The sequence below is a fragment of the Mauremys mutica genome, chromosome 11 (genome assembly GCF_020497125.1).
Source record: "Mauremys mutica isolate MM-2020 ecotype Southern chromosome 11, ASM2049712v1, whole genome shotgun sequence".
NCBI classification, from domain to species: domain Eukaryota; kingdom Metazoa; phylum Chordata; order Testudines; family Geoemydidae; genus Mauremys; species Mauremys mutica.
The window spans coordinates 71,765,823-71,910,001 of record NC_059082.1 but is presented as its reverse complement, the minus strand read 5'-3'; the positions used below and the strand labels follow the sequence as shown (position 1 = coordinate 71,910,001).

General features: G+C 43.6%; 1 protein-coding gene and 1 long non-coding RNA gene across 2 annotated transcripts; both read right to left on the bottom strand.

Annotated features, from left to right (window-relative positions):
- Positions 1–35,025: 35,025 nt before the first annotated feature.
- On the bottom strand, positions 35,026–97,251 carry LOC123344386. The gene is made up of 3 exons (XR_006572536.1): positions 96,555–97,251; positions 37,157–37,262; positions 35,026–35,792 (listed from the first exon to the last, which is right to left on the bottom strand). It is a non-coding gene; the product is annotated as an uncharacterized LOC123344386 (long non-coding RNA).
- A 22,694-nt stretch (positions 97,252–119,945) lies between these two features.
- Positions 119,946–135,055, bottom strand: NPTX2 (neuronal pentraxin 2). The gene is made up of 5 exons (XM_044978800.1): positions 134,383–135,055; positions 131,308–131,524; positions 125,943–126,187; positions 123,837–124,016; positions 119,946–121,695 (listed from the first exon to the last, which is right to left on the bottom strand). Exons 1-5 carry the CDS (start codon positions 134,842–134,844, stop codon positions 121,468–121,470), a joined length of 1,332 nt encoding a protein of 443 aa, XP_044834735.1. The 5' UTR covers positions 134,845–135,055; the 3' UTR covers positions 119,946–121,467.
- Positions 135,056–144,179: the final 9,124 nt, after the last annotated feature.

Here is a 144,179-nt window from a genome sequence, read left to right as displayed (position 1 = left end):
GCTACGACAGGTCTCCCAAGTTCTGAGCCAGTACATTAGTCAGCGGGCCAAGCGACACCCTCCATCTGTAGCCCTGTCTCTACTCTCACATCAGTTTTACACTAGTGATGTAACCCCACTGGAGAATTAGACCCTCTGTGCCTGAGTTTAGCCCTCTGTTGTGAGGCGTAATTAATATTTTCCCTTTGGCAGCAAATGCAGAGTATTGATGTTGTAGATAACACTGCTTAGTAGTGGGAACTTGCAACACTTCTGTCTCAGCTCTTAGGACTTCCAGTTTTGCTTGCAGCACACACTCTTTACAGGCCCCCAAACTTGGATTTGCATTCACAGTTCGTAGGTTGGTGTCCAGCTCTGGGTACATCCCTACTACTTCCCTGATGCGACTTCAGCAATATCAGTGGCGATACACCAGGGATGAATTTGGCCCATATAATACATAGTGATTGAACGTGGCTCACTCAGTGCATGCACATCTAGGGCCAGATAATCAGCTGGCAAAAATCAGGAAAGCTCCATCCCTAAAGCTGGCATAGCCACCTACAACTATAGTAGGAAGATCTTCTGGTGTAAGGCCTGTATATGGGCTCCTTGCTACTCTATTCTCCCAGGCTGCTGGCATAGCCAAAGGAAAGGTGGGGTGACTGGGGTTTCCTTATGTCCCAATGTTCCCTGCTGAGGTATCAGTCCCTTAGCATTGTTGGCAGCAGCTGCCAGCAATGCCAAGGGACAGATACTACAGCCACCTAAAGGATGCTCTAGGCCAGTGGTTCCCAAACTTGCTCTGCCACTTGTGCAGGGAAAGCTCCTGGCGGTCCAGGCCGGTTTGTGTACCTGCCGCGTCCACAGGTTCGGACGATCGTGGCTTCCACTGGCCACGGTTCACTGCTCCAGGCCAATGGGAGCTGCTGGAAGTGGCGGCCAGTACATCCCTTGGCCCGCGCCGCTTCCCGCAGCTCCCATTGGCCTGGAGCAGCGAACCGCAGCCAGTGGGAGCCGCGATCAGCTGAACCTGCGGACGCGGCAGGTAAACAAACCAGCCTGGCCCGCCAGGGGCTTTCCCTGCACAAGCGGCAGAACAAGTTTGGGAACCACTGCTCTAGGCAAGTGGTTCTCACATTTTTTTTTCCCACAGACCACTTGAAAATTGGTGAGGGTCTTGGCGGACCACTTAATGATCTTTCCAAATGTTGTTTGTACCATTAGCTAACTATTGTAAAGTGCTTTGGATAAAAATGCTATATAGAAAAAAAACAATACACGTTTTTTGTTCTACAAATAAAAGCACACAACTCATATTTTAATATCGTTAGTCTTACCTTTCTAATGCGATGGATGTGCCCTCTCTCCCCTGCCATGGCAATCTCCAAGCTGGGGCTGAGAAGGAGGGGGTTTCTCCCTCTCTCCTCCACTGCAGCAGCCCCTGATCTGGGGTTGGGAAGAAGGGGGGTTCTCTCCCCCGCCACAGCAGCCACAGAGTTGGGGCTGGGGAGGAGGACTGTCTCTCCCCGGCAGCCGCAGCCCTGGAGCTGGGGAAAGACGCCTCTTTCTCTGCACAGCCCTGCACATCCCAAATTCCTCCCCCCTCCTTCTCACCCGACTGCCCCCTGCCACCTACTCACCAAGGCCACCACCTCACCTTACATGTGCGTCTTCTCCAGGGTCCAGGCACCTAATTAGTGGAGCCACGCCTGCACGGCTGCACTAATTAGGTGAGTGGCCTTTCATTCTCTCATGTGCAGCCATCTTCGAGGGAACTATTCATAGACCACCTGAATGGAGCTCATGGACCACCGGTGGTCCATGGACCACAGTTTGAGAACCTCTGCTTTAGGCTAAGGTAGAAGATCAGATCAGCCCAGGGTGTGGTCAGATCAGAAAGGTCACAGCTCACCACAGCTCTGGGTCAGAGTGCCCAGTTAAATGCCTGGCTGGATTCAGCTAGAGTGCCCAGTTTAACCATCAGGATAATGTAATCTATGGGGGCGGCAAGAGAGAGAATTCAGCGGTTATTTCTCTATTACTCACAGACAGGAACATTTATCCCAGCAGCCCCTTCCATGCCATCACATGACATTTTACCTGATAAAAGCAGGGATTAGCATAGAACCCGAACCTGGAATCCGTACAAAGTCTGACGTCTTTATAGTTCAAACAGAAATCAAGCTTAAAAACCACAGAGAAGGATTCAGGTGAATCATCCATTTGTACACAGTACTGACGTCTAAGGCTCAGCTTCTTTTCATGTTGGAGCTTTGTGTCATCTTTGTTTCCAATCAGTCTTTTTGGAAAAAAAGAAGAGGTGTAGAAGGGAATGGTGATGTTCTTTTACTACAATAAAGCCCTCCTAAAGGGTGGTCACCCAGCGCTCCCTTTCAATAACAGAAAGAGTATCTAACCTACTGCTCTTGGTGCTGTGCTCTGACCCTGCACATATTAAGCTCCTTATTTTTTAATCAGAAGCTCCTATGACATTAAGCTGTAGACATTTTTTGATCATTTGCCATGATAAAGTGAAAAGAATTCCGTGAGTCACTGACAGATCATCATCTCTTCCATATGCAATAGAAACCTGCCGCTGGGAGACATACCCCTGGAGGGAACTGCAGTATGTCAGTTCTGCTTTGGAAAGCTTGGTGCATGACTCTTTTTTCCTATCAACCTCTCATTTACTGTATATAAAAAGAACTGTTATAGGAATGTTATCGCTGTATAAGAGGGAAATCACCACCACCGTGTTTCAACGCTGCCTGTTATATACGGTGGTGATATATGATAACTGCCTCATAGCCATTACATTTTTATGCATGCACAAAGCTGCCATCCCTCCCCTCTCCCTAATTCCATGTCAGAACAGAGCTACAGAAATCTACCAGGTACCAACAGGACTGATTAAAATACAACAGAGCACCCACCTCTTTCTGACAGTGTTCTCTGAGGGAAAACAGAGTTTCCTCTCTCCTCTTTCTCCCCACCCCCTCTTCAGATGGAATAAGGGCTGTGCAGAACTCCAGGCATGGCATTCAGAGGCATACACGGCTGCTACCTCACAGTCCCCCATAGGAGGTGGGATGGAGCCTAACCATGGCTCCATCTTACCCCCAGAGCTGGCCACCCAAGGGAGAGTATGCAGCATCACTTAAAGGAGCCGAGCAGCTTGTGTGTTCTTACAGTGCAGAGAGGTCATATGCCTGTGGTACCTCTCCATGCTGCCCCCACCACAGGTCTGGGTCACAAAAGCACTAATCTTTTTCTAAGAAAGTTAATTTAAAAACTAGAGAGCTGATTCTGTGATCTGATGTGTCTACACAGGGAATTGACCGGCAGAGAGACAGCACAATATATTCTTATGGAATAGCTACAGAGGAATAGTTTATTATTCTTTAGCCACATCAGTCATCTCCCCCATGTTAATAAGCACTATCTTTACCCAAGGGCAACTCCATTGACTGAGAGAAGAATCAGGTATGAAGATTGTACTGAATCTAGTACAGTTACTCCAGAGTTACATACAGCAAGATCGGAGTCTGGCTCATGGTTCAGTGGGGCCATTTTCAAACTTGCAAATGGCTCATGGAGTATGTTACCATGCTTGTGGCCATGAGTTCTGGGTTCCTGTTGCTACAAACCTCAGCTGTACTCGGTACAGTCAATATTCCATGAGCTATCATCATTAAAGTAAGGCGAAGCCTAGAATTGATTACAAAGGCCTGAAGAACCAGTTTGGGGACAAGCACCCATCCTTTAGAGATATTTACCCTTCATGTATTTTGCACAGATGTGCATCTTCTCTTTTCACAGCTATCAGATGGCCTCAAATGTATTTTAACGTTATATACAAACCCGCAAATGCTCATTTACCATAGTACTTCTGAGTAAAATCCCTTCATCACTAGGAGGCAACCTGCTATAGTCTGATACTACACAGCTCGACCAAAACAGTGCTGTGCACAAGGTGGGAAAAATGTTTCCTGATATCTAGATGACTCATTTCACCTTGCCCCTGTGATCACATGATAAAGGGCTTTAGACATAATTCCATGCAGGACAAGGGCCAGGGATTAATTTTATCAGAATTTCCCTTTGTACAAGCGCTCAAAGGAAAGACACTGGTCATTTGAAATAAAAGGAAGGAAAGACTGCCTGAAGAGGGGTAGGCTCCAGATCCAGACGACAGCCCAGTCTAGTGAACAGGGCACTACACTGGGATTAAAGGGAGATGAATTCTAGTCCTGATTCTGACTCTGACCTGCTGTGTGACCTTGGTCACGTCACCTCTCCATCTTGTCTAATTATAATGTAAGCTCTTTGGGGCAGGGATTGCCCTGAGAATCATAGAAATATAGGTCTGGAAGGGACCTAAACAGGTCATCTAGTCTATCCCCTGTGCTGAGGCAGGACTAAGTATACCTAGACCATCCCTGACAGGTGTTTTTCTAACCTGTTCTGGAAGGTTTTTAAGGATTGGGATGCTTGTGTGTTTGCACTGGGATGGGGGAGTTTCCATTACTCCTTTTTGGTGAGTAGTGGGTTCCAAATATTAGCAGGTCTTGATTTCTGGTAAGGATCTATTTTGTTTCTGCTGAATCAACCCATCAGCTTACATTGCCAGCCTGTGTCAGCTTTTATGCGCCCCAAGGGCAGTTAATGGATCTTGAAAATCCATGGCATTAATCTAGTCACCTCCTTAAGTATATTCTACCACTGCCTAGGAATTATCAGGAGGAATTCTTCTGTTCTGACAGTACTGTACACAGACACCATTTCAGACATCCTCTTGCCTTTGTGTCTTGTATGATAAATTTATTCCTACCTTTGGGAAGCCTGTTACTTAGTGGAAGGTATGCAACATTGCTTTCTCCATCACTGAGCACATGAGCTTGCATCACTGAAAATCTATGGAGAATTTCTGAAATGATGGCTGGTTGGCTGAATTTGTTTTAGCCTAGAACTTTCTTTTTCTAATGCTGCAATAAAATCACTTTCCTTCCAGAAAGAGAATGGGGTCTAGTCACTTCTAGGCTAAAGGTCTTGTCCATAATAAATGAGGCGGCAGAGTCCTCTTTTTCTAGTTTTACAGCCATTGTCCGAGTTTCCTTTGGTGGAGTGTTTGTATTCTGTCTCCGACATTGGGATGTGGTTATAGACTTATTTTAGATTCACTTTTCTAGAAACCCATTGAACATATACTGGAAAGAGCGAGAGAGAGAGAGATCCCCCATCCTGTAAGTTAGCATCATATTACCTGCTCTTTATTGTTTCACATAAAATACATTTGACCATCTCATGCAGCCCCCGTTTAGTGACTATTGCAATAGAGATTTTTTTGTGATATAGAGACCTGTCCCTTAGGGACTATACTAACACTGCTAATGCATATCACATAGTGACTGATAGGTCATACACCTTACCAGTCATTATTTAATTTGAACAATGAGAAGTGGAAGGTTTCATATAGAGCTAAAATTTCTGCTCCACAGGAAATTTTTTACTTTTGCGTGGCCACTCACTGGTAAGTGTGCCCCCTTGTGGCTGAGCACAGCATGGCATTCCCTCTGCATCAGGCACCTCCTGGCCCCACAACAATCTATCCCTTCTTGAGATTCATCCTGCTAGCCAGGTTGCTCATAGTCTTGCCCCCTCCAGGGTACCAGAGAAGTTCAAATGGAACCAAATGTCATTTCTACTGCGCACTCAGGAGTTTGCACCTCCCCTGCAGTGCTGGCTCCTAGGGGAATGCAGGTCTACCATCTCCTCTGGTTCCAATCCAGGCACCCTGCATACTAAAAACTGCTTCTTAAGATCCCTTCTGCTTCCCCAGGCTGATTCCTACCTCTTGCCTGCTTGCAGGCATCTTTCACAAGCTGTATTTATTATCTCTCTCTCTTGAGTTTCTCCAAACCTCCCTCTGGGCCTGGGCTATAAGCCTTTTATCCCAGCTGTCACCAACCAGCCACTTAGTCACAGCTGAGAGGTGATTACTCCATCTATTAACCAGTTTGTGAATGCTCTATGCACCTATCACAATGACATTTCAACATTTCCTTTTGTTCTGAAATCAGAACAAAGAAGCGGTAATTTCAAAATTTCACAGTGAACAAAAATTTGAAACTTTTTAAATCCAAAGTATTGAAACAAAACAATATAAAATACTAAGTATGCTATATTAAATATACAGAACAAAAATTTAAATGAAATTAATTGAACTGAGAAAGTCATAACTATTCATTTTGACTTTTTCTTGTCAAAAAATTTGTCTAAAATCAATAGACAATTTTGATGTCTGCAAAATGTTTCAGTTTTGATGAAACTGCATTTTCTTATGGAAAACAGTTTAGTAAAAAAAAAAAATTCAACAAGCTCTAGTTCTCTGTATCCAATTATCAACTCCCTGGGCCACTCAGTCTTCCTATGAAGACTAATCTAATGCATGAGCTATATTTTTCATCATTTTTAAAAGGTATTTGAAACCCAAGATTAAAATGAGAGAGGAGTAAATTAATTGGACTACAATTACCATCAATGGGAGTTAGAGCCATGGATCTAGGGATATATATATGGCCCTAAAATTAAAATTATTCAAATTATCTCTACATTTCTATCTATCTGAAACACCGATTGAAATACAGTCAATCATTCATCAGTCTGTTTGACAAGATTTTTTTCATTGATGGGCAATTTCTTAAATACTAAAAGATTCAACAACTGGAGGGGAAAAACTGATTTTAATTGAATTTCTGCTGAGATTTCCATGGATATCTTTAATGGTCAGAATCAAAGGAAACCACACAAAAGTTCCTCCGTTTCATAAAAAATATAGTTAACACTCTTACATTTATAGTGAAGCAATGTAGCCAGAAAGGTTTGCTTTGACATAACCGGAAAAGAAAAAATTACAAATTATATGATTTATATAAGTTTTGTTTGTACAACATTAATAAATGATTAATAGTTTTAATAAATGGTTATATCTGTTAGAGTGTCCAACAGGTTTCTTATAACCATGGCTTATTATCCTCCTACAACATCAACTGCTGTACTTATAACCATCAATAACACATACTACCCATGTTGTAATTATTATGTATTCATTATTATACTTTCCATACGGTTATATGGAACCTTAATATAAAGTGTAACTGAAAATAATCTTCAGGGGAACCCTTTTGGCCAGTTTTACCTTGTGTTGACTCCAATGATCAGGAATGAATTTGGCTGTTTGGGCTCAGTTCTGTGCTTCCCTTTATTTTATGATGATCTGTCATGAAAAGTAGATTGAACTCAGTGCAGCTGCACCGTCTTTCCTGTACCACTCCCCTTAATAGGATAATCAGCTAGAAACTCTCAAATCAAAATCTAGGCAGTTTCCTGTTCCCTGCTCAGGGGCAACTTGATCCTTAATGTTTCATCTCAGTGTCTTGCTGTCTTTCTGGTCAGATTCTCTGTAGAGTGGTAAGAGACCTAAAATTGAGGGGGAAGAAATCACCATTAGGTCACGAAAGCTCATATGACTTTTTTTTTTTTAAAGGATTCTTGTCTGTCGAGATTTATTTCTTCGATAAGGAACTAAAGTAATATAATTAGCAAAAGTGAGCAAACTTATAAAAATGGCTGATTGGAAAGCTAGTTAACACCCCGATGAATTGCCTAATTAAAATATTAGCATCTCCAGAGCTAAGGAAAACACTTCATGCCAACCTACAAAGACCCTTTCATCTTTGATGGAGAATCCTGCTGGGCAAAAAGGAAAAGGAGACATTGGCAGTATTAACAACATGAGCTAAATAGTGGAAGTCTCCTGTTAAAAGCATCATACTATTTGGGGAATTCTGGCACTTACCAAAATAACCCCTCTCCCCTCATATGTCTCTAGTCAAAGTTCGGATCTGGTCCATACTATGTCAATACATTTCTTCTCTTTACAAAGAGATAAGGGATTAATTTAATGTACGTTCTGCAGTAATACCTTTAGCATTACAGGGGCCTGCAGTGAACCAGTGACCAGAACGCTGATCAACCTTGCAATCCAAGCCATTCAAAAAAAAGTAATACCAAAAGTTCTTAGTTTATCGATTGGTACCTTGACACAAAAGGCCTAACCTGGCTGTAGTTAAGCCATTGGGTGTTTTGTTTTCTCTGAGAATCTCAGCAATCAGAATGAGAGATGGGTGAGCCCAGAATCACTCCCCAACCCCTTTCAATATTTCTCCCATTGATTAAACTTAGAGTTCAGCCAACTCAGAACTTGGACAGAAATGTTTTAAATGCTGATCGTTTAACTTGAACATAGTTCTTTCTAAGCTATGGTGCTCTCCCCTTCAGAAAAAAGGAGTGAAAACAAATAATCTCTTTTGTAGTTGCTCTTTTGCTAACTTGACTGCTAACTCTACACTTTTCTTTTATTTTTACCATACTTGGCGGATATATGGTGCAAGAAAAGGAATAGAGCTGGCCAATTAACGGAAACATTCATTCTATTCACAAATGCTTATGGGAATGCTATAATTCACCACCAATATTATTCACAAGTCCTTCGACCAGCTGCGTAAAGGAACCTCTGCTCTCCCTGTCATCCCACCCCAACCTCTCACCCAGTACATGCATGGATATGGTATTAAGCTGCTACTGTGGTTAATATAATGAGATTGTTACTGCTACCACCACACCAGCACTTTTCATCAATGGGTCTAAAAGTATATCATAAACAAAGGCATCGTCCATATTTACAGAAACACAGAGAAGGTGTGGCCAATTTTTTCAAAAAACAGTGATCTTTGGATGCCTAACTTGAGCTAACTTGGGTCTCATTCTCAGAGTCAAATCAAGCAAAGAGATAATTTCAGAGACAAGGCGGGTGAGGTAATATCTTTTATGGGACCATTGTCTCTCTTACCAAGAGAAGTTGATCCCATAAAAGACATTACCTCACCCACCTTGTCCCTCTAATATCCTGGAACCGACATGGCTACATCACTGCATACAACAAAGGATAATTTAAGTCAGTCTGTGAAGTACTGGGAAATATTTGTATTTTTTAAATAAATATCGTATCGGTGTGTTGGTGTATCTGTGTGATGGTGCCCTGTCTGAATGCAACAAACGGGATTGTTAAAGAAACCAGGCAGGAAAGGTAGACCGATAGGCTAGATGATGAACATCCCTTCAAACAGAATAGCCAGATTTATAGCCTCCAGGAGGGACGACTCAGCCCCAAACCTGGTGATGAGGCTGTTTGCCAAGGCTCAGAATCTGGAGATCAAAAGTCAGTTGTTTTTTAAAGGCTCTAGCTACGTAGAGGGGAGTGGGGGAGTTGTCAGGGGCTGCAGGTTAATACAGGCTGCCTGAGAGTCGGGGTCTGTAGCAAGCAGGTTGTAACTTGGACCCCAAGAAAACAAGGGGCACCTAGGCTAGGTCATATCTACCTAGGGATTGGAGGGGAGGGTCAAGTGTAGGTAAGAGTACGCACATCGATTTCTGTTACTTTAAATCCATTTCCTCGAATGCTGTGCACCTTTCGAGAAAGATCAACTATATTTTCTTTTGAAGAAGCTGCGTCTATATCACTGCAAACTGTTACTGTTCACTGGCTCCCAAAGAGATACTCTTGCAGGCAGGGCCGGCTCTGGCTTTTTTGCCGCCCCAAGCCAAAAAAAAATAAAAAAAATAAAACCCTGCTGGGCGGCCGGAGCCAGGGTGAAAACTTTCGGCGAGCGGGACTCCCTGCGCTGCAAACTCATGTCGGTTTACCAATTTGGGTAAAAAAAATCCTGAAATTTTTTTTATTCAAAATCAGCTTGCTCAGGGTTCCTTGCTGGAGCCTACTCCTTCCCAGCGGACTATGTACTCTGCCTTCTCTTGTTCTGCTGTTCTTTACGGATAATCCACTCCTCCGTCCCCAGCTAGTTCTAATGATTAAACCCCACACATCATCCCAGGGGCAGCAGGCAGAGCTAATTGTATGGAGCTGGCTGTTTAGAGGGTTGTGGCCTGATTGCACTAGAGACAATCATGCAAAGCCCCTTCTCAGAGCTCCAAAGAGATTGCAGGACATGTTGGTGCAAATCCAGCACTACCAGGTACAGCTCAGATATTGTCAGGAATGGTTACTGGTGCAAGCTGTCTTGCAGAGCAGGGCATATCTACCCAGAGAGTTACAGGCAGGGGATCATGACATTGAATCCATTAACATGCTGCACCATCTCCCAGTTTCAACAGCAAAGCTGTAGAAAACAGAGACACTACAGACAGTGGAGGCTCTATGTATTTTGCCACCCCAAGCATGGCAGTTCAGCGACTTTCGGCGGCATGCCTGCGGGAGGTCCACCAGTAACGCGGATTCGGCAACAAGCCTGCGGGAGGTCCACTGGTCCCGTGCCTTCAGCGTACCCACCCCTGAATTGCTGTTGAAACCATGGGACCAGAGGACCTCCCGCAGGCATGCCACCGAAGGCAGCCTGACTGCCGCTCTCACAGCAACCGGAAGGCCGCCCCCTGCGGCTTTCTGCCCCAGGCACGCGCTTGGTGTGCTGGTGCCTGGAGCCACCTCTGACTACAGAAAAAGACATCCGATTACAGACAGCCAAGAGAAGGATAGTAGCAGGGTGGCCAGATTCCCATTGACTTTAGTGGACTTTGGATTGTCCCTTAAGTCATCTGACCAAGGTCTCACGGGAAGTTGTGCATTTGATTTTTCTTTCCTAAGTGAAGTACTTTTCACTTGTCTTTATTGAATTTCATCTTGATATTAGACCAATTCTCCAATTATCAAGATTATTTTTAATTATAATCCTGTCTGCCAAAGTTCTTGCAATGCCTCCCAGCTTGGAGTCATCCACAAATTTTCTAAGCATACTCTCCACTCCATTATCCAAATCTTAATGAAAACATTGACTAGTATTGGATCGAGGACAGATCCCTGGGGGACTCCGCTAGATAGGCCTGCCTTGTTTGACAGCGAACCATTGATAACTACTCTTTGAGCATGGTTTTCCATCCACTTACACATGTACCTTACCACAATTTCATCTAGGCCATGGTTCCCTTGTTTGCTTATGAAACTGTTGTGTGGGACTGTGTCAAAAGCCTTAGTAAAATCAAGATACATCACATCTCCTGCTTCCTCCTATCCACTAGGCCAGCAACCCCATCAAAGAAGGAAATTATGTTGATTTGGCAAATCTATGTTATCTATTTATTCTTGACAAATCTATGTTGTCTATTAATCACCCTATTATCCTCTAGGTGCTTCCAATTTGATTGTTTAATAAATTGTTCCAGTATCTTTCCAGGTATCAAAGTTAGGCTGACTGATCTATAATTTCCTGGGTCCTCACTGTTCCCCTTTTAAAAGGCAGGTAATACATTTGCCCTTCTCCAGTCCTCTGGGACCTCACCCATCCTTCATGAGTTCTCAAAAATAATTGCTAATGGTTTCAAGACTGCTTCAGTTAGTGCCTTAAGTACCCTAGGATGAATTCCATGAGGCCCTGCTGACTTCAATACATCTAACTTGTCTAAATATTATTTAATTGTTCATTCTCTATTGTGGCTTGTGCTGCTTGCCACTTCCTCCTTTGTAACTGATTTTAAACAAACAACTCGATTACAATAGATCATTACTAATTCACCTAATGCTTGGGAAATCCACTGCTAATTACCTGCCAATATTCAAAATTTAATAAGTAAACAATCACCATTAAAAAAAACCCATCAGAAAACATTTTGTTCATTTAAGTTGTCAACTGCAGTTCATGGTTTCTTTAATTATTTACAATATAATACTTCCTATTATACTAGTCAATCTATCCTATGATATTTTGTATTCAATCTTAATATAGGACACTTCACTAGAGTGTCTTCCTAGAATACTTGCTCTCCGCTTTTCCATTGTGCAATGAGGTCTTTTGTTGTTCTTGTGTCGCATATCCTCATGACATCGGCTTTTATCGACTTTGTGACTTGAATGTAAGTATCAATGTACAGATCAGATGATAGTGTTCTTGTGTTGTGACTTGCAACAAATAGTTGAACTGTTCTTTTAGCCATTTTCCGTTTTTCATCTTGTGCTACCCTGGGTTGTGAGTGTTGGTCAGGCTGTTGCATGATTCTGTGCTCAGTTTCCCGGTTTATTCCACTGTGTGTGGCTTGTTTGGCAGAAGAATTTTTGCAGCAGGGCATTCGGGGTGCTGGCCCATGTGCCCTGTAGCTGCGGTACCCCTCCACTTTGGTTGGATTTTCCTAGAGTAATAGAGGTGCAGTCAGACTCCCTACTACCCTGGATGCTAGCTCGATACCTTCTCGGCTTGGTCAGACCTGCCGGAGCACACGTTCTGCCATACTTCACTGTCAAACCCCGTTCACCTCACACCAACGCTGAGGTAGGATTTTGTGGGAGCGTCTGCTATGAAGTCTTGGCTCAGAGGTGAAAGGAAAACAAATGGATCTATTATTGAGTTAGTGGGTTAACAAGGAGTGGTTTAGCATGGTTATATTGGGGGTAGCTTTCTAATAGAAACACCTAATGTACCTTAAGACCCCAGTCCTGCCAACACATTGATGAGTAATTTTATGCACATGAGAAGTCATGAGGCTTCTCATATGTGTAAAGTTACAAACTGCCTGTTTCCCCTATGTAGAAAATTATAGCTGTAATAACATAAGATCCATTGAAAGGGTAATTTGAGCAAAGAGTTTTATCTTCAGAACAAATAAATGTTGAAAAACAACTGGAGTTTATCTTATTTATTTAGATGATTTCTAATAAGTTTCCATGGAAGGAACATTACTTCCGATCCTTATCTTACAAGGAATGGATCCCATGAAATCCCACTTGATCCCCAAAAATGTTTTAAATTATTAAGAGTGGGGGGGGGGGGAAGTGCTTCTGTTGTAGGTAAACATTTCCTCACATCAGAAAGTCAATGTCTTGAAAGCTGCCAGTTGAGATACAAGTTGCTCAAACTCAAGCTGCTTAGGAACTTCATTTATTTTGAGAAGTAATTACATACACACGAATCCAAAATATGATTATAGATGGGATCATCACGGCAAATTAAAGCTTTGAAGAGTAATAGACTTATTAACTTCATAATAAGTCCATAAAAAAAATCCACTCCCCAACTAGCCACAGCAAAAGAATTACCAAACCTCAAGAGAAATGATTGTCTCTCAGTCGTGAGCTGCAAAAATGTATTTTCATTTCAGTTGTACCACAACTCATTCCCATATTTTATTGAGGAAACTTTTTGTACAGATAACTTCTTATCCCTCAGTTAATTTGACCCAATCATCTCTTTGCCCAGGAGGAGAAATACCAGTTTCAAAGCTGATTATGGGTTTCTCATTTAAAAGTGCCTTACATCGCTAGTAACTATAGGCCCCTGGGCTGACATACTCACTGTCTGAGGAACATATTAAAATGTGTGTCTTTTTCTTCATTGTCCTACTTTATAGAAGAGGAAACAGACAGAGAGACTGACTGACTTCCCCAAGGCTATACAGGTGGTCAGTGGCAGCGCGGGGAACAGAACGTAAGAGTTCATTATGTAACCTGAGAAAGACGAGGAATGATCATGTTATACCACCCTCTGCCACCTTTATTCTTCCTTTCAAAATTCAGTTGGTACATTTGAGCTGAGATATCTCTGCTAGCTATACTTGTGCAATTGGTACTTAGGAACCCTGGTTTAGAGTCTGATCTGGAGAACAGTCCTACAAAGTTTAGAAGTAAAATTTTACATTTTTTTTTTACAAAATCGTCATGGTGAGGACTATGAAGGCATAGAAAGTTGGACCCCACATGAACCCCAATCGGGAGACAATGATAGGCTTCAGCAGTATACGTTGCAACTGTGACCTGACTTGCTGTTCCTGAGGGCTTTGACTAAGAAGTTTAAAATGGAAGTGTACGCAAACAGCAGATATACATTGCCTACATTTTTCAAGTTTTGATTTACATTAGGTAGCAACAGCTCAGGCAATGTACACTGGGACTGTTTCACTGATTCTATTTCACCAGCAAACAGCAATTGGAAAATGGTCCCCTCATGTAAAAAGCATTTCCTGGACAGAGAAGACTACCCAACAAGTGTTGCAATTATAGAATTTTCATTGAGCCTCACAGAGTTGAATCTAAATGGATCAATGGAACTCTGACGATCTATCCCCAAATACATAATATTGAACATTTAAAGACAATACCAGATACAACACAGTTAAAGCTGGTTTACACACGACTTTAGGTGAAATAACTCCATTGGTTTAATTCACACCTTTTGTTATTTTGCTGCACATTTGTGTGTGGACATTTACTTTGAAATAAGTGTCCTTTTGGATTTAGCTTAAGATAGAGAAAAAGTGTTTAAGGTTAGTCTACACTAGAAAGGAGATGACACTTACCAGGGAAAGGGGATCTTGTACTGGTATAGTTAAACCACCGCCCCAAATGACATAAGTTATACCAGCAAAAGGAGTCTCCTGCTGTTATAGTTGCATCCATGGGGTGGGGCGGGGCTTAGCTTAAGTTGGTCAAAAAAATACTTAAGCTAAATTAATATACTTAATATACACTTCACTTCCAATATAAGTGTCTACACAGGGACTTATACAGAAATAACAAAAGGTATGAATTAAAATGAGTTAAATGTCTGTGTGTAAGCTAGCACTTCACCAAAAAGGATCAGTATTCAACTAGCTGGAAGAATCAAGAAAGTGAGCTCTGTAACAGATACAAAAATCAAATGAGTAAGAGGGAGCCAATGAATGGCCAACAGCAGGCCAACCGAAAATCAAAATTTCAGCATAACCAATAACAACTGTCAAGACATGCCATCACACCTCCCTTAGGAGGAAGCTACTTGGCCAAGGACCCTCAACTGCGAAAAACTGACCCCAGCCCAGTCCCGAGTGAACCTGGAGGTGAAGAACAAACCTGCCTGTTTACTATGCCTGCAGGTTGGCAATTTAGGGCAAGAAAGGATCCGCCAAATACGGAGAAGACAGTAAGATTAGAGAAGATTAGGATTCCACTGAGGTGTCTGGAATGAGAACCAAACCCATTCTAAGTTATGAGAAAACTGCAAATCATGCTCTTTCATTCAGAGCCGGAGGATCTGATTCTGTATCCTTGGCAACAGAGTTTGGGAACAACAAGGCACTCTGGCAGCCTGTGCTTTAATGGAAGAGGACAATGCTTCACATTGAGGAGTTGATATAGAGGAGGTAAAGAGTTTATCTCGCTCCATCTGGCTTTTCTCTTTACTGTGCCTTCCTGATAAAGTTTAATCATTTCTGTTGATTGGTTGAAGCAATTGAAACAAAAGGAGAAATCTGCATAACTGTCAGGCTCACATATTTATGGGACACAAAGCGTGAGGAATACAAACTCAAGGGTCAATTTGACGATGTTACCTTGACTATGGTACACACAGTACACATTCCTGCCCAAGAGCTCCTTTTCTATGGTGCGTCATTAGACAGGGAACAAATAAATACGATTAGGTATGATTTCTTTTGTGAAGAAAACTAACAAAAGCTAAGACATGGAAAGTTAACTGGTAATACATTTGTAAACAGAAAGGGGGACAAAGATATTAAGGCGAAGCTGAAAGGCCTGCCTCAGCTTCCAGTACTTCTTGTGTGATATCGGTCATTAAAAGAAAACAAACTTCATTAAAGGTCAAGAGAAAAAAAAACAGATTAGGCAACACTGGGTGAAATTGTGGTCTAGGTCACTACGGGTATGTCTACACTGCAATTAAAAACCCGTGGTGGGCTCATACCATCTGATTCAAGCTGCAGAGCTGCTTCATTGCAGTGTAGATTTCTGGGCTCGGGCTGCAGCCTATATCAGATGGCATAGGCCAGCCGTGGGTTTTTAATTGCAGTGTAGACATACCGCAAGAGGAGAGTTGCATATCTATTTAAAATACTTATATGTCCCCTCTCATTACCATAGTAGCTGAGAACCTCACAGACTTGAATGTGTTTATCCTCATAAGGTAGGGAAATGCTATTTTACAGATGGGGAACTGAGGCATAGACACACTAAGTCACTACCCAAGGTCATACAGGAAGCCTGTGGTGGAGCAGGGACTTGAACACAGATCTCCTGAGCTGTGCCTTAAGCACAAGGCTCCCTCAGTGGAGGGCAACCTCAGTTAAAATGGGTAGGGATCATTGGTCTGAGAGCTAGCTAGTATATTATATATTTCTACCTTCTACCAACCCAGTAGGTAATCTCTGCAGAAGCTAGCCTAGGCTGCAATAACTTCCCGGGGGAATGTGCTATGGGAATTGAGGGTGCTCAGCATTTTGCAGGATTGGTCCTAAGGTTGCCACTATATTAACAAACAAAAGAAAAGGCTTATGCAGCAACATAAAAAAAGAATAATTCCATTTCAATTAGAGAAGAGGCCAGACAAGCATGGAGCACAGCAGCTGTCATCATTCACTGCAAATAGGCATAAAGAGGCTCATTTTGTTGGAGGTCTGTGGGGATAATTGAAAATTAATATTTTATTCATTCAGAGCTTCTCTCTCATCCCTCACTCAAATTGTCCTGTCTTTTGCTAGCTTTCCTCTAAACCCTTCCATTAGAGAAGGGGGGGAGGACCAATGTTAATATAATGAGAGAATAATGGGGTATTAAAAATATACTTGCAGATGCATATAGCGATGTTGCTTTACTGAAGGGGGTGCCCATTCAGCATGGTACTTAAGCACACAAGTAATCTCATTGACTTCAGGGTGACTACTCATGTACCTAAAAGACCTTACTGAATTGGGGCCTTAGGCCCTGATCCTACAGACATGTAACTCAATAGGATTATCCAGGGACCTGAAGTTAAGATCATACATAGTATTGCAGGATTGGAGCGTGAAGGGCTGCCTTTTTCTTAAATCCTAATGGGTGCATTTATCCTCACGTTACCCTCTGAAGTAAGGAAGTGCTAATATCCCCATTTTGTAGATGGGGAACTGAGGCACAGAGACACTAAAGGTATGTCTACACTACGAAATTAGGTCGATTTAATAGAAGTCGATTTTTTAGAAATCGATTTGATACAGTCGATTGTGTGTGTCCCCGCTAAGCACATTAAGTCGGTGGTGTGCGTGCACAGTACAAAGGCTAGCATTGACTTTCGGAGCGTTGCATTGTGGTAGCTATCCCACAGTTCCCGCAGTCTCCGCCGCCCATTGGAATTCTGGGTTGAGCTCCCAATGCCTGATGGGGCAAAAACATTGTCACGGGTGGTTCTGGGTACATGTCGTCAAGGCCCCCCTCCCTCCATGAAAGCAATGGCAAAAAATCATTTCTCACTTTTTCTCCTGGGTTACCCGTGCAGACGGCATACCATGGCAAGCATGAAGCCCGCTCAGCTCACTGTCACCATATGTCTCCTGGGTGCTGCTGGCAGATGCGGTACTGCAGGGCTACACAGCAGCATCCCCTTGCCTTGCCTTGCGGACGGCAGACGGTGCAATACAACTGATAACCATCATCATCGTCCTGTGGGTGCTCCTGGCCGACCTCAGTTAGGCTGGTCGGGGGCACCTGGGCAGACATGGGTGCTCCTGGTTGGCCTCAGGTGAGGTTGGTCGGGGGGCACCTGGACAAAAATGGGAATGAGTCCAGGTCATTCTCTTAAGTTTCATCTAATGGAGATTCAGTCCTGCCTGGAATCAGGGGCGGCTCCAGGCATCAGCACACCAAGCGCGTGCTTGGGGCAGCAAGCCACGGGGGGGCATTCTGCCAGTCGCCGCGAGGGCAGCAGGCAGGCTGCCTTCGGCGGCTTGCCTGCGGACGGTCCGCTGGTCCCGTGGCTTCGACGGACCCTCCGCAGGCAAGCCACTGAATGCAGCCTGCCTGCTGTGCTTGGGGCAGCAAAATGCCTAGAGCCACCCCTACCTGGAATATCATACCAGCTGGAGGCTTCTGCCTCAGGCTGCTCTCCCAGTCGGCAGCACCATGCAGTTGACCTACCCCAGCCTACCCCTTGCTCCCATGGCTCATGAAACCTGGACAGTAGTAAGGAGCAGTTCAACTATAGGCTGAGCAAGTGCAGAATGGTGGTAGAATGTGCCTTTGGATGTTTAAAAGCTCGCTGGCGCAGTTTACTGACTCGGTTAGACCTCAGCAAAACCAATATTCCCATCATTATTACTACTTGCTGTGTGCTCCACATTATTTGTGAGAGTAAGAGGGAGATGTTTATGGCGGGGTGCAAGGTTGAGGCAAATCACCTGGCCTCTGATTACATGCAGCCAGACGCCAGGGCAGTTAAAAGAGCACAGCAGGGCATGTTGTGCATCAGAGAAGATTTGAAAACCAGTTTCGTAACTGGCCAGGCTATGGTGTGAAAGTTCTGTTTGTTTCTCCTTGATGAAAACCCACCCCTTGGTTCACTCTACTTCCCTGTAAGCCAACCGCCCTCCTCTCTCCCCTTTAATCTCCGCTTGCAGAGGCAATAAAGTCATTGTTGTTTCAAATTCATGCATTCTTTATTAATTCATCGCACAAATGGACTGATAACTGCCAAGGTAGCCTAGGAGGGGTGGGGCAGGAGGGAAGCACAGGGGTGGAGTTCTTGTAGGGGCACCCCCTAGAATGGCATACAACTCATCATAGAAGCGGCATGTCTGGGGCTCTGACCCGGAGCGGCCGTTTGCCTCTCTGGTTATTGGTAGGCTTGCCTGAGCTCCTTAAGTTTCATGTGGCACTGCTGTGTCCCCCTGTTATAACCTCTGTCATTCATGCCCTTGGAGATTTTTTCAAATATTCCAGCATTTTGTCTTTTGGAACGGAGTTTAGATAGCACGGAATCCTCTCCTCATACAGCGATCAGATGCAGTACCTCCTGTTCGGTCCATGCTGGAGGTCTTTTGTGATTCTGGGACTCCATGGTCACCTGTGCTGATCAGCTCGCCACACTGGCCAAACAGGAAATGAAATTCAAAAGTTCATGGAACTTTTCCTGTCTACCTAACCAGTGCATCTGAGTTGAGAGTGCTGTCCAGAGTGGTCACAATGGAGCACTCTGGGATAGCTCCCGGAGGCCAATACCGTCGAATTGCGTCCACACTACCCCAAATTCAACCCAGCAGGGTCGATTTCAGCACTAATCCCTTCGTCGGGGAGGAGTACAGAAATCAATTTTAAGAGCCCTTTAAGTCAACAAAAATGGCTTTGTCGTGTGGACGGTTAAATCGATCTAATGCTGCTAAATTCAACCTAAACTCATAGTGTAGACCAGGGCTTAGTGACTTGCTTAAAGTCACACTGGAAGCTTGTGGCCAAGGAAAGAATTGAACCTGGGTCTCCCACATCAAACGCCAGTAACCCAACCATTGGACAAGACGTCCTCTTCTTCCATTGTATTTGTTAGTAATGCAAAAATAAAGCTGTGGCTGAGTTTTTTTAAACTTTATTTTCAAGTCGATTCTTGCACTTAGTTCTTGCAGGTTTGCAGAGTAGTTTTTAAACTTTCCTTGGTTTATGTTGTATACATTTCTCATCAGAAGCATCAAGAGGAGCAAAAGGTCGCAGACAGTGTGACAAATGTTACTCTCCAATCTCTCTGTTCTTGCAGGTTGTTTTTTTTTAAGTCACTTATTTCATTTTGCTACTAACAGAACCTTTGTACCTTGGACAAATTCAATAACCATGACTCAATCTACAACCCATACTGAGCTGTCTTCCATTTCATCTTACCTATTAAAATCAGCACACAGTGTTTGATGAGTGGAGAAAGGATTGATTCCAAGCTATATAAACTCTGACAGAGTGGAGGGGTGCACTAGAATCATGAAAGAGCTACTGTATTACTCAGGGCTGCACATGTTGATGCATGCGCCTTTCAACGTGAGCAAACACTTCATGTGTCACCCCTTTCACCTCTGACCTTTAGGAGCCCTATTTCTGCAATAATGCATCACCTTTTCACTTTTCATTTATTATTTATCTGATGGGGACAGTAACAGATGCTACTTTGTGCTTTCAGAAAAAGGCCTGTTGTCTTTGAGCCCTGGCTCAAGTCACCTGCTTAACTGATATTTTGCAACAGCACAGGGCACAGTATATGCATTAAATAGCAGCAAAGGTGTGTTTAGTACTGCCTCTCTACAGGTAAAACTTTTCTACCCAAAGCCACAATCCATCTCAACAATAGTCAGTCAGATGCATGACGGCTCAGAGTTTTGCAGTAATGCTGGTTTCTACTGGGCCAAAACCTAGAATCCTTAGTCGGCACCAAATCCTCCAGCCCAGCCTGAGGAAGGGTTATAATTCAGCAAGCCCAAAATACACAGATACTCTGCAGGCTGGTGCTAGATGCTTGATGGATCACATACTGGGTAATAGCACAAGAGGACTCCATTGTTATTAAACTAAGTGGTCTCTTTACTAACGCATCAATTTATAGAGCTGCCCCAAATGCAGCTCGGCATTCCTAGCGATCTACACACAGACTGATTTCCTGGTGCCTCCCTGAAACTCTTCTCTTCCTCCAGGTTGCTATACTAGACAGGAAAAGACTACAGAGGGGGTACTCCATGATCTCTACACTCCCTTAGGGTGCTTGTCCACCTGGCACTGTGAGAGGTGATAATTAGAGAAGAAGCCAAGGTCCTGGCCAGAAAATCAGCAGCTGCACAGGTCCACTAACCACAACACACAAATAGACAGGTACTGTGAAACTGTGACGGCCCTAAAGTTGCAGTAGTAGTTGGTGTGTGTACAGGCCTCTGACAGAGTACTGGGAAGCAACACCTATTGAGTTCTGGGGAAGCAGGCAGGCATATGAAGGCCCATACCCCAGCCTAAGGAGAGGAGCAACTAAACCCAGGGCTCAAATGAATTTGGGGGACAACAAATGATAAACCAGGAACAGGTAGGGTTGCCTCCAGGATTGGCCTGGCGTCTCCAGGAATAAAAGATTAATCCTTAATTAAAGATTATGTCATGTGATGAAATCTCCAGGAATACATCCAATCAAAATTGGCAACCATAGGAACAGATGTGAGGGTCACAGGGTCATAAGCATTAAACCTGAGGGGGACACCAAGCAGAGAACCCCAGACAGTGCCCACTGTTCCTCAAAGGTGTCTAGGGAGGCAGCCCAGAGGAACTCTGCCCAGACGTGTGAGCGAAGGCAGAAACGGAAGTAGGCCTCACAGTCGCAGAGCACCTCCTCCTGGTGGAATAGATGGCCACATTTGCCAGTGCCAGGAGGTGGAAGACAAGGAAGCCTCGCAACTTCATGGGACCACAGATAGAGTGTGCATAAATCAACAGCTGAGCAAGCACTTTGGTCACTTAAACACCAATTAATTCCCCCCAGGATGAACCTGACAGGGCCTAATTAGTGGATGAGAATAGGCTGGGGGAGGACTAATGAGCAAATTGGCCCATTAACGCAGCAGGTATAGGAAAGCACAGGAAGGATGTGTAGGGGAGAAAGAACCAGGACCAATCTCTGGATAAAGATTCTCTCTTTCTCCTCTCCTATCCCTGGCAGAGAGCTGAGGAGAAACTGAAACTGTAAATAATATGATGCCTGGGTCAGTTAGAGCAAATGTAAATAAACTACAGTGGGTGTTTAACAACTGAAGGCCTCAGAGTCGGTGTAGGCAGAACAGAAGACAGGAGTGGGAAGTTGCCCTGTAACAAGGCCTGATGCCCACAGCCTTGTTAGTCAGGTGCTACACATATGACCAGGATATGGGCTTCAGTTTTTACCAAGCTATCATCCTACTGAACTGGATAAGGACTGCAGGGCTTGGTCCAATGTAAATAGATGCTATTTCAGTTCCTGAATGGTGAAAATGCAACAAGAAGATTAAATCTTATATTATTTCAGCCCTCTCAATGACTTCCTCAGGCTGAAAAAGCCCTCATGAAATGTGAATGCTGAAATATTTGGTTTTAAATAATGGGTGAAAATCTGAATACACAGCCTTGATTAAAACTACCTTTAAATAACCTTCAAAATTGTGTGTGATGTGAGCCCCTAAAAACAGGTTTACCGTACATCTGGGTTTTCCTGGACAAGACATCTTTTTTTGTTCCTCTGATCTCTGCCCAGGTGGATTTTTGAAATATGAACAAATGTCTGTGATTTGGTATTGCCACCCTCACTTCCGTGCAACCTTCAGAGCTGGGTGGCTGGAGAGCAGCGGCTGCTGTATGCCCCCTCCCACCCCTCAGCAGTGTCCTCTAGTTGGGAACTTGAAATATGGTAACCCTACTCAAAAAGATATTAATCCCTTTGCCTTCTACCTTAAAGAGAGATTTTTGTAGGCACAAATGAGTTAGGCAACTTTCACTGGGAGCTGGGCACTTAACCCCTGCTTTTGCTTTTGATGTTCAATGATGACCCTATATGTGACCCATTGTAAGGCCCAGTGAATAGAACCCAGATCTGTAGAGCCTGGGAGGGCTGATATTCTCACAGGGCCACCGGAAGGCCTGGCAGAGGCACAGACAGAGAGCCACAGGAGAATAGGTGCCACAGGAAGTACCCTGCAAGAGACCCAGAGTGACAGTACCCCACAGCCCTATGATTGGCCAAGTGCCCCTACTTAACCCCAGGGCTTGCCCTAGGAAGTGGTCTGGGCAATCATACAGACTTTGGCCTGTTACCATTCTGTACTTTGTCTGGCCTCCTGATCGGACTCCAGCCTGACTTTGACACTGACTCCTGCCTCACAGTCCTAACCTGGTATTGTCTCTGATCTCTGACCCTGACCTTGCGATTCCTCAAACTCCAGCCTGACAAATCCTGTCCCTGGTGGGCAGACCTCAGCCCAACTACACCCCAGTCCCTTACACCCATCAGCTCTAAAAGTGATTTATCATTTTTTGAGATCTGTCTGCACAGCCAGTAGTGAGATTTGAATGATAGCACCTTTAATTTTCACTTCTCTGTAGGGAGGTGTAGACTTTCTATCACTCACATTTATATTGGGATTTGGGTCTAGAGCTGGCAATGTTCAAAAGATTCAGTTGGTTTCTGGATGACTGCAGGAAGGGGAAGGACAGGCATTGAGGGGTGGTTGCATTGCTTGGAGTATGAGGTTGCTGTAGTCTGAGTGGTGACAATATGAGGGGCCTTGACTGTCCTTAATTTGTAACTGCTTTGCTTTTTGCCAAGGGGAAGAGAGGGGGCTGGGCTTCATCTTACAGAATACTAAACTGAGCAACTTCAGCTTCCATTGAAATCAATGGGAAATGAAGGCACTCAATTTACTGTGGTGTTTGGGGATTTAGTTGTAATGAGATTTGAAGCTATCCAAATATTAATTGCTTCAGTTGCACTAATGCCATTGTGGGGGAAAACCTTTAAGAGGTTTTTTAATACTGTGTTTCACAGAGTAAGGCTCAGGTGACAGAGACAGAATTAAATAAATAAATTGGACAAAAACCTCAAATAATTCATTTTGAAATCTCCTTAGTCAAACCTGTAAAAATCTACTAGGTGGGAATTTTCTTTTTTTAAAGCAAGCTTTAAAAAATATTCATGGAGGATACTCCCCTCTTTTAATTAAAACAGGAATAGATGAGAGCTCCAGGGGAAAGCACATTTCCTTTAATAGCCTAGTAAGTAATTGCTATGGCATCCTATCCATTACGGTAATATCCAGCAAAAGACCCATCAAGTACTACCTGATCCTCTAATAATGAATATCTTTTTTTTATATATATAAGTCATCCCTGAGACTTTACACTGGACTCTGAATAAAACTGCTGCTAGAGAAGTACTGCACTTTTTGCAGATGCTTAGAGATCCTTTCAGTAGAAGCTAGAACACGTACAATTTAATAATCCTAATAAATCTTGGAAATTAAAGTAGTTAATACTACTAAAGTGCTGGGGATAAACGTCAGGACTCTTCCATTGCTAAATGAACTCCATTAACACCTCTCTGAGGCATATCTGGAGTTCTATGCAACACAGATAACTGCACTGTCCAAAATAGCCAGTGTATTCGCTACCCTCAACAGGCCGAATGTAGCTGTGGTAATGAAGAAGAAAGACTGAGCCTTCCTTATAACAATAGGGAAATATCCAAGCTTTGCTGAAGCTTGTAGTGTGGCTTTTCAGCATTTGGGGCTTTTCTTGGAAAAGAATCTCCAAGACAGCAATACTTCCTGACAGATTCCTTGTCAACGTTCAAGCAACTCAGGAACACATCATTACAAAGTAAAAGTGCTTTCAAATTAATTGGCTGTCTTGAGAAGCCAGACAACTGAAACAAGTCTTGCGTTTCTATCTTAATTTGTGAATCTATTGGCCACGTGACAAAGGACAAATAAGGTAGTCTACCATTATACGGGATTCCAATTAATCTGAGACAATAATGCTGTTCCTCTTCAAAAGGCAGACACCATTCCAAAGGGATCTCCAGGAATATTTTCGATAAATGGGACCATACCATGTCATCCATTTTGAAGTAGTTTTCCTGATTTCAATGGGTAAGGAGTGCTGGTTAAAAGTGGAGGGCAGGATATTTTAAATTCACCACTCAACAGTGATGACTCTTCCTCCTTTTCAGAGAAAAGTTTATTTGCCCCCAGTCTCGTTCTTCCTTTTAAGCAAGTGGATATTTTCCCTTCTCAGAGATTTTTAAGTAAAAAGCCTCAAACAAGATTTAGGCAAAATTCCCAGTTTTCACAGCAACACCTAGTAAAACATGATCTGCCAATTTTCACAACACCACCTTATAAAATATGATCTGCTGTCATTGTGCATCCAATCTCTCTAAAAAGCCCGCAGGAATGGTTATATAGTCTGATGTTAAACACAGATGTCCAGAGGAACTTATAGCAGGGGTGAATTTGGCCTATAAAGACTAAAAAATATTTCAATTTTTTAAAATAAAAAAAATCAGTGGAATAAATACAAACTGACTCCTTTAAACACTGATCTCAACCTCTCATTTGAAGTGGGCTGACAGAAACTCCTGCCATTTTTCCATGGCATTATATAGCAAGTACTATACATTGCCATCATTAGCTCTTTCCTTATAATTACCATATTATTGAGTGGTATGTTTTATCCTGGGAATATCCCATTTTCAAAACTCTGTGGGCAAAATCAATGGGAAGTCAATGGGAGTTTTGCCTTGATTTCAACAGGGCCAGGATTTCACCCCATGGATCTAATCCAAAACACATCACAGAGAAACTAAATGAATTCTTTGCATCAGTCTTCACTGCAGAGAATGTGAGGGAGATTCCCAAACCGGAGCCATTCTTTTTAGGTGACAAATCTGAGGAACTGTCCTAGATTGAGGTGTCATTAGAGGAGGTTTTGGAACAAATTGATAAACTAAACAGTAATAAGTCACCAGGACCAGATGCTATTCACCCAAGAGTTCTGAAGGAACTCAAATGTGAAATTGCAGGACTAACAACTATTGTCTGTAACCTACCATTTAAACCAGCTTCTGTACCAAATGACTGGAGGATAGCTAAATGTGACACCAATTTTTAAAAAGGTTCCAGAGTCAACCCCTGCAATTACAGGCCAGCAAACCTGACTTCGGTATCAGTCAAACTGGTTGAAACCATAGTAAAGAACAAAATTGTCAGACACATAGATGAACATAACTTGTTGGGGAAGAGTCAACATGGTTTTTGTAAAGGGAAATTGTGCCTCAGCAATCTACCAGAATTCTTTGAGGGGGTCAACAAGCATGTGGACAAGTGGGATCCAGTGGATATAGTGTACTTAGATTTTCAGAATGCCTTTGACAAGGTCCCTCACCAAAGGCTCTTAAGCAAAGTAAACAGTCACGGGATAAGAGAGAAGATTCTCTCATGGATTGGTAACTGGTTAAAAGATAGGAAAACAAAGGGTAGGAATAAATGGTCAGTTTTCAGAATGGAGAGAGGTAAATAGTGGTGTCCCCCAGGGATCTGTACTGGGCCCAGTCCTATTCAACATATTCATCAACGATCTGGAAAAAGGGGTAAGCAGTGAGGTGGCAAAATTTGCAGATGATACAAATCTACTCAAGATAGTTAAGTCCCAGGCAGACTGCTAAAATCTACAAAAGGATCTCTCAAAACTGGGTGCCTGGGCAACAAAATGGCAGATGAAATTCAATGTTGATAAATGCAAAGTAATGCACATTGGAGAACATAATCCCAGCTATACATATAAAATGATGGGGTCTAAATTAGCTGTGACCACTCACAAAAGAGATCTTAAAGTCATTGTGGATAGTTCTCTGAATGTGCATCGGCGGTCGAAAAAGTGAACAGAATGTTGCAAATCATTAAGAAAGGGATAGATAAGACAAGAAATATCATATTGCCTCCATATAAATCCATGTCACACCCACATCTCGAATACTGTGTGCAGATGCGGTTGCCCCATCTCAAAAAAAGTTCTATTGGACTTGGAAAACGTTCAGAAAAGGGCAACAAAAATGATTAGGGCTATGGAACAGCTACTGTATGAGGAAAGATTAATAAAACTGGGACTTTTCAGCTTGGAAAAAGAGACTATTAAGGGTTTTTTTGATAGAGGTCTATAAAATCATGACTGGTGTGGAGAAAGTAAATAAGGAAGTGTTATTTACTCCTCCTCATAACACAAGAACTAGGGGTCACCAAATGAAATTAATAGACAGCAGGTTTAAAACAAACAAAAGGAAGTATTTTTTTCACACAATGCACAATTAACCTGTGGAACTCCTTGCCAGAGGATGTTGTGAAGGCCAACACTAAAACAGGGTTCAAAAAAGAACTAGATAAAGTCATGGATGGTAGGTCCATCAATGGCTATTAGCCGGGATGGGCAGGGATGGTGTCCCTAGCCTGTTTACCAGAAGCTGAGAATGGCCCACAGGGGATGGATCACTTGATGATGACCCGTTCTGTTCATTCCCTCTGGGGCACCTGGCATTGGCCAATGTCGGAAGACAGGATACTGGCCTAGATGAAACTTTGGTCTGACCCAATATGGCCGTTCCTATGTTCTTACATTGAGATTAATGGGAATCTTTCCACTGATTCCAGTGGTCTTTGACCCATGCTCTCTAAGGGCTTGGCTACACTTGAAAGTTGCAGCGCTGGGAGTTACAGCGCTGGTCATGCAGCTGTGTAGGGCCAGCGCTGCAGTGCAGCGCTGCAGTGTGGCCACACTTGCAGCACTTTCCAGCGCTGTATTGAGAGGTGCATTGTGGGCAGCTATCCCACAGAGCACCTCGTCCCATTTTGGCGCTGAGTATTGTGGGAAGGGGAAGGAAGTGTGCGGGTCATTCCGCTTCCTGTGCCAACGCCCCGTGGTGCATCGCTTCACATCCCAGCATTCACTCTTTCCGGCAACGTTTGGCGCCATTGTGAGTGTCTTTCTGTTTTACTCTCTTCTGTGTGAATCGCGATTTCTGTGGCAAATGGAGCCCGAGCTGCTGAGGACTGTGCTGATGAGTGTCGCCAGCACAACACATTTGGCAGTCGAGCTATTCCTTCAGCTCCAAAGTGACAGTGAGGAGTCTGACGATGATATCGATATCGATTCTCCTGCCGCGTGTGACACTAAAGTGCTTGTGGCATTCACGGAAATGCTCAGCACCGTTGAACGCCGCTTTTGGGCTCAGGAAACAAGCACTGACTGGTGGGATCACATCGTCATGGAAGTCTGGGATGACGAGCAGTGGCTGCAGAACTTTCGTATGAGAAAAGCCACTTTCATGGGACTGTGTGCTGAGCTCGCCCCCACTCTGCGGCACAAGGACACAAGATTGAGAGCTGCCCTGACGGTGGAAAAGCGGGTGGCTATTGCAATCTGGAAGCTGGCAACTCCAGACAGCTACCGGTCGGTCGGGAACCAGTTTGGTGTGGGAAAGTCGACCGTTGGAATCGTGTTGATGCAAGTTTGCAAGGCAATTAATCGCATCCTGCTAAGAAAGACCGTGACTCTGGGGAGCGTGCAGGACATTGTGGATGGCTTTGCACAAATGGGTTTCCCTAACTGTGGAGGGGCGATAGATGGTACGCATATTCCTATTCTGGCCCCCCCCCCACCTGGCATCAGAGTACGTTAATCGTAAGGGGTATTTCTCTATGGTTCTCCAGGCGCTTGTGGATCACCGCGGGCGTTTCATTGACATTTACACAGGCTGGCCTGGAAAGGTGCATGATGCACGCATCTTTCGGAACAGTGGCCTGTTCAGGAAGATGCAGGCAGGGACTTTTTTCCCAGACAGGAAGATCACAGTAGGGGACGTCAAAATGCCCATTGTGATCCTTGGAGACCCCGCTTACCCGTTACTGCCTTGGCTCATGAAACCCTATACAGGGAAGCTTGACAGGAGCAAGGACCGGTTCAACTACAGGCTGAGCCAGTGCCGAATGACTGTGGAGTGTGCTTTTGGCCGTTTAAAGGCACGCTGGCGTTCCTTGTATGGGAAGCTAGACTTGGGGGAAAGCAGCATCCCCGCGGTTATATGCGCTTGCTGTACCCTCCATAATATTTGTGAAGGGAAGGGTGAAACATTCAGTCAGGCATGGACCACCGAGGTTCAAGTCCTGGAGGCTGAATTTGCACAGCCAGAGAGCAGGGCTAATAGAGAGGCCCAGCACAGGGCTTCAAGGATTAGGGATGCCTTGAGGGAAGAATTTGAGGCTGAAAGCCAACAGTAATGTTTGCTGCCTTGCATGGGAGTGAATTGCACTGTTTACACTGTTATTCTATTATCCCTAAAATGATTTGCAGTGCCTCTTTCTTTACTGGACTAAGGTATCTTTCACTATCTGCTATAATAAAGACTGTTTTCAAAGCCAAGAATTGTTTTATTGAAAAGAAAAAAACTTCCTTGACAGACAGACACACAACATTTCATGAACACAAGAGGGCAGGGGTGTGGGTTGGTGAACTGTACAGTCACAAGTTTGCATATGTCCTGTCTGGAGTGCTGTTTAATGAATCCTGCACTTCAGGGTGCATATACTGCATGGTGATGGGGGTTGAGTGCAGAGGGTAAGGGTGGTGGTAGGTATCAGGGCTGGTTGGTGAACGTACAGGTGTTGGAGGCAGCTGGTGGTGGTAAGAACCTGGATGCTGGGGAAAGGTGGTTTGAGCTGACATTGGGGCACAAGGCAAAAAGCTTTGGGACGGGGGGGGCTGTGGGGCAGCACGGGACTGCTCTGCCTGCATGGCTACGATAGCCTGGAGAGAGTCCGCTTGGCGCGACAGGATGTCTAGCAGCTGGTTTGTGCTTTTCCTCTTTGCCACAGCGTTTCTACGCCAATGTCTCTGGCGGATCATGCTTTCCTTCTCTCTCCACTCCTTCAATTCTTTACTCTCTCTAGCAGACTGATGAAGAACAGTTTTCAACATGTCCTCCTTGCTCTTTCGGGGATTTTTCCTCAAATTGTGCAGCCTCTGTGCCGTGGTGCATCTGCTCAGCCCAGCAGTCAAGGTCACTGTAGAAAGCCAGAAATGTATACATTTAACAGGGCATCATTGTATTCACTATCTCCAGACATTCTTAGTCCTCAGTTTAGCATTCTTTTACCACACACATAACACAACAGAAGCCACGAAATGGTGAGTGAGGGGTGCTTATAGAGGGAGAAGTGGGGCTTAAGTGATAGAGGGGTGCTTGCTTCGGGTAATCTGGAGTGATAGAGGGGTTGAGTGAAGATGCAGCTGCAGGGGTGATCTTCACTATCTCCCTATCTCTTCACTAAAGAATCTCCCAACATTTTTCACAGGAGTTAATCCTGGAAGATATCTCCCTGCTGCGAGTCACTAGGGAACAGCGGGAGGCTCTTTTAGAGCAATGTGGATTCCGCCCGGGACCCTATGCGGCTTGCCTGTGTTCAGAAATGGTCCCCCCACCCCTCGCGGCACAGTGGCGCGGACGCGTCAGCGTGACTGGGACAAGGAACACAGTGGCTCTGCCTATAAACCTGCGCAGGCATATTGCCCACGCTCTGGATGAAACTTTTGCTGAGATAACTGCAGCCGATTACCGCGACGTGATAGACCACATCAATGGGCTATTCCACATCTAGGCTGGCATGCATGCAGCCCTAAACCCCCTTCCTCTCCAGAAACATTTCCACCCAGAAAATAAAAGCCGCTTACCGGTAACCCGCTCCTCTGCTTGTCCTTCTGCAACTGCTGGCTGCTGCGATTGGGTACTTTCCTCCTGGCTTGAGAAGAGCTCCTGGCTGCATGCCCACTCTGGGGTGTCTTCCCCCATCCCAGTAGCTTCACTCGCGGTTTCCTCCCCCCCCCCCCCGCCCCCCCCTCCGCATCCGCCTCCTCCTCCTCCTGTCCCCCAGCCTGCTCAGAAGTGTCCATCGTTGTCCTGGGATTGGCAGTGGGGTCACCCCCAAGTATCGCGTCCATCTCCCTGTAAAAACGGCAGGTCGTGGGGGCAGCTCCGGATCGGCGATTACCCTCGCAGGCTTTGTAATAGGCACTCCGCAGCTCTTTAACTTTCACCCTGCATTGTAGTGCGTCCCGATCATGGCCCCTATCCAGCATGGACCTTGATACCTGCTCAAAGATATCGTAATTCCTACGGCTGGAGCGCAGCTGGGACTGCACAGCTTCCTCCCCCCAAACACTAATGAGATCCTGCAATTCGCCAGTGCTCCATGCTGGGGCTCGGTTTGCCGTGTGGAGGCATGGTCACCTGTAAAGATTAACTGATTGCTGCAGCCAGGTGTGGAGTGCAAACAGGAAGGAGATTTTTAAAATTCCCGGGGCATTTAAAGGGCGGGTCACCTGAGGCAAGAGCAGTAGAGTGCAAACTGATGAGCAGAGTGGCTGAACAGGAATTCTGGGATAACTCCTTATTCCCTGGAGGACAATTAAAGCGCTGGTGAGTGTCCACACCTGCTGAGCAGCGCTGGATCACCAGCGCTGCACTCCTTATACCCCAACCGGGATGGGTTTTCAGCCAGCGCTGCAACCAGGGAGTTGCAGCGCTGGTTGTGCCCTGCAAGTGTGGACGGGGTGTAATTGCAGCGCTGGAAAGCCTCCACCAGCGCTGCAACTTGTAAGTGTAGCCAAGCCCTGAGTGTTTCTCTAATTCACTATTCACTATTATAGGCCCTGATTCAGAAAAGTACTAAAGCATGTGCTTAACTTTAAGCATATGCTTCAGCGCTTGCCTGAATCAGGTCCATATTCATTAATGAAAGAAGGGAGGGGACTGGTACTGTATTTCAAGGAATATTTACTTTTCTCCTTGGGCTGCAATGTGAAAATGTATTCTTGTCTCTATCAGGCTAGTTAGTGGCACATATATGGAATCTTTGACTTCTAAACTTAAAAACTTCCCAGTTAAGTTTTCTGGGTTCTAACATCCTAATTCCCTGGAAGGCAGCACTTTGAGTTACCAAAACTCAAATAAATATATTTAAATAACTAAAATAATTACTAAGTTCCTCATTATTTCTTTTAGAAAAAATACTTGTAAGATTGTCAAGGACTTATAAAATGTATTGTTAATTACCCTGAGCCATATCACACCATCAATTTTAAGCAGACCTATTAAATGTCCAGTTTTGCTTAAAAACAATGGGACAATATGGCCCAATGTTTATTTCATCATGTAGTAAAAATAAAAGTATCCCCTCCCTATTTCACACCAACACAATGAATTTTGGGGGGTTAAGTTGAGCAATACCTATTCAAGTCAATAAGAATTATGCAAATAAAACTTTGTACAAGGCTTTGAAAAATTATACCTGAAGGCTTAATGCATATCTTGTAAAGAATATAATTGACCCTATACATATTTTCTTATTACAATTACATCAAATATTTTATTGAAGTCATACCAGTTGAAGTGAGCATTTCCTTCTTATTTATTTGTGTTATAATAGCACCTACAGGTCAACCATGACCAGGGCCCCATTGTGCAGTAACTCCCTGCTCAAGATAGCTGACAATCTAAATACATGAAGTTGAAGGATGGGAGAGAGGGGAAGAAAAAGAAAGGATTATCATCCTGATTTTACATATGGGGAAATTGAGGCATAGTGAGATCAAGTGACTTGCCCACGTTCAAACAAGAAGTCTGTGGCAGAACTGGAAACTGAACTCAGATCCTGAATCCCAGTCTAGTGTCTTAAACATAAGACTCCATCTTCCACCAGAAACTAAGCGAGGTCAGGTTTGGTCAGTAGTTGCATAGTAGTCCCTGGGAAATCCACTGTGTCACACAGAGTGGTGTTACCTGGTATTTGCAATGCTGCTGAAGAAGCAGAGCACACGACATAAATCCCAGGTCATAGCAACTTATGTAAAAACTACCATGCACTTTTTACAGTAGAAGTATGTTCACCATGGTGTCATAACTATATGGAAACTACAGGTGGAATTTGGTTATGTCAATATGCCTACCCACACCCTATAATCATTTATAAACATAAAGCTCCAAATTGCAAAACACTGAATGCAATTTGATATAGAATCATAGAATATCAGGGTTGGAAGGGACCTCAGAAGATCATCTAGTCCAACCCCCTGCTCAAAGCAGGACAAATCCCTAGACAGTTTTTTTTTCTTTTAAACCTCTGTTGCCTAAGTGGCCCCCTCAAGGATTGAGCTCACAACCCTGGGTTTAGCAGGCCAATGCTCAAACCACTGAGCTATCCCTTTCTCCCCATGTTTCACTTCCTGTCATTAGCAACTGCAGTGTTACTGTGGTTGTTCCTTTGTTCCCTAGAGGTGACTGCATTTTAATGATATGGAAGATAATTCCTGTATCCATGGTTTCTAAAGCATTTTGGAACCTAAAGTAATCTAAAGATTACTCTGTTATTAAGAAAAGCTCATTTAACTGAAAACTTCCTCCTATTTCTCATTCAGCTACCTAGCACATCTTGAATTTCAACCAGATTGAAAACTCACTGTTTCCTTCTTACAAGTTTGTGCAGCACCCAGCACAATAAGGTCTTGGTTCTTGAATGGAGCCCCTGACACTACTGAAATAAAAATACAGATGCAAAAGAAATGCAAGTCATTATTAAGAATGTCATAACTTAAACGGGCCAAATCCCTCTCCAGTGTAACTTCATTAGCTTCAATCAATTGCACAGTTTATAATAAATTAGTCATTCTTCTAAGTGCAGGCAAGTTGTTGTAGTTTAAATTTAGAAAAAAGTATCACATTTATTCAGTTGGGAGGTGGGAAGAAAAAAAAGCATTAGTGCCCTTCTCTAACCTTATCAAGTGATATACAAAAAACACAGACATATGTCTGGGGGTGGCAGTTGGTAGAATGTAGGCTGTGCTGAGTATTTTACTGGATTTGTAGAAACCTCAGGTCGCTAGGCACTTGTAATCCTGTAAGAATTACGCTTGGCTTTTGCTCCAATTAACGCAAAAGGTATTTTTTTTGGAGCTTCAGTAGTGCAGAAGCTGATGTATTTTGCTGGATCAGGTTCTAGCCAGAGAAATAGGCTAGATTCCAAAGGATTTGGAAACAAACTGTTCAAGTTGAGAATTGTGTAAACATTGGAATCCAGTTTCTAAAATTAATGCCAACTATGATGACTGCAGAAACATGTGGAACAGCTATATGGGCACACATGCATCTCCAGAAGCCTGCGAAAACAATGGGCTACAACATAAACCAATATTATTTTTGGCTTCACGCAGAAGTATTCTTTTGCATTTCTGGACCTTATCAAAAACAGGAGATGATAGTGGCTGAGAGAACCAGGCCAGGTAGGCTATTCCCTGTGTACAGGGTGACACGGAAGAAAGCCTATGGAGTGTTGTGGGAGAAGCAGACAAAAAGCAGTAGGGAGTAATGAGACTGGCCTCAGTGGTGGAGTGGAGGGGGAGGTGTTGGAAGAATGTGATTAAACCTGAATATTTTATGGCCTAATGCTCCTCTGTGGGCTATTCCTTCACTGAGGCAAGGAAACCAAGTTTGGTGTCATTGTTTTCCAATCAGAGAAACCAGAGTTGGCAAGGGAAAGGGGGCTCAGCCCTCAACTTTTACATCCATGAAATCACAGCTCTGCCCTCCTTTGCTTGGAGGCCTTGTTCCTGTGCATTGCCTCCCAGTTCTGCCCCACTAGTCTCCCATCTCCAAAAACTCTCCACCTCCAAAGACAGTTAAGAGGATGCATTGATTCAGTTCATACCCAGGCTTTACCTCCCAGTAGTAATAATTATCTCTGTAGCTGCTCCGGGCTGCTGCATCTTCCCCCAGTGGTGAACTTTCCGCCACTGAGATCTATGCCAGAGACCATGAGCTGAATCTGCCCTAGTATTTCTTAGGATGCAAACTAGTTTAACTAAACCAAAAATAGCCGATGGCAATTGAAGTGGCAAAATATCCACTACCTAAGACATTTCATCCTAGGTGGGCAAGTACCAAAGAACATAGGGAGCAAGATATACTATAATACACAGTGGCAGAGAAGATGAACCAAGTGACTCAACAGCTCATTTCCATCTCTAACTGCTACGAGCCAGTTTTTTCAAACGATAGACTATTCATACAGGCAAAGACTTTTCTAGTCAGAAACTTTTTTTTCGGTAACTTGTTAAAGTAAATTCCCTGTGGCAATATGTAAGGTAATTGTCCTTCCAGCAGATGGTTAACTGCATTGCAAAAGCACTACTATCAAAAGACTACATTTTCATTGAGCTAGTCAAGTCCTAAGGTTTAGGACTATTTTTCTGGTCAATATATTGGCTTTATTTTTTTAATGCATGCTGCAAAGATTTACACAATGGCGTGAATGTTTTCTCCTAACATATGTTCAGTGCTTTACTGCTCTACCTTAAGCAATTTGCTGACAATCATTTTCTGCAAAATGAGCTGTGAGTTTGGAACAAAGAACTGCCATCCTGACAGGCATCTTCACTCCCTTGTCCGCCTTTCTCTACTGACTAAAATGGTTCAACTTTATTCCACGGTCAACAGGAAGCCAGGAAGCTTTAGGGGAGAGAAACAATGTGGGGAGACGGATGATGAATTCATTTGGAAAAACTCCAGCAGAATTGAAACATTTCTTTATTATTAACATGAAACAGTGAAAAATATCTATAGAAAAAAAAAAGACTAAGAATTCCCCATGGGGAGATCTGAAACAATGAGACCAAAACAGAGGATCTGAGGATTCATGGCTTGGAGCAGGCAGGAAATACCCAGGTGACTTTCAAAGCTAAGAATGCTCTTCATTGAGACAGCTTAGGAGAATTCTTCAAGTAAATGATTCAGAGGACTCAGCTAGAAGAGGCAGACATGATACAAAATAAAGGAAAAAGAAGTCAAGGGACCAACATGCAATGATGAATTGAGCTGGATTTGAAAATGGAAATCTGTTACAATCCTCAGGGATACTTGAACTACTTAGGAAGTTTCAATAAAGAATAAGGGATTCATCAGGAACAACTGGGCGATATTTTCCATCCAAAGCCGTGAGCTTTCCAAGACATTTTAAGTTTAAATTAATTGTATCAACACTTGCAAAAGTGGAGTGGGTTTTTTGTTTGTTTGCTTTTTAAATATAAGGGAAGAAGATAATTTTAGGTTTACTTGGGCCTGCCACATCTCAGGGGGCAGGACTTGATTTCTCAAGGTCCCTTCCAGGCCTACATTTCTCTGATTCAGATTTTGTCACAGAATTCTTAAAATGATTACAAAAATAAGAGAGAAACAGAAGAGGTGAGACAGAAGGGCCTTCTCTGATAAAGCAGGAAAAGGAAAAGTACTAATAGATAAAACAGGGCTTGGCTTCTCTTCTATTCTTCACACTACCCTGCCTTCACAGCATACTCTCCTCCTTCTCTCTGTAACCTAGGATTAAAAAAAAGATGTTGGGTATCTTTAGGATATAGAAGTGAAATATATCCATGTTTTAAGACCAGGACCACAAGGCCAAATTAGGCCTTAGGATAAGTTAGCTATGTTATAAAGATAACATGCTTGCACTGAGAGGGGACCCTGATGAGAATGAAAAGTTGAGAAGGGTGGGAAATTGGGAATAAACCTTTTCAACCAATAATAAATCTGCTGAGTTTGTGTCTATGTCTGTGACATGCTGATGTTTTGCAAGTAACTGGTGGGTTTGGGTAATAATATCCACGAGAGATCAGTGGGCATCACAAGATGACCACTGGTAGCTGAGGTGAAATCGTAGAGACTTAATTAAGGTAACTGCCTCTTACTACGGTGATAAGGGGACATGCATGTAATGGGAACTAAATGAGTTAGCCGATGAAAAACTGAGCACCCCAAAAGTAGTGTGGTGTGGAAGTTCAAATAAGGAAAAGGGGTTAACACTTTCATACATATTTATGAAACCCAGTGTGATACATTAGAAAAGCTGTATCCCAACCTGCGTGCCGTGGGGGTGGGGGAAAATGGAGATACCAGGATGACAACCACTGATGATGACGACGATGACTAACACTTTGGGTTTTTCTGCAAGGCATGGTGTGAGTAATGCAAATACTATGCGTTCTGTATCAGTCTTTTGCTCCTTTACCAGATTGCAGCGGGTGCGTATTGTTGTTTGGTTGGTTAATAAAAAGTAATTACTATAGAAAGAGCACTATGTAGTCTGTGTGCGCACCATGGTATTCCCCTTCTATTGATAGCCTCCCTGCTGTAGTCAATCTTGGTGGGGGGAGAGCACTGAACTCTCACAGATTAAAGTAGGTATAAACCCTCACCATTGGTTAAAGTAACCCATAACTATAGACATGGCTACATCACCAACAACAACTTCTGAGATTTCCTTTTTGCTCTCCTCCTCCAACCTCTCCACCTGCCACCAGTGATTCCATTCCCACCCTTCTCAACCTCTCATTCTCAGAGTCCCCTCTCAGTGCACACGTTTGATCTCTTTGGTCTTAATATAACCCCCTCTCCCAACCCCATCTCGCCCCACTCTTAAACTATTGTCCATCCTTTCTTAATACCTGACTTAACAAATGATACCAGGCATGCTGTGAACTGATGTAGAATTTAACCATGACATTTATGTTCGCAGCATACACATAGAAGTTAGATAAAAACATACAATGCTCTTGCGTGAAAGCTGCAACATAAGGAAATAAAGTACTGTTCATCCAGAATGATAAACAAGAACCCAAAGAGAGAGAGAGCAAACACAAGCGTGCACAGGCTGCTCCCTAAAACAGAGAAATATGACTCACCCAGCCTGCCGAGAGGAAGGTGATCTGCAAAGTCATTGCTGCTGGACCCAGATTGCATGCTTCCCTACAGAGCCTGTTAGCCTCCAACCAGGAGCAGGAGAAACTCCTGAAATTTAAAGTGACAACCTACAATATACCACACAGACACGTGTTTAAGCCAGGATTGCATCTGCCCCTCTGACCTCCTGCTCACTAATTTCCACAGGTTATGTGGAAAAGCCTGATGGAGCATTTGTTTCATCCTCACATTACTTTTCGGCACACTTATTTATTAGGGCAGGAGGGAGGCAGGTGCCAAGAAATGTATGCCTCCGCACAGAAGAGAAGGGGGCGGGGGCAGGTGACTGTGTCCTCCATATGAACAAGCTACTGCAGCACATTATCAAAATAAGGTCATCAGTATGTCCCCTTGATCTCAGTGCATTAGCAGGACTTCAGAAGTGACGCGACCCCGAGTGCAGGATTTAGCAGGGTCCGGTGGGGAATCCAAGCTGTCAGCTTAGATTTGCTCCCTGTGAGCAGCGAGTCCCCATGGTCACTTCTGAAGCTTTTAAAGCTGAATTTTCAATTACTGAGGCTTATTTGAAGATTTCAAGTATTCAAATACACTTTTGTAATTGAAAGAAAGAAGGCTGTTTAAGATAATGCATTCCTCCTCACCCACATACTAAGTGCCTGGTTTGTGTGTACCTGCATTTCAGCTAAGCAATGACATCCCTCCAAATCCTACCTGCTGTTTTTGTTTGTTTCAGAGTTTATTGTTCTGCTTCTATCTGAACTTAACTTGATGCCAAACCAGTAAAATAGACAACAGTATAAAACACATTTGATGTCTAGATTACATTATGTCTGCATGTGTCTCTTCATTATTTACTGTGCTCCTACATTTAGTTGCTTCTGCAAACTTGGAAATCTCATTTTTCATGGCAATTGGCCAAAGCCATTGTAACTTACCAAGGTTCCAGCAACCTACACCTGCTACTATCAGCAAGCTCTCATTGACTTGAAAACCATTTTCTTGGTTTCCAGCCCATTAGCCAATTACCATTCTCATTTGCCAAAACACCTCTTAGTCCAGTTACATGCCTTAGATGTAGAATGAACTAAGTATACTGGAGTGGATATATTTCCAGTTCTTCCAATTTCTGAAGAATCCCTTATAATGTTATTGAAATCCATTTTTTGAATATGTCTCCTCTCCCCCCTACTCCGCCCCCAAATACTGCAGGAGTCAAAGCGATTATGAAATTATCCTCTTTTCTATCTACTATCATCATACAACTTTGATATACAGCATCTATATATCATGGCTTGATTTGTATACTAGAGGGTTGCACACTTCATTTTTTCTATAGGTCAAGGTCATTGCACACACTGGGGGCTCCTTGCATCCCTCCATTCTCCCCTAGAAGCTCCTTATGTGGCTCTCTACCATCCCCCTCTATTTCAGATTCCCTGCAACACCCACATCCCCATGTCTATGTCTCATGTTCTTCTCCCCACTCCATACCAGCAACTATGTTTCTCTCTCTCGTTCCTCTTCTCCCATGCCATTGTACTAGGTTCCTCCCATACTCGGAGCTCTGTGTCCTCCCAATACCAAGAAACCCCATTCTCCCCCATACCAGAGGGTCTAAGTGTCATCATTCACCGTCACCCCCATTGCTTTAGCGGCAGTGGCCCGTGCTTTTTAGGTTTTGGAACAGGATAGACTTGGTAGAAATGACTAAGGACCAAATCCCAAAATCTTTAACTCACACAACTAATCTTTATTCGTGGTAAATAGCATCATTTGGGGTCTAATCACGCTGAGCAAAGGGTAGGCAGAACTGGAACCTAGATTAGGAATGCTGAGGCCAGATTACCTAGTTTCCAGTATCTTTTGTTTCAAGTTGATCGGTTTCCATTAATGATCTCTATGTGCTATATTTGCAGTCTTGTTTCCTCCTTGCCAACTGGAAGCAGATTTCAGGCTCTGGTAGGTCTGCATGTGTCTGCATTAGTAGGTCTGGGTCAGTTTCCCAGTTGGAGCAGAAATCAGTGACCGGCTCATTTATTTTCTTAGTGTAGTTTGTTTATATACAGGGTACACACAAGTCCTGTTTCCTGGAACAACAGTTATTACACCCAGGCAAATCCTTTTTGCAGAAGCCCCAGGAAAGGCCCCACGGCCTTGTCCAAAATGCAGCTGCCTTGGACCTCTGCCTCCCTCCAGGACTCTCACAAAACTCAGATCCAACTGCTGAAACACTCTTTGCCTAGTTTCCTCCCCAAAGCCCCTGTACTTTACACCTGGGAAACCCCTAGTCCAAGGTCCCTCTGACCACATATAACCAGTCTCTTGGTGCAGCTGTTGCATGCCATCTTTAATTCTTTCTATGGAGGAGTTCATCTTGAGTGTTTGTCCATCAATTTGTCCCTACTGGGCAGTCTATCAAGCACATTTCACTGTAATAGTACTATTAGAATTTAGGATAATTAATCCCATGACTCTACCATAAACATTGACAATGCCAGCACATTTGTATAGACTGCCCGAAGCAGAAATGCTTCTTTTCTATAGCACTGTAATAAGGTTTGCATTTAAGGAGCCCCCAAGATTCTTTCAATGGAACGGGGGGGGGGGGGGGTGAGGGGCGGAGAAGAGAAAAAAAACCTAGCCAACTCAGGATGCCTGTGTAAAAAGTAATTTAATTCTTACTCTAATGATGCTGGGAACTGTAGATTTGCATTTCCATGTACTGCTTCTACAGATGGCAACAGTTAAATAAATATATACTTAAGAGGACTGTTGCCCCCTTACTAACATTCAGTGAGGGTGTTTTGGTTGGCTAGCTCCCAGCACTAAAAGATTGGGGAGAGGTCAATGCCCCAGGTCAGCCTCAGCCTCTGAGCCTGATTGACAGGGCGGGCAGGCTAATCAGGGATTCAGGAGGGGTCCCGTCCTCCATGTGAGCTGGAATTGCCTGAGTCAGACAGAGTGGGGCTGAGCTAAGGAGAAAGCAGGGGCCCAAGCTAAGCTGGGGAGCAGAGCCCTGCCAGATCCAGAGGGGACAGAAAAACAGCTCAGGAAGCAGGTCAGAGCTGCAGCCACAGAGCCAGACACACAGCCCAGGGAGAGCAGATCCTGTGCTGGGAGCAGAGCTGCAGCCACAGAGCCAGGTGGTGAGCAACTGGGGCCAGCCAAAGGGGAACCTTGGGAAAAGGGCCCAGTGCAGAAAGATACCCCAGCCAAGGGTCCTTGCAGGCCAGACTGGGAGGGGGATCTTAACCCGACAGGAGGCTGATGCTGGGAAGAAGGGTCCCACCACCCAAAGCCCGGAGGTGTGTGGCCACCACCATTGCAAGTGTCCAACCCGCAGCATCCCTGCAGCACAGCCAGGGCCTGAAGAGGAGACCTGGGACCTACAAGGAACAGACTGTGAAGTGCCCTGATGTCCAGAGACACTGTTTGTGATGTTCCCTGCCACAGAGCAGGGTGATGTGTTTCCCTTTAACCTTTCCCATTTTTCCTTCTTTTTTTTTAATTAATTGTTAATTGAACTTGTATTTGCTTTGAATTGTGTGAAATGATCAGTGGGTCAGGGAGGTGCCCAGTGCAGAGAGAACACCCCAGAGTGGGGACACTCTAGCCCCTCTCCTAGGTGACCACAGCAGGGTTGGGGGTTGAGCCCCCCAGGAATCCTAGGCCCAGCCTTTTCGGGGTTGTGAGGACTCTGCCAGACAGGAGAGTGGAAGGGAGTCCTTGAGGGCAGGAAGGCCTTTGGGTAAAGGAAGTGGGAGCGAGGACTCAGATCCTTTCACTAGCCCACTTCACTGGGGTAGTGCAGAAGCCAAGAAAGTTCCCCACAATCGCGGGACCATTCCCCCACTTACATATAGTAGGGTGTTGCTGGGTCACCTGAGCTTGCTCTTTCTATTCTTGGTTTCTAAGATCATTCATTTGTCACTATGACTTCGGCAAATCTACTTGTTGTGTGGATTTATTAAAAGCATTTGAGGTTCACAATAACGGTGCAACTTCTATTAAGGGAGATTTTTTCTCTGAACCTGTTATAAATTCCAAGCATTTACTGCACATTCTGAAAAAATGCCTTTGCTAAAAAGAACACTGTGATACATGGGGGGAGGAGTGGCTCCCTTTGATGGACACCCAGCCAGCCAGCTAGCTGTAAAATCCCTCTTGTAAAATCCACTTCTCTGCTTGCTTTACTTGTAAAGGGTTAACAAGCCGACAGATAAAAGAAAAGGAGTGAGCACCTGACCAAAAGAGCCAATGGGAAGGTAGAACTTTTTAAAATTGGGAAAGAAACTTTCCCTTTGTCAGTTGTTCTCTGGGCTGCAGGGATGGAGCAGCAATGCTGTGTAAGGCTTGAACCAGGTATGAAAATTCATCTTCCATACCTAGAAGAAATTATTTGAATAGAGAATGTTTAGTTAGACACAATCAGGTTTATTTTTTATTTTGGCTTGTGGATCTCCACTGTACTAACCCCAGATGCTTTTGTTTGCTTGTAACCTTTAAGCTGAACCCCCAGGAAAGCTATTTTGGGTGCTTGATTTTTGGAACTGCTCTTTTAAAATCTAGTAAAAGCCTAAGTTCCAGAAGTTATTTTTTTCCTTTTTGTTTTTAATAAAATTTACCTTTTTTAAGAACAGGATTGGATTTTTGGTGTCCTCAGAGGTTTGGACATGTTGTTTGATTAGCAGATAGAAAACAAAGGAAATTAGCTGTGGCTTTCTCAGCTTTTCCCCGGAGGTGGGGTGAAAGGTCTTGAGGATACCCGATAGGGAGGAATTCCAAAGTGCTCCTTCCTGGGTTCAAAGGGGGGGTGTTGCATTTGGGTGGTGGCAGCATTTACCAAGCCAAGGTTAGAGAAAAGCTGTAACCTTGGGGGTTTAATACAAGCCTGGAGTGGCATGTATTATTTTTTAGAATCCTTGCAGGCCCCTACCTTCTAAACTCAGAGTGACCGGGAGTGGGGATTCAGCCCTGACAAACACACAAACCAATTATTACACAAAATATTCAGCATAGAGCTGCCTGCTGTGCTATTAATGTTAAATATGCTGAATTGTTCTATGTATTTGTTGTTCCATTCACTGATTTAAGCTCCTTAACTACCAATTAATTGTAGATCATGGCCACAACTTAATAAATATCTATGTAATGTGCCAATTACATGGACAAATTTCATTTTATTCATTGTGCCTAGAATGTATTAAAGACGAGTCATATAGCTAACCAACTGTACAGTCAAAATAGACATTTGCTAATTTTTCCTCTGTATAAACTTTGTGGAATCTCCAACAGAAATTAAAAATAGCAAAGCATTTTTGATCAGCAAGCAAGCAAAAAACCAAAAGCTGCATAGACGTGAAACAAACAGTAGAATATGAGGAATAATGAGGACCGAACAATAGTTAAGTGTATGACGAACAGTTGCAAACCTGTAAAATATGCATAGAGAATCTCAAAGATGTACATCCACCACATTTAGAGAGAGGCCTGAACCACAACACCCAACCTAAATCCCAAATTTAGGAAGGATCAATACCCAATTTTGCATCTCCAGCCAACAGAAAAAAACATTGGAAAGTTCAGCTCTTGTCAGCTGTTACCACTGATACCCCCTATGCTCTGAGAGGCAGCATGGCCCAAGTGGGTAGGGCACTAGACTGGGACTCCAGACACTTAGGACCTAGGGTCATTCCTGATTCTCTCACTCAACTGCTGTGTGACCTCAGGCAAATCACTCCACCTCTCTGGCCCTGTTTCCTCTTCCACTCTGTGTCTATTTAGATTATAGGCTCTTAAGAGCAGTGACTGTCTCTTACTATGTGTTCGTACAGTGACTAGCACCCTGGGACCTTGACCTCAGTTGGGGTTTGGGGGCACTAATAATAATGTTCAGAGCCACCTTTTTGGGGCCTCCCTGAACTTGGGGGAAAATCAGGCCTGATTTTAATACGTTAAGTTTCTGGCTCTTTTGCTCAAGGAGGTGATCAGCTTGGACTTATAAGTTTATCACTAGGGTTGGACGATAGACAACGATTTTCATTCCCTTCCCCCTTCCATTCTCCCCCTCTCCCCCCTCCAAAAAAATAAATCCACAGGTTATTCACAGACCCTTCAGAATAACTGTGGTCTGAAAATAACAGCCAAAGCAAGACCCAGATCACTGCACAGTTGTAGGGAGCAACTCCACCCATGCTACTGCCAACAGCATTCAAAGACCTGAAAAATGCTGGCCAGCTGGCCGCCTGAAGCTGAGCCAGCTCCTCTGCTGAGGCGGCAGAATACAGAAAGGAAAGACAGACACAAAGATCAACATCAGTAAGATCAACATTGCTGGCTCCTGAATGTGTTGATACCAAAGGCCCAGAGGGCCACTTTGGCCTTGACCCAACCATTTTTGGCCCACCACAGCCCAGTTCAGGAGAGGTGATCTGGCAGTGCCAAAGCCAGAAGGGGGTTGGGCAGGAGAGAGCAGTGAGAGGGCCCCACCTGCTTGGCGTACAGAGAGTCCATCTGGCCAGAGCGGGGAGCCAGGCCAGCCCAGCAGAACAGGAGCTGCTGCAGGGTGGGATCACTTTCCAGCTCCCCTGTGAGCCTCCCACCCCTGGGGACTAAAGTGATCTTGAGTCTGTGGAGGTAGGAGGAAGCTGCATACAACCCCAAACACCTAGCTCCACTCCCCCCATTTGGCTGAAGCAACTAACCAAATAGTGAACCTCCTGTTCACTTCTCTCTCCTGCTCCTGTTCCCAAGGCTTGTCTTCCTTCTGCGCCATTCAGGGATCTGGGAAGCAAGGTAAATGTGCGGAGAGGTAGATAATAGAAATTACAGCCAAGTAATCTGTTTGATATCACTCAGGGAAGTCTCAGAATGAGGATTCAGGGAGGAAAAGGTTTGGCAAAAAAACACAGCTAATTTGGGACCTGCGGCAGGAAGAGCTGGTCATACATAATGAATTTGCTGGAAGTCTTTCAGGGCAGTCATGCCAGGGTACTATGAGACAGCATCCTAATCCCACAGGTTCCTCAATTTTTATCAACACGGCTTCCAGCAGTAAGAGTGGGATGGCGTGATGCTACTACAATTACTCTTCCTACTCCTAGTACGTTAATGGCATCATTGATCAAAGAATTTCTCAAGAACAACAAGGGCTTAGATTTTCCAGATGCTTTCAGACCAAAAAGGGAACGATGCTTCCAAGGTTAGAATGCAAAAGGACTGGAGGGAGGTAGAGCAGTCAGTGCTCAGCACCAGTGTTACTAATTGTTCTGAAATCATCTCAAATCATTGTTTCTCAAATAGATCAATATGCCTTCTTCTGTACAGAAAATTTTGGGAGGTATTTTCAAGACACTCAGCATTGATCCAACTCTTCTCCCATTGAAGTCAGGGTTTGTCTGCACACACAAATTGTATCAGTTTAACTTAAACTGGTTAAAAAGTCATGTAGTTAAACTAGAATCCCTGGATGGACGCACATTTATAAAAAATTGGTTGCATCAGTTTACATACCTGAATTTACACATCAAAGATCAATTGATAAACCAGGTTTAAGCTGATTTAAGAGTGTCCACACACAAAGAGTCGGTCATTAACTAAATCATTTTTAAAAAAAACAAAATCACACGTCTATTTAAACCAGTGCAACTTTGTGTCTGGACCAGCCCTAAATGGGAGTTTTACTCATGATTTCAACAGGAACCAAATCAGGTCAGTGCCAAGAGCTTTTGAAAATCTCACCGATTTTCACTGTTAGCAGGTGGACAGAAGTTCAAAGGTTGGCTGAGCTCATACTTATTTACAGCCGGTGCTGAGGCCCAGCTCCTGCTCTAGTCACAGTGAATACACAAAGGACTGTTTCAGTTTTAATAGACCTCTTTTTGAAGTATTTATTCAAAGTATAACCTCTTACATTACTAAAACACAAGCACAACTAAAAAATAGTAGCTAAACCCCTGCAATATAGCAGAAAGACACAGAACAATTGTTTCAGTTAACCCACGGAGAAGCGGGACTGAAGTTTATTTTCTAGTACTTTGTCCTATCCATTTTTAATGCATCCCAAATAATATGGCTTCTGTAAACTTCCTGAAGAAATTATGTAACCAATGGATCTCACTATAAGCAAGTTTTCCAAAGATTCAGCCCAGTCTACATTTTATTTCTTTGGTTTCATCCACTATTCTGTTTCATGACCCATGAGGCCAGCTTGACATTTACAAGATACTTGTAAAGTCATTTACAAGATACCATTATGTCTTCAAGTTATCAAACAATTTTGAATGATTGTTATGGACAAAAACAAAGATGCATGAAAAAAGCACTTAAGAATATAGAGTAAGGAAAGAATGAACTTTCTCATAATATTTTAATTTCAATAGGTTCAAGAAAGTTCAATATGAACTGTTGGACTTTGGCTCCCACTGAATTCTCAGGATCGGTACCAGACAGCACATCTAAATTCTGTATGAATAATAAGAGTTGCATCTATAATAAAGGGAAAGAAATCAAATCTTCAAAATATTAGCAGCGTGAATTTAACCTTTACATGAAATAAGCGATTCCCTTTATTTATTTTTACTTAATGCAGATATTGTTCTGCCAATCAGGAGACAGCTTGAATCTGACAAATCCCCAAGACCACAATTACGGGCTTTTCTTGGCTGTAGGAGTAACAGGTGTTATTGACCAATCTAATCGCAGTGCAGTTCACACATACAGGCTCACACTCTCCAGACTACATAATACAAAGATGAAAGTGACTCAACTTCTGCACACACAAAAAGGTTATAAACTACCTCTGGCAAGAGGCAAGGTAATGGCAATTTTAAGTCCCTAGTTGTTTTTTTTTTTAAATTCTAATCCTTCAGTGAATTTTCTTTAGATATGTCCATTATAAAATGCATGACATGTTCCTAAGAGTCTCAGCTCAGCTGAATCTGTTCTAACTGCAACAAAAATAGAACCTGAAGTAACAATTTAAAATGATGTAAAGCTGCTTTATTGTACCTAGTTGAATATATTAGCAGATGGCCAAGCCTCGGCCTATACAATGTATAACAAATACACACATTCTAGTTAGAGGGAGGTTGCCTTTCAAAATACACAGCACTCAATGCACCATCAATACAAATTTCTTTGATGAAAGCATTTGCCCGTGATGGTTTGTAAGTTGTTTTGTTTTTTCTCTCCTCAGCCGTTATCAGAAGATGTATCTAGATTGTAATTTAACTTGTTACAGACTGAGGCAGTTCACTTATGAATCCACATGAGCTGCAACCATGGCGGTAACATCTAGCGTGAGGAAGGAGATGCACAGCTCATTTCACTGTTAATGGAAGCTGCACGTCCCAGCTCCTCACATGCATACACAGAAATCTGACCCCATCATGTTTATCTCCAACTACAACACAAACATCAGCTCAGAATTGCTAGATGTGGAAGTTGGTAATTTTCTCTCAACTGCTTTTATCTCCTAGCTGCCACTGTGTAGGACATACCATATGCTACAAAGGAAAAGATAGACCTTTCTGTCATGTAGACTGGTGTTCCAAATTAGACATGAAATTAAGGTTTATAAAATAATTCATTTGGGGCAGATTGACTATTTTGCCAAGCTCACAGTCAGATACAATGAAGCGCTTCTTTCCCAGGAGGCTCATGTTTTTATTTCTTCCAGGCATTCCTTCTGGAAAATAAATGCTTTCTGTACAGTCCAGGTAACATTACATCCCTGGCTGGCTCATGGGCAATGGGATTGAACCTGGGAAGTCTTTAATCTTAATGGAGGAGTCTACTATTTGAGTAAAAAGACTCCCCTCTCTTAGCCGTAATAGGCAGTTGTAGGCTTACCCATCACAAAGGAGGCAGAACGCCACATTGTGTTACATTAGCAAAGTTGGGGAATGTGTCTGCTTGTTAATAACTGATGACTACAGCTGGGGGGGAAAAGGACAGGTCACTCCTCTCCCCTCCCCCCCACCCAAAAAAAACACATTGTTTCATTTAAATTTTGCACAATTTTCATTTTTTCTGAGAAAATTCAAATACCAAAATATTTCTATTTCGAAATGTTACCACAGTGCCCCCTGGGAGTTGTCATTTGGGTGCCTTGTGCTCCAATTCTCCTCTATAGGCCAGAGTCCCTCATCAGACTACATCTCCCATGATGTACCATGGTCTTGCCTCTTGAAAGGAGACAGGGCATCTGTGAAGTTCAGCCAGGGAGCCCAGCCAGAGGAGAAGGAGAGCACGAGGCACCCAAACTACAGCTCCCATGAGGCACTGCAGCACCAAATCCAAATACTTTGGGTTTTGTGCATTCAGTTTTCAATGAAAACAATTAAATTTTATACAGAGCAGCCATTTTTTGTAGAAAATTTTCATTTAATCAAAAAAAAATTTAGGACATTTTTTTACCAGAACCACTGACTATTGGTTCTAAAAAAAAAAGAAAAAAGAGGAAACTTAGAGAAGGCACTGCCAGTCCTCCCTGCTGCTTCAGTAGCTAGTCAGAGGACTCCTTCAGCGATCATTCTGCCCCTCAGTTTTGTAGCGTCAGGAACAGGTACCAAGTACACAGACTGAACAAGTAAATACCAGCCTTTGCAAGATGGACAATTTCAAAGAAATACCAGTGCCTACCTCTTTGTCTGTTTACTGGCATTTTGCTTTATGCATTATGTGTTTTGAAAGCGCGCAGCCCCCTCATCGAATCAACTAAGCCCACGGGGGCGTTGTATTATTAATTAACCTTTGAGTTTCACTAGTAAGTAATACTGTCATTCTTTTCTGGGGTAGGAAAAAATTCTTTATGAATAAGCATGTTTCTACAATGTAAATACATTCACAATGGATAGAATTTCCATTACAAATGTGCCGATCTTTAGAAAATTGACCAGCTCCACAAAAAAGCCTAATTCAATATCAATTATTAAATGCAGCTGAAAGGCTTCCATTGATCTCAATGGGAGTTGGACCAGACCCTAAAGCACTACATTTTGATGGAACTTTAGATGGCAATTTCAGTCACCTTTCATTATATTTTGATATGGTCTTTATGATGAATATTTGTGCAGCTACTGTAACCTATATGGCAACTCAACATGACTCCCAAAATATTAAGAAAACTTAAAGTTACAGAAGGCAAAGTAATCTGGAAAATTAAATCTACTTCTTATCAAACACTTCCAGAAGCCTTTGCTAGATCTACATCTACATTCCCCCTTCCTTTCTGACGATAAAATGTCAAAAAAAAAAAAAAAAAAAAAAAAAAAAGGATGAAGGACAAATTCCCGGAGCAGCCTCTAAAACTGTATCTGCCATGTTTTTGGATGCACAATTTTTTTTTGCATCTGAGTGTTTGCATATGTAAACTGCATTTCTGTATGCAAATCAAGGGAGCAGATCTCAAGCAGCAGGTGCTAAGTCGGAACTTTTGCACAAGAAATTTGTAAAAGTTACCTTCAGTCTTGGAAAATGGTGAAAACCAAAAGTTTTTTCTCCATCTCCCCAGTCTCCACTTCGGTGTTGCATATGGTGTAAGAACACATAGCTGTTTTCCCTAGTACTTTTACAAACAATTTAGGAATAATATGGGCATCAATTTTTAGTCGATGGAGGTGTGCAAGTTCTGTTAACATAAATGAGAGTTAACTGCCTGAACCCTTCACTGCTTAGTTTCAGTTACCAGAAATGCTCAGTTAATGCGCCTATGTTCTAATGGAATTCTTTGCCACTACTAAAGAATCATTAGCTAGCACATGTGCTTACTCCCAAAGCACAGACTTTGAGAATGAGTAATTTTATCACTTCATGTAACCACAGATTTTGTTCATAACATGGACAGATTTCATGTATTCATCTCCTCTGAACGACAATATATTTCTCTTTAAACACTATTTCCTCACCATCAAGCAGCACTTGCAAAGATATGCCACCTGCATAAATATTTAAATTGGTATTTTATATCTTAGCTCTTGCAATAACCAACAGGAAGGATTGCTCAATCTGTAACTGCATACATCTGAAAACAGAAAAATCAAAAAGTACCTGAAATAAATCATGGCTCAATCCACCAGCACCCCCAGTCAGTTTGCATTGGTAAAGAGAACAAAATTCATTGGAAGATGTTTGAATCAGTTTCCATTAAGATCCCAACATGGTGCAGAGGTAAATAAGTGACTGATACATGTGTTTAAATATTTAAAACAAATAAAAGGAAGTTGTTCTTCACACAGCGCACAGTCAACCTGTGGAACTCCTTGCCTGAAGAGGTTGTGAAGGCTAGGACTATAACAGGGTTTAAAAGAGAACTATATCAGTGGTATCCAGTACGTCCCTCAGCCCACGCCGCTTTCAGCAGCTCCCATTGGCCTGGAGCAGCGAACCGCGGCCACTGGGAGCTGCAATCGGCCGAACCTGTGGACGCGGCAGGTAAACAGCCTGACCCACCAGGGGCTTTCCCTGCACAAGCAGTGGAACAAGTTTGGGAACCAATGAACTAGATTAATTCATGAAGGTTAAGCCCATTAACGGCTATTAGTCAGGATGGGTAAGGAATGGTGTCCCTAGCCTCTGATTGTCAGAGGGTGGAGATGGATGGCCGAGAGAGATCATTTGATCATTACCTGTTAGGTTCACTCCCTCTGGGGCACTTGGCATTGGCCACTGTCAGTAGACAGCATACTGGGCTGAATGGACCTTTGGTCTGACCCAGTATGGCCGTTCTTATGTTCTTATATGTATTTGATATATGAGAACCCCAGACTCTTAAATTAATCACTGCATATCATACATGCTTCCATAGGCGAAGATGAAAATGATATATTGGGTCAAATTATGTTGCCAGTTAATCTGGATTTGCTCCAGTGTAACTCCACTACACTCATTGGATTTATTCCAGATTTATGACAGTGCAAGTAATAGCAAAATTCCAAGGTCCATATGGTTCTGTTGATTTTCAAGCAGAACATAAGCAGGCAGAATGATTCAGCGGGTGGAATAGCAAAGGCAAAGAAATCTTTTGGGCCATGTATGTGCCTCAAGCCTTTTCGATTCCCTGGGATGTTCAGGGTGCAATATTTACAAGAAATATACAATAAAATGGTCAGTCTTTGCCAAAAATCAAACCAACCCCACACCTGTGCACACACGCACCATCCATCTGGCCTAGCAAACCTTATTGTGTGACTTGATTCAGGATTTCCATACTCCAAGACATCCTCCACCTTCTGTCTCCCCGCAGCTACCTGGGTTTCACAGTGCACAGAATATCACAGAAGCCTGGTTTGTAAGCTTCTTCACATGGATGGCAAGATCTTCTTCAGAATTGTTTCTCTCATCTCTGTGGGAAACACTGAATTTTCCTCTTGGAGAATTACTCCATTCCAGAGCTTGTGTATCTTCCCTGTGCAGATGGAAGATCAACTTACCTACCTATTGCTCACTTGGAAAAAAACAGACAAACAAACAGTACCTGATTGTCCTGTCAGTAGGGGAATTCCATCTTTTAGAATCCATCAACAAATTACTAAGGTCTTAAACCTCTGGCTTAGTCTTTGAAGACATTTAGTCCTAGTAAATATCTCCCTTGGCTGATTGACTTGTTTTAACCTAGGAACCTCTTAGTGCCAACTGGCAAGGAGTACGGAGGGGGTGCAGAAGAGTTACAGGGATCTCCTGAGTCTGGTATGTATATTTTTAGTTCACCAAAGAGTGAGGTCTCAAGTAAAACCCAGTGTCACAGGGTCATCATTATCATTGTGAAATGCACATGTGGACGTGGTGTAAGGAATTATGTATCGACACTGAAAATAATGTCCTTAAGGTCTGTGTCTAGGGACTGGTCATCAGCAAAGGTGAAAAACAGATCCTGCCAGACAAGAAATGTTTATCCAGCTGGCTGCTTATATGTAAATTACATATTGTGTAGTTCACAATGGGTCTCCTCTAGCCAGTCTGAACTGAATGCTAAATGACAGATTGTGAAAACTTCAAAGAGAGAAAAGTAACAGGAAAAAACAAGTAGCTGGTGGGTGGGTGGTAGCTGGGACTACCTTATCTTCAGGTGAACATCAAATATATTTGGGAGACAAAGACAACTACTTGCATCCTTCACTGAGGAAATAAACAGATAGCAGGTTTGCTTCTTGAAAGAGGAGCCTCAGCCGGGCTTGGCTGAAAACACTGGAGAGAATTTTGGGTGAGGTAAACTTGTTTGATTGGAGGTTAACTCAGTAGTTAAGTTTAGTCTCTAGAAAGCGTGTTATGATTTTGTTTTATATGTAACTATTTGTTTCCAATATTGTTACTCACTCTCACTTGAAGCTCTGTTCTTTGATAATAAACATATTCTTGCTTTCACTATAAATACATTAAAGTGCTGTGGGGTTAAGCAAAGTAGTGTTCCTGAGTTGAAGTTTATTAACTGGTGTGTACTGCTCCTTTGGGGAGAGTAGGCCTGGTAATTCTGTGAGTGTCCAGTGGATGTGGGGCTAGGTAATACAGGGAACGCTGAAATGACTCGGGGGGTTGTCTGTGCCTATCTCTACCGGGACACAGAGAGGGAGGCCTGTGGAGGCTGGAAGGCAGTGCTTGTGCTGCCAGAGGATGGTCATTTCAGGGAGCTGGTGATCCAAAGCAGGCACAGACAAGACTTCCTCATGCTAAGGGCAGGTGTGGTGAGGTGCCTCACTACTCTGGGTGCCGTAGGAGCATCACACTTGTCTGTTTAACATTAGGAATGGACATCTAGAATACTGTTAGCGAGAGGATGTCTAAGGAATACAGCTTTCTTTGGAGGACAGAAGAAATGACCCTCTGAGGCCATATTGGACCTAGGTGAGACTCCCTCCCACATACATCTGACATGCTCCGGCATTGGTCTTCTTTTTGTTTTGCTTGTTTGGCTGTTGCTGGAGCTGGGGTAGGGGAAGGGTGGAAAGGTAAGAACGCCTACTACACCATCCCCCATTTACATAAGAAACATTCATGGAAGCTTCTGAGACTTAGGGCTTGTCTTCACATACAATGCTACAGCTCCAATGCAGCTGCACCGCTGTAGCATGTTAGCGAAGATGCTTCCACGTCGAAAGACAATAGGGCTCCCATCGACATAGCGCTGTCTACATAGGGGGTTGGGTCAATATAACTACGTCGCTCAGGGGCGTGGATTTTTACACTCCTGAATGACAATGATATTGATACAGGTCTATAGCAGGTGTTCTCAAACTGGGGGGGTCACAAGGGTATACATGGGAGGGGGGTCATGAGCTGTCAGTCTCCACCCCAAACCCTGCTTTGCCGCCAGCATTTGTAATGGTGTTAAATGTATTAAAAAAAAGTGTTTTACATTTATAAGGCGGGGGGGAGTCACACTCAGAGGCTTCCTATGTGAAAGGGGTCACCAGGACAAAAGTTTGAGAACTACTGGTCTATAGTGTAGACCTGGCCTATTGCTTGAAGAAAAGATCTTTCTGTGGCCCACGCTGGTGAATGTAATATATAGAGCAAGTTCCACTGTGAAACCAGATCCCGTACAAACTGAAGTATGAATCAGAATCATGACTCTGGATTTTTAGATCTAAAAATGCATCGATACTGTAAACTGGGACATGTAGAACAAATGAAGAGAACTAATTCTGTATCTGATTAAATGGTGGGGCTATGTTGTCTTTTGAACATAGCAATTAAGGAATTGTTTTAAGTAAAGAGCGGTTTGCTCCATTCCTGTTGATAACGGCAGGTGTGTCCCAGACAAGGATCATCCGACCAGGTGATCTCACTACTTCCCAAGTCCAGCAAAAAGAACACAATGTAATTCAGATATAGCCAAAACTAACAAAATACTGTGCCTGTAAAAGCTGATTTGACACAAGAGCAACATTTAATCTATTTGGATGTCAAATTAGACCAGACTTTGACCTCAAAATGACTCTCTTTTGGACAGTTAATCAGCAAGGCACTTTCATTCTGAAGATGTAATTGACCATGTCTAGGAAAAAGGCAGTTAATACCAAAGTGTGTATTTAATGTGCTAATTTTAACCACACTAATTACCAGTGTGGGACAGCATTGTTATTTATGTACAGTTAGGCTCCAGCAATCAACTGCTAAATAAATTACTAATTGTTAAACACAACCTAGCAGACATTGCAAACTGTACTGCAGAGTTAAGCAACATTACTACTCTGAGATTAAATTGGCCATCATTCAAAGAGGTAAGTGCATGCAGGATCTGTTCCAGCTCCCAATGATCAGTGAAAAGGTTCCCTTTGACTGCAATGGGAGCTAGATTAGGGTATCTCTACACTGCAGTTAGAGACCCATGGCTGGCCGGTGCCAGCTGACTTGGTCTCACGGGGCTCGGGCTAAAGGGCTGTTTAATTGTGATACAGATGTTCGGGCTTGGACCTGGGCTCTGGGACCCTGTGAGGTGGGGGTCCCAGAGCCCAAGCCCGAACATCTACACTACAATTAAACCGCCAGCCCTTTAACCTGAACCCTATGAGACCAAGTCAGCTGGCATGGGCCAGCTGCATGTTTTTAATTGCAGTGCAGACATACCCTTAGTCAAACATCACAGAATAGAGATGCTTAATGTCCAGTTTTCAGGGGTCCTGAGCACCTACAGCTCCAGCTGAAGTCAATTGGAGCTGCTAGTACTCACCATCTCTGAAAACCAGGAACTTAACTGATGCACAAGACTCCATAGGGAGTGCTTAAGGAATCTCCATGAACTATAAATTAATACCCATTTTGGGCTCAGGGAGTCAGAAATTTGATACATAGCTTCCCCCACACACCTCCCATCTCTCAAGAGTTATATATCTGAATCCAGTTTCGGTCAACAGTGACCAAATGTAATCAGCATCCAAATCTCAGTCCCTTTCCTGGCGGATAGGTGTCCATGTCACAAAACCCATTGCTGGCAGCTACAAGAAAGCAGTTTAGAACTAGAGTGGGCTTGGAGATGCAACTTCTCTCTCACACCTAGAGATGGCCATGGCAAGTCATAGTAGAGGCTGTGACGCAATCTGCCCTGGTGCCAGCTCAGGGCAGGGCTGCATAATAATCATATGCTAATAGAAATCAAATGAGTATCAAAAGGTATTGTAGTGAAATCAGGTCAATTAATTTGTGTGTTAGTTTAGGTCAAAGGAAATGTTAACCGTATTGTCTTCACTTATCTATAACCAGTTGATTGCTACCACGTTACAATATGTATATCCCTGTAACTAGTTAACCCTTGATCAAAAGTGTGCATTAGTGTTAAGATGAGAATGTACTTGATGTGTAAACTTCATGAAAACTAATGAAGGATTGGTGTGTGCTATTACATTACCTTTTACAGTGTGTATATCCCTGTAATTAAATTACCCATAAGACAATTGGAGCCTTAGAAATGCTAACTTCAAAGCAAGGGCCATTGTGTTCAACAATAGAAATTCACTGGCCCATGTGGGTGAAGACAATTCAGATTGTTTTCTGTGAGCAGAAACTATAAATACTGATGCAAAGGAATAATTCTTATCTCTGGACTGTTTGGATTCTAACAGGGTTATTCTGGGTAACCCTGAAAGCCTTTTGAGAAACTAGCAGATTACTACATGTCTGCTATCATTTTGGATATACAAACTTTGACTCACCTGTTCGCTATATTTCACCTGCTTTAACTTCTCAATAATTCATTTCTTTTCTTAGCTAATAAATCTTTAGTTTACTAGAGAATTAGCTGCCACCATTGTCTTTGAGGCAAGATCCAGAGTACTAAATTGATCTGGGGTAAGTAACTGACATTTTGAGATTGGGAGCAGGGCTGGCTCCAAGCACCAACCAACCAAGCACATGCTTGGGGCGGCACGTTGGGGCAGGGTGGCGCTCCGTTTTTGTTTTGTTTTTTTGGTTCATCGGGGGCAACGCAGGAGGGTTTTTTGTTTTGTTTCAGTGGCGTGGTGCTCGGGGGCGGGGCTTCGGGCAGCGCAGCGCTCAGGAGAGGCGGGGGGCTTACACAGCGCTCGGGTGGGCGGGGCTTCGGGCGGCACGGCGCTGGGGGGTGAGGCTTGCATGGCACTTGGGAGCGGGGCGACGGGCGGCGTGGTGCTCGGGGGGGCGGGGGTTTCAACGGCACGGCGCTCACGGGGGGGGGGGGGAACGGCTGGGTGTCGCTCTTCTTTTTTGCTTGGGGTGACAAAAAAGTTAGAGCTGGCTCTGATTGGGAGTAATGTAATGTGATGTGATTTTTGGTTTATACAACCTTTTATCAGAAAGTCCAGTTTGTCTGGATGGCAAGAAAGCTTACAGGGACTGTCTGTGACTCCATGGTAAGACTGGTATATAGTGATCCAAGAGTTCACATTTGTTACTGACTTAGTGAAATCTAATCATAGAATTATGTTTGGAGTGCCTGCCTTGTTTTCTGACAGTCTGACCTGAGATTGGCACTCACAGTTGTGAGCCACTAGACAGTGTGACAGAGGCAGTCAGTGGAAGATTGAAGAAGCCTGCCCATGCTGTGGTTTATACTTCAGAGTGAAATCCTGGCCCCATTGAAGCCAATTGTAAAACTCCTATTAACTTCAACAGGGTCAGGATTTCACCCTAGGGCTATTGACCCAGCACATTCTACTAAAATGTAAAGAGAAAACTCCACAAAGAGGAGCTCCCCATGTACTGAGAATATGGAAATAAATACATGATTGTTTTTTAATAGAAGTGCCTCTCCAGAGCACAAGCAACAGGATAAGACACAAATGCAATATCATGCGCTTAAAATATAAAAATGGTGGAGGCAGTTTAATAGAGGGATTGGAAAAGGTGGCAGCTAATATAAGGCAAATGGAGACTTTTCTATCATCAGGCGTTTTTTAGACACTTCTATGTTTAAAGGTGCAGCGTACAGAAAACAGAAAGACCATATCCTCTTTCAGCAGCATAGCTACTTATTCCACAATAACCTTAAAACCTCACCTCAAATAAAACCTCACCTAGTCACATAAATGAGGGAATTAGACCATCAGGATAAGCAACCAGAAGAAAGTCATCCTCAATATCTATTGCCTATTTTCTAAATGTAAAACATTGGCCCCAATTTATTCCTTTGCGCTATTAAAATAGACACCAGTATGAAAATGCTTTGAGATTAGAGTTTGCCTTTGTGTGGATTCGAAAACACTAAATCCTTTCTTTTGGGAGAAATGTTAACATTGGGGGTTTTTTTTCAAATTCTCTTTATAACAAATGCTCCCATTCCTAACTCCCCTTTCTTGTGATATCCAAAGACAGGCTACAAGGTCATTTTGGAATATACAAGCAACAGTTTTTCTAGCCACATATTAACAGGCATCCATGCAAAAAATATGCTCCTGTTACTATTCCCCTGCTGTTCCTCCCTATATTTAATTCCCTGACCCAGCTGGAATGTCCTGCCTTATACTAAGATCACAAGCAATTTGGAGCAGGGACTGCCTTGCTATAGTATACGTCCATTCAGTACATAGTACTAGCGACTACAATAAAGGAGTATAATTGCAACCAACTCCAAGGCAGGGTGATGCGGTGAGTAGAACTGGTCAAAACAAACTGCGGCAAAGCATTATTTCTATTGGAATTTCCCAGTTTGTCAAAATCAAAACGTTTTGCAGAAACGGTTCAATTCTGACTAACTTCTGATGGATCCCTGCTCAGTTTCCTGTCAGCTCACCCACCCGGGTCCTCCTGCCAGGCTCCTAGGGAGCTGGGGCTTCCTGGGTGTACAGCTCCAGTGCAGCCCCCTAGAGGCACGCAGGGTCTCGTGTCCGCCCAGATTTGCTGCCGGGCTTGTACAGAGCATGCTCAGTAACACTGCTGAAGCCAGCTGTCCTCCCTCTGCCCCCCCCCATCGGCAAACTGCCTGCAAGACCATAAAGCTTCCAGACTCCTGAGCCCACTTGCTGCCTGCATTGTCCATGGGAGCCAACTGGCCTAGGAGTCAGGAAGCCCTGACTTCCAAGCCAGCCCACCAGGTCTTTATCTCCTCTTCTGCCTGGGAGCTTCAGAGCTGACACTCCCAGCGCTTTCAGACTCCCAGCCCTCCCATCAGGCAGGTTTGCCATGGAGCCAGACTGTGGAAGCCCTGGCAGCTACAGACTGAAATGACATGTTTCTGTCAGTTTTGCTGCTGCTGCCCACTAGTCTATAGCAGTAGTGAAACTAACCAGTTTCTTGTTCACTTGACATATGTTCAGCTTTCAGCTCCACTGCTAAACCAAACGCAACAGAGTTATCTGACCATGTTCTCCTATAGCAAGGATCAGTCCATGCCTGGGACTGCCCGACTCAGCAGCTTGTAGATTTTAAGCAAACACCCCATGGAGGTAGACAAAGATGACAGGCTGATTACAGCTTTCTTCCCCATCTCAGCACCTCTAAAATGAGACTTTAGATGTTGCCATTTCTTTTTTGTAAATACAAATACTTGGTTCCATTATCATCACTGTTTCTAGCCCACTAGCTTGACGGTCATACAAATAGAAACCTGCATGTCTTCTCTATTTACAAATACATCTAGATTAATTTGCATTCTGAAAGCTTAAATCAAATATTTTAAGACCGGACATGGAAAAGCAGTAATCCACTTCTGGGCTGAATTCCAAATAAATAAATAAAAGATTTGACATCAAAAGCAATAAACAATAGTAACAGCAGTTGCTCGTTAGAATTTCAGTTCTGAAAACATGACTGACAAATGCTTTAATAAAAGGCTAAAGAACTCCATGAAACCAAAGTGCTCATTGCTCTTCAAGCTTTTCCTGCTTGTTTAGGCAACATTACTGTGATGCGATGATCATTCCCGAATATATTCACAGAGTTCTAACGCAACCCAGGGTTAGAGTTCTTTTAAATAAGTGTTACTGAGGAAGACACATATGAAGGGAAGAGATGTTTCCATTCCATTTGTAACTTGCCTGTATATTTTAATGCTAGGCTATGGTTAATTCTTTTTCTGAGCTAAGAATAGTGTTGTTTTTGAAGGAGTGAGAGAAACTGTATCCCTTGCAAACACTCAGCTATTCCTTTGGGATAGATTGTGATTTTAGGCACTGCCCTAAGCAAGGGGTGGCATGTAAGCCGCACCACCACAGGAGGCATTGTGACTCACACACACATACTTCTGAGTCACAATTCCTCCTCTGCTTTCCGCTTGCTTCAAGAATTTGGAGGAAGTAATTCACAGCAGGCCCGCACCAGTAATTACTGCTTGCCAGGGACTGGGAATAGAAAGGTTCACTATTACCAACCTCAAGCATTCAAAACAGCACAAGTCATGCCAGATATCATGACATTGGCTTAAAAAAAATAGTCACAGGATGTTTTAAATAATAAGTTTGAGGACCTTTTTATTTGCCTTCTGGTTTTTGAACCGTTAGAATCAGGTTCTCCAGCTTTTCTTTGTAACTGTGAGGGATTACCTTCTCCTCCCCACCCCAAATGAAGGTGGAGATTCTCATGTACTCGCCTGATTCCAGGCTTTGAGAAAAACCACCAATTATCACAAGACTCAAAATAAGAATCACAAGAGTTGAAACTAAGGCTCTTCCTGTTTCCACTCACCTCCAGCTACTCCAAGGAGGAAGTAAGCTGGTGAGTAGCCCCACCAACTCCTACATGCCTGGATCCAAGGTCCAAATATCCCCTTTCAGGAGGTTCCACTTCATTGCACAATCTAGACCTTAATTAGGCCCTGATTACACGTTTAATGGGACTCCTCCTGGGTGCAAGCACCTATAGGATCAAGCCTTTACATTATTTTGAGAACTTAAACAGACATGACCAAAATTAGCAAGTCAAAACATGTAGCTGATCTTACCAGCAATCATCATCTTTTTTTCCCCTCAAGTGTCCAAATGAGGGAGTGATGTTTAGTGGTTAGAGCCAGGAGTATAGATTTGTGTTAGTATATTATAGAGGATTTGGTGGTTGTCTTGGACTCACCCAAGTAAAACATTGTGAACCAAATTTTGTTCTTACTGGCACCTATGAAATCCCACCAAAGTCTAGGGACTTGCACAGAAATGACAGAGGAAGATATAGATCTCCATCAGTAATTCCTCCTTATCCCCTCCCCTTGTGCCAATGAGTTGAAGCCCTAATGGGACCAAACTCTGCTAAGGGTAATGATAAACGTTCTCTGCAGTTGTACATTACAGCACTTTTCATAGGAAGAGCTCCAGGGCCCAGATCCTTAAAGGTATTTCAGCCCCTAGCTCCCATTGAAATTGTGGATTTGGGCCCAAGTGCTTTACAAAGCTAGCTAAATATTGTTAGCCCTATTTTAAAAAGAAGGGAACCAAGAGGCTGAATGGGCTAGTGGTTTGGGCACAACCCTAAGCTTTGGGAGACCAGGTTTCAAATCCCTGCTCTGCTACAAACTTCATGTATGACCTTAGGCGAGTCCCTTAGCTTGTATGTGCCTCATTTCCCTCTCTGCGAAATGGGGATATTAGCACTGTCCTCCCTCAGTACAATGGTATTTAATGTCTAAAACAGATAACTGAAGAGAGGTCAGGTGATTTGTCAGGGGACAAAGCCAGGATGTATGCTCAGAAATTCTACCTTTCAAGCTCCTATTAAAACTACTAGACCAGACTGTCAGTGGGGCAGGATCCATGTAAGCGAGTGTAGGATTTGATCCACAATTATGTGGAAATTAGAGATTTGGTCTGAAATCAATGAGATGAACTTCAATAGAGACAAGTACAACACTTAGGAAGGAAAAACTCAAATGCCCAAATACAAAATGAGGAATAACTGGCTAGACAATAGTACTGCAGAAAGGATCAGGGGTCTAGAGCAGATCACACATTCAATATGAACCAACAACGTGATGCAGTTGAGAAAACAGGTAATATAATTCTGGGGTGTACTAATAGGAGTGTTGTAGGTAAGACATGGGAGGTAATTATCCTGTTCTACAGGCGTCTGGAGAGTACTGTGTCCAGTTTTGGGTGCCCCACTTTAAAAAAAAAATACAGAGAAATTGGAGAGAATTCAGAGGAGAGCAACAAAAATGACAAAAGGTTTAGAGAACGTGACGTATGAGGAGAGATTAAAAAAAAACATTGGGTATGTTTAGTCTTGAGAAAAGAAGATGGGGGAGACCTGAAAACAGCCTTGAAATATGTTAGGACTACCGTAAAGAGGACTGTGATCAATTGTTCTCCATGTCCATGGCAGATAGAACAAGCAATAATCAACTGAATCTGCAACAAGGAAGATTTAGGTTAGATATTAGGAAAAACTTTCCAATTTTAAAAGGAAGTTAAGTACTGAAAAAGATTGCTAAGGAAGATTGTGGAATCCCCATCCTTGGAGGATTTTAAGAACAGGTTAGACAAACTGCTGTAGGGGATGGTCTGTGTATGTTTGGCCCTGTCTCCGAACAGGGGGGGCTGGACTAGAATATGGCCTCTCACGGTCCCTTCCATTCTATGAAAAACCCCATTCTGTAGATCCCTGCCAATACCTAAGCAGTTGCTAAGTAAAGGCTAAACTGCCAGATGAAATGTTTGGCCTTATGTCTTTAGTGTCTCTCTCCGGGGCAAATCTTACCAATACTTTATACAGTTCAGGAGTTTTATTCAGATTTTATATGTATGAGAGGAATAATGACCCAAAATAGCACCACTATAGTGGATGACAACAGCACACACAAGCTGCCTTTTAAGGCTTTTCTTTCTGAGTAGAACACAAGCCTTCTTGCCAATTGGTAACGAAAATTCCTTTACTATCTGCTCAGTGCTTACAGCCCTTGTTTCTCTGAGCCACACACACACACACACACACACACACACACACACACACACCTCCAATTTGTTTCTCTGATTGAAGTTGATTTTGGGGAAGGGAAAAATCAGTGATGAGGATCAGATTTTAGATTGTGAGTGATGTAGGTCAGGGACTATGTTCTTTACAAGAAGTGAGGAGGGGTGGGAGTCAAACAAAAAAAACAGCGTACAGCATGTTGTTCTCAGAACTCACTGAATGAGCTAATGCCCTCCAAGGCTACGTGCTCACTATAGCCCTGATCCTGCAAGCTGTTCGTGTGGGCAGAGGCTTACATAAGGAAGTTGCACACGGCTATCAGATCTGCCTGTATTGTTTACACCATCAGGGTCTGAGGGTTGAATAGTAGTGTACAGAGGAGGCTGGGATGCAAAATAGTAGGCAGCCAGAAGCACAAATTGAAACATGATGTTTGGAAATCAATATGTAGATTTTTCTTCTTCCCAAGAAATCTAACCATTATATATTTTTTTAAAATATATTTTCCTAGCTCCCTCCCTCCCCCATCCCCACACACAGCTTCTGTTATTCTTGCAAGCTCCTGTTTGAATTCTGGAATGGTTTGGTTCAAAATCCTCTCCTGTCTCACCTGGTAGAGCACCCCGATGGTCAGATGAGCTTAATATAATTAATGGACAACACACTCATGGGCTGTGCCTCAATGAGGAAGAGAGTCGTGACTCTTCATTTTTCTCTCCACACTGGAGAAGATGGCAAGGAAGACCAGTAGCAGCTTACTTCCACTCACCCCAACCCACCCAGCAAAGCAGAGCTTCTGTCTACAGCAAAATGTGGGGAGAGTGCCTTTAAGGAGGATAGTAGTTTCCTTATTTCAAGCAAACTTTCTTGTTCAGGGCTAAATGAAAGTAGCCCTTTCTGTGATTCCTTACTAGAGTCATACAACCACCTATTCTTCCACAAGTTTTAACCTAGCATTACAGATATGGGGTTCTTTATTCCAGCTATTTGCTGCTTATCCATCACTAGTTAGAGCATCAGATGGAGAGATCCATCACGTAATGTTCTATATATATTTATACCATAATAGCTATAGATGGTTCTGTGACTAATGCATCTTAGTGGGAAGAGCAGACTGGATAGAAAAGCTGGTACCAAGTGACAAGTCTGCAGTTTGATTTAGACAGTATTTTCCCCCAGATGTTATTTTGATGGAATGGCTTAATATTCACAACTGGTAAAAGTTTGCAGCGATGACAACAGTGCAAAAATTATGTGGCTCAACGGATATATATGCCGGCTCAACGGATATATATGCCAACTCTTCCCACGTGGCTTTTCGAGTTATTGTACCAGGACACATCTGTGACTACGTCATAGTGAACAAGATGTTCTCAAATCTACAGATAAACAAGACTAAAATTTAAAATAAAGAGTAAACCTATTTGGTGGGCAATGATGTGTTGCTGCCTGAAACAGAATATTGTTCTCATGCAATTATCCCAACTGACTCACACCCTACAGCATCTCTTATGAAACAAAGAGCATGACAGCACTTTCTAAGCCCACATCACAGAGGAATTATGTTCCCTGCCGGAAGGTTCCCAGAGGATAGGAATGTTCAACTTTTTCCATCTGTGACCCCCAAAACCACCCCAGTTTGTTTCCTTATGGCCCCATCCCAGAATCCTTTGTATCTATTTTTTATCCAAAAAGACTAAAACGCTATAGTATATTTGTGGAGAATGAGAGAGTTATAAGTAGTATTTTTTATAAATGTGTGTTGAGAGAGATATTCTCCTTCCTGAAGGCATAGTGTTAAATTAAAGGAACGAAGGAGAAAAGGCTAAAATACCAATAAAAGCCCCTTGAGGAAACAGTAGAGCGGTGGCTTATTGGAGAATACCCCCTACCTATCTCCATCCAGGCTAAGAAGAATTGACTCCTCCCAAGGCTAGCCCTATGGTCAAAGGGGATCCTAAACCTAGGCAGGAAGGAGGGGAGGCTGGCCAGGCAGTGTCAAATGCTTGCAAGGAAAGAATGAGGTGTAGGAAATATACATATAGGATTTTTTTTGTTATGTTGCCCCTCTGTTCTGTGTACTTTGTACCTTTGGGTGAAGGAATAAACACTTTGTTTTTTAAGATGCTGGGTCACTGAAAACTTATACTGGCACATGCTCCCAAGTGGAAAAGGCTTATAGGTGACAAACTCAGCTGGGTCTGTCCGGATAACAGAGCTGAGAAGCTTTGCTCTGCAGTTCAGTGGCTTCCTATTGCTTCAGCCAACATGATACAAAGTGGCATTTAAATACACCTTCCATTTAACCTGAATGAAATTTGGTTAGTACCCCCATAGACTTTAACAGGTCTGTGATTGATCTATAGATGAAAGACATGCTTGATGGCAGTCATTAACACCTTCCAGCCTAACAATACATGAGACTCTATTAGGAAAACTCTTGAATTTTCAGTTGCTAAAGCTTTGATCCTGCAAAGCCTTACATACATGTAGAACATTACAGTAAAATTGTGGGTATGTGCCCTGAAGGATCAAGGCACACAGACAAATATGCAAACAGAAGCGTTGCACGATTCAGAAGTGAAAGCAATAAACAATGCTACATCTGTATCATCAGAAAACGGCTTTCAAACTCAAGGTTGAGATCCTCAAACATACGGGGTGAAACCCTAGCTCCAGTGACGTCAATGGGAGTTTTTGCCTTGGACTTCAATGGAGACAGGATTTCATCTACTACCTCTGATGGAAATGGAATTATGTACTATTGGGGAGGCCTTCTTACCTTCACCAAAATTATCCATATCGTACACATGAAGCATGCATTATACATTCAAGCTATGTCTGATCTTATCTCCCAGTCTTCTTTTTGCCTCCAAATTAGTGTTTGTCTTCTCACCTAAAACCTTGTTCCTAAATCCTTTACTCATAGGAGTAATCCTTACTCATGCACATAGTCCCATTAATTAAAAGCTCCCCAGAGTCAACTCTGTCTTTGGCTATAAAGCACCAGGCACATTTATATTTCTAGAAACACAATTAAGAGCAGGACACCTCCCCTGTAACTAGGTCAGGCTTTTTGATGCCAGAAAAGTGAGATGTAGAAAACCAAAGTGCTTTTAAAGGATACTCAGCCAAGTTTGTTCACTTGGACCAAGAGTCCATTTTCCTTTCTTATGCTAATCTCATTGCTTAAAGGGCAGGGGAAGGGAATGGTGAGATTAGGGTCCATGAGCCAGCCCAATTTAAAATGTGTCAGATGTACCACAGATAAAGTTGGTTTGATTTTAATCAGACTACATGCATTAGTTTCCTTGGTGAAAACAAATCATTTAAATTTTAACCCTGACTGAAATCTACAATAAAGACAGATTGAAGCACCTGTTAAGTGTGTGTTGCAGGTTGGGGGGGAGGGGAAGAGGGGAGGCTACTGAGCAATTGCTAGTTGAAAATAATCGGCTATTGCCAATTTGCCCCTGTTCTATCGGCAAATCCCTGGAACCTGTAGTTTAGTTATTCAGCATTTTCTGACCCACTCCCACCAGCAGCAGATGGGAAACTCAGCCCTTCATTAAGGAATTAACCCTTCACCAACCCAAATTTGCAGTTTTCCTGGAAGACTGTGCTAGAGCTCCAGGTTTTTTTTTTTTTTTTTATAATAAATTCATCAAGGACCAGGTCATAATATGCTTTCCTATCTGATGCAGCTGGCTCCTGGTGCACTATACAGTATATTACAGCAATCAGATGGGTAACTCATCTAAGATGAGTTTAGGGTGTTCTTCCAAGGCCCCATCGGTGGCCATTGCACCCCCCAACAACTGGCACTCTCAATTTAAATTGGAGGAGTGAGTTGGTGATAGCATTGCAAGTCCACGCTGAGGTTCACTGACAACACTTGTGCTGAAATATATGGAGATATACCTATCTCAGAGCTGGAAGGGACCCTGAAAAGTCATCAAGTCTAGCCTCCTACCTTCACTAGCAGGACCAAGTACTGATTTTGCTCTGATCCCTAGGTGGCCCCCTCAAGGATTGAACTCACAACCCTGGGTTTAGGAGGCCAGTGCTCAAGCCACTGAGCTATATTCACAGTGGGTCAGATGCTGGTCTCTATTACACTTGTGAAGTCAAAAGAGTTTCAACAGATTTACTCAGGTATAACGGAGATCAGAATCTGGTCCTATATGCCTGGCTCAGGCTAGTGGGGCTATTTCTCTACCACCTTGCCTCATGCGTCATCGTTTACCCCTGTGCTGAGGGTATGTAAAACTGTACCACTTCAGAATGGGAGCACTGACTTTATGGGGGTGCAAAGTAGTGGATGATCAGGTCCAGTGTTTTAAAATCTCTCACTTTCATAAGTATTTAATGCACTTATTTTTTGGGGGGGGGACAGGGGAGGAGAATATTAGAAATAAAAAAACCCCACACACATTAAGATAATTTAAATACCTTGAAAAAAAATGGTGCTGATTGGCTCTTTCTGAAAGAAAGAGCCAGAGAAAAACTGGATCATCGTGTAGAATCAGTCAATTTACTAAATCCTTAACAGACCTAAGAAGCTTAATCTGTCATCCCCTCAACCTCTGGGCCTTGTTACTTTTAGTGACAGCCACTATGAAGTATAGTGAAGGCTGGGAACATTAATCCACATTGATTTTTTTCCTCTCAAGTACAAAGTATATTGTACTTGGGGAAAAAGCTATATAATGATACATTCAAGGCCAATGATGGGTTATTTAAAGTTTGTGAAAGACAGATTGATACTATAGGTCAGATCCTCAGCCAATCTGAGCTGAAGACCATACAGCTATGCTGATTTGCACCAGCTAAGATCTGGCGCTATGTTTTTATTCCTAAAGATAACTGGCAAAGGATATTTTTTCAAAATTGGTTTTATTTGTAATTTGTGTTACTATTTCATGCAAAGCACTTGAGACAGATAACTGATTTTCCATCTCTCAAAGTCTGGGCCTTAGAATTTTATTACAAAAAATAGTTTTATTTAAGAGGAATTAAAATGTGAAGACTGAAATATCATTTGGAATCATTTTCCAATGCAAAAAAAAGAAAAAATCAATCAAAGCTTGGTTCCAGTGACCGTATTTTTCCTGTGAGAGCCTTTTATATTTGTTTCCAGTTATATTGAATTTTGAGACTTCAGAGTATGGGAACATTCTCACTGCCTTTTATAAATTTGTAATAATTTTACTGATTATCTCTAGAGTAATTGTCAATGCCTCCTGCTGTAAAAAAAATTCTGGGTTCTGTTTTATCATGCATGCAACTAAAGCTTTATGTATTTTCATTTATTCAGTATTTTATTTTGGGAGATGTTCAGAAAAGGGGGAGAATTTTTACAAATCCCTCCTCTGTTTTTTATGAAATAAGAGAAATTGTCTCAAACTCCCACCACAATAATACTTAGCACTTACATAGTACTTTGCAAGCATTAAGTAATCTTATCAATCTTGCAGTGCCACCAGTTACAATTTAAAAAAAGTTTGCACCATTATTACATGTACAAGAAATCTCTCCAAAGTGTATAAACTTGATGACCAGCAGGGTCTTGCACAGGGCCGGCTCCAGGCACCAGCTCAACAAGCAGGTGCTTGGAGTGGCCACTCTGGAGAGGGGCGGCATGTCCAGGTATTCGGTGGCAATTCGGCGGAGGGTCCCTCTCTCCCGCTCAGAGCGAAGGACCTCCCGCTGAATTACCGCAGATCGTGACTTTTGGGGGGGGGGGGCTGCTTGGGGTGGCAAAACCCCTGGAGCCGGCCCTGGTCTTGCATGCACACCAAGTATAGTATTATCCCTATACAGAGATACACCTCTTGGTCCCATTGAAGTCAATGGGGATCACAGAGAAGGTAAGCTAAGCATTTTCAAAAGCTGCCTTTCATTTTGGGCACACAACTTCCAGGTGCAGGGGACTTGGTTTCCAGAGGCACTGAACATCTGTAGCTGCCTCTAGCTTCTGTAGGAGCTGTGGGTACTCATCACTTTTGAAGTTGGACCAAAGTATCTCAAGCTGGGAATCCCTTTTTTGAAAAATGCTATGCAAATATCACCAAATGCACAAAGCAAATCAGTGCCAGAGCCAGGATTAGGACTCAGGAGTACCTGGCTCCCTGTCTGGTGCTCAAGACCACCTGACCACATTAATCACCTTTTCATTAGCTCTGTAAATACTGTCCTCCTAGATCTCTTTTGCTGCTAGTCCTTTTACATATGCTTGATGAGAGCTGGAGCAAGACTCTTGCTCTTAATTCATATAGGGTGAAATTCACCCTCCTGGCCTGAAGCCAGAATAATCCACCACAACTATTCCCATTGGTGTCAGGGTGCAAGGCTGCAGCACAGGCCCCACTGGGGAAGTCCAAGATCCCTCACATACACCAGTCATGCTATGGTAGGACCAGGGAATCTAAACACATTGTCTAACCCTACACAGCCCTCATTGCCTTTCTCCACACCAGCCTATGCAGAGACTCATTCCTTGGTGCACACCAGCTTCACACCCTCCTTCACCAGCATCCATCTTGCCCCTTGCAATTTAAGAGGTATGGAATGCCTTGTCCTGGCTGTCTCCTCTATGGTAAGTTTCACCAGTGAGGAAAATTGTTTCTTACTATTCTTGGGTTGTCAACCTCAAACATGGGCTTTTGTCCCCCTGCTCTCCCCACCCCCCTAATGGAATCCAGCAAAGCTGCCGTCTTTATTTAAACACTTTAATAAATATTTATATCATTTATAATGAGACAATAATGGCCATATGGATACAATTCTCTGAACAATTCAAAGGAAACTATTATTGGTTTTGTTCTCTTTTCTGAAGTCTCCCATTTAAAGTGCACAATATACACTCGAGCATGGCGTGTGTTCTGGATTAGAATATTAACAACCACATGCTACTTCTGATAAACTGCATTGCTGGACAAATTATCTTCTCTCTTATATGCAGCCACCAGTTTTTAAATCCAAGAAATCCTGGGCACCATCAAAACCAACCAATGCACTTTAAACTGCATTTTAGAGGGAAATAAATGCTATTCCTGCATCAGCATGGATAAATTTCATCTGTGACACAGCAGACCTGTGCCTCTGGAGCTGAGTCATCCATGCCAGCAGTGGTCATCTGCATCCACTGTCCTAAAAAATATTATTTCGCCCTCATCTGAATTTGGTGCTTGTCGTCACCACTTAACCCAGAGGAGAAGTAGCAGCTTTGCAGAGGCTGTGTCTCCCACTTGCCCCAAGCACTGCTACCCACAATACTGACAACTGACACGGGGGAGTAAGTGGGTGCCTTGACACCTGACCAGTGCCTGCTCTCTGTGAGCCCATCACTGGAGAGGGGAAGTCAGTGCTCAGTCAGCACTGCTCAGCAGTAAATAGTAACCCCTCTTTCATGGATTTTAGTCTGTGTGGGGTAGAGGGAGCATATTGTACAAAGCAGCTATTGTCATATATTACCGACAAGCAGAGCAGTGTTGGGATAAACTCTTTATTGGGAAGTTTTGTTCTGTTCATATAGTTGTGAATTTCAGTCTGCGACTGCCTTGTCCTACACCTGGGCTTCTTTATTTTTGCCACCACAGGAAGTGTTCCAGGAAACCAAAAGACTGCCTCTAGGGTGTACAGAGAGCATGGAAAAGCATCTCTGCACTTTCTGGAGGACATCATCCCACTTTTAAAATTTCCTGACTGAACTAAGACACTATTAAACTATTTACAAATACAGCATCTGACTGAGCGCTACAGGTTGCTTAAACACAATCCTAGCATGTCTTGATCAGTGTCTGAGGGCAGTGGTTTTCAACCTTTTTTTCATTTGCGTACCCCTAAAAAATTTTGAATGGAGATGCGGCCCCCTTTGGAAATCTTAGGCATAGTCTGGGGAACCCCAGGGGTCTGCAGATCACAAGTTGAAAACCACCATCTTAAGGCATTTCAATAATCTTCCCCATCTGCTGTACCGCAAACTCAGTCAAATCCTTGTCTGCAATAGACTCCTCAGTCTCATGGCCAATAACAGGGACAGTTTGTGAATTGTTTTCAACTTGTATGTCTGCTCTCACTTCACTCGTCTCAGCCAAGCTGTCAGGTATCTTGAGCAGATTGCTTACCATTTCTTTGGAAGATTTTTGTCTTCCTCCATTATCACTGAGCAAGGAGGGAGGTGTCTCAGATCACTGTAGCTTTGACTGGCCAGTGCCCACCTTGCCAAATTCTCAACAAGTTTTTGTTCATTAACTGTGGAAGAGGTCTTGCAGCTTCATCTTGTACTATTTTGTCTGATTGTCCTTTCCTCACTAACACAGACTTCTTAGTCATCCTATGGTTTTGTCCCATATCTATTTATTGAGTATTTATATGTCTGCTGTAGAAGAGTGAAGCAGGTGACTTTCCACATTGCTGCGGTTTAGCTCTGTAACTGAGTAATGCTAAATATGCATCTTTGCTTCCAATCTTTGCTTTTTTGAGAAAGTTCTTCACTATACGTATTCAGTTAACCTCTTGGTTTGAGGATATCTGGGAATAGATGTCTCATGATAAAAGTTGTACATTTTAGTAAGGTCCAAGAATTCCATAATCTTGAGCTGTGGTCCACTGTCTATTATTGTTCCTGTAATTCCATGACCTGCAAATACAGATTTAATGTGCTTGACTGTCGCTGCTGTGGTATCTTCAAGAAAGATACAACAGCAATGACTTCTGGGAAATTTGTAAAGTATCCCATTGTAACCAGGTGATTACATCTAACCAGGTTGAACAGATCAGTTCCAACATTGTCCCATGGAATGACAAGTTTGTGCAATATCACTGGTTCTTTCTGCTGGGAATCCCTGTACTTCTGACACATTCAGTACCTGCTCACCATTTCTATGATTTCATTATTCATCTGTGGCCAGAATACAACTTCTCTCTCTTTTTTTGATTCGGTCATTCTCAGGAGCTCATTTTTATAGTAGGAATATGAAGATGGGAAGTTTTGATTTTCCCCTCCTTTACTTATCACTTGTATCACTGTTTGTAGCATTTCATCTTTACCTATTTCTGACTCCAATTCATCCCCTAAGCCTGGAGATACATGACTATCATGTTAACATGTTTACTGTTTGTTCCAGATTATCAAGTTGTCTATTGTCAGATTGAGCATATACTTTTGCGAGTAATGCCTCCCATTATTAAGTAGCATCCAGGTTGGAACTCCAGGGTCAAATCATACTTCTGTATTTTCAAAAGTAGCTACTCTATACTTAGTGGTGCTTCATCAAGTCCTTTTTTGTATATTGCATTCAGTGGTCTGTCATCCGTTTCTGCTTTGAAGCTACCAGCCCGGAGAGAAAAAGTCATGAAATTTTGTACATCCATATGCCAGACCTAGTGTTTCTTTTTCAATATGGGCATACAACTTCTCTGCATCTCTCATAGCCCCAGATGCAGGAGACTGGCAACCAAGCAGTTCCATGACACTGTAACAGTATTGCTCCCGGTCCTCCTTTTGGAAATCTGCGGGGAGTTTCATGTCTCTCAGTGGGACAAAAAATTGCAGCATGGAGCTGATGTCAGAATGTGCTTTAAATCATTGTACTCTTATGCTCTAGAATCCATGCCCATGCAGTGACCTTGTGGAGAAGTCGTCTTAGGTGAGTTGTGTGAGCTGTATAGTTAGGTATGAATTTGCTGACATAATTCAATATGCCTAGTAGCCTTTGAATTCCCTTTTAATCTTACAGTCTCAGCATGTTCAGTTTTGCTTGAATCTTTGATTCACTGGGCAAAATTCTCTTGGAGGTCAGCCTCTCCCCCAAGTGTGTTTTTTCCAAGTACGTTTGAAATGGACATTTGGCTTTATTCATTTCCTTGTTATTAGTTCTTGCAATTTCCAGTACTCTCCTCAGTCATTCCTGATGTAAGGTGGCAGTGCTGCCCCAAATTATCATGTCATCTGTGTATGCTTTCACACCTGCTAGACACTCTAGCATCTGGCTCATTAGACAGTGAAATACTTCTGGAGCCAAACGTATTCCAAAAGGCAGTCTTGGGAAGTAGTATCCACCAAATGGCGCGTTGAAAGTGCAGACCCTGGAGCTTTTCAGTGTCCCCAGGGATTTGCCAGAAGCCAGACCGTGCTGAAAAATTTGGCCCCTGACATCTCAGAGAACAGTTCACTTCTTGTGGGCAAGTGGAAGGATTCTCTTTTGTATGTTCAGCTCCTTAGGATCCATACACAGCCACAGTTGTCCTCCTTTCTTCTCTACAGTTACAAAGGAGTGAATCCAGTCTGCTAGTTCTTCTGTTCTCTGAATGATGCCATTTGCTGTCATGTTTTCCAGTTCTTCTTAGTAATAATTGGAGATTGGTATATCTCCTAGAGAACTGGAAGGGACCTTGAAAGATCGAGTCCAGCCCCCTGCCTTCACTAGCAGGACCAATTTTTGCCCCAGATCCTTAAGTGGCCCCCCCAAGGATTGAACTCACAACCCTGGGTTTAGCAGGCCAATGCTCAAACCACTGAGCTATCCCTCCCCCCTTGAAGGCTTGTGGTACTTGTTGTGCAGTGTGTACCCCAGGGTTCTGCATTGTCTCTTAACTGTAGCTTGTACGTTACTGGGAGGCACTCATTTCCTGTGAATACCTCTTCACATGTTGCTATTAATACTTTCTACCTGGTTCTATGCCGTATACCTCAGTCATATGGCAGCCCCAGCCAGAGTGCTTTTCTGAGGCAGGCTGCACTATGCCTGGTGTACCTGCCTCACTCTCCCCTCTCAGGACTTCACAGCATCCTCTCTTGCCTCAAGAATACCACCCACTCTTGGGGTTCACTTATTACTAAAGCTGTGTGCAGACAGTCCAAAACATAAGTCCCAAAACAGACCATTTTCACCCCAGTGCCAGTAGTCCTTAAAAGCCCAAGACATCTCATCCATTGATGTAACATGTAGCACCCAGACTCTTTGTTGGCAGCCTTCTGTCCCTCTGCCGGGGCAGAGACCCCACCCTTTCCAGCTGGAGTGCAACCTGCTATTCCCAGCAGGAAACCCCCACCCCACCCCCAGCCTCTCTACTGGGAAATCATCCTGCCCAGGGGAGCATCCCTCACTGTTCCCCTGGGTCCAGCTCTCCAGCATATTTCAGAATATAAGCTCCCCTGCCTTGAGCCCTCAGCTTTGGCTTTCCAGCATAGGCATCAACAAGCAACTACCTCTGCTGCTCTCTGGTCTTCAGTGCCCTCCAGCTTTCCATCCCTGGCTCGGGGAAATCAGCCATCAAACCCCTGCGCTCCTGCCTTCAGCCTGTCTCCAAGATCCACCACAGGACCTTCCTGGCAACTTCCCTCTTCCTGGCTGTCTCCTGCAGTCTCCAGTTCACCAAGTCTCCCTCTCTAGGGCTTAGGTCCTCTCTTTTAAACCCAGTTGGAGTGAGCTGATGAGTCACAGGTGCACTGACCTTGCTCCTTCTTAAAGGGCCAGTGCCACCCTGTGACATCATCATCTTAACGTGTGTAGGCCCAAGACTGGTCGCTTGCCTCTCTGTACCACCACGAACATTTGTTTTATCCTTTTCCCTTTGTATTTAAGTGTCAGTGTGCACTCCCCCAAAACGGGAATCGTTCCTCCGTTATACTCTTTCCCAGACACTTTTGACTCTTCCACTTTTATGTGCACCCCACGGTCTATCTTGTACATCACATAAGTGTCTTTTGATGCACATTTAAATTAGCCAATCTTCTGAGTTGTCAGCCTCCTCCATTATTGTGCAGAGGAGCAGCTTTTCCTCTGTTTGAGGAATCCCTGTCTACACTTAATACCTGCCCTTTCCTGCTCGCTCACACATTTTAGCATAATGGTTGGGTTTATTGCCATTTCTACGTATTTGCCAGAATGTTAGGCATTCCTATATTCATGCAGGTTGCCACATTGCTGGTATGGTTTCCTACTTTCCATGTTTCTGGCCTTGGCCAATTTAATTCCTATGAGCTTTTCCCATGCTGGTTAACTATAGTACTCACAATCATCTGCTGTGTGCCTTTCTCCAGGCTTTTTATTTGTGTTTCCATTTGTTCTTCTGCTCGGTACAGACACATTGCTCTTTCTAGTATCGGATCCATCTCCCTTAGTAACCATTCACAGATTTTTTTATTGTTACATCCCACGACAATCTGGTCTTTAATTAGAGTCTTTTAATACACCAAATCCACAGGAGTGACTTTTTGGTTTTAAGTCTGTGACAGACTCCTCTATTGTTTCTCCTTCATTCTGTGTTCTCATCCTGAAAAATCTCTCTCATAAGTAACATTTTTTTCCTCGGGACACAATGATCCTCAAATGTTTTCATTATTTCTGCAAAGCTTTCTTCTTCTCTCTCCCCATCACAATCTGTACAGAATGCATTGTGTATGTTGGGCTTCTGTGCCTACCCCTGTTAAAAGCACAGCAACCTTTTGCTCATCCTCCGGTTTATTTGCCCCCATGGCTTTCCTACATAGTTCAAACTGTTATCTGAACCTTTTCAAGGCATATTTAGCATTTCCCCTGGTTCTCAACACTGGAGCAGGAGATATGTGCAATTGCCCAGGATCTGTAGTAACCACTGCAAAGTTACCTTTCACTGGGTGTTCCAGCCTGCTTTGCCTTCCACTTCTGCTACCATGTACCGTAGAACCTCAGAGTTACAAACTGACTGGTCAACCACACACCTCATTTGGAATCGGAAGTTCTCAAATCAGAAAGAAGCAGAGACAAGTATAAGCAAATACAGCATAGTACTGTGGTAAACAAAGACTATAAAGGGAAAGTTTAAAAAAAAATTTTTGACAAGGTAAGGAAACTATTTCTGTGCTTGTTTCATTTAAATTAGGATGGTTAAAAGCAACATCTTTTTCCTGCATAGTAAAAGTTCAAAGCTGTATTAAGTCAGTGTTCAGTTGTAAACTTTTGAAAGAACCATAATGTTTTGTTCAGGCGCAGGCTTATGAACATTTCAGAGTTCCTGAGGTGTTCATAACTCTGCAGTTCTACTGTAGTATCTTACTGACAAGCAGGCTGTTGTCAGTAAGATGCACAAAATAAAAGCAACAAATTTCCTACTGCTCTGTGTAGCTGCAGCCAGGAGCAGAGGAAGCACCCTGAAAGCATGGGGGCCCCCCCACAGGCACCCGTTCCCCCTGAGGCCTCGCCCCCACACTGACCCTTCTCCCTATGCCCTCCGCCCACCCCTTCCCCCCACACACCCCCATACTCCACCCCACATTTGCTCCTCTCTGCCCTTAAATGTGGGGAGGCCCTGTTCCCTCTGTTCCAGCACCCCTGGCTGCAGCCTATGACTGCCCTGCTCTGAGCTTCTTTGTTTCTGCCCCCACAGGAAATGAAAGACTGCATCTAGAGTATAGAGGAAGTGGGGCATCTCGATACTTCCCAGAGGATGTACTCTACAGCACAACTATAGCCTGGCTCCTTAGCTGCTCACTTTTTCCTCGTGGCCTGTGGACCACATAGTCGGTTTGATTCTAGGCTCATTTGGACTGCTATAAATTAGAAGTTACCCTATGGAAGTCTGTGGAGTTACACCAGTGTGGATGTGGTGTAAAGGAGTGGAGACTCAAGGCCCATGGGTATAACAGGCAAGGGGAGCATTGCCTCCCCTAGCACAGCCGTCCCTGCTGCCGGACACCTGGGCCGTGGTGCCCCCCACACACACTCCCGCCTCCTCCCCTCCCTGCTCTGACCCTTCTTCGAGCCTTCCACAGCTTGCTGCTGCTGCCTGGGATGAATCTTCCTCCTCTCCTCTCCTCCACCCTATCCCCTTCCCCACTTGTATGGCCGGAAGCTGCTGGGACCTCCATCTCCTCACCTTCCACTCCTCACAGGGTGAGGGGAATGAGAATGCGAGCAGGGAGTCAGTGACAGACAGGGGGAGTGAGGAGGCGAGTGGATGGGGTCCCTGAGTAACTTTACACAGTGAAAAAGCCTTCCAGAGACCCAGTAGCAGAGATCACTGAAACTGTTAAAGAGCCATTGAAGTGGTAATGGAGCCATTTAACATGCATTCGCCAATGCCCAGGAAGCCTTTGGCCACATTCAGCTGGCTTTTATATGGTAGGAAAATGTGTTATTGGGGTTAAAACAGTTTCCAAATGACGATTCTTCAGTTATTCTCTCTACCCAGAAGAGGTAACTATTAACCTGGCTCAAGGAGGAGCTGACAGAGACAGTGAGTTTGTTTCTTGATCTAGTCATTTTATTGAAACCCAGTTTAAGGGCGTGTCTACCCTGCGAAGTTGTCAACAAAACTTGTTTTTCACGGGTACTTTAAAAAGCCCTACCGTGAAAGACAATAGTTTTGCAGACGCAAGTGGCAGTGTGAATGCGGCTTTGTCCTGCCGACAAAGCTAACGCCGCTCGCGGGGCTGGAAGTGTTTTTTTCCGTAAAAGTGCCAACAAAGTACTGACAAACAGCATTTACGCACGCTCACTTTTAACAACAAGGTTGTGACACAGCCTTATCACTAAAAGCTGCGTGGTGTAGACAAGCCATAGGGTTTGTCTGAGTCTGGCAGGGAATGCTGTATAAGAAAGGCGATTAAACTACTGCCTTAGTGCAGGCTGTCACTGACAAGCACCTTCTCAAAAGGAGAGATTAGCCTTCAGGTTGGCGCAAGTAGCCTGGCTTTTCATCTCTCTCTATACCACATACACAGAACTCCCTGCCATGCAGAGGAAAATCTATCTGGCCACTGAGCTATACCTGTTGCCTGTTCAGTTCCCTTGGGGGATGTTGTTAGTGCTTTAAGGTGAAAAGGGGAGAGGGTGTCACGGGGCAGGGCAGCTGCACACCAAGCGGTGGTGGGAGTCTTGTGGCAGGAGGGAAAAGGATCTGGCGGGGGGATGACCTAAGCAGCAGGTGGGTGGAAGAGGAGGTGAGCAGAGGGGGGATTTCAGAAGTGAGTGGCGAGTCAGCGGTGGGTGGTGGCAGGGCCTGAGGCAGAGGAGAGGTAGAGTGTGGGTGAGGCTGTGGGCAGAAGAGGCAGGACAAGGAGCTCACCTTCCCCAGGGGAAGGTTAACCCACCACCCATGTCAAGGCCAGAGAATTTGGGGAGGGGGATAAAGGCAGTTACAGTGGGGGGGGGGATGGGAGGATACCCTATACATCATTCTCACCCATGTACTTTCACAGCAAGTTTTGCCCCAGTTTTGTTCTCTTCTGTTCTGTGCAGCAGGGGCATGCAAAGTCCCAAGCGTATAAGGTTAAACTTGTTTGGATGCACTGATTTCAAACAGTTCTGACAGTGTCATCAGTCATTCGTTTCCATGATCACCAGATAGACCTGTGTTTTAGGAACACTTCTCCTTCAAAATACTGGATAGCAAGTTCTTATAAAGTGGAGCCTTGGGACCCGAGGAGCTTTTTACTGCTGGTAGCAGTGACAAGGAATACAAACGTGCTGGCTTTCCTGACACGAGTCCAGATGCCATCAAACTCATGTCATAGTGAAACTTTCTGCTGGTTTGTCCACTTCACAGTTGTATTCCTTACCATTGCACAAGGTAACATTTCAGCATATTTTGTGGTGGTGTTCCACACCACAAGAGAGTTACATTTTAGTCCGGGGAAAAAAAGGTTTTATTTGAAGATGCTACTTCCAACTTGTATCCAAAGTAATAGTGCATCAGTGTGGACATTCACTAGTGAATGAGTGGAGACCAAGGTCACATCAATTGTAGCCAAATTAACTTGCATTTGATGTTATTTCATTTGATTTTTGAGTATCTAAAAAAGCCTGTTCCAGGGACTAGCTCCTGCAAAACATTTCTTCTAAAAAAATCCATACATATAAACCAGCAAAAGTAACCAATCCAAAACCACTTCCCAGCACACACCCCAGTGAATTACCAGAGGAAAAGCATACACAACCTCTGCTGAATCCAGACCTCCTACATTTCAGTCTTTGTCCAAGGTCAGATTCTACCACCCTTATTCCTACAATTCAGTGAGACTATTTATGAAGACAGGTGCTACTCAGTTCAAGTCAGCGTGGCAGGATCTGGCCCTAAGAAAATAAATGGGTACTCTAGAGGTCAATACTCTGTATCCAGGCTGGGAAAAGTGGAGTGAATTTCAGTGGAGGGGCCTTCATGGAGAACGTTCAGCCAGCAACCCTCTACCATTTGGAACAGAGTTCCCCAGAAGTAGTAGAGACTTGATCCTGCAAGGTGGTGACTTCTCTTCTCAAATTATGGACCTGTCAAAAGTTACTCTGCATGACATGGGTTACCAAGCCTTCAGCTGATCACTAGCGTGGGATAAATTGGCAAACTGAGTGAGGACTTTGTTGAAATTAGAAGGGCTAAGGCTTTGTCAGGCATCTGCAGCACGACTCAGGGCTACTCAGAGGATAACAAACTGCAGTCTGCAAGTAACTGGCTTGGTCTACCCAGCCCCTGGGAGTATGCATCACAGCCCCGGTGGTCAGAGAAGCACTAGCTCTGCTTAAGCTTGCGCACTAAAATTAGCAGTGTGGCTGCAGTGGCATAGGTGGAAGCTCAGGCTAGCCAGGCAAGTAAACATTCACCTGACCCCCCTGGGTACCCACTCCACAAGCCCAAGCTGCCACCCATAATGCCACAGCCTCAGGGCTATTTTAGTGTACTAGCTCGAGCAAAGATAGCACGTATCTTTCCACCTGTGCTGGGAAGCATGCTGCCAGTGGCTGTGTAGGCACACAGGGTGATTAGAAATGGAGGAGAGAGAAAGAGAAGAAAACAATGTACATCTATGCTATGAGCTAGGAGAGGGATCCCCGGTTCATGGATGGATACTTGGGCTAGCTCGCTGTGTAAACAGAAGTGAAGTCATGGCAGCATGGGCAGCAGCAGTGGTGGCACAGCTGAGCATGTTCCCACAGGGTTCAGGTGGATTTGTACTTGATGTGGCTAAGGTGTGCTGCTGCTGCCGCCTATGCTACTGTGTCTGCGCTACTGTTCATAGTCTCATTAGCTCTCATCAATCTAGCCCAAGTACGCGTACACGAGCTGGCAATCACACCCCTCCCTTGTAGGGCAGATGTAGCTAGACACAACTACGGCCCCTTATTTACAAAACATTCACATTCACCCACCAGCCACCCACACCCAGCAGCGGGAACATGGCACTGAAGCTGGCTCCCCCAATTGTTGCTCTTCTCAGAACTCACTGAGGGCCCATATTGCCAGACCTCATTGACAGAAGCTGGTGGGAGCCCTTGTGAGAGTGCTCGATTCTCTCATTGCAATCAACCACTTTGCCTTCAGCCTTCCAAGCTGTCCATCTGGGAACCTGATCGCCGCCTTGTGAAATGGGGCACCCTGCCTGCTGTGTTTACGATCACTCCCCGTTAATTAGCAAAACTGGATGTGGAAAGTACCCCTACCCATTATGACTAAACCTCACTTGCATTTAACCCCTGTAATGTGATTACAATTGTGGTTAATGTTTAATCTGAGGTAACAATTGGGATACAGTGGTGGCCAGTCGAGCTACGCAAAGGGTGCTCCCCGGAAAAGCCTGTTTATGTGCCAAGCGTTTCCCACCAAAAAAAGTGTCCCTAAGTGTGCCCGGACACCACCTACCCTTTCTTGTGTGCTCACCATATCTGCCTGAAAACCAAAATCTGCTGCCCAGCGCTCTGCCATGTGTTGTACCTTACTGGTAGGCACTTCTTTTAAAAGACAAAATGTGGTTGTGTACCTCAGGGAATGTATTTACTGCTGTGAAGTGTCTCATTCATTGCAAGAGTTAACTTTCTGTTTTCAACAATGTATGTTTTTCCTTGCAGCTACAACCTTGTCTGGGGGTGCTACCTCCACACTCAGCACAAAGGCTGTCCCAGATGAGAAGGCAAAAAAAAAAGCGACAAGAGAAGACGTTCTGTGATTTGATGCGTTCCTCCGAGACTGACAGGACTAGGGTGACCAGATGAGAGGGAGAAAATATCGGGACACACCTCACCAACAGTAGTTTTCCGGTCTGGGAAGAAAGTTCCTTCTTACAACTTTCTGAAGAGACTGGAGTTTCTAAAGATGTGCGCATCATGTACCTTTCCCGACCATCCCATGTTGATGTTGGTGAAACAGCCCTTGTGATCCACTAGCTCTTGCAACACCATTGAGAAGTTCCACTTGCAGTTTATGTACTCTTTGGCAAGGTGATCTGGTGACAAGATAGGCATGTGCGTTCCATCTGTTACCCCACCACAGTTAGGGAACTCCATCATGGCAAAGCCATCTACTATGTCCTGCACATTTCCCAGAGTCACTACCCTTCTTAGCAGAAGTCTATTGATTGCCCTGGCTACTTGGATCACAGCAGCCCACACGGTAGATTCCCGACTGACTGGTAGCAATCTAGCATTACAAGCTTCCACAGGACTACCGCCTCTCCCTTCTCAACTGTCCTAATAGGTCTCACTTTGGTATTTATGCACTTCAGAGCTGGGGAAAGCAATTTGCAAAGCTCCATGAAAGTGGCCTTATGCATTCGAAAGTTATGCAGCTACTGCTCCTTATCCCATACCTGCATAACTATGTGGTCCCACCAGTCTGTGCTTGTTTCCTGGGCCCAGAAGTGGTGTTCCACCATGTCAACAAGTCCGGCTGCTGCCACCAGGATGTGCGAATTGCTCTATTTCATGGCTTCCAGCATGGCTATTTGTGTGGCATCACGTTCTTCCATGCGGCAGCTCTTCGTTAGGCTCTGCAAATACCACAAGACGATGCATGGGGTGTTTGCAATGCTCACAACAGTGTACAGCTGAGCAGGATCCATGCTTGCTGTGCTACGGCGTCTGCACGAGTAACCCAGGCACAGGTGCGAAAATGATTGCTTGCTGTTGCTTTCAGGGAGGGTACCCAAAACAACTCATGAAAATGTTTTTGTCCCATCAGGCATTGGGAGCCTAACCCAGAATTCCAATCGGCAGCATGAACCGTGGGATACCTGCCCACAGTGCATCACTCCGTGAGTCGATGCTACCCATGGTAGCCAACGGAACGCGCATAGTGGGGACATGCGGCATCGACTTTGTAAAATCGGAGGCTAAATGTTGACTTAAATAAATCTGACCTAAATTTTGCCCTAGACATGCCCTAAGACTAAGGTCTCACTGCTGCTTCTTTTTGGCCAGCCACCCATTGTGCCCGGTGTCTATCAGCTGACGGTTTTGGCACTTGCCATGCTGCCTGGTCAGGAAGATTGTCTCATTGGCTCCACTGCTGGAGTAGACAGCAGAATTTAATGCCAGGCAAGGAAGGAAGAACAGAGAGAGAGAGAGAGAGAGAGAGAGGGTCTCACAGAATTGTGCAGAACCAGAATTCTAATAGCTCAGATGATGCATCACTTGCAGTTAAACAAGCATAACAGGAGGGGGTGCTTCGTTTTCCTCCGGCATAATTCTATTCTCTCATTGCGATCAACTACTTTGCCTTCAGCCTTCCAAGCTGTCCACCTGGGAACCTGATTATTGCCTTGTGAAATGGGGCACCCTGCCTGCTATGTTTACGATCACTCCCCGTTAATTAGCAAAACTGGATGTGGATGCACCCCTACCCATTATGACTAAACCTCACTCAATACGATTTTAATTATGACTGTGTTAAAGCAAAATCAGTTGTCTAATCAAGTTTAAATTAAATGCATATTTAGGAATTTTAATTTTAGCATTCCCAGAAATGTGATATTTTGGCAATGAAATTATATATATATATATATATATATATATATATATATATATATATATATTTTTTTTTTTTTCTGGAGACATAAAAATATTTATTTATTTATTTTGTGTAAGGATAACAGAAGCAGCAGCACACCAGGAAGATAGGTAAATAAATTCAGGCTCTAGTCAACAGCATTCTTCTAAATTAATATCTTCCCCACTGTGTTGGCTGGCACACACTCAGAGGCTTCACAATAAATGGAATAAAGAGCATTCAAAGCATACCAACAAAATTAAAATGCGGTTTTCCAGGGTAAATATGGATTGAGGAATTATACATTACCAGCAACCCTCAGGTAATATTTATGTTTGTCTGCATGGCTGAAATCCCAGAGGCATATTTTCTGCAGCATCTACTGTACAAAGGCTAAGAATAGATTTCCCCCCCCCCATTATTAGGGGTCTTTAATGTTTGTGAAAGGTGCTAGATTGACAGCAGAACCGATACAGCAAAGGTAGTAGCAGTGGCAGCATCGTTGTTCTGCCTAGATTATACGCTGTTGGGAGAGATCATCAGCTATTTACTGAGTAGGGCCTAATTCAGCAAAACACTTATTCACAAGCTTAAATTTTAAGCAGGTGCCTAAGTCAATTGAAGTCAATGGGACATAAGTATGTGCTTAAAGTAAGCAATTGCTTTGTTGAATTGGAACCTTGATCTTGGGACCTGGGTTCTCTGGTACTAGGTTAGGTCCAGATTCAGGAAAGCATCCCTGTTTAAGGAAGTATATGCTGAAGTGAACTTAAGCAAGTACTTAAAGTTCAGCACATGCATAAGTGCTTTACTGAAGCAGAGCCTTGTTGTCCTTTAGCCTGTCTGTGCTGAAGTTTGCCTGTTTAATAAACAGATAAAATAACGGTCTCTTGGATTGGTGTGAAGCTTAAGTAATGGAGTTAAAATATTTTGAGATTCTTGGATGAAGAGGGATACAAGCACAAATTTTTATTATTGTATGACATCCATAAGTAACTAATATAATTAAAGCTATACATATACACATTTAAGTACTATATAATTCTCTACTCGGTTAATAATTAGCCATTACATTAGCTTGTGAATTACCTTCTGCCATGCTTAAATTTGTACTACTGATCATAAAATGAAACATTTACCAGAAACATCAAGTTGAATTTCCAATGAGGTCTGAATTTTGTATATCACCTGCTTTTGACAAACAGCAACCGCAACAACAACAAAATCAGTGTGGTAGGATCACTGTGGGTTTAGTGACCAGCCTTCACAGAAAACAGAGTGATCTTATTTCAGTTGTCCATCATAATCCCCACTGAAATGTGTAACAGGATCTTATTAATATTACAGGGTGATTCTTCCATCAGTCCTTTAAGACTCTGCAGCTTCTGTTAATTCTAGGTTCTCTTAAAAAGGAATGTTTCAATAATTTGATGTTAAAACCAGTAAACATGATTAAGATTTGTGCCTAAGGTTCTCTCTCCCTGCCTCCCTTCCCTCCCCACCCTGCTTCCCCAAGGTGTCAAGCATTAATCAAATTCTACACTTGTAAAGTATTTTAGACAGTTTGTCTAAGTTTCAGACAAAAATACAATCAATGTCACATTGAAAGTACCTTCTTTAAAAAACACCACTGCATGTACGTGACAGATGAAGCTTATATACATAACACATCGGATATGTCTACACTGCAATCAGAGGTTTGACTGCTAGCTTTAATCCAACTAGCACGGCTAAAAATAGCAGTGTAAACACTGTGGCTCAGGCTGTACAAGCCCATCTGGATTCCTGAGTATGTATTCATGTTGCTAGCCTGCACCAGGATCCATGCTGCCACGGTTTTGCATCTATTTTTTAGCCACACTGACTAGACTAAAGCTAGCATGGGTGTGTCTACCTCAGCAGCAGTCATACCTCTGACAACCCTGTAGACACACACGTAGTGACCTGTTTCCCCTTCTTTTCATTGTTTAAGGGTCAGGAGAAGACTTTGCTCTCTTGAAGGGTTACTGGAAGAGATTAGACTCAAGCCACAAACAGTGGTACAGGATAAGAAAATGTGGGGATGTGAAGATACAGATCAGCCCACTACAGAGATCTTGGCAGACAAAGAGCATGGCCAGACCAAATGTGGATCTAAGCTTGCACAAAGTCTGGAGGTGTTCAGTCATGAGGATTCAGTTTGCATCTATTACTAGTTCCTGAGCTTTTGGAAGCCTATTTCAAATTAGGCATAATAGTAATTTGTATTTATCATGAGGCTTCCAGATGACAGTCTCCAAGCACTCTACCAAATTAATTAAGCAAGCTCCTCAGTGCGTCTGTGAAGCAGATAATACTGTTGCACCTTTTTGACCTGAGCTGCTAGACAAAGTTTGGGCCCCTAGGGATGTTCCAAATGGAGCCTGCTATGTGCTTTGATGCACTCTTGTTTATATAATGTTCAAAGTCCTGCTTCTCCAAATGCAGGCGGAACCAAGAACAAAAGCAGCAGTTTCTTAACTTATTGCCCCACATCTCTTTAGCCAACAGACCCAAAGCTCTCTCTCGCTTTTCCCAATCCCACACTGTGCTTACAGGCAGCTGCTTGATTCTCCTACTACCTCTCAGTTTCCTTACACACACGATCACAATACCCAGTCAAACCCTCCGCACGCTTGGTGCTAGTTTCTGGGCAGACCTTCACGCATCAGGTTTAACAAGTTTTCAACACAACCCATAAGAAGGTTCCACCCAGCTCAAACCACTGAGCTATCCCTCCCCCTTGATTATTAATCTAGCTTTTTCCAGGATTGTAAATCTTAAGAACAGATGCTAAATATGTTTATATAAAGTCCAAGCTGGAATCTGGCCACAACGTAAGAGCTAATATGGCTTCCTTTGAGAAAGAGCTGAGCTAATAAAAGAATAGAGCTAACAGTATAGCTCTAAATCCAGTCAGCCACCTACTGAAAGGGAGTAGGCCTGAACCTGAGAGCACCACCTACTGATTAACCAGCACCATTAGCTCCTTGAGGGCCCCAACCAGCTACTGAGAAGACCTGAAGCTGGAGACATAAAGGCCACAGCCTGAGGTGAAAGAGTTGTGGTACTAAACTAGAGCTTTAAATAGGAAATTTGGTTGAATAATAGAATGAAGATCCTGCACTTCATACAAATAAAAGCAGTCAAATTCCTGTTGCATCTTTCACTTCGAATGAGCAGTGAGCTGTTACTACTCACCACTACTTGACCTTATATTCCTCATGTCAAGGACTCAACAGTACACATTTAAGATTGACACTTCATGTTTTCTTTTCATCTTTAGTTATTTGTTTGAGAAACTCATTAAATAGCTTAGAAGACCTTGTTCCACAGGACTGAAGGTCAGACTGTATCACATCCCATGTCAGTTTGGCTCTGTAATTGGATAAACTTGCCCTGCTTTTTAGAATTGGTTTAAAGGGACTTCAAAAGGAACAGAAGACTAAGTGAGCCCTGGCTAAGTGCACAGTTTAAGAAAGATCAAGCTGAATCTATTATTTCTGAACCAAAGTAGAGGAAACAAATTCACAGAAAAATTGCACACTTGCTAACTTCACAAAATCTTGTCTATTGAAAGGATGTCAGTCACCTAACGGAAGTCTGGAATTTAATATTAAATAAGATCTCTATTTCCAGAGTAAATAATAGATAACTTTCCTAATGGATCAGAAAATTTAATTCAAATCTTTTGCAGCTGTGTTTTGACCTGGGCAAAGCAGTAATTGCTCGGAGCCAAATCCCCTCCCTGGTGTAATGCTGCTGACACCAAGGATTAATGTGTCCCATGGTATTTTAACAGGGATCTGCATGCAGTTAAATTCACAATAGATTATGATTTACCTGCTCCTGATTTCAGATGAAGTATGTGGCGTTACTCTAGTGTGAAATGAATATAACTGAGATCAGAAACAGGCCCAGTGATGAGAGTCACTATGGCCCAGATCCACAAAGAGGCACCTAAACCAGCAAATTTGGGCCATTTTTAGGCATGACTGTGATCCACAAAACCCCAGCCCTTCTTGGCTACTACCTAACCACATAGGCACCTGAACTCACTTGGTGCCTAAAGTTCCAGGATAAAAATTCTTTAGGTTTTTGCCTCTGGGAATGCACAGTGCCTATCACCCTGCTAAGCCCCAGAGCAAGGGGATGAGAGACTCTAGAGGGAGTCTCATCCTCTCTAACCCAACTAATATTTAGTTATTTAATTAAAGCAGAAAAACATCAATAGGAGAGATGGAGGAAGACAGAGGGGGCACTTGAACTGGTGGTCTCCCAAATCAGAACTTAATACCCCAAGCACTGTGCTGATGGTTATAAAGGGAGCTTCTCCCCCCACCGTGGCTGTTTTGTGTGGAGCCAAGCAGCCTGTGAGCACACCTACCAGATCGTGCCCTGCACACGAGAAAGGCAGAGGAGCATCTTATCTACCCCTGTATCATGGATCACAAGCAGAGAGTCGCTGAGCTCCATGAGAGGGGCAGGGCTTAGGACACACCCCTCTCCTCAGCATCTCCCATGGGCTAGCTTAGACAGCTCCCCACCTAGCATGCTGGCTTTGGAGGATCACAGTCTAAGGTGCGGATCTCTTCCCATGCGTCATGTAGGGAGCCTAACTCAGGCTCTGTGGCTCTCCTCTTATGACGCAGAGCACCACAACACCTATGTCCCTTTGTGCTGACAGGCCTATGTTTCTGAAGCCGGAGCTACTTAAATCCCTGCTCAGACTAACTGGAACATTTACGTACATGTCAAACGAATTCTGCCAGGCAACGAGTGTTGTGCTTTGCAAACTAAGCTAGGGAGAGATGTCAAACTTCAACGAACGATGGAGATGGCATCTACTGGAATCGGCATGTTCAGCACTGACCGTGAGTTTAAAGTTAAGGAGCAGTTCTTTCTCCCTGTAGGAATAGTCTGTCTCACACACTCCCTGTCAGAGCCCGCACAAAGCTATATGATGATGAGCCATGGAGCTTGCCTACACTAGAAAGCTGTACCATTTTAACTATACCAATCTATTTAGCCCCCAGCCCCCGCCCTCAAGTGTGGATACAATTAGCTCTGTATAAAGATGGTTTACAACTGTGTCCGTAATTGGGCTTCTACAAGTAGAACTAGATCAGTTTAAAAAAAATTTTATATATATATATATATATACACATACATACACACACACACACACACACACACTCTACACATTCCCCTAAACAAAATAGTTATACTAGTAAAACTTAAGTGCTTGGGTCATGACAAATTTAACTGTCTACAAGTATTTGTGAGATTAAAAACACCAAAGAGGGAAAGGAATTACTCTGAGGGTGAAAGATGCATGGATTGAACTAATGGGATGAAATTAAGCTAAGGAAAATGCAGGATGAACATCTGGAAAAAATACTTAACAGTGAGCAGCACTGGTTGTTGGGGTTCTGCTATCCTTAGCAAATGTCACACACACGCTAGCTTGCAGCCACCCATACAAACTACCAGTGTGCATTCACCACTTTTAATATTTAACCACATTAGATCACCTGTTCTATCTGTATGAAATAGTCAGCCCTGACAGTCAGACCCTTTTAAATCATGGCATATATAACCATTTGCTTGAGCTGTTAAAACAAGGCTAGATAAAGCTTTAGTCAACATACTAAGTGAAAAATCCTACAATCAGCCTGTGGCCCTGGACTAGGTGACCAGATAGGTCTGGTTAATCTTTAATTTCAGTGGTTCTCTCTATTCCATGCATATATTTTGTGTGGTTGGCTATGAAGATTTTCCCCACTGAATTTTCTACATCTTTTTACATAGTTGGGATTTGGGTAAATACTGTCTCCTTCACAAACAGGAGTGATTTAAGAGTTCGTTTCTTCTGTGCCACTTATTGCACCAGGATTCGTGATGTACACTTTTCCATATGTCAAGTGTCTCACTCGGGGGGGGACTTTTCAGTAGGTTTAGTCCTTGAAAACATTAAAAAAAAATAAAGTGGTGCCCGTTTTCCTAATTTGTGATACGCCGAACCCCAACTAACTATCCTGAGTGTTCATTGTTCATTTAATCAATGGAGTAAATCTGTTTATTGTAGTCAGATGTAACTCTGCTTCTTCATGAAACCAGGCTAGAGTGGAGAGAGAATTTTGTGGATGCTGTGGTTCAGACAGTCAATCACTTCATGGCAGAGATAGGACTCTTACCTGACAACGAACACCGTCTCATTTCTGCCATAGGATTAGCAGAAGTAAGGAAGGAGAAAAAGTGATAGTACAAAGTGTGATGTTTCACGCCATATTCTTTATGAAAATATGCTTATGGTATGAATATGACATAACAGATGTACTTGATGCAAGATGGGTCTTGTAAGATAGCATTGGAAAGGTTATAACTTACTGAATGTGATTATCCAATTTGTGTGCCTGTTTCATTTCTGTATCTGAAGTTAGGAATATTACCTATGAATCTGTATTTCAACTATGCTACTTTGGGTGACCCGCACTGCTAACACTTCAGGTAGGAAAATGGAGAAGTCAGACAGGGTAGATGGCCCATCAGTGAGGACAATGGACTATGAAAAGGCTTGGCCACTCCATACTGCCACTGACTCATGGGTGCTGTGATACTATAGAGTCAGGTGGGCCTGACACCTGATACTACACATTACCTAAACTTCTTGTAACTTTCCACTGGAAGGGAGGGGGGTCAAGTTTGGAAAAGAAAGGATTCCCACCTTATGTAAATCCTATTTAAGGGTGGGAGGAAAGCAAACGAGACTCCTCCTCTCCATGGCCTGTCTGCCCAAGAAGAAAGACTGCTAAAGCCACCTGGGAGGGAAGGCAGGGGGCATCCAGACTGAAAAGGACTAGAACTGGACTCTGAGCCACAGAAACTTTGCAACCTGCCTAAAACAACATTTAGGATAAGAAATTACATTTTGTAACCTGTTTCTTAAGTACATTCAGCTTAGTTTGCATACTTTGGTTTATTTGTCAGTAATCTGTTTTGTTCGGTCTGTTTTCTTTGATGTTCACTTAAAATTCACCTTTTATAGTTAATAAACTTATAGCTTGTTTATAATATAACCCAGTTTATGTAATTTCTAACTAGGGAGTGGAGGGGCAAGAAGTTGTGCATATCTCCCTCCACATTGAGGGAGGGGGTGAATTTCATAAAACCTTTGGGTTTGTGCCCTTAAAGGGAGTGGGCACCAGAGTGTTGGGGGGAGCCCCTAAGGCTGAATCTTTCCAGAGCAGATCTCTGTCTCTCTGTGCAGCTGGGCATGGCCCTGCCTGTTTGCTTGGCTGGAAGAGGCTTGTGACCCTAACCTAGCAAGGCCAGGTAAAGGGGACCCAGGCTGGCAGAATAGGCTGAGTGAGCAGGGGAGGCTCAGTTAAACCCCAGCACATCACGTGACACCCCTAAAGGACTCAAACCCATCACACAAAGTATTTCTGGCTTTTTAAACTGTTGTATCAAGTTGGAAAGACCTCCCCTTTCTCCCCCCAAACTCCAGCTCATGGAACAGGACTGACAGGGGCCAACATATTGTTCCCTCTCTGAGGAGTCATTGTGACAGATCTGGTTGGGAAAATTTTGATGGAACTATTTTCTGTTGTAGAATGCAGTTTTGTAAAAGTCAAAACACTTTGCAAAATTGTGTCACCAAAGTTTCCTTTCAGAAGAAAACCCAGTAAGAATTCTAAGAAAGTCCTTTCAGTTCTTCATTATGAATCAGCTTTGTTTTGAATTAAGATTTTGGATTTAATAAAAAACAGGAAAAAAGTGAAATAAAAATGAAACATCGGATTTTGTCAAACCAAGATATTTTGATTGACTTGAAATGAAATATGTTTTGGAGTTTGGAGATTTTTCCCACAGAGAATTTTTAAAAGCTCAGGATTTATTTCTGATTGGAATGAAGATACATGTCAAAATTATTCATGAAACAGCATATCCATCCAGCTCCACCAGGGGGGTAATGGGAGCAATCCACCCTCCTGGTTCCACCCTGGGCAGTGCACCCTGCACCACATCTTACCTGAACTGTGCTTAATAGGAACATTCTATCCTTAGCAGTCAAAACTCAGTGCAGTGAATTGGGATTTTACTTGAGTAAAGGCCTTAAGATCTGACCCATCACTGAGTTGTTTTTTTAAATCACTATTATTGTCACTTAATATGAAGTTCCAGCAGCAATCTTAGACTCAAACAACCAACACTGTAGTGCACTGGAAAAATATTTGCAGTGTTGCCAACTCTTTCAGTTTTATCACCAGTCTCACACCATTTGATGTTTTACTTAAAGTCCCAGCTCTTGGAGTCATATGATTACATGAGAATATCAACTTTTTTTTTTTAAAGTGAGTTTCTAACTCTCCTGGCTGCAGAGACAAGCTTGAAAGTGTGACCCAACTCATGTTCTAAAAGCTCAAAAACAGGAGGCAAATAAAAATAAATCCTATTTATTTTTAAATATCTCATGATTTTTAAACCTATCACCTGGTATTTAGTGCGAGTGACTTTTTTTTTTTAATTTTAAGGGCTGGCAATACTGCAGTGATGGGTACAATGAGAATGCTCAGTGTCTGCAGGTGTATAAATAGTTACTAGAAAGCGTGTCAGTAGATGGCACTCAGGAACACGTATCATTGGGCATGGGTTTTATAGGGTCAATATTATTCATTGTTTTTATGTTCTGTTGTGCATCCCTTTACATCAGCTCTTAACAACAGCAAGGAATAGAGCTAGCCACTGACACACCTGCAATTCTGCCTCTTAGTGGAAAAAGTTCATTTCATCCGACTGACTGAAGAAGCATGACAGCAGAGTGCTTCGTTTGGTAGGGTTCCACATAAGCCCAACCCACTCCTCTATTGTGTTATGGCAAAGACAACATGACACTATTTTAATGCTATTCTTCAGCGTAGAGACATGGGGATCATCCCAGAATGCTATCATTTTGATTACTTTGTTCCAGCCTGTGTTTTAACATTGCAGGGAAGGACTTTGTTCATGCTCATCATAAAGCTTTATAGGTATCTGTATTTCTTGTGAGTTGCTGTCTAAGAACCAGTTTACAATGACAATCCAGCCAGTGGGGGTAGAGGATTTCTCTATAGACTAGCTGAAAAGTGTTTCTCTGCAGAGGCTCGATCCCGGGGGGGGAGGGGGGGGAAGAAGGTTTCCTCAGCATCTCCTGAGCTCAGCCGCTCCTAAAACTAGGTACAAGAAGAGAACAGCAGAACCGGCTTCTGTCCCCAGTGAGGCTGCTTTGCAGTACTCCAGAGGCATAAAGCAGACCTCTCTCAGCACAGGAGAGGCTCCAGATGACCCAGAACCAGTGTTAGAAAGCATGGCCAGGAGGTATGGGTGGGGTACTGCTATGACCCAGCAATCACTAGCTGCCAGAAAAACCCTGCTGGGAATATTGTAGCAGGCATAGTGCAGAGCAACACCAAGTTACCTCTCAGGGCCTGCCTGACCAGCACCTGCTGGCCCAAGGTGCAAGTTGGAAAGGGATCTGAGGGTCCTAGTGGATCACAAGCTAAATATGAGTGAACAGTGTAACACTGTTGCAAAATAAAATAAAAATAAATAAATAAAACTCTCAAACATTCTGGTACGTATTAGCAGAAGTTATTGTAAACAAGACATGCAAAGTAATTCTTCCACTCTATGCCACGTCAGTTAGGTCTCAACTGGAGTATTGTGTCCAGTTCTGAGCACCACATTTTAGGAAAGATGTGGACAAATTGGAGAAAGTCCAGAGGGGAGGAACAAAAATGATTAAAGGTCTAGAAAACATGACCTATGAGGGAAGATTTACAAAAATTGTGTTTAGTGTGAAGAAGAGAAAACTAAGAGGGGACATAACAGTTTTCAAGTACATAAAAGGTTGTTACAAGGAGGAGGGAGAAAAATTGTTCTCCTTAACCTTTGAGGATAGGACAAGAAGCAATGGGCTTAAATTGCAACAAGGGAGGTTGAAGTTGGACATTAGGAAAAACTTCCTAACTGTCAGGATGGTTAAGCACTGGAATAAATTGCCTAGGGAGGTTGTGGAATCTCTGTCATTGGAGATTTTTAAGAGCATGTTAAACAGACACCTGTCAGGCATGGTCTAGATAATACTTAGTCCTGCCATGAGTGCAGGGGACTGGACTAGATGATCTCTCGAGGTCACTTCCAGTCCTAGAATTCTCTGATTTTATAAAGGTTCATGTAACTGGATCTGTGCAAGGTGCAAAAGGATGACCCAAGGTTCTTTGCATATCTGAGCAGGTTTCTCATTCTATATTAGGCACTAACACCAGGTGTCACATTTCTCCCCCCACCCTTGCAAGAATTTACACTCATTCTGACTATCCAGGACACATTTCAGATTTTGATGTCATTAAATGTACCTGAATGACACATGAGAAGAGCACCTACCATTAACTTGAATGAGTATGATGCCACCCATGCAGAGACCCAGCACTTTAATATATTTCTGATGCAACAAGGGGCAGGGATTGGGATATTCTTTAAGAATAAAGAAAGAAGAGCAAGTGGAAGTTAGAAAGAGGCAAAAGAACTGCTGTGGAGGATTCACCCTTGCACAGAGAGCCAGTGCAAAAGGAAAGTCTAGATGCAGTTCTAAATCTTGATGTTTCAGGCCTAGTCAATGTGCAGAATTAAAATATGCACTTGAATATCTCCAGCTTTCCTAGCACTCTTTCAGGAGGCTACGTTCTTTCTTTTCTTTCCGTCTCTTTAGGTTGCCAGTCCCAAGTTCAGACTTGGTCCCCTGAGGAAATATTATTCCTCATGCTCTACAATTGCCCAGCTAGGCTGGAAAGCTTAGGTCTTTTCTCCAGTCTGCTTTTTCCTTCCGATGGTCTCCAGTTTATCTAGCACTGGAATTATTCACTGCACAGGTCCATTTCTTCCTTTCATATCTGCCTATCCAGGGTCCAAATCTTTACACTAAGATTCTCATTACGTTTCCAGTGTGCAGATGCTATCTACACTAGGCTGAATGCCCAGTACCATAGAGATTCTGTGCCCTGCTTCTCTTGTTTAGGCTCAAGATACCTTTCTGCTTTGACACACCAAATAGTTAAAAAGTTATTTCTGTTGGTCATTTAAAAGGTCTGAATTTACTGCCTCTTTAGCCCAGTTTGTTCCTCCATTACCTCTGTAGTGCCTCCATTTGGCTAGCAGGGCACCATTCACCCTGTGGCAGGCTCTAACAGTCAGCTGTCACCTCTCACAGGGTCTGGAGCAGTGGTGCTTTAGCCCTCAGGGGAAGGCATACTGGAGTCCCGTCCCTTCAATGGCATTAAAGTCCAAAACTAAAAGACTGCTAAGAACTTAAAGCAGAGTCCTCCAATGAGCCTTCAGCAGGACCCTGCAACTTCTGCTGAGAGCTTGTCTTCACGCAAAAAGCAACCAAGAGTCCTGTGGCAACTTATAGACTAACAGACGCATTGGAGCATGAGCTTTCGTGGGTGAATATCCACTTCGTCAGATGCGTGTCTTCATGCAACTACTCCTTTGGTCAGCCTCCCTGGGCCCAGTCATCCCAACCACCAGGCAGCCTGCCCAAGGCCGCAAATGTTTCAGACTTGGAAGTCCGACTTTAGCCCTCACCAAGGGTGAAGCAGAGCTCTATTCTCTTTCCTGGTCAGCCCCAAACCGAGCTGGATCTTCTCCTGTTAAGTCCTTCTCTGCCTCTGGCATCTGATGCAAGATAATAAGGCCAATGGGCCTCATTAACTTCTTGAGAGCGTTAGCCTTGCACGCCCCTTCACAAAGAGGTGAATGTGACCAATCTGCAAATTGTCCTTAGATTCTCCGATTAGCCCATATGAATCTCAAGTACACACACACTTTCCCTTTGCTTATTTCAACCATTTAATTTGATTCTCACTGACAAGCAAGGACATGGGATAATTAATACTCCACTTGTGGTTCTAGTATCATCATCATTAGAGGGGAATCATTCAGCAGATCTATTTTTCTATTTAATAAATTCTGCATTAATTCCCTAACAGCATATTCGTCTTTCTGTCAAGAAGTCCCAGCTCCCCTGAACAGACACTATTGCTCCAAGTACTCAGAAGCCTAACACGGTAGATTTGATCCCCGACACTTACAGAAGGTGACGTCAGACACGCCTGGCTCACTTGGTATTTAAATAAGGGGGAACTGTTCAGAAAATTGAAGATGGGGGCACTGTGGTAGGAGAAAAATGGCTTTAAGTTTTGTCCACTGGTTAAGCAGCCATATCCAGACCCTAAGCCTCATCCAATGGCCATTGCTGTCAATGGAGAGATTCCCATTGGCTTCAAAGGGACATTGGGCCAAACCCTGAGTGCTGTAGGTTGAAGGCCACCTTATTTAGTCTTAACGATAGTGAGAATTTTCAACCGTGCTCCATCAGTAGCAGCAACAATGGCAGCCCAGTGTAGGATGGGCACAGGTATTTTTACCCCTACGGGGCCACTGCGTGAATCCCTTATGCACCAGTCGATTGGATTACTCATGTAAGTAACTGCTCACCAGTGTGAGCAGAGGGGACACAACCTACTATTTAATGCTGCTTCAAGCGTGTTTAGAAAACATGGTGGTAAAAAGGCCTGTGCCCAGTCTCCCCTGGCACTGCCACTAGAGCTAAGCCAGCAGTGGGGGAATTGCTAGAAATGGTGTGTTGACGCAGCCTTTGCGGCACAGCACCAATAACCTGCTGTAACCTCAGCCTTGCCCTTAAAACTGTTTTCAGGGTTTCCTAAAATAGAATTTGTAAGCAGATGTTCGGGAGACGCAAAGAGACATCTGTCCCGTTAGAAATGTAAATCCCTGATGGCCCCACTCCAACCGTTCTCCAGCCTGGCAGCAGCCCACCCTCTGTCCTAGGGGGTTTAAAGCCTCACCCCAGTATCACAGCAGTCACCTCCAAAGAGGGACCAAGGTCACACTGTGTAAAGCCTGATACCAGTAATATAACCCCTTCCTGACACCAATACTATAACTCCAGATGCATTTGCAAGGATGTTTGCCTGATTGCCTGGAAATGTTTTCTGAAAGGAGTACTGCAAGTTACAAGCTCTAAGATATAGGCTCATACAGTGTGTATGCAAGCATGCACACGTGATGATACGGTGCAAATTGCAACATACAATACCATTGAGGATGATGGGGGGGAAAAAAGTCACATAGGTGCCAGAAGGAAAATCCTGGCTGCTACTTTAATTGAAAGTGTGCTTGTTTTCTGTGTTCGCTGCTGGCAGCGCGAGACTTTGAATAAAACATGAACAGTAATTTATTTAGCAAGCAAGTCTTTGAAAAATTCTTTTGCACAGCTTTTATTAATTTATGTTACACAAAATTAACCCTGCTTTGTGCTCCTCATGTCCATGTACTTGAAATGGCTGGTGGGAAGATAGAACATATGAAAAAAGAAACCCTGCAATCTAAGTGTTACAGTCTGCTAAATTTCTAGTTATCTATTCCAGCTACTAGCAGCCTTTGAATGTTCTAATCAAGGATTCACTCTCTCATTTCTGAGATTCACTTTTATTTTGCTTCTCTCAGCAGCAGTGTTTTTTCTTCAGTAGCAGCAGATAGAATATATTCTATGTATTATATCCCTGATCCTGCAAGTGTTTGACTTCACAGATCCATCTAAGCCCCTGTGGCTCCACCTGTGCACAGAGTTTCAGCCAGATGACGTTATCTTGCAAGATCACATAATAGTTATATAATCAGTAAGAGAAAGAAAGTTGTATAGTATGGTGAACCATGCATAGTAAACATAGTAAAATCCAAACACCTCCAGTGGTTGTTAGAGCATGTAGTTAGGGGGACAGACCAGCTAAGCATCTCTTAGAAGAGCATCCTTATGGTGTTGGACCTCAGGGCTGACCAAGGAGAAGAGGGTGGGATAATATTGAACAAGAGCTCTTAATGTCAATTCACATAAATGGGAAAAATATGACCTTGAAAGAAAGATGGGGGCAGTGACCCAGGACCTCCATGGTCTAGAGCAGGGGTTCTCAACCTTTTTTTTCTGAGGCCCCCTCAATATGCTATAACAACTTCATGGCCCACCCATGCCACAACAACTGTTTTTCTGCATCTCCAGTAGATTAAAAGCCAGGGCAGGCTTTAAGGGGTAGCAAGCGGAGCAACTGCCCGGGGCCCCACACAGCTAAGTTGCTCCGGCTTCAGCCCTGGGTGGTGGGACTCAGGGCCTCAGGCTTCTACCCCACACAGTGGGGCTTCAGCTTTCCACCCTGGGCTCCGGCAAGTCTAATCCCAACCCTGCTTGGTGGATCCCCTGAAACCTGCTCGCAGCCCCTCAGCTGGCCCCAGAACCCAGTTGAGAATTGCTCTTCTAGAGCACCAGGCATTGGTATAGCATGGACCAGTCTGCCCATAACTGCTGTGCACTGTTCTTGTGACTCAAAGTGGCCATAAACCCAGCTTAACCAGACTGTTCAGATAGGTTTGTGGCTGGTTTACATTGCAGAGTGGTTCAAAGCAGCCAGAATGTTCTGGTGAGTCTTGCCCTATATATATATTGAAGGAGTTTTCCTGGAACACTTGTAAAAGGCCTAGTAAAAAGGTGACACTGTGTCCTAATTAACTCCAGCTTACTGTCTCTCAAGTTTAATTATTTATTAAGCAACAGTAGTGTTTTCAGACCATTGATTACAACTTCCAGAGGATGGGCTGAGTACTTAGCTAGGAAGGAAAGACAATTTTTTTTTTAAATTTAAAGCCACTATCTAAGCATATACAGCCTCACTCTAAGAACCCAGGCACTAGAGTGATGGATGCATAACAAAGACCATGATTGAGCAAGGTGCACAGTTCCCCTGAAATCATATGTATAGTTTCATTCAAGAGGACTCCTCATGTGCTTAAATTTAGGCAGGCGCTTAAGAATCAGGACCCAATACCTTAAATATGTAGGCAGACGAAAAGAGAAGATAAGCAATTGCCTTTGCCCTCCTTACCCCAGAAAAAAATAAAATAAAAACCCAGAACACCCACAAGCCCCCCACACACACACACACACTAATCCTAGGTCAAAAGTTTGCAAAAAGCATTAGTGAAAAAAGTGTCCCTTTTTCTCATAAAAAAATGTGAAGTTTTTCAGCCAGCTCTATTGAATCTATTAATACATCTCTCAACATTAGTCTTCATTCTTTTCAAGTGAATATTAATAAGACAACAAGACCATACAGTGAAGGCTTAGTTATATTATTTACTGCTTAATGTGAGCTGCACAAAAGAACAGTATTTTCAACAGAGTTGCATACAGCTTTTTGTTAGGCTTAAAAGATCCTTGAATAGCAATCACGATGTAGCAATACTGGCAGAGGAAACAAGGATAGATAGAGGTACAGGGATAGCATGGGTTCACCACAAGTGTGCCATTTAGGGTCTCTAATGAAAGCCTGTGTCACACTGCTCACCATAATCATTCTGAGATTATATATACACACACACACGTATTTTCTCTAGGCCTTGTAGTTAAGGACACGTCACTCAGAGGTAGCACACCTTGAGATAAGGGTCTCTTGCCTGGAGAGATCTATCTTCCTGGCAGACCATTCCGTACCTTACAATGGAAGTCTATCAGGATACAGACTCACATGCTAATAGCGAGCTTTCAGAGACTTCTGAAGGAAGAGGTAGTGGGGGGCATGGGAGGGACCCTATTTTCAAAGCACAGTCTGGTATATCTGGAGGTGCACAGGGACACTCTGGCATCCTTCAGTCTGTGAAGACAAGCTGCCAGCAGGCTTGATCTTATTTCCACAGGGTACTTACCACTAGGGCACCTCCTTCTGGCCACCTTGGGAATTAACTCTCCACCAGCCTGATGCCTCCATCTGCCAGTTCCTCACCGTGTGGTCTCGATCTTTCTCTGGGATTCAGGGTGCTCCTTCTTCATGACTCAGCCCTCCAGCCAAATCACTATAGCTCTCCCCTTCCAGGGTATCAAAGTCCCATTGGCCATTCCAGTCAACCTTCCAGCCCAAGGCCAAGTCCAGTGCTGCTTTCCCAGCAGCTAATAGAGGAACCTAGGCTCACCCACTACTCTGGGTTCCAGGCCAGGGACCTTATATTTGACAACTATAGCCTGCTAGCTCCCAGATCCTGTTGCTACTTCCCTGGACTTCTTCCTACTTCCCTCTTTATCTTTTGGACCTCCTTTGAGTTTACAAGCCCAAACTCCCTGCTCTCAGGAAGGAGTTACAGACTACACTATCTCTGGCTTCTTGACAGCCTCCATAGCCCCAAACATACCTCTCTTCTCCCCAGGAGTGACTACAGACTACCTGCAGCCCCCTTCCAGTCTTAGCTTGCTGGCTTTCTACAAGCCCCTGCCCAGCTAGGCTTCATCATCAATTAGTGTTTCAGGCTCTGGCTCTCACCCAGGTGCAGGCTATCAGATTAATCAGCTTAATAACCTGTTCTGCCCAAGGGTGCTGGAACAATTTGTATAGTGGAGGTGCTGAGAGCCATTGACCCAAACTATAAACCCTGTGTATGATGGAAACCAAGCCAGGGGGTGCAGTAGTACCCCTAGTTCCAGCACCTAGGGCTCTGCCTTATGTGGTGTGGATATGTCATCACACTTATGAAAGGGGGTTCTCAGCCATCCTGGTTGAAAATGCTGAGGCCAGGACTTGTGATAAACTATCCTCTGGGAAACAGGGAATGTCTTCTGAGTTAAGTTTTATCTCTGGAAAGCATGATATGATGTTGTTTTATATGTAACCATTTGTGTCCAATAATCTTACATCATCTGAATTTTGGGGTTTTTTATAATGAACTTGTATTATCTTGTTTTCACTATGAATACTTCTAAGTATTGTGTGTTAAGTGGAGTGGTGACCCTGAACTGAATCTTATAATTTCTATTCCCTTGGGAGTAAAGGCTGAGCATTCTAGAGGACATTCAGAGGACACAGGGGGCAGTGTGTGCCCATCCCTAACCTATACAGAGAAAACAAGGCCTGCAAGGCAGGGCTTGTGTTGCCAAAGGCTGGTGGAGTCAGGGAGCTGGTGTACAGCAGGTGCAGATAAGACTCTCATGCTAAAGGCAGATGGTCGTGAGCAGTGATGCTGGAACACTTTGTAGTGGGGGTGCTGAAAGCCAGTGGTCCCTAGCTTTTTACCTCATGCCCCCCCCTTACTCCTATCCATGCTCATCTGCCTCTAGAGCTGGGGTGGGAGCAGGGCCGTGGTTCTGGGACGGGGGAGGGGACACAGACAGGGGTAAGTGGACCGAGACTAGGGCCATAGCTGGGCGTGGGTACAGAGCCCTGGGCATGGGGCCAGCAGCCAGGCCCCCATGTGCAGGACTGGAAGCGGAGCCCCATGTAAAACCCAGGTGTGCTCAAGCTCCCCCCCCCACGTTCCTCTAGTTCCCACACTTATGGTGGTGAGGTGCTTCACAGACCTTGTATTCCTGGGAAGTGCCACACTCACTCTGAGGTTTGGTGGAGAGAGTAGGGTTCAACTATATACAAAAGAAGGTGTACAGACTCTGGTTTAGCAAGAATCAAGCTTGATTCTGATTTCCCCTAATGTGTATCAGGAGTAATTCCATTGAAATCAAAGGTATAAAGCCCAGGTAAGTGAGATCAGAGTTAGCCCCCCAAACAGGCAAATATTTATAGGAGAATTTAAAAAAAAAAATCAGACCATATTCTCTCTTTCCCCAGTCTCCATCCCACCTCTTCAGAGCTAACCGTTTCCTCAAGACCAGGAACTCTTCCGTGTCTTAACAGTGAGAAATCAGCTCAAAATGCTGGCTCTGAAACCTGTGTCTAGAGCCTCAGTTTTAAATGGCTTTGTCTCTGTGAGAGGAAGAACAAACACTCCCGATCCAAACATACAAGTGTTTGAAATCTGCCTCAGTGTTTTGTGGTCTGATCCTATCTCTGCGATTTCACTCACACAGCTAATGTAGATGGCAGAATCCCTCAATCCCGTCCCAAATTCCAGTCACCACTTTTGCAGTGCTTGGAGCCTGAAAATGAATTGACTTTACTTGTGTCCATATTGATTTTGTTGGGCAAGAACATCTTGAGGAGACAAAGTCTACAACTCAAATAAAGATGATCTGATTAAGTCTGCAACTGGACTTATTGCTATTGGATCCTTTTTTATTTTTTTAAGTGTTATTGATTTGGAATTTATAAAAGACTTCCGAGTAACAACAAAGAATGCTGTGCACAGAGGGATGAAGTCCAGGAAGATTGCTCTGTCTCACACAGCATTCATCTTCAACTAGAATGACAAAATAATACTTGTCAAGGCATACAAATTAAGATAGGTGGATCACACAGCCATGAAGTTAATTTGTCAAATATCTTCTTGCAAATCATTGGGGGCCACATGCCTAGCACTGATCGGAGGGATAGATGTTGATTTTCACTTGACAGGTTTAGGGCTAACTTCTTCATGTGCATGCTCGTGTCTCTCATCAAGTGCAAGGAACACCCAACAGTTGGAGAACTGGCCTGAGATTTGGTGTGGTGTTATGGCATACACACAGGGAGGTATAAAACATTCTTTCTGGAAGCTGCAATAACACACTAATTTTTCTCAGAATCCCGGCACAATAACAGCCAGGAACCAAAAAGAAAGAGAGAGACAAAGCAGGCTGCTCCCTAAGGAAGGCTCAATTCACTCTATCTTGCTTTAGGCTGGCTCTTTGCAGACTTTCTGCTGAAGACCCCAACTTGCATGCCTCCCTACAGAACCCACTATCCTGCACCCAGGACCAAGAAAACCCCATAGAATTTAAAGTGATAGCATATAATGCTAACGCAGTTTTCCACCCTTGGCAGACATGGATTCAATTCCCTGTGCTGCCACAGACTTCCTTTGTGAGCTGGGGCAATTAATTTAAGCTACCAGAACCTCAATTCACCTACCTCACAGGGGTGTTGTGGGGATAAGTGCATAAGAACTGTGAGGTGCTCAGATTCTACAGTAATGAGGACCCTAACAGTAGAACTAGGACTTCCCAAACTGTGTTCTGAGAACCACAGAGACTCTGCTGAGCACTTGCTGGGGATGTGCTGTCAGCTGGCTAGTAATTCTGGTTCTCCTCCTTGTCTTTAGCTGCTGCATTTCATTAAAAGACAGCTAAACAGACACTAAATACTTTCCTAGTGTAACTTTCCCATGTCCGTAATTCATGCCTTTGCCACAGGGATGCTGTGGGATCGTAAATAGTGGGGAGAGTATCCCACACAATTTTAAATGCAATAATCACTCTAATGAGAAGTGGTTCAGGGTGTGAAACAGCATGAAACTCCTGGTCTAGGCAGAAACCCTGCAGGAGACAATAGTTTTAGGAACAATTCTGTTTTCCTTATTCAAAGAAAGCTCTTTCTTCACCATTTAGAAGGAAGTGACTTTCAGTGATTCTTTACCATTGTCATATGACACAAACTGTTTTGAAACTTTGGTTTACACACTTTTACCATATAGAGGGCCCAATTCTCTTCTGACTTGCACCAATTTTACACTGGAGTCACTCCTGATTTACACCAGTGTCAGAGAAAAGGAAATCAGGCCAATAGTATTTCTTAATTAATACATTAGATACTTAAAAATCCAGGGTATATTAACATAAATTGCTAGTTTATGCATATGATGTATACATACATAATACCTAAAGCACTTTGAAACTGGAAACATATGACATCACTTAAATGTAGCCGCTTCTGGGATGGCATGCAGCAGCAAACTTACAAAAAGCATCATTGACTTCAGTGAAGTTATTCTGCAGAATTTGAACCTTTACATGGAAATTGCACAATTCGCAGGCTGGAGGGTTCCTTAAAAAGCACAGTTTGATTCTCCTTCTGACACCAGAATAAAACAGGAATAAAGTCCTGGAAATTATTGGTGCAAAACCAGTCTAAGTCCCCAATTCAGGAAAGCACTTATCCGTGTGCTTAAAGCTAGGCATGTGCTTAAGTGCTTTCCTAAATCAGGGCCCATCTGAGATCAGAATGAGGCATTTAATAAAGATGCAAGATGCTACATGCATTCAAATCCCCATGAAAGAAAGAGCTAAGGACACATATAGCTGAAGAGGAAAAGAAAGAATGATTGGTAAAAGACTTCAAAGAGAAATATTGAGTTGATATTCCATACAGAAACCGGAGTTCCCTATAGAACTCCCACGCAGAAGGTCAATTTGGAGACCTACCAGGGGAGGGGAAACAGTATACATTTTATTGATCGGGTTGCCTAAGCTATCCAGCTACTGAAAAATGACAAAATAAAAGAGAATAGGTATTGATCTGCTCTCAGGGAAATGCTGAGAGGAAAAACTTGCTGCTGCTAAAAAAAATTGAGATTTTAACTTTTAGTGTATTTATTGTGGTTTCAAATAAGGCACCTGTAAATGGATTAAGAACTGGCTAACTGATATGTCTCAAAAAGTAGTCATCAATACAAAATCGTCATCGAATGAGCAGTATTTCTTGTGGGGTTCCTCGGGGATCAGAATTAGGCCCAATACTATTCAATATTGTCATCAATGATCTGGAAGTAAATATAAAAATGTGTAGATGACACAAAGATTGGTGAAAGGGTAAATAATGAGTATAAGTCATACAGAGAGATTTGGATCACTTAGTAAGCTGATTTTAGTATTACAGCCAAATGCAAAGTTATACATCTAGGAACAAAGCATGCAGGCCACACCTACAGAATGGGGGAAACTGTATCTTGGAAATCAGTTACTCTGAAAAGTATTTAGGGACCATAGCGGACAAGCAAATGAGTATTCGTCCCAGGGCAATGCTGTCACAAAAAGCATTAATGCGATTCTTGGATGTGGCAACAGGGGAATAGTGAGTCGGAGCAGGGAGGTGATTTTACCTATGTGTATGGCACTGGCGAGACCAATATGGAATACTGTGCACAGTTCTGGTGTTCACATTTTAAAACCAATATTGAAATACTAGACAGTGTGCTGAAAAGAGCCAAAACAATTATTTTAGGGCTGGAGAAAATGCCTCACAGCAGGGGTCTCAAAGTCCCTGCCCATGGGCCATCTGCAGCCCAAGAACCTCCCCACTGCGGCCCACAGAAACTTTTTTAAAAGTTCTTTTATCCAGCCCTTGTGGCTGCCGGCCCGGGGGGGCAGGGAAGCAGGAAGGGAGTGGACAGGAGAGATGCAGCCACGTTGCCAGCTCTGTCTGCTGCAGGCACCGCCCTCCCCAGCTCCCATTGGCTGGGGGAGAGGGACAGAGTCACCAGGCAGAGACAGCCATGGAGGCAGTGCCACTAGTCACCGGGCAGAGTCAGCCAGGGTGGCATGAGGCCAAGGGAGCGAGGGAAAAGGGTAGGGTAGGAAAATGGGCTGCAAGGTGGCCATCTCAGCAGGAGCACCAGGAGGCACCGAACCTGATGGGAGCATAATCCCAGACACACAGGGAGGGTTAGAACCACCCACTGCCCCATCTCTTTAGGGTAGTAGCCATGCTCCTCACCCCCGGCATCTGACCAGTGGGCAGACCATGACTGTGCCTCCTCCTCAGCCGCTTCTGTGCCCAAGGAGGGCCAGCCCAGCAAGGTCCTCCAGTCAGCAGAGCATGGAGTGTGGGAAAGTGGACCGAACACAACTATCGAATGCACACCTTGCTGCAATCCTGAAGGTTTCAATGGCTCCATCACTGAGGCCAAACATCAAGCATTGGCCTACTAAACCCAGGGTTGTGAGTTCAATCCTTGAGGGGGCCACTTAGGGATCTGGGGCAAAATCAGTACTTGGTCCTGCTAGTGAAGGCAGGGGGCTGGACACGATGACTTTTCAAGGTCCCTTCCAGTTCAATTATTATTATATCAACAAACTGACAGAACTGAAGTGTTGCCAGGTGTCTGGCAAACACTAAAAACTCTCTGGCAGGCAAAGAATTGTACAAAGTCGTATGCCAGTTTTATTATTTTGAAATAAAAAATGCAATATAAATGTTTTCTTTTCTGAACACCATCTTCAGTGACATTATTGGCCTGCTGGGAGGATTTGAGGACTGGCCCTGGCCCGAAGGTAAATTGAGTTTAAGACCTTTGCCTTACAGTGAGAGTCTTAAAGAGCTGAATCTGGTTAACTTATCAAAAACAAGAATTGAGCGGTGACTTGATTACAGCAAATACCAAATACTAAAGGGCTCTTTAATCTAACAGAGAAAGGCAGAACCAGAACCAACAGCTGGAAGCTGAGACCAGACAAATTCAAATTAGAAATTAAGCACATATTTTTAATCATGAGGGTGATGAAACATGGAAATAAATTACTCCGGGAAATGTTAAATTTTCCATCTCTCATTGTCTTCAAAATAAGACCGGATGCCTTTCTAGAAGGTATATTTTAGACAAATGCAGGTTATTGGGCTTAGTACAGAGTAACTGGATGAAATTTAATGGGCCTTGTTATACAGAAGATCAGACTAGATGATCTAATGGTCCCTGCTGGCCCTAAAAGGTTCAGAGAAGGGCAACTGAAATGATTAGGGGTTTGGAATGGGTCCCATATGAGGAGAGATTAAAGAGGCTAGGACTTTTCAGCTTGGAAAGGAGGAGACTAAGGGGGAATATGATAGAGATCTATAAAATCATGATGTGGAGAAAGTAGATAAGGAAAAGTTATTTACTTATTCCCATAATACAAGAACTAGGGGTCACCAAATGGAATTAATAGGCAGCAGGTTTAAAACAAATAAAAGGAAGTTCTTCATGCAGCGCACAGTCAACTTGTGGAACTCCTTGCCTGAGGAGGTTGTGAAGGCTAGGACTATAACAGCGTTTAAAAGAGAACTGGATAAATTCATGGAGGTTAAGTTCATTAATGGCTATTAGCCAGGATGGGTAAGGAATGGTGTCCCTAGCCTCTGTTTGTCAGAGGGTGGAGATGGATGGCAAGAGAGAGATCACTTAATCATTGCCTGTTAGGTTCACTCCCTCTGGGGCACCTGGCACTGGCCACTGTCGGTAGACAGATACTGGGCTAGATGGACCTTTGGTCTGACCCGGTACGGCCGTTCTTATGTTCTTATGTAAATGCAATGAATCTATGAATTCCACACCATAGTAGTTGAATGTTTCTGGCAATAGGAAAAGGATCGGGCTGTTCATCAACTGATTCATAGATGACCTCGTTTACATTTCAGCTGGGTTTTAGCTTTCCCTAATTGCTTTCCCCTTGTTTAACTATCATTTCAGGGAAGTTTATGCGGCCTGAATTGCAATGGATACTTGTTCAGCTGGTGTTGGAGCTGAGTGGTGTTAATTGCTCTGTCCCATGATCCCATGTACCCACATGAGCAGGAGGGGACATAATGGGCCCCTTCCTTGGTGCTGCTACATAAAATGAGTGTAGTCACTGAAGGGAAGAAAGCGGACACCTTGCATCTCCTCCCTGCTCTGAGCTGCCGTGCAAGCCACAAGCCCTATGTATTTCATGGCTTCCCTGTTTTCTTTGGATTTTTTCAGCTGCAGCTTTCTTCTGTGATTGTTTCCCTCAAATCACAAATGCCTCGTTTCAGTCTGAACCCTAGTATAATGAAGTTTTTTTGTCTGTGTGTGTATATATGTGCATTGTTAATTAATATAAACCCTAGATACAGAGCATGTTATTAAAAACTCATAATAAATATTATTGCCAAGTGCTGAACAGCAGATGTTAAGCAGTATTTAAAGATTACAGGACCAAGGTAGGTCAAGTTATTTTAGTTCCACTCTCTGGAATCTAGGGCCTTTTAAGCAGATTATGTGATGGGAACGTGATTGCCTGCTTTCATTACCAGAAATTCACCATATCTAATCCCCTTGTTTTATGTGGCAGAGCATCCTGAGTGACATTTGAATATTTCTTCTGGTTCATTTTAATCCACCATACATAGTGATGGTCAGGCATCTGGGCACTCAATTGTTTGGACTAATTAATATATTGATATGCACCAGTGGGCCGTAAGCGGAAAATAATTCTGTAAAGATGGTGCTAAAGCCGCTCAGATCTGTATGAGAGCACAGCATTCGCTCAGGCCACACCTAAGAAATTTGGATCATTAAAAATGACAGACGATAGCGATGAACTAAGGCAACTTGAAGTTTAATGGAATGGTACACAGATTGCACACTAGTTGCCAAGGAAGCTAGCAAGATGCCAATTTGTGAAGGTTGCCTGGGAAGGAAAGAGCATCATTTAAGGGTGTCTGCGTGTATCCTTTGCTTTGAAGCAGCAGCAAAGTCCCAGGTTCGTCTGGTGAGTGGATTGATGGGCTACTGCTTAGATTAAAAGGCTCAGAGTATATCTACACTACAGACCTTATAGCTGCACTGCTGTCAGGTCTCTTATGTAGCCGCTCTATGCCGGCGGGAGAGAGCTCTCCCATCGACATGATTAAACCACCCCCAATGAGCGGCGGTAGCTCTATCGGCAGGAGAGCATCTCCCACTAACATAGAACTGTCCATACCTGCGCTTTTGTCAGTGAAATGTATGTTGGTTAGGGGTGTGTTTTTTCCACACCCCTGGCCGACAAAAGTTTTACCGACAAAAGTGCTAGTGTGCTACAGAGACAGCCTCAGTTGTCCCCCTCAGAGTGTGAACAATAGCTCAAGCTGTGGGTTTGACTGCTGAAGCAGTGCTTCAGGGCAGTTTCTCTGCTTCTCAAATAGAGAGACAATGAATAAAAGATTTTAGGGTACGTCTACACTACGGGACTATTCCGAATTTGCATAAACCGGTTTTGTAAAACAGATTTTATAAAATCGAGTGTGCGCGGCCACACTAAACACATTAAATCGGTGGTGTGCGTCCATGGTCCGAGGCTAGCGTCGATTTCTGGAGCGTTGCACTGTGGGTAGCTATCCCGTAGCTATCCCATAGTTCCCGCAGCCTCCCCCGCCCCTTGGCATTTCCGGGTTGAGATCCCAGTGCCTGATGGGGCAAAAATCATTGTCGCGGTTGGTTCTGGGTACAGCCTCACCCCTCCCTCCCTCCCTGACAGCGGCAGACAACCGTTTCGTGCCTTTTTTGCTTGGTGAACCGTGCAGACGCCATAGCACAGCAAGCATGGACCCTGCTCAGCTCCATACCGCAATCGTGGATGTTTTAAACACCTCGCGCACTCTCGTGCAGTATATGCTGAACCAGGACCTTCGAACCGAGGCGAGTAAGAGGCGGATACGGCAGCGCGGCGATGACAGTGATGAGGACGTGGACACAGAATTATCTCAAACCGCGGGCCCCGGCGCTTTGGAGATCCTGATGGTAATGGGGCAGATTCTATCCATTGAACGCCGATTTTGGGCCCGGGAAACAAGCACTGACTGGTGGGACCGCATTGTGTTGCAGGTGTGGGACGATTCCCAGTGGCTGCGAAACTTTCGCATGCGTAAGGGCACTTTCATGGAACTTTGTGACTTGCTTGCCCCTGCCCTGACACGCCATAATACCAAGATGAGAGCAGCCCTCACAGTAGAGAAGCGAGTGGCGATAGCCCTGTGGAAGCTTGCAACGCCAGACAGCTACCGGTCAGTCGGGAATCAATTTGGAGTTGGAAAATCTACTGTGGGGGCTGCTGTGATGCAAGTAGCCAAAGCAATCACTAAGCTGCTGCTACGAAAGGTTGTGACTCTGGGAAACGTGCAGGCCATAGTGGATGGCTTTGCTGCAATGGGATTCCCTAACTGTGGGGGGGCGATAGATGGAACCCATATCCCTATCTTGGCACCGCAGCACCAGGGCACCCAGTACGTAAACCGGAAGGGGTACTTTTCAATGGTGCTGCAAGCACTGGTGGATCACAAGGGACGTTTCACAAACATCCACGCGGGATGGCCAGGGAGGGTTCATGACGCTCGCGTATTCAGAAGCACTACTCTGTTTAAACGGCTGCAGCAAGGGACTTACTTCCCAGACCAGAAAATAACAGTTGGGGATGTTGAAATGCCTGTCGTTATCCTGGGGGACCCAGCCTACCCCTTGATGCCATGGCTCATGAAGCCATACACAGGCAGCCTGGACAGTGGTCAGGATCTGTTCAATTACAGGCTGAGCAAGTGCAGAATGGTGGTGGAATGTGCATTTGGCCGTTTAAAGGCGCGCTGGCGCACATTACTGACTCGCTCAGACCTCAGCCAAACCAATGTCCCCTATGTTATTGCTGCTTGCTGTATTCTCCACAATCTCTGTGAGAGTAAGGGGGAGACCTTTATGGCGGGGTGGGAGGCTGAGGCAAATCACCTGGCCGCTGATTACGCGCAGCCAGACACCAGGGAGATTAGAAGAGCACACCAGGAAGCGGTGCGCATCAGAGAAGCTTTGAAAACGAGCTTCATCAATGGCCAGGGTACAGTGTGACTGCTGTGTTTGTTGATGAACACCCAACCCCCTTGATTGACTCAGTCCCTGTAAGCAACTCCCCCTCCCCCTTCGAGTACAGCTTACTTATGCAAATAAAGTCACTCTCATTTAAAAAGCATGAATTCTTTATTGATTCATTATAAAAAGAGGGAGAGAAGTAAGGGTGTGCTTTGGGAGGAGGAAAGGAGGGATGGAGAAGGCCATTAAAAAAATAAAATTCAGAGTAACGACATCCTTCTGGTTGGGCTGTCCACGGGGGTGGAGTGGGCGGGTGCACGGAGCCTCCCCCCACGCGTTCTTACACGTCTGGGTGAGGAGGCTAAGGAACATGGTGAGGGGGGAGGGTGGTTATACAGGGGCTGCAGCGGCACTCTGTGATCCTGCTGCCGTTCCTGAAGCTCCACAAGACGCCGGAGCATGTCAGTTTGATCACGCAGCAGCCCCAGAGTTGCATCCCGCCACCGCTGATCTTCCTGCCGCCACCGCTGATTTTCCTGCCGGTCTTCCTGCCGCCACCTCTCATCTCGGTTGTCCCTCCTGTCCTCACGTTCATCCCTCCTGTCCTCACGTTCACTGGCCTCTTTCCTGTAATTTGAAACCACGTCCTTCCACTCATTCAGATGAGCTCTTTCATTGCGTGTAACTTCCATAATATCCGAGAACATCTCATCTCGCGTCTTCTTTTTCCTCCGCCTTATCTGTGCTAGCCTTTGGGATGGAGGAGGGACGCTTGAAATATTTGCAGCTGCATGAGGGAGATAAATATTTAGAAAGATACATTTTACAGAACAATGGTTATACTCTTTCACAGTGAAAAGCACTATTCACCTTACATAGCACATGTGATTTCCCTACAAGGTCGCATTTTTCATCTTAATAGTGCCTGCTTGCAACTCTTGGGTTACAGATCTCAGACACAGGTCCAGGCATCAGGATTCAGCTTGCATGCGGCCATGGTAAGCCACTGTCTCAGTGATTTACCCCTCCCCCCCCAACGCATGGCTAATACCACGCTAGCTCCCTGCTAATCAACAACCTTCCCCCTCCCCACCACCCACTGCTTGTCCGGTAGCTTGGGGAAGATCGCCTCGCCGGTGACCAAACAGAAAAGATCATCGGCATTTCACTCCTCCCCTCCCCCCGCTTCGCTACGTGCAGGAAAGTGTTTTTTTTAAGCTGCTGCATTCCACGAACCCAGTAGAAAAATGGCCACCCCCCCTTACTTAAATTCCTGATTTCTAACCAGGTTATCCTGAACGATATCACTTTGCTGAGGATAACAGAACAAGATAAAGAGCGCATGCTTCTTGAATGCCAGCAGTCACCGGGACCATACGCCGCTATGCTTTGCCACGCAATGATACCTGATTACTTGCTACATGCATGGCATGGTAAAGTGTCCTACCATGGTGGGCGGAACAAGGATGCCTTGCCCAGAAACCTTCTGCAAAGGCTTCTGGAGTACCTACAGGAGCGCTTCATCGAGATGTCCCTGGAGGATTTCCTCTCAATCCCCGGACATGTTAACAAACTTTTCTAAGTAACTATACTGTCTGCGAATGCGTCCCAAGTCCTCAGGGCAAATCAATCATTAAAAAAGGCTTGCTTAAAAAACACTGTTTGCTATTTGCAAAGGTACACTCACCAGAGCTCCCTTCCATGGCGTCATTCTCTGGAATAGTTGCTTGTGAGGGCTGGGAGCAGGGTAATTCCGTCAGGGTGATAAAAAGCTCCTGGCTGCTGGGGGTCACGGAGTGCTGTGTGCTCTCTGCGAGGTCTTCCTCTTCTTCTTCCTCTTCATCTTCCCCGTCTGACATGGCAGAGATTACAACCCCCACCTCGGAATCCACGGTCAGGGGTGGGGTACTTGTGGCGCAGCCCCCTAAAATTGCATGCAGGTCATCATAGAAGCGGCATGTTTTTCGACCTGCCCCGGACCTTCCGTTTGCTTCTTTGGTTTTCTGGTAGGCTTGTCTGAGCTCCTTAACTTTCACTCTGCACTGCACGGAGTCCCTGCTGTGGCCTTTATCCGTCATAGACTTAGAAATTCTTTCAAATACTTTTTCATTTCGTCTTTTGGAACGCAGTTCTGTTAGCACTGAATCCTCTCCCCATATAGCGATCAGATCCATTACCTCCCGAGCAGTCCATGCTGGGGCTCTTTTTCGATTCTCAGGAGACTGCATTGTTAACTGTGCTGATGAGTTGTGCGTGGTCACCTGTGATGATGAGCTCTCCACGCTGTCGAAGCAGGAAATGAATTTCAAAAGTTCGCGGGGCTTTTCCTGTCTACCTGGCCAGTGCATCCGAGTTGAGAATGCTGTCCAGAGCGGTCAGTGGTGCACTGTGGGATAGCTCCCGGAGGCCAATACCGTCGATTGCGGCCACACTAACCCTATTCCGATATGTTAATACCGATATTAGCGCTACTCCTCGCAGGAGTACAGAAACCGATTTAAAGAGCCATTAAAATCGATATAAGGTGCCTCCTAGTGTGGACGGTTGTGGCGTTAAATCGGTTTTAGGCTCCTAAAACCGATTTAAACGCCTAGTGTAGACCAGGCCTTAGATGGAGACATTGAGCCGGATCCCAAGCCCATTGAAGTCAATAGGCTTTAATGAGCTTTGGATCAGGCCCTTGGTTATCATTATATTTCAGCCTAGTTTTGCTTTGGTTGGTCTCTTTAATAATTTGGATTCTGTTATATTTCAAGTCCATTTCCGTTCTCCTTTCCTATTTTAGTAGCTCAGCTCTTATCTAGTCTCAGTCTGTAAATAATTCTTTTCTCACTCCCTGTTTTTGTTAAAACTGAAAGTAAATATATCGAGGGGGGAAGAGGGAGGATGACAGGTGAAGTAGAGGCCAATGTGACCATCTTTGAAGCATGACAGTCATCATTATCTAAGAATCCAAGAAGTTAGCTCTTAGCTTAAGCAATTACAATAAGAGTTAATTTGATAGCAAAAAAATCCTATTTTATCCTATATTTAAAGATCCATCAAAGTGTATCACATTCAGCTGATCAGATAGTAAAGTTACAGTCTAGCCCTATCCGCCATGAGTCGGGGTGGCACAGTAGCTCTATCACTCCAGTACATTTCTTGGGTAGTGACTCTTCTTAGATGCTCCTGGAGTACAGCATCAAACTCAACCATCAGCTCCCCAATTTTAAGGAAGTTTCCATTGTTTGGCACATACAGCTGATCTGAAGTGCCACGCAGTGCTAGGTTTTGGGTAGCAAGTATTCACACAATGCCAGAACATTTTGCCAGTAAAGAGACTCTGATGCAATCTTCTCTTGATGCTGATCATCTATGGTGGCCTTTAACCCTAGTCTCATCTCAAGCTCTTTCCACCTGTGGAATGCTCTCTGGTGATTTGCTGCCTTCTCATGGCATGCCAGATTTCTAGCCAGATTTTTCCAGTCCTTTGTTCCTGTGGAACCCAGTATGGCTGGAATATTAGACTGGAAGAATTTGCAACAAAAACAGTATGCAGCATTCTGGGTTTTTGAGTACATAAGTCATGGCCTCTCCACTTTGTCACCACTGGGAGTTTCACACCAGTAATATGTTGAATGGAAACTTCTGTTTTCATTGTCTTTGGGGAACATGAAGTTTTTCACTTGCTGTGGCCCATGCAGTACAAGGAAGTCCCTCAGTCTACTGCTTAAAGAACGAAACTGAGCAGCAGCTGTTTCTTGTGCCTCCACCACACTCTACTCTGATCTAAACTTTTCTTCAGGAATGTGCATGGTTACATCCTTTTGAGATGGAGATATGGATGCTGCAGTACTGCCAGGTCACCTGCACTCTGACTAACTGGAAGATCAGGCATCTCCTCACCATTCACATCCTCACTGGGGCCGGAAGGCTCACCGTGAACATTTGTGTCTATGTATCTCAGGAGAGCTCCTTCCTGCTTAGATAGAAAAGCTTCCTTTGCTTTCTTTCTTTCTCTGAATGCTGCCCGAGAGGGGTGTTTTCTTCTTTCATTCATGACTGCTGTTCTGTGCCAGCTAGAGTGGCTCTCAACACTCAACTGAAGGGGACAAATAAGCAGGCTGGTAGCAGGGCCTGAGTGAGGGAAGATATCAGTGTCCTAAGGGCCTAACTGGCTCCTACTACTTCAGTTGACTGTCTGTTCTCCTCAAGTGGGTTCAGGGAAGCAGCAGGAAACAGGAAGCTCCCTGAGAAGCTGGTGTTTAGCAGCCCCAGGAGCCTGGACTGATTGAGAGGTACATAAGAGGCTCCTCCTCCTCCTCTCTCCCTGCAGCTCCTGCTACTTTCTGTTATTCCCTCTCACCTTTTCTCCTGCCTGTCTATGTCTCTTGTGCCCTCCTTCCTCCAGCACAGCACTCCACCATCTCTGTGCATCTAGAGCAGAGAGAATATATATGCACCAGCAGCAGACACAATTTTCTACACTCTGGGTCCTAGTGGCGCCCCGACCACAGTCTGGCACCTGAGGCGGTCACCTCAGTTCACCTCATGGTAAGGCCAGCCCTGCTGCACCTTCCCGATTGGTGGTAGGTAGGTAGATGGGAGCAGACTTCTGTCATCCTAGCTGTGTCTACACCAGGGTTTTTCACATCTCTGAGTGACAGAGCTACGCTGATTTACATTTTAATGGTAGACGTGTCAGTCTTGTGCAGTCAAAACCTTTTCCTTGTACCACTGAACACAGAAATAGCTGAAGAAGGATTTTACAAATGACACAACCCTCAGACAGTACAAATAGCATTTGCAAGTCTGACACTGATTTCTACAACAACCTGTTTTCACCTTGGCCTTTATTGAATTCAGATGGCTCTGCAGTGCTCTGGTCTGTCTCTGGAAAAGCAAACGATCATATTTCCAGTAATTACAAGATATTTTTCCCCAGCCCATGGGATAGTATAATGAAAACAAATGTGTCTGAAGCCAGCTGCTGCAGTATTGTTTCCCAAAACATGAACCTGACCTTCAGGCAAAGTCTGAGTGAGAGACAGTTCTTTCTGTACCCATGAAGATCAGAATGATTTAGATGTGTCCTGAAAAGCCCGTCAAACAGCCATTATTTCTGACTTCTACTGTTGAGTTCAGAGACAGCTTTTTCCCTTATCACATTTTTAATATTGTCACAGTCACTGGTTCTCTTCATAATTTTTTTCCATTCTTAATATAATGGATTATGTTATTTCATTTTGGATGGTTTGGATTTTCATTTTTTTTCCAGTTGTGACAATATGGCTACTATAAGCTGGGAAAATTATGTAAAGAAAACTGCCACCTCTCAGATCAATAGCTGCTACTAAAATTAACATCCCTCACCGTTGTGTGGGGTTTGCTCCTACGCATACTGACACAGAACAGGACTCTGGGGCCCAATCCTGCTCCCATTAAATGTTAATAGCCACTTTCCCATTACTAATTACAGGGCCTTTGCTTTTATTTTACTTTCCCACTCCAAATGACAGCAAACTCGGGCTCTCAAAATGCTCACAAAAACCAAAACCTTGCATAGAAAGCGTTTAACAAATGAATTACGACCAGGCTTCCTCCTCCAGGCCTGAAAGTGAGCTCAGCAATGTCACAGCATCCAGCAAAAGAACCAAAAAACAAACATAAACCAAGGAATCAGAAAAGCTCCCTGGCACCCAGAATGCAGATCAAAGGCAAATTGCCATCCTGTTCACCACAAAACAACCAGAAGAGAAAAAAATTAGATGGAAACTAAACATTTTGGTAAAAATTAATTGCCTTCCTTTTTTATTCCTGTAGTGAGTTTATATAAATTCCTATTTGTAATGCATTTGGCCTCTTTCTGATCCTTTGCAGTGATAATTATTGTACTCAACAACACTGGCATATTCCCCCTTTAACGTGTGTAACCTATCTTTAAAGAATCGCCGCTCCAGCACCATGCAGTCTTCAAAATTACCAGGTGTCAGAATTAAAAAAAAACAAAAACAAAGAACATAACAGAGCCTGGGTGATTCAGAGTAACCCATTCTCCCCTGTGATTTAACATCACAGTATATTTTTCATTTCATCCTTGTAACTTGTTTTTACCAGTATGCCTAGACTTACCATAACAAACAACAGCAAGCCTAGTGTCTGATCTCATTCACATTTAACTCAGTGGGAATTCTGCCATTGAGTCAGAGTGTGATTCTCACCCCTGTTACAGCTGGGTAAAGGGGGTTCCCAGTGCAGAAACTGGGAAGAAACCCATAAAGTTGTCTTTCAAGGGCCACTTTCAAGCCCTGCTGCAGGACACATCTCATAGGGGCTACATTAACTTAGGGTATGCCTACACCGTTGCTACACTCTATTTTCAGTGCACTAGCTCGATCAGAGCTAGCACGGGTATGGCTCCTGGAGCTGGGAATGACACCCCAAACTCACAGTGTAGACAAACCCTTAGACGGACACCCAGGGTTGTCTAAGTTAGGCTGCAGGCTTCTCCACAGCAGCCCAGCATTGGGAGGCTTAAATCTCACTCTTAGATGTCTCAAGTTGAGCACCCAAACATCAAGGCACCCCAAACTGCTAATTAAATTGGGTTGAGCCAAAGGAAATATTGTCCTGGTTCTTTTTTAAATCCCCAATGTAGACAAAAGACAGCATCTTCTGTATAATGTATTAGAGACCAGGGCATAACTTAAAAAAGGAGAACTGCACACAGTCTTTACCTTCGATCCTGAATCCAGAGTATAAAGCCCTGTTCCTAGCTGACCCGTAGAGTCAGTGATGCCTGGGTAACCATGGCAGCATATTTGAACAATGCCAAATGCTTGTAAACTGAGAGACAGAAGTCCAAGGAGTGAAATATACAAAACATGGAGCTGACTCTAGTGTAAACCAGGAAGAATGCCATTCAGGAGCGGCGCCAGAGTTTTTGGTGCCCTAGGCAGAAGTCCTTCCGCACTCCCGGTTGTTGGCGGCAATTCTGCAGCGGGGGCGGGGGGTCCTTCCACGCTCCCGGTCTTCAGGGCACTTCGGCGGCGGGTCTCGGAGCGAGTGAAAGACCCGCCGCAGAATTGCCGCCGAAGACTGGGAGCGCGGAAAGACCCTCCGCCGCCAAATTGCCGCCAAGGGCAGCAAAATGCCACCCCCCCAAATCCTGACACCCTAGGCGACCGCCTAGGTCGCCTAAATGGAAGCACCGGCCCTGATGCCATTGAGGTCCCTGGAATTACACTGCTGTGAGACCAGGGTAAGGGAGAGAGGAATCAGGCCTGCTTTGTTTCTAAGAGACTGAAATGAAATATTTGAACACTGCATTTAAGATGTATTCGGCATATTTAAGTCCCACTATAAGTTATGCCCACTGGGCCAAGTTCAGTGGTGGTGTAAATCAGAAGTCATGGGTGAGTGGGAAAATGGGAGTGATGGTAAAGGCGTGGTGTCAGTGGAGATAATTCAGATTTACACCAGTGTAACTGGTAGTGGAAGCTGATCGTGGAACTCCTCCAGAATTGCTTTGATGGACAATGACTAACAGAAGGTTGTTTGATCTGCCCATTCTCAATTCTGCTGGCAAGTCCTGATTGCTCCTTTCACCACCTCATGAATAGCTCTTTTCTTAGGTGTGACAAAGGATACCGTACCCAGCCAAAAACAATCCTGGATGTACCAGTACATGGGTGACTTTTTCCATCTAGACTATATCTTTGTGCCGCAAGTATTTACCTGTCATAATTACCCCTGAAGCTGGAACCAGTTCCAAGACCTGTGGACCCTTGAGAAACCCTAATTAACGCACTACCATAAATAATTTGATCTCTTAGGACTATGTGCACTCTCTAAACTGTAACTAACAGCTTCTTTAATGGAAAAAAGGATGATTGTATTGTCTGTTTTTCCCAACCACCTATAATTGGCCATAAAGAACCTGACTCGTTGCTTAAAACAAAAGCCAAAAATAAACTCCAAGCCCCCCAGTGTCCTGCCTGCTAGTGAGAGTGTGCTTTTGAAGTGAGTCCAGCTCTGCTCCACTTTGTTAACCAGAAACTTCACTATCTGCTTCTCTGGCTAGAAGACATTATACATAGCATCAAATGAAGACCTGATACTCACATGAATTAGCCCAAGCCTCCTTCAGGACTCTAGGCACTGAAATGGTTGCACTGGGCCTTCTGCTTCCAACCTTCTGGGAATGATTTGGGAACAGCCACTTTTCTGTCCCTAATAGTGTCTGATTTTGAACAGGAAAAAACTGAGCTGTGTCTTAAGCTCTGTGGCATGCGAGGTTTTCCACCTCACACTGGAATTGTAAACAGGTTGGGCATAAAAAGAGGGCTTGAGGGGTGTAACTCTGGGAGCACACCTGGTATGTAAGGTGAATGTAACACCACTGCCCAAGACGGCTTCACAGAGACTGGTATTGTATTCCTGTACTATATTATTATTGGCGTATAGCAATACACCTGATACTGGTTATTTGGTCTCTTGGATATATGTCATAACAAACCAAAGTGGTTGAGTAATCGACTATGCAATTTATCAATACAAAAATAGAGGTAAAATAACCTTTCCACTCCTATTCAAGATTCCCCTGTTTATGCATCCCAGGATCGCATTTGGTCTTTTGGCCACAGCATCACACTGGGAGCTTATGAACCCCAAATCTTTTTCATAGTCACTGCTTTCCAGGATTGAGTCCTCCATCCTGCAAGTAGGGCCTACATTCTTTGTACCTAGATGTATACTTTTATATTTAGCCATATGAAAATGCAAAGTGTTTGCTTGTGCCCAATTTACTGAGTGATTCAGATTGCTCTGAAGCAGTGACTTGTCCTCTTCATTATTTACCACTCACCCAATTTTTGGGACATCTGCAAACTTTTTCCAGTGATGATTTTATGTTTTTTCCAGGTAATTGATAAAAAGATTAAATAGCGAAGGGCCAAGAACCGATTTCTGTAGGACTCCACTGAAAACAGACCCACTCAATGCTGATTCTTCATTTACAATTACACTTGAGACCCATCAGTTAGTCAGTTTTTAATCCATTTAATGTGTGCCATGTTAATTTTATTTTGTTTTATTTTGTTCTAGTTTTTTTTAATCAAATATTTATTACAGAAATTAATCATCTTTGTATCAAGTTTGTATCAAGTTATTTCTGTCTCCCACACCTACTCTAATGCTGCATGCAGTGAGCTCAAGCTGTGCATGGAGTACCAGAAAGAAAAATTCACAGAGCATACAGTAATTTAAGTGGGAAAGCATGTCTCTCTTTCACAATAAGACCTGTGCAGACATGGGCCTTTGAAGAGTACTCTTCCTATGTAACAATAGTTGGCTGCATCTTTTGAACAGAAAAACCTTTTCTGGCTAGACAGTGAATTTACAGTGAATTCCCTTATAAATAAAAAATAAAAACTGACCTACACGATCTGTGCTTACTGATGCCGTGCACATTAGCCAAAAACCCACACAGCATTAAGTGACATCATTTAGACATACACACTGAGGGCTAGATTCTCTGCTGTGCCCAATATCCACTAGACAAACCAAGTGTGAAGAGCCACAAACAAGATGGTCCCTGATCCAAGGGTTGGTTCTACACTGGCTGCAGTCCTGACATACCCTAGAGCAGCCTCAAGGCTGCTCTAGAGCATACAGTGAGTGATGTCACCAAAGAGATCATTTGCCAGGTGGGGATCAATGGAGCCCAGCAGCATACTCTTACTGACCCACCATTCCTGCCCCACACCCATGTCTCCTGTGTGCACCTTACACCATGGCTGAGATGGACATCGTGTAGGAACCAACTGAGGACTGTTCCACCTCAAGGAGATCTTCAGCTGGAGATACCTAGCTAGTTTACAGCCCCAAAGGGGCCATATGAGGAAGAGAGGCTGACTCATGAGTACTTTCATTTCTTTGCTCACAGCGAGTTACAGCTTTGTGTGTTTTAAAGTGGAACAGATTTTATAGAAATCTGCATTATTGCATGTTCCAAGTGCTTTAGCTGTCACTCCGCTCCCCATAAGTCATTACTTCCATGTATTCAAAGCTTTTTGAGAAATGAAGTTTGTCATGTCATTTTCACACTCCATAAACAATATAGATGCCGGAATATGGTAATATTTACTCCTATTTTGCTATCTGCTTATATATGCACATAAAATGTGTGACTCCCAGGAATCTGGAGCTGCAGATTAATACCCATCACTTTTAGATGCAAGAAAAATGTTAAAAATGCAATAAATACACTTTCTTCCTTTTAATAAAACAATGTAGTATTGCACCAATTTAGAGGACAATCTATCAAACAATGTAAAACCACTCTCAGTGGATAATATGCTGTTCAGTGTCATGCCTTTGCTGAAAAGAACCGTTATATAAAATAACACCATTTTAGTTATGTAATCAGTCAAAACACAGTGGAATACCAGTTGTTTATCTTAGGCAAGCAGAGACATATCCATCTCTGCTATAATTCCATTGCAGTCAATTTATCCTAGGGAAGAGTTTGGGCCCTGAATGCACCCTTACCTGAGTATTGAACCATCTCCTTTAAAATGCTAACACTTTGTTCTTTGATTTCTGCACTGGAGATGCGATCCAACCCCTTCTTAGCAGTTTTAGAATCTGTTCATTCCCTCCACTGCACAGCTGAGATGGAACATGTGCAAAAAGCAGTCAACAAGTAAGGGCCTGATTTTCAGAGCTGCTTATCCGCACCAGCTCCCACCGAGTAGGACGCCGCTGAAAAATCAAACCATAAGTATGGAAAAGGCAGAGAGAGCTGAGGAGAGCCGGTTATCTCCCCACACTGTCCCCATGCTCCAGGAAGTCCTCCCCATACAGTAGGGCTCCACAACCTTTGGAATGGTGGAGCTAGGAGGCTTAGTGGAGTAGATTTCACAATTGTGTTATATCCTGATTAAGGCCCCAGTTTAGCAAGTTACTTAAGCATGTGCTGAACTTTAAGCACATGACTAGTCCCACTGAAGTTAATGTGATTACTCCCATGATTAAAGTTAGGCCTATGCTAAAGCACCTTTCTGAATAAGGACCCACAGGACCAACTGAAACTCATAGGCTTTTGCTTACCTCAGATATGGAAAGGATCCAAAGGTTCTAGCTGTGAATTGTTAGGCCTACTCTTTAGGGCAGAGACCCAGTTATATGGGGGAGTATCTGAATCAGAGCTCCACCCATTACTCCTGAAAGCCTCTTCTTGGAGAGAGGCTGGGTCTCAGAGCAGACCTGAGGTAACTACCAGTTTGATTAGGAAAGGAAGGAGAAAGAGAGGGATAGAGGCAGACAGGTGGCCTGCGTGATGGATCCAGTTGTTTATCATCCCAATAAGATGAAGGAAGAATGTGAGCCCTTCCGCTCAATGTCTTGCTGTCTTGTTTGATAACTGCGGTTGGAATTTTTTAAATCTTGACCACACTCCAGAGTCAGGCAATCCTGTTTTGTTCAGGGTTGCTCTAATTTACACCAGGCTACTCCCAGACTCCTAATGCTGTTCTGGCAGCTGAGAAAAATTGGGATGTAGAGATACCTCAGCCAGAATCCTGCTCAGGGTGTATGAGGAGGGTGTGTCAAAGCTGCAATAGCAGTTCTACACCAGCTGAAGCGTCTCCTGTATAGAGGAGTGTACCAATGTCTGGATCCTCCAGCTTTAAATCTACTTTGTGCCACCGGCACAATGCAAGTATCCTACACAGGGCCCAGGATTGGGGCCTTAATCTCTTGCTGCCAGACCCTGTGGTCTTCATTGCAGTTTATGTCTAAAAATTTGATGAACAATTTGTGCATGGGGCACCAAATCATTTCACTCAGTTCTGATCCATGTAACTACTAGCTATAGATTTCAAAATTTGCTGCATGTTATATACTCGGATTCTTTAGAATATACATGGAGACAGAGGAGGTTGAAATGTCAGGAAGGGCACCTGTTGTTTTAAGGCTTATATTGAAGACTGCACAGTCCTGGGTGCTGAGCCCTTCCTTCTGAGGTAGGTAAAATTTGCTCCTGATTAGTTCACTCTGTGGGGGTCTCTCTCATGAGACTTTACAAAGTGTTAGATCTTTTATGTCCTGTGAGGCCTCTCCCTTTTATAGGAGTAAGGGGATTAGCCTACTGTCCTCAGCACACTCTTCACTCCTCATTTGCCACCTACTACCCTTACCCTGAGAGTATCTATGGCCATGTGCTCTCCTAGCATTTACCCTGCCTCTCATTGTTCCTCTTCAGGGAGGAAATCATTTCTGCTGGATCTTGGCCTACCTGCCCTCTGGTGCGTCCATTGCTTTCCCCTCTGAACTCTTGCTGGTACAACCACAGAAGGGTTGTGACTAGTGCTCCATACAATGCAAATTACATGATAAATTATGCCATTATAAGTGCAGGGAAGGGTGGGAGGAAACAACACTCCTCCCTCCCCAAGCCTAGACAAGACCTCCCAGCCATGGATGGGAACATGGAGAAGGTGGGAAGACAGTGAATGCCAGCACTGATACTTAGGTCTGGCTCCCCCTGTCACAGTAGTGAAAGAAAATGCTGTTTTACAAGGGACTTTACATGCCACCTGGGTGTGGAGTGTAAGACACACTTCCGTCAGTGCAAGATTGGGGCTGTAGTTTGTATGTCATTCTGGAATAAAGGAAGTATATAAATAGAAATATAATTTGAGAAGACCAACTTTTTATGTCTAAAAAGTATGAATAAAATCATAGCACCGGGAAGTGTCAGATGGTACTTTGCAAGAATATAAAGGAAATGAACTGATTTTTACAGTGCATTTTTTAATTAAAAATTATAAGAATTTTTCCTTTTTAAGAACATACTACATATTAGTGGGATTATGTAACTTTATCCAACAAATGGAACTGTCACTATAGAGATTCTTACAATTCAAAACATGAAAAATAAAATATGATATTTAACTTTATAAATTTCCTCTTTTAAAAATCACTTCTTTAAATCAAAGAGTATTAACTCTTTTTCTGGTACAGTACATATGCTATCTGCAAGCCACAAACTAAAGAGTCACCAATACCAAGAAAATACAACTCTGTCTCCAGAGTATTGAGAAAGAATAAAAAGCATAATAAAATATACTTTATAAAGTCAGCTCAATGCTTACAGAAGTCATGACAATCAACAAGAATTGAAAGCCAGCACATTAGTCATAGCACATAGGACCATCATAACACAGGAAGTTTCTGCAATAGAGACTTGTTGGAAAAATATATATATAGTGATTCTCAGCAAATGGAAACTGAACTTTGGCACTTGCTTATAAAAAGGCCTTTCAGAGCAAAACAAAACTGAAATTCACTTAGAAACATTTTATATGTATTTAGAAAAGAAAAAACAGACTAGAGTGATAGAATTCAGAGAGAAAAATGCAGCACACTCATCAACCTACATGGAATAGGAGTACAGTCGTTCAACCATCACCTTACCCATGGGACTGGGAAGAGGCAGAGGGAACACATACAGATTGGGGGCCAGAACCTCAGCTGGTATAAATTGATGTGGCTCCATGAAATCAGTGGAGCTATGCTGATTTACATCAGCTGAGTATCTAGCTCTGTCTCTGAATTTGGAGTGGAATAGCATTTGCATCATATTATAGTCTCTCTCAAGACCTAAAAGAGGCAACAAGATGGGGATGGGAGGGGGGTGGTCATCTTTTATTGGACCAACTTCTATTGGTAGAAGGTACAAACCTGTGAGCTACACAGAGCTCTTCTTCAGGTCTGGGGAAGGAATCAGAGTGTTTAGGTCATGACATACCACAAGACAAGAATTCTAACTTGTCTAAATTGTAAAGCAGTTACCTTCTGTAATGCGGGTAGTGGCTATTCTACTACTATCTGCAGGTCTCAGGTGTGTTGAATTAAGATGTGGTAAATGTAGTATAAGGATTACCTAATTTCTTTAAAAAGGTTGTAAAAGAAAGTATTGAATAGAGGTGGGGGAAGATTCAATACCAAGGTGTATGTTTTGCCTCTTAAAAAGCTTTGTGCTTTGTTTGTATCACATGTTATCAGGGAGGAGAAATTCTGCCACTTGATATAGGTAACATTTGCAGGAGATATTCCCCCAGAAGAATTAGTGTACCAAGCAAGAACCAGATCCAAAGCCTATTGAACTCAATAGGTGCCTTTGGATCTGCCTTAAGACAACTGCTATTTGAGCCAACAGGTGCCTCTTTCATCTTCAGGATTCATGCCAAGAACTACCAGCTTTATTTGTACCCAAGTAGTTTACTCAGGATTTTTTCCCCCAATTCATTTGGTGGGGAAATAAGTGTGACAGACCTTACAAGAAATTGTCCTAATAAAATGGGGCACTTAAATAGAAAAATGATTGTAGCTATAAATCTAGCAAACGCTCTTCACATGTCTCCACGGGCCATTTAGTTGCACCTCCAAATACATCAACATTGTTATCAACCCAGGGTATGATGTTTCCAGGCATGTTGGTAGAGCAGTTAGCAATATTCATGATATCTTCTGCTTTTAAGACCCTGTCCCATATATTGAACTGGCTCATCTCCCCAACAAAGGCTTGAGTTGCATCAAATCTTCCTCCAACCGTGTCCTTTATGCATATTTAAAAAAAAAAAAGAATTGAATAGGTTTTTCCATGTGCTTCTTTAAAATTAAAAAAAAGCCACCCACACTACCCACAATAGGAGAAATGCAAATGCAAAATGCTAGTCACCAAGATTTCTAAATGGGCTTTGTTTTACTTTTCATAAAATATTGCTCTTTTAAACATTTAGAAGCTCATGTCTCAAAGAACTGGTGTGCTATATCACAAGAGTGTGAATGCCATTTCCAATAGCAGAAGGGCCACATTGTAAATCAGAGGAGCTACTCATGCTCACTTGTTGGAGCAACGCATACACATGCTGGCCTTAAAAAATAAAATGCTGATTTAGGGACTAGATTTTGTTAACTTCAGTGATAACTGTGCATGTGTAAAGGGTGCTTTGAGCTGTGAGGCAATTATAGTAGTAAATATAACATGCCCCATGACCAGTCATCTGCAGGGATTGAACCAGGACCTCTGGGTTTCAAAAGAAATATAGCATCTATTGCTTGTGTTAAAGGACTAATACCATCATGTTGCAGGTAATAGCAGTCTTACTCCTTAAATGGTCCAGCCACTAGGAAGAGGCCAAGAGCTACACTGAGTTAGCATGATTATACAACAAGTTGATTGTATAGATTGGAACCAAGTATAGTATGAGTAGGCAGAGGGAAAGCTTCACAGAAGAGCTCTGCTAGTGCTTTAATGCTGAATTTGAGCCTCTACTATGCAGCCAATCTGACATGGTCAAGGAGCAATTCGGTTACGGCCAATAGTTTCATTGGCTCTCATTTCCTTTTCAATTCTTAAGCAGATCACAAAAATCTGTCAATTTATTCCTTAGGTAATATTTGCAAGTTTCATAGCAAGATACCTTGTTTTACAAAAAAAAGTTAGTAAAGGCCATTGCCAATATTCAAATATCACAATTTACAGTGTGTTGGTTAGTTACATAAGTCACTGTATCGCTCAGGGGTCTCAAACATGCGGCTTGCATAGTTATTTCCTGCAGCCACCAAGCTCCTCTCACCTGCTGCGTCTCTGCTACTCTGCCTACCTCCGGGTGCTTTCCAGGAGGGAGGGAAAGGAGTGGGGAGCCGCGCGCTCAGGGGAGGAGGTGGAGAAGAGGCGGGGATTTGGGGAAGGGGTTGGAATAGGGGCGGGGAAGGGGTAGGAAGAGGCAGGGCCTCATGGAAGGGGTGTAATGGCGGGAGGCTTTTGTACCTTTATATGAAAAGGTGTCAATGATGTGGCCTTTGGGCCAATGTATTAGTCCTCATGGGGCCCTCGTAATGATTTGAGTTTGAGATCCCTGGTATAGCTAGCGGTTGAATGACCTATGTAACTGGTCAACAAAGCATGACTGGAGGGCTGTAAGTATTACAGAGAAAAGTGGCCTATTCTGCCCCTTTACAAAGGCATAGCATGTGCTTCAGCCTCCAGTGGCTTCACCTCTGGGCTGAGGCAGGAAGGGATCCTGGACACAGCCACAAGCCTCTCCATTATGCCCTGTTGGGGCTTAGTGCTCAGTTGCCATATAGTTGGATTCCTCTATGCATTCATAGAGCAACAGAGCCAATATTCTAGCTATGAAGAAGAGGGTGGAAAGAAGGAAGGGGCTCCCTGCACTCTCCCCCTAAAGAGGGCCAAATTGTGTCTGGCCCTAAGATTGGAGGTACAGTAACCACCATTTCAGGCAGCTGCCCATCACTATGTTCAGATGCATCATAACTGGTCCAAATCAGCCTATTTCCATAGAGTGTCTAGCATCCATATAGCTACCAGCAATCAGCTTCAAAGGGTTCATATTCAAGGCATTAGTCAGAGCACTGGCAAAAGTAACAGAGCCAATGCTTCATATTTTAGCATTAAGTTAAGACTTGCAATAGGAAATATTTCATTATATATTAATGAAGAGAAATACAGCATGGTAATAGGTACTGATTCCACCAAACATCTGTTGCTTAATCATGCATCTCAGGTGCTACACACGGAGAAAGGGGAATGGTATTTTATAACTGGACAATAGCAGTCCTGTGAATTCCAATTTCCCTTTATTTATGAACAGTAGGTTTCTTTAATTTCTGCTCTTAGAGAAGGGTGGGAGATTTGGTTGTTTTTACTAGAAAAATTTCTCTTCAACTCACCTGCTCCTGACCCAAAATCAGAACCCCTCCAGGTTTAATTGGGTGCCAAGGGGCTAAGTTTTCCCCAGTGCCAAGTTTCTCTCCATCCTGAAAAGCCTCCCACATTCCATCTCTCGTGGTCCATGTGATGCAGATATGATGCCACTTTCCATCACTAATAAACAGAGGAAGCTGGGCAACCTGCATGTAGATAACAATAATGAATGACGGAAGCCTGAGTCTGGCAGTGCCAGCCCATGGCCATTATTCGAGGACCAAGGCTTCATTACTATCCCAGTGTCTTCATAGACTGATACAGGACAAACATTCATTCCCACTGAAAATTTAACATAAGTAATTCTACATTTGCAGCTATACTGCAAATGGCTAAAAAGACAATCTCAATAAAAAGGAGGGGTGGAGATACATTCCTTGCACTGGAAATTCAGCAAGAAGGACATGTTTTCTGCTCCAGCTATGGCTAAATACCACAGGTACGAGAGCCTGGGCTACCATTATTCCTGCTGATTCTGCACGTTAGTCTATAGCATTTCTTTGTTGTTGTTTAAATCCCTTCATGCTTAGCCCTAACCTTCCATTCAGTTTTCATGCTAGGATTGTCTGTCTTCAATCCTGGGGCTTGCCTGTGGCATTTGTAGAAAATACTGCTGCACTCCATTTGCTGAGAAAAATCTGAGCTCCTCTTACTCTAGCTGTCTATGGGAACTTTACTATGGGCTTCAAAGGGCACAGGATTAGGCCCCTTTATCTGCATAATCCAACACTGAAGTCAATCGAAAGACTCACTGGCTTCAGTGAACTTTGGATCAACCCTTAGGGCAGAAGAACATTTTTAGCCTTACACAAGCAGTTAACAGTGTAGGCTAACAAGAACATTTTACTATTTGAGATAAGCAAGTTCTAACCTCCCTTCCCCCTCCTCCACATACACATGCACAAGCCAAAATTAAAAAAAAGATATTTTTAATAAGCAATACTTAACCCACTGCATGACCATGAACCATCTGAATTGTATTGTAGGTATCTTAGCAACCCTATCACTACACTCCCAGGGATTAGGTGTTTGAAACTTAAAAAAAACCCACACAAAGAACAGTGCCTGATGCCAAGTTTTGATCAGCTCCACTTCAGCCATTCAACAATCTAATTTTTGCTCAGGTAGAATCATAGATTAGGGTTGGAAGGGACCTCAGAAGGTCATCTAGTCCAACCCCCTGCTCAAAGCAGAGCCAATCCCCAGACAGATTTTCACCCGAGTTCCCTAAATGGCCTCTTCCAGGATTGAACTCACAACCCTGAGTTTAGCAGGCCAATGCTCAAACCACTGAGCGATCCCTCCCCCCTGTAAGTAGTGTAAGGACTTAATCTGAGGTGTACAAGTTCTAAATCAATTTCTTTTGACATCTAACCCAAACCGGGAGTGGTGGGGAGACGTTCAGGGTACTTAAACAATTTTGAAACATTGGGTTTTAGTATTTTTCTTCTCAGGCCTGATTCTGCAGTGTGCTGAGCACCGTTAGTGCATGTTTGACACTTCGTAGAAGAGGTCCCTGATAATTAAACTTCTTATAGACAAAGATAACAGTTGGAAAAGTTTGACATAAATTGAAGACCTAGTCATTAGACTATTCATAATGTCTTGACATATGCCTTAGTCTCTTTGCTCTCAGGTTAATTTTATGCTAGGTTGAGTCTGATATTAAATTCCTATTCATTTTAAAAGAATTGGTTTGACTATAATCTTTTATACAGGCTCTAAACTGGTTTTACTTCAAAGAGGTTACTCCTGATTTAAAATGGTGTGAATGAGAGGAGACTCAGACCCAGGATACTTAAATGTTTGTAATTTTAATGTACAAGCATAGGTGAAGCATATCCATACCACATTACCTGTTCTCATGAACAAAAGCATCACCTAATTTTATTCAAAGCCATTCAATGAAAGTATGTGCATTTTTTATTTTAAAAACTTTAGTGCCCTGATCTTGCTGCCATTGAAGTCAATGGGAAAAGTTACTGGAGATTTTTAGAGTGCAGAATCAGGCCTTAAAACATCTCCTTTTACCTGGGCTGTATATTCTAGAAAGAAACGTAGCTAGTTCTCACCTTGTCATTAATTAGCAATTCGATTGGATTATTGCCCCACTCTATCAGAACAATTTCATTCGCCTGCCCAGGGACAGCATAGGAGAACGGTGTTCCAATTCCAGGAGAAGCACTCGACCTCAGCCACAAGCACACAGTGAATGCATACAACTCTGGCAGAGTCTTCTTGATCTTCCCATATAAATAATTTGTGCGAAGAGGGAGACCAACCTTGAATTCATCCGGTGATTTAAATGCACTGCTTCCTATGGTTACAGAAAGAGAAAAAGCTTTACATGTGTTTAAAATGACAGTCTCTTAGCTAAAGCTGAACTCATGTTCAGACATGTTATTTTCTAACTTTGACTGATTTAAGGAATTACACGCAAACTACATTCAAAGTACATTAAGGTTCCACAGACCTACATTAAGGTTGCACAATCTGCCCCCCTTGTGTGTCTGTTATAATAGAGTCTTTAATTATATGATCACATACTAATTTTCCATAGGATTCCTGCCTCATTCAGTGCACAGAAGGGACAGCGCTCAATAAGCAGCTATTCAATATGTTGAATTCTCCTTGTTGTCCAATGTGTGGCCTAGGCCTTATTTACTCCCCATTATTCAAAGGCAACTCCAAAAACTAAATTATTCCCCCTCCCACATGGCCTTTTCTATGGCACTCACCACTGTAGTATCTGAGTGCTTCACAAACATTATTTTGTCTTTACAAACCCCCTGAAAGGTGAGGTGGTATCATCTCCAGTTTAGAGATGAGGACCAAAAGCAGAGAGATTAAGGGGAAGTATTCACTAGGTCTGGGAGACCAATTTGAAATGACTAGGTCCAGATATCTCAGAGTACATGGTTTCCAATCAGGCCTACTAGTTCCGTTCTGTGGGAAGTTTTTTTTTTTTTTTTTTAAAAAGATTCATTCTGAACTGGAATGAAAAAAGTTTGAAGCTTACAGCAGAATGAAAATTCACAAAAATTGGCACCATCAAGGACACTTCTCTTTGATAATGTTGGTTTATTTCATCTTTTATTATATTAATTTTAATATATGTATATATTATACAACATAATGTATATTAATGTAATAGAAGAGACAAAACAAAATTGACATTGAATTATTTCAACTGTTTCCTGTTGAAAGTTTCATCAAAATCAACATATTACTACAATACATTTTGATTTTGACTAAATGGCATTGTCCAGTGGAAAATTGTAAAAATGTTTTTGATGAGCTCTAATACTTTAACATGCTATATAATGCTAAAACACAGCTCCTATTGCCTTCAGTTACAGCCGTGAGTGCAATTCTGCTAATTAGACCCCAGGGTCCAGTTGGGCACTCAGAAAAAAAAAAAAAAGAGGAAAACAATTCATGACACCCTGTGAAAAGTGTGGTTTGACTTGCTCAGCATCACATATGTAGGAAGCAGGAATCGAATCCAGTTCTCCAGGGCAATATACAATTGCCTTATCCATGAGACTTTCTTTATTCTTCCTGAAGGCCTCTACCTTATTTACTCACACCTTCCAATTTCTGCAACAGCCTCCTTCACTACACAACCCCAATTCATCCCCAGAGAAGGTCTAGTCTGTGCACTGAACAAGGAACGGATCATGTGGAAACAATAATACGTGAGCATGCAATTAAAGACGGTATCCTAGCACATTATGCACAAGGGGGCCAAATTAGGGTTGCCTGTGCAATCTTAATTCTGGTATTTCCTAACTTGTGTGCTTGACTTCTAACATGGATTTTTGTAATTTCCTAGGTTTTTAAAAAAAACCCGACTGGAATAAAACACTCAGAAATGCTACTACCTGGCATCATAATCAGCAGGGAACTTTTAGATCCACCACACAGACCTCTGCCACTTGTGCTAACAAAGTAACTGACAGCAATAGTAGGAACCATCCACTATGTGGACCAGCACTGGAGAGGGTTGAGACACACTTTGCCGGTGCATTTCACAGTTATTTGCTGCCAGCAGAGGAATGGCGAGACTTGGAATGCTGGGTTCCATTCCAGGCTCTGGAGGGGTTGGGGGTGCCCTAGTGGGCACAGAAGAGTCTGTACCTTTTCCCCAGAAGCTTGATCCCCTCCCCTGTGGCTCATTCTCCTTGCCTACCATTCCCAGTCTCCATTACTTAAGATTTTCATCTCAGCCCTAATCTCCTTGTCCAGCCAGTCCTAGGTCTCAGTCACACACACCCAATCTCCTCCCCTCCCCACACTTAGTGCTGGTCTCCTTGCCCCCCTCCCAACTCCTCTTTTGATCTCTCCTCCCAGGCCCAGGCTCCCTCTTCAGGTTCCTTATCCAATCTCAGTCTTCCCCCTGTCCATAATCCACCACAGCTTCTTACTGTCTCTTGGCCAGCCAATCCCAGTTCACACACACACGAGAAGGAACTGGGATGCATTTCCCCTCCCCTCTTCCCTTGTTCCTGCCAATTCCCTGACACACTGGTTCTCAGTCCCAGTCTCCTTGTCAGCCAGACTTAGTCTGTGTCCCTCCACTCCCAGTTCTGGTTCTTCCACTTCACCCCATTTCTCACTGCCTCCTAGTCCCACTCTCCTTATCCAACCAGTCCTGGCTTCTTTCCCTTCCTTCCGGAGCCAGTCCCAGACTCCTTGCCCTAATCAACTCCTTTCCCTTCCCCTAGTCTTGTTTCTGTCCCCGCTGCATGCAGATCCACCTTCCCCTTGTTAGCAGCCAGGCAAAGGTGGGAAGGTCACCAAGAGCACAGGAGAGACAGCCCCCCCTGCTCTCGGTTCCAGTGCCTGGCCTCAGCCATGCCCAGAGCAGCTTGGAGCAATGATTACAAGGAAAGTCCAGCTTCGCCCCTGTAGCTATGGGCTGGAGGGAGCATGCTCAGTTTGTCTCAGAGGATACTGCATGCACAGCCTGGTCAGTAGGTGCGCCAAGGCTCAAGCATGCTCAGTGAGGATGGTATCTTCCCAAAAAAATGTAACTGCTACAAATCAAAGAATTCTCCACTAAACATGTGCAAACTGATTTTTCAGAGATGTATAACTTGTGCCTTTTGATAGCCCCCTGAAAATCTGGCCATCTTTGACACAAAGGCTATGCCCCTGACAAATTTCAAGCCCCTTCTCCAAAGCATGGGGAACTGGAGCTAGAATTTAACATGGCCAAATCAGTGTATTTTCCCCTACCCTTGATCTTTGAATTTTTCTTCTTTTTTGAGAACTTCAGTCAAAGCCATTCAAGCAGATCTGGAAAATTGCAAACCCCAAACAGTTGTTTGGGAAAGCCAAAAGCAACTAAAAACAGGGTCTTATCCGGGGAAGTGTCAGGCAGCCTTTCATATAGGTGGTGCTACCAGCCCTGACTATAACTAACAAAGAAACAGACATTTGCAACTGTAACGGTAGGTGCTAGGTTACATACACATGGTAAGAGACGGTGGCTTGCAGTCTAACTAAATGTTCCCTGGTGCATTTTAACATAGCACTTCGTTAAAATGCCCTAAGCAGCCTTTGGTGTGCACCAGCAGGCTCTATACAGACCAATTAATGAGCCACAGAGTGTGCTTTAGAAATCACACCTCATCAGGTGCTCATTACCTCATCAGGTAGGCAAGTCCCGGGAGACCATAGTCATCTGTAACACCTCCATACCAAAATCAGGAGCCAGTCAGAACTCTTCCATAGCCTACCACTATCCTTTACAAAAGACAGTCTTTTGCCAGGACAAATGCAAGGTCCAGTGAGAGCTTATGGTACTGTGGATGGCTGAGTCTATTGCCCAGAAATAGATTACAAACAGATCAGCATTTGAAATGAAATTATTAATACTTGGCACTTGTACTGCTTCTTTCATTACAACATCCCAAAGGGCTTCACAGACATTAAAGGGCTGAATTTCTCAACAGTCTCAAGAATTAAACATGCAAGTATTATCCTCCGCTTTACAGGAGAAAAGTGAGGCACAGGAAAAGCTAAGTGAGTTGCCTCAAAATTGCAGAGAAAAGCAACAATGCCAGGATAAGAACCCACATCTCCCAATTCCTGGCCCCAAACACTTAAACTCCTTAGAAATCTTTGGAGATCAGATTTTTTAAAAAGTTCTCTCAGCTGTTTTTAGTCCCCCAGAGAGTTATAAGCACTGGATATTGACTCTTGCTTCTCTCTCAGAAGACCTGTCCCCTACAGGGACACACTATTTCTGGCCCAATATTACAAGTGTCAGTGAGTTTGCAATTCAAGGCACTTTTATAGGCATAGTCTTCATCAAAAAGGTTCAAGAGAAACTTGTTAATTTGGAAGGGTTCATTGCTCCAAGCTTCTTACATCTCAGACATTTTCACTGCAGCTGAGACTTTACCTTTGATATTGGGAAACTGTTAAGTTGACCAGACATCTCTTTTTGCACATTCTTTTTAAAATGAAAAGAATATGCCCAGCACTAAACAAATGGATCCATTAGTCTGTAGTTTAAAATTCGTGAGATGTGTATGTTTGCACGTTTTTGAAAGTATACCCACTGCAATTTGTTTTTAAGCGGACAGCCCATTCATCCAAGCAAGTCCTTGTCCAAATCTGCTGTTTTTATAAACATTATTTAAGGATAATCTAATGCTATGCTTTTCTCTCTGTAGGTATTGTCCTTGCAGACAGTTTCATTTTGTAGTTCATTGCCACATGCATTTGTAAGTTAAATAAATGGACTCTACTCACACATGCAGTTCCCCAGTAATAATTAATCTAAATGTCTGATTAAATGATTAGGATTAAGTGCGTCTCCCAGTGGCACCATTGTAATCCACTGTAAAACCTGAAGGTTGCACATTTGGGATAGGACACATGCTTCAAGTTCTGCTGAATCTCAGAGGCATATTCACCACTAAGGAAAACCAAAGGTTTTGTCTCAATGGTGAAGTCAACAAAAAAAGTGGAAAGGGTCTAGTGGCATAATTAGTGGCTGAAGATCTAGAGAGTGAAGTTAGCTGCAGCAGCCTATACCAATAGGCAACTTGTGTTCACTAATTTTATCTGCACTGAAAGTCATGTGAGCTAACAAAGTGTCAAAAGCATCTTTGAGGAGAATTGCCTCCTCCATTTACATGGCCCCCATATCTATAGATTTCTTAGCATCCAACAAACTTTAAGGGAAAACACCTAGTATTTTTTCCAGTTTAGAGATGAGAAACTGTATGGACAAAGTCACTTGTCCAATAAGTCTGTGACAGAGGCAGGAATTGAACCCAAATCTCCAAATACATAGTCCAGTCCCTCAGCATAAGACCATGCTCTGTCTCTTAAGAGGCACAGTTCTAGTACTGCAGCAGAAGAGGAGGAAAACTAAGCAGCAACATGCAAAGAAGGCTTTAAATTCTGTTTCTAAATTACCTTTTTCTAATTCAGAAACTCTTTCTAGCAATGCACTCAGGGCTGTTTCTGTCTTTTGCCGATGGGCTGAAGTTTCATTATGAAGCAGGGATTTCTCATCCTCAAGTTCAGCCACTTTGCTTAAAAGCTGGCGCTCTAGATCTCCAAGCCTCCTTTGAAGCATCTCTCGAAGCTCATTAGGCAGGGCTGCATATGACACATTGGCTCGAAGTTGGTGCTTCAAGGAAAAAAGAAAAGATTTTATGCCATATCTGAAAAAGCAAAAATTGTGAAATGTGGGTCTGCTCATGACCAAGGAAGAAAGCAGTTTTCAAACCCAGAACACTAAGCTCTCCTGAAAATATAATAGAAATGCTAAAAAGCAACGTCATGTTCAAACCTTTCATCAGGTTAGAAAAAAAACCAGACTCATTTCTTTAATACCAATATATTTGTTTAATGCTTCCCTTGTTTCAGATCACTGAAAGGTCATACATTTAAGAAAGGTAGTTCAATAAAATAAATTCAAGAAGCCAAGTTTGATGTATTTCAAATAGCTACATGTTGCACATTTAAAAAAATAATAAGTCAATTCAACTAATTAAAAGTGACATTACCAGACACTAAACCAGAGTTAAACCAAGAAAATGTTTTGATTACTTTGAAAATCAAAATAGACATTTTGGGTATTTTAATTTGGTAAATAGTGAATGATTTATTAAACACAATTTCAGATATTTCATTAAATCAACTCCAAAAGTGACCCATTATGAAAATTATTTGTTTAAGTTGTCAAAGTGGGATAGCCTTTATCCCAAATGACACTGATTTACTTAAATTACAGCTAAAAACCAAGTTTTATCTTCTACGGGCATTTTATTGCCAAAGCTTTCTTTTTCCCCACCAAAGTTATAATGCTATCATGAGATGCTTCAATAAATATCATAAGAGACTGAATGTTACACTGAACAGGAAAAGCTGTCCTTGAGAAGCAGCCCTTTTAAAAATTTTATTTAATTTGTATTGAATGTTCTCTTCCAAAGAGAAGAGGAGAACAAAAGAGAACAAAAGCAAAAAAATGGAAAGGGAGGGTAAAGAAAGAAAGGAATAGAGCAGTGGGGAGAGAAGAATGACATCTCAGTTTCCATCTGCTAGGAATTAATCAAAGATTTCTAAAAAGTCAGACCAAATCTTTTCAAATTTACCTGAGGTCTATCTTTTCTGAAGGATTACCTGCTCTCTAGCTGCCAGGTCAGCCGAGTCACTGTGCCAAATTTCTATCCCTGGAAGCAATTTGCTCACCCTCCAAGCAATACAAGTGGTTTGGCTACAAGTACTGCTCTAGAGAACCAAGCTTTCCGTGAATTGGAGAGTTTCCAAGATGGTGGGTTACTTCCCAGAACTGTGTTTTGGGATCTATTTTTTAAAGGAGGTATCCATTACCATATTAATCCTCCTGCTTACTTCTAGACAAATGGATCATATTCTGGGACAGTCCCATACATGTAAGATAGTGTGACTCCAGAAGACCCTCATCTCCAGCAGCAGGCAAGGCCCAAGCACTGTAACCTACGTGGGGAAGTAGCCAATGAGGAAGTGCTTTGAAAAATGTTAAAAATCTCTACTACAGGTCTGTCTCATCTTACGCTGGGGTTACGTTCCGCAGTCAGCACATAAAGTGAAAATTGCATATAATCAAAATTACATTGAATGTAATGGCAGGCAGAATCGCCCACACTACAGAAACAGTATTTAAATGTGTTTTCTCTTCCGTTTTTGCTGACCACGTAAAGCTGAAATCGCGCATGTTAAATGTGCCTAAGATGTGACAGACCTGTATTGATCTATTATTAAAACCGATTCAACAGCCATTCTGGTTAAAAATAGCTAGTAACAATTGACTAGACAAACTTAATAAAACATTTTAAATCCTCTTGGGAATCACATACATCAGAATGGAGTCAAGGAGAAAATACTTAGAATTCTGCCATGGTCGTGGGGGGTGGGGAGAAAACCAACACTGCTTGGAAAAAAAAGTTTCCATCCAAGCAAACATTGTCACAAGTGCTGTCTAACTGTGAGCCTGATCCAAAGTCAATGAGAGCCTTCATGCTGATTTCAGTGGGCTTTGGATCAGGCTTTGTATTTGTACAGTTCTTTGAATGACTCGCTTTCACTCTAGACCAGCTCTCCCTAAAGCATCGTGTTGTCTTTATGACCCGCACTTCACAACTTTCTCAAGGCCCTTGCTGTTTTGTTCAGCACCCTATGCCAAGGTCGTATGGCCGCTTTGGCCGGACATGTCAGCATCACACTCCAAGCCCTGTGCAGGCAGGTTCTCAGCACTAGCAGAGATTTAGAAATATTGAAAACAGATACTAAGCTCATAACAGCAGGAAAATAAAACCCACAAATCTCTTCCCATTCATTTGAAGGGCAGGGACATATTAAGAAGGATACTCTGTTATCCACTAACCAAAACAACAAACAAATCAATTCTCTGTAGCCTCTCCTGCTGGGTCACTTGTGTTTTTCCCCCCTTTAAATAAACATATAAGGAATTCATTAACAATTTAACATGCACCCAGCACAAGGGTGTGCACTGCAGATTGCCTGTCTAAAGCACCCATTTATTCAGAAATTACAGTACCTACATCCAGTTCTCTTCTCAAACCTCCCCTCCTATGCCTCACTACACTGGGCCCTCGCTCTCACTACACTAGGGCAAATCCCTAGAGTCGCCCCTAAGAAGAGGGGTAGGAGATTATATCGCTGATTGACCCAGAAACTGACAAAATAAAGGCTTTTGGCGGGCCCCAGCTGCTGGATGAACCATCTGTAGCTGCTGGGAAGCGATGCCTGTTCCTTTCAGTCTGTGACTGGGAGCAACTTCGTCAGTTGCTCTCCTGAAAGAGACCCGTGTATTTTCTGTGGGGGACATCAGCCCCCCCCCCCGGGCTATTCGTTACAGCCTGGCGCCGCCGTGGACATGGCACCTCGAATTAAAAGTGCTGTACAGACATACACAGCAGCAACCGCCCTGTTTGCAGCACCAGAGACAGCTCCCCATCCAGCCGGTCCCTGGGCATCTCCTACCTCCAGGTTCTCCAGCCGGTCCTTCAGCGTCTGCATGGTCCGGCTCAGCTGGTCGATGACCTGAGTGGGGTCCCGGGGCAGGTCCCCCATGGTGTCTTTGCCTTTGCCCAACTCTTTCCTCCAACCTCCAGTGCCGGGCTTGCCGTCGGGGCCGGGGGAGCTCTCGCAGCGGCTCAGCTTGCTGGTCAGCTCCCGGATGGTCTCCCGCTGGTTGCCGATGGTCTCCTTCTGCTGCAGGATGGTCTCCCGCAGCTGCAGCACGGTGGCTTTCAGCTCCTCCTCGGAAGGGAGGGCGCCCCCTTGCATGGGCACCGGGGGCAGCGGGCAGCCCGAGGGGGCAGCGTCCAGCGGCAGGGAGGTGCACACGAAGCGGCTCCCCGGGGGGCTCTCCTGGCCCCTCACTCCCCGCCAGCTGGCCCCGGAGGCGAGGGAGAACAGCAGCCCAGCCAGGAGAGCCAGCATGCCGGCTCACGGGGCACGGAGCCCCCGAGGGCAAACGGGGAACGAGCCCTGAACGCTGCGGGGACGGGGATGGGGAGATCGCCTGGGGGACGTGGTGCAGCTCTCCGGGGCGGCTGGGACAAGGGGACCCGGCGCTGCCCACTCCGGATTGGCGGCGGCGGCGGCCCCGGACAGCTCGGAGCAGAGCCCGCTCCAGTCGCTGCGCCGCCCTAGCTGCTGCGCTCGGCTCCGGCTCGCGGGCTCTTAAAGGCAGGGAGCGGGCGGCGGGCGCTGGGTGCGGCGGGCGCTGGTTGGTTGGGGCCCGGGCTGACGCCACGCGGTCCCCCGCGTACTGAGGCGCCGGAGTGGGTGTGGGAGGCCAGGGAGACTTCCCATTGGCTGCTCGTCAGGACGGGCCGGGCCCCAGGCAAGTCCGGGGCGAGCCCCGCCGCCTGAGTCATTGGCCCGCGGCCGAGGCTGAGCCTGGTGGGGACACGCGGGCGGCGCCGCTGATGGTACTTCGGGGGGGCGAGTTGCGGCGATGAGTACGGGACGGCGTGGGGGCTGGCAGAGCCTCCGCTGGCTCCATGCTGGACGCTGCAGCAATAGCCTGCTGGAGGAAAAGACAGCCACGTGGTGAACGCACCGGATCCGCAACTGGGTTCTTGTCCGGTCTCCCAGTCACTGTCTCGCTCTGCCTCCGTTTACCATTGTTACGATGGGCATCCTGCTACTTCCCTACTTTACGCCATCCATCTAGTGAGGGTAAATTACTGAGGCCACAGTTTTGAAAAGTTGACAGATTGTGGGTTGCTAAGCCTTTGATCTGTTTTTTCAGAAGTGCTAAATGGCTCATAACGCCCGAGGAAGTGGTAGGTGTTCAGTGCTAAAGCCTATGTTGAGATATTCCAAATAGAAAGACACTGTAACTTTGAAGTGATACTTCCCCTTTCTCCAGTCAATTTTGTGTTGACTGGTGACTTGTTCAGTGCATTTTCAGGCAGAATTTCAAGCATGCAACTACTTGCATTTCAGTGTGTATAGGCATCAGCTATCCACTCCCCATTGTCAGTTCAGGAATACCCATCACCCACTGCCTGGGGAAGCATTAAATATCTCTTCTTCAAGGTGGAAGCCTTAGGACCCAATTCAGAAAAGCACTTAAGACAATCCCATTCAGGAAAGCATTGGCTTCAGTGGGACATGCTTAAGTGCCCTTCCTGAATAGGGAGTCTCTCCTGAATCAATGCCTTAGGGCCTGATCCAAAGTTCATGAAAACTAAGTCTTTCCCCTGACTTCAGTGGGTTTCAGATCAGGTATTTCATACAGAATATTAAGATTTCTGAGGCAGTGGCTCTCAACCTTTCCACACTACTGTTCCCCTTTCAGGAGTCTGATTTGTGTTGTGTACCCCAAGTTTCATCTCACTTAAAAACTACTTGCTTCCAAAATTAGACATAAAAATACAAAATTGTCACAGCACACTAGTACTGAAACATTGCTTACTTTCTCCTTTTTACCATATAATTATAAAATAAATCAATTGGAATATGAATACTGTACTTACATTTCAGTGTATAGTATACAGAGCAGGATAAACAAATCACTATATGAAATTTTCGTTTGTACTGGCTTCACTAGTGCTTTTTATGTAGCCTGCTGTAAAACGAGGCAAATATATGGATGAGTTGATGTAACCCCCGGAAGACAACCGCATACCCCCAGGGATACACATACCTCTGGTTGAGAACCACTGTTTTAGGTCAATAATGTCATATTGTCAGACTAGTTAAAGAGTAATTGGTTAATGTCTGTATTATACTTTGAAGATGTAAACTGTTAAGGCGTATTCATTATTAAATGCATGAATATAAAAATACATACTAAGGATCTGAAGGATGTTTGTGAGGTACCATGCATCTGTAAGTGCAATGGCACAGGAAAGAGCAATGTTTGGTATTTCAGTGAGCTTTAAGTTGGCACCACAACACGGGCACAACATTCACAACCATTGCAGTGCATTATACCAGATACACAATTATTTGCCTCTTATTTTTAAGGAATACTGTTCAAGAGCAATTAGTCTTGTTATCTCTAATACTATGTATAAATAGATTTGTCAGTTCTATGACAAAGCCAGCAAACAAAAATTTATTTTGGCAAATTATTTAATTAACATTAAATGAAATTATGATGAGGATATAAAACTGAATGCACATACAATTGATTGGACATCCTGCTTATTATATTAATTCTGTGATGTGCAAGGATGGTGCTTCATAACTATATCCAAGTGATATAGATCGTATTTAATTCTTTTATGATTAAGCAAGATCAAGTTGAATAATTTCTGAGCCATTTAAATAAGTAGGTATCTCATGCAAAGAGAAATAGGATACAATATCCTTAAAATAATTGATTCAGAAGTCTCTAGAAAAAATCTTGTTAAATGAAATTCAGAAAATCAAAGAAATATCTCAGATATAATTAGCTGAAGTATTAAATGTTTTCATATTATTTGACTATTAAGTTCCAATTGCAGCTTTTGAATATTTATCCAAGACCAAAATTGCCACATTTCATCTGAATGTGTTGTCCAAAATTAAGTCTGCTATCATTTTCAAACAGCAATCTCAAGTCAGACTGTTTTTTACCATGGCCCTAATCTGGCTGCCATTGAAGTGAATGGCAAAACTCCCATTGACTTCATGGATGCAGGAACAGATCTAACACTCAGCAGCAAATTTTGCAGTTTGAACATAGGCTCTTTAAAATAGTGTTTCCTTGTATTTGTTGAAAACTGACTAGCCATTTATGCCTTAAAATGAGATTGTCTGTGGAAAAAAGTTTATCATATTAGGTAGCAGAGATATCTTAACATTTATGGTCCTTTCACAACATACACAATCTGTCCTCCTACGTTTGCTTATGTAGCTTGACAGGTGTGTACTGTTCACATTATTTTGTCCTTGAAATTGGAAACAGCTTCATATTTGAAGTGGCAAGAAGAGAAAGAGGGAATTTATCTGATTTGCAGAAGACCATGAATTTCAACCATAGGAAATGATCCTGCAAATGCACCATAAACAGTAGTCGCGTTGATTTTAATGGACCATTCTCTCTAGTGAGAACTTGAAGGACTGGGTACAGAGATTCTCAGTTTATACAGAAATAAAGCATGATAGCAAAGTCTTATATCCATAGAATTTCTCATTCTCCCATCTGGGAACAGGGACTAGCTATCCACTTTATTCTCTGAATATCCTTTCCATCTACAAACCCAAGAAGTATCATCTGAAAAACAACTACAACATTCAGTACATTCACAAGACTGTGGAACCCTGTTGGAGTTCATCTCTGAAGGGAGAAAACAATGTTGTACAATGATGGAGAATGAACAGTCCACACCCAAAGGGGGCCCCAAGGATCATCTATGACCCTTTTTTATCCTTCCCTGAATGCCCTCCAAAAACAAAGTTCTTCCAGAGATGTCATGTGTGTTACCCACTTACCAGTAGGAGGTGGCCAGCAATTCTGGACAGTGGTATTAAGCTGTCTTGTGGCTCCTTCCTATTGAACTTTAAGTTAGTTTCTCTTATATGTTGAATTATACCAAGCTAAATTTATCTCTGATTTAATAGAATATCAGGCTTGGAAAGGACCTCAGGAGGTCATCTAGTCCAACCCCCTGCTCAAAGCAGGAATAATCCCCAAACAGATTTTTGCCCCAGATTCCTAAATGGCCCCCTCAAGGATTGAGCTCACAACCTTGGGTGTAGCAGACCAATGCGCAAACCACTGAGCTATGCTTCCCCCCTGAGCTAGCCCTTCCCGCCCCTGAGTTAAGGGGAGATACACCACAGATGATTTTGGCCTATAAATGCTGTTATGACTTTAATAACATTACCACAATGTTAGCATTGACATTTGCGAGCAATTTGGGGAGGGAGAGAGGAGGAGGGAAGACCATACAAGAATATTTTCACTAAAATAATATTAAAATGATCTAACAGGGCAAAAATTTTAAACTTGGGTGCCTAATGGAAGATAAATGTACATTTAGATGCCCATCTTTAGGTGCTCATTTTAAAAAAAAATATTTACATCAATACTTAACACTTTTATTGATAAAGTATTTTACATTTTCAAAACAATGTACAAACATCAAATAATTAATCATTGCAAACCTCCTGTGGTTTTGTTGTACGTAAATATTATCCTCATTTTGCAGATGGTGAAACTGAGAAAGAGATTTTTATGCCTGAATACAGGTTCTTCTACCTGGCTCTATAACACAAGGTAAGAATGTACCTCTAATATGCATATTGTAAAGCAATTTCATTTTTAAAATATTTAAATATAAAATTAAAGACATTTTGTCACAGAACAAAAAATAACATTTGTTTACAGTAAACAGTGTAACTAATAAATGTTTGATAATACCTAGGTTCTGTGAAAGAACTTTAGTTCTGTTTGATTAATGTGTGAATTGCTAGATTTTTCAGAATGTGTTATGGAGTTTCAAGAAGTGTGTATGAACAACGATATGATTGTATCTGACTTCTGAATGAAGTCCAGAAGAATTGTTTGCTGTTATTAACCAAGCCAGGAATTCCTCTAGCAATATCTTATTTGACTGAGAATCACATTAGTCAAAGCTAACCAGGGTCATCCTTAAGTCATGCAATTCTGAGCTTATTAATTCAAGAGGAGAAAGTTTGCAGGATTGATCTAAGTAACATCCAAAAGTTCAGATGCTTGTTCAAAATATCACTTTTTTCTGGGACATAGACTCTCATGCTGTCCTGGTTTGGACTGGGATAGGAATAAGCACTTAGATATTATGATGATGAGGGCCATATAAATACCCTGAAGTCATCATGTCATTCATCTCAATATCTTTTTTGCCCAGCTAAAATCAAGAAGTGTAGAAACACATACACAACTTACCAAACTTTTTCACTCTGAAAGTAAGCTTGAGTTTGACTAAATCTCAGCTTTGTAGGATAGGTACAGGTTTCTTTTTTACAACTGGTTCCTCACTCCTTAATAGGATTGCTGGTGGTATTTTATGGAATGACTTCATTGCAACAAATGATAGGCCAGCTTTTCAAATTTCAGATCCAGATTTTGAATCCCAGCTCTGAAGATGACAGGTGTTTGCATCCAGGGTTTTGGCTTGACCCATGACAGGGGTAGAGGTAGCAATACTGAATCCTCCTAAAAGTCCAGCAGTTTTTGGATCTGGGGTTTTGTTTCCGGTTCTTCTTTAATTGTAACTGGATTTTGGCACAGAGATAATCATTCATCAGGCAGGTTGGGATATAATACCACCAACAGTAGTGAGCACTGCATGTCTGACTTCCAGAGTACTGTACAGTATATGGCAGTAAATTGGTTATGAGAACAAAAGTATTGTCCCATATTACAGAACTGTACTGTATCTTTCATTTTGACAGGCAAGGTCAATAAGATAGCAGAGAATCCTAACATAGAGAATATGAGAAATGGCAGATTCCATGCTCCATGAATGCAAGCATAGAGGGTGGCAGGGTGAAGGCAGAGAGGGAGTCTAAGTAATAGTCATATTCTTCCATTAATGTTATCCATATTTTTGTTTGGCATTTCAGTACTAAAATAACCCCACCTTCTAGATTCCAAGGCCTTAAGTGAGATAAATATTTATTAAATGCACGACTTGCAACTACAGTGGTTGTTTTGATGTTGAAGAGCACATAAATCTTCATTTTGAGTCACTAATATGCATCAATTGTTTATTGGCATGGAAACAATCAAAACCAAACAAAGATAATCTGCTGCCTTTGCTGACGATTTGTAATTAGATGATAAAAAGGCTTAAGCAAGTTCAATAGTTAAGCACTGGAGTTGTTTTATTAAGGACAGTTGAGAGGAAAAATATTTTTCTGCTCTTAAATGAGAGGTACAGGTGTTCATAGCACAATTGCTATACATTTCTCCACAGGATAAGTGTTCTCTGGGGAAGCAGAAATTACTATTTCAGTCAAAATGATTCTAAAACTTCTTGACCCTAAAGACTGTCTCAAAGTCTAACTTCTCTGCAGCCCACAGAATGGCTTCTTAATTTTTTATTTAACTTTGACATTTCTCCTGCCTTCAAAAGGGCTTTAGTCTCTTCAGATACAGCATTTGCATTCTGGCTGCTATCATTCTTTATCTTTGATACACAATTTAAAATATCTAGGACCAGAACTTTAATAATTTTTTTAAATGCTGTTGGACTCTAAAAAGAATTAGGATGGTTTTGTGGTTATGGTATTGGACTCAGATTCAGGAGCTGTGGCTGCAACTCCTCGCTCTTGCATTGATTCCCTGTGTGACCCTGGGCAAGTCACTAAAGGTAACATTTTCAAAATGACCATTTTCAAAGGTGACTTAGGCACTTAGAAGTCTAAGTCCAATTGACTTTCAATGAGATTTAGGTCCACATTTTTAAAGGTATTTAAGCATTGCTGAGCTCAGTACTGCAAGGCCTAAGTCCCATTTTCAAAAGTGATTTAGGTACTTATGGTGTGTCTACACTGCAGTTAAAAATCCATGCATGTCTCGTGCCAGTTGTCTCAGGGCTTACGGTGCTAGAAGCCCTGTGAGATCGGAGGGCCATCTGACCCGAATGTCCTTGAAGTTAAACAGCCCCTTAGCCTGAGCCCTGTGAGCCCAAGTCAGCTGGCATGGGCCAGCCACAGGTGTCTAATTACAGTGTAGACATACCCTTAGGAGGGGCAGGTTTTCACTACCCACCGGATCAGCGGGTAAGGATCGATCTACCAGGGATCGATTTATCGCATCTCATCTAGACATGGATAAATCGATCCCCAAACGCACTCCCCGTCAACTCCAGAACTCCAGCTCGCAAGAGGCGGAAGCAGAGTCGACAGGGGAACGGCAGCGGTCGCCTCGCCGCCATCCTCACGGCCAGGTAAGTCGACCTAAGATATGCCAACTTCAGCTACGCGAATAGTATAGCTGAAGTCGGCGTATCTTAGATCGACACCTCCTCTCTTCCCCCCGCTCCTCCCCAGCGTAGACCAGGACTCTGTGTTATTGAAAGTCAGGGTACTTAAGATCTTAAGTTCTAAGTCACTTTTGAAAATGGATTTAACCCTCTGTGGCAGGGCCAACTTCCTCCTGCCTCTGCTCAACCCTACGAACAGCTCATAGTCCTTGTTATTGGTAAAACACCTGGTGCAGTTTATTTACAATATTAATATCCACCATCCTTATTCACTATATAGCCTAACTCCTATAGTCCTAGGGAGCCCTCAGCTCCTGAGAGAAGCAGGGAAGAGAGAGGGTGAGCTCTCTCTCTCTCTCTCTTTCTCTCTCTGCTACTTCCTTTCCCACTTCCTTCCTGTGCCTTTTGTATACTCGGCCTAATGGCCTAATTAGCCTTAGTTCTCCTCAGCCCCTCAGTTAGGCACAGCTCTTCTTAATCAGGTCTGCTGTAGAGTAATTAAGTAGAGGTGCAGAGGGCTGGCTCAGCTGCTGTTGCCCAGCACTCTGTCACACCATCTAAGTCATTTAGGCCAGATTTTTAAAGGTATTTAGGCACCTAAAGATGTCACTAGGTGCCAAATAGGATTTTCAGAAGTGGCTAGGTGCCTAGGCCCTCTTGAAAATCCCTCTAGTCACCTATCTGCATATTTAGACACCTAAATACCTTTTAAAATTTGGCTTTTGACAATTTTACTCTTAGTCTCTCTGCCTCATTTCTCAATCTATAAAGTGGGGATAATATTCCTTCCTTTCTTCCACCTGGAATAGAGCAGCCCTACCTGAAGCTCCTGCAGTAGGCACCTCAGTTTTCCCTTCCAGATTCCGCAGTAACCGCACAACAACTCTCTTGCCTTAATGATGCCCTTCATTGGGGCCTGTTAATTACCAAAATGTAGATCAAATAATCCTCAACAAGAAGTCCCCACCATAGTCCATTTCCCACAGCCCACCAGTTAGGCACTGCTCTTCTTACACTAGAGCAGACCTTATTAAGAACCCTGCTCTTCTCTGCAGGCACTCACAGCAGCCTCACTGCTGGGAGTCCTTCCATACCATACTCTGATGTCTTCCACTACACCTATGCTCCTGTTTGCTCCTCTTCTGTACCTCTGCCAGGACAGACACTCCAGCTGTTCCAGCTAGAGAGGAACTCCAATCTTCTCAGCAGAAACCCCCACAGCCTCTCTTCTGGAAGATCATCCTCACAAGGGGAGCATCCCTCAGTCCCCCTGGCCTTCTCCCTGTTCCCCTCATTCCAACTCTCCAGTGTGGAGGTGTTCATGGGTTAGCCCTTAGGCTGTTCCCCTGCTTTCTGCCTTTTTTGACCCATGGCTTTGGCTCTCCAGATTAGATGTCAGCAAGGAACTCCCTCTGCTGCTCTCTGGCTTTCAGCCCTCTAGACTTGGCCCTCTGGCTCAGGGAAGTCAGCCAACAAGCCCCTCTTGCTGCTCTTTGGTCTTCAGCCTTCTCCCAGGAACCAGCCACAACTTCCTTCCAGGGCTTTCCACCGTCCCTCTGGTCTCTGGCAGCTCTCACTGTCTGTGCTCTAAAGGTAACCCTCTCTCACCAGGTGTCTCTCCCTTGATGGCCCAGATCCTTATTTTAAGCCCTGTTGGGAGGCAGCTGATGATCACTGGTGCACTGACCCTGCTTCCTCTTAGGGTACATCCACACAGGGAGTGGGAGCCCACGGCAGCGAGTCTGAGGGGCTAGATTGATAGACTCAAGCTCATGGGTCTGTGCAGACTGTGAAGCTTAGGATCCAAAGTCTATGGAGGTGGGGGCTTCAAAGCCTGAGCGCCAACCCGAGGCACAATGTCTATGTAGCTATTTTTAGAGCCATAGCCTGAGCCTGTTGACCCAGCCTGTGAGACTCATTGCCACGGGCTGCCACTAGCTATGAAGATGAACCCTTAAAGGGCCAGTGTCATCCTGTGACAAAACCCTTTGTCTGTCTTGCCTGTTTAAATTGTAAAGCCTCCTAGGCAGGGATTATCTCTTACTATATATTTGTACATCACCTAGCATAATGGGACCTGATCTCATTTAATGCCTTTAGGCACTACTCTAAAACAAATAATAATTATGTTCTTTAATATATGAATCTCTGAGAAGGTCCTACTTAGGCCAATGATAACTGCTAGAGGTTATGCATACAAAACGTCCTTCTCTCTTTGGTTTCTGATGACCCCAGTGACAGTTTATTATTAAGAATTAATGTAATCCAGACTATCTTTAGAATGTGATTAGCCAAACCAAAGCACGTACATAATTATCATGAGAAATTGATTTCTCCTGAGTTCAGTGTCAAGATTTACGG

Coding starts and splice junctions, on each gene's coding strand:
- NPTX2 (XM_044978800.1), bottom strand. CDS start 134,844: ATGCTGGCTCTCCTGGCTGGGCTGCTGTTCTCCCTCGCCTCCGGGGCC. Junction 131,525..134,382: donor ACCGGCTGGAGAACCTGGAG/GTAGGAGATGCC, acceptor TTTTCCTTGAAG/CACCAACTTCGAGCCAATGT. Junction 126,188..131,307: donor AGTTTCTGAATTAGAAAAAG/GTAATTTAGAAA, acceptor CTGTAACCATAG/GAAGCAGTGCATTTAAATCA.